The 122,105-nt window shown below is 38.4% G+C and overlaps 6 protein-coding genes across 6 annotated transcripts in view; 4 read left to right on the top strand and 2 right to left on the bottom strand.

The window, feature by feature from the left end:
* qsox2 (quiescin Q6 sulfhydryl oxidase 2) overlaps positions 1 to 6,223 on the bottom strand; it is a 15,611-nt gene extending 9,388 nt beyond the window's left edge. Inside the window, exons 1-5 of the mRNA XM_058375285.1 lie at positions 5,206 to 6,223; positions 2,827 to 2,927; positions 2,626 to 2,674; positions 2,408 to 2,513; positions 437 to 527 (exon numbers count right to left, since the gene is read on the bottom strand). Coding sequence (XP_058231268.1) covers positions 437 to 527; positions 2,408 to 2,513; positions 2,626 to 2,674; positions 2,827 to 2,927; positions 5,206 to 5,458 — 600 coding nt within the window. The 5' untranslated portion in view covers positions 5,459 to 6,223. The remainder of the gene's footprint in view (positions 1 to 436; positions 528 to 2,407; positions 2,514 to 2,625; positions 2,675 to 2,826; positions 2,928 to 5,205) is intronic.
* Positions 6,224 to 6,371: 148 nt separating this feature from the next.
* Positions 6,372 to 17,619, bottom strand: LOC131343531 (centrosome-associated protein 350). The gene is made up of 15 exons (XM_058375283.1): positions 16,946 to 17,619; positions 16,265 to 16,359; positions 15,814 to 16,136; positions 15,617 to 15,723; positions 15,222 to 15,409; positions 12,954 to 13,035; positions 12,643 to 12,822; positions 12,351 to 12,430; positions 10,986 to 11,266; positions 7,840 to 9,557; positions 7,631 to 7,759; positions 7,291 to 7,533; positions 7,064 to 7,204; positions 6,766 to 6,891; positions 6,372 to 6,654 (listed from the first exon to the last, which is right to left on the bottom strand). The coding sequence occupies exons 1-15, from the start codon at positions 17,102 to 17,104 to the stop codon at positions 6,499 to 6,501; spliced, it is 4,008 nt and encodes a 1,335-aa protein (XP_058231266.1). The 5' UTR covers positions 17,105 to 17,619; the 3' UTR covers positions 6,372 to 6,498.
* Positions 17,620 to 21,993: 4,374 nt separating this feature from the next.
* Positions 21,994 to 25,839, top strand: gpsm1a (G protein signaling modulator 1a). Its single transcript, XM_058375373.1, has 3 exons — positions 21,994 to 22,155; positions 23,747 to 24,125; positions 24,789 to 25,839. Exons 2-3 carry the CDS (start codon positions 23,814 to 23,816, stop codon positions 24,972 to 24,974), a joined length of 498 nt encoding a protein of 165 aa, XP_058231356.1. The 5' UTR covers positions 21,994 to 22,155; positions 23,747 to 23,813; the 3' UTR covers positions 24,975 to 25,839.
* Positions 25,840 to 26,208: 369 nt separating this feature from the next.
* On the top strand, positions 26,209 to 33,105 carry ak5l (adenylate kinase 5, like). Its single transcript, XM_058374537.1, has 8 exons — positions 26,209 to 26,508; positions 28,482 to 28,668; positions 29,844 to 30,017; positions 30,192 to 30,364; positions 31,513 to 31,626; positions 32,051 to 32,242; positions 32,538 to 32,619; positions 32,700 to 33,105. Exons 1-8 carry the CDS (start codon positions 26,443 to 26,445, stop codon positions 32,714 to 32,716), a joined length of 1,005 nt encoding a protein of 334 aa, XP_058230520.1. The 5' UTR covers positions 26,209 to 26,442; the 3' UTR covers positions 32,717 to 33,105.
* A 2,229-nt stretch (positions 33,106 to 35,334) lies between these two features.
* cmlc1 (cardiac myosin light chain-1) lies at positions 35,335 to 36,095 on the top strand. Its single transcript, XM_058375239.1, has one exon. The coding sequence runs from the start codon at positions 35,393 to 35,395 to the stop codon at positions 35,987 to 35,989; it is 597 nt and encodes a 198-aa protein (XP_058231222.1). The 5' UTR covers positions 35,335 to 35,392; the 3' UTR covers positions 35,990 to 36,095.
* A 24,280-nt stretch (positions 36,096 to 60,375) lies between these two features.
* pappab (pregnancy-associated plasma protein A, pappalysin 1b) lies at positions 60,376 to 120,010 on the top strand. The gene is made up of 22 exons (XM_058375604.1): positions 60,376 to 61,423; positions 65,921 to 67,004; positions 74,421 to 74,566; positions 74,683 to 74,976; positions 75,570 to 75,762; positions 75,917 to 76,038; positions 79,367 to 79,868; positions 89,630 to 89,758; positions 90,507 to 90,598; positions 95,242 to 95,438; positions 98,161 to 98,271; positions 99,883 to 100,018; positions 100,186 to 100,399; positions 100,639 to 100,807; positions 105,779 to 105,962; positions 106,379 to 106,586; positions 107,143 to 107,311; positions 107,601 to 107,748; positions 107,945 to 108,060; positions 110,656 to 110,727; positions 111,740 to 111,838; positions 114,227 to 120,010. Exons 1-22 carry the CDS (start codon positions 61,024 to 61,026, stop codon positions 114,329 to 114,331), a joined length of 4,890 nt encoding a protein of 1,629 aa, XP_058231587.1. The 5' UTR covers positions 60,376 to 61,023; the 3' UTR covers positions 114,332 to 120,010.
* The last annotated feature ends 2,095 nt before the right edge of the window (positions 120,011 to 122,105 follow it).

Below are 122,105 nucleotides of genomic sequence, written 5' to 3'. Positions count from 1 at the left end.
ACAGGGGCACTGTCATGATGGCATAAGTTTGGGGCCCCTTAGTTTCAATGAAAAACATTTGGATGAAGAAGCGACTGTATATCTGAATGTTAACACACTGCAGATGATTACATAAAACCATCTGATTGGCTGCTGAGTATGATTATCGTAATTTATATTGCCATTTAATCAATCTACCATTACTGAGGCTGTGACAGGAAGAGTTTAAATTCATGCCTGAAAATATTTCTGCCTATGTAAATACATCCACTATTTAGTTTTCAGTGACATTCACATAATATACCCAAACACAGAGAGATTTTCAGACCAGCAGAGAAGGGCTTGAGAGTTCACAGGTGTTAATTCTTTCTTTTCAGCTCAGGCTATATCATTTATAGTTGCAATTCTGTTTCATCATCTGACGGTAAGAAAAACTGACTGGTGTCATTGCACATACCTCTCTTCCAATGTAAGATTCTGCATCCTCTATGATAACTGCAGTGTAGTGATCTGATTTCAATCCAATCAAAGACTGAATGTTCTCCGTCCTATAAAAGGGACAAGAACAACAACAGTGGATGACAGTCCCCTCATTACTGAATAATGGACTAAATGTTAACACTGCAGAGATAGAGGAGATGCAGTAATTCCTAACTGAGCAAAAGCAAATCAGCAATAGTCGTGTATAGATGCGAAGTGTGGGCTATTTAGCCAGAAGTTACATAATAAATAATAATTTCCACAATTCGGGAAGGCACATTTTATAATAACAATACAAACAATTTCATTCAATTGTAATCTAGTTTAATTGTAATCTAGCACTACTGGACATTACAAAATTTAGTAACACACAGATTTTTCATTTGTCATAAAAGCTGCAACGAATCAAAAAAAAAAAACCAAAAACAAAGAAAACTTCCTTAAATCTAATAAACGTCTGAATTTGTAGAGTCTCCTTCATTTATACACTCTTTTAAGATCTAATCCTTTGGTGTAAATGAATTTATGTGCACAGACTGCTTAAATCTGGAAAATTTCCACAGTATTTTATGAAATGTTTTTCAGGAGGAACTGAAAATGAAAACTCTGTGTTAGCATGGCATGAAATAGTATGACATAAAAGGAAAGTGTTACTGTGCAATAAAACAATAGGCAGAAGCAGGCTATCCAAACCTGGATAAAGGGGTCAGAACTGCAGCATATTTAAACTCTAACCAATTCCAGACAACTGGGATATCTATTTTCTTTTTATTTACCAAACAAGCTTCATTCAGCACGTCTTTATTAATTATTTACTCTTTACTCCACTTTCTTATTGCACCTGCCTCAGGTTTACCATATGGCTGCTGAATGCAAACCAACACCAACTCTTCTCAATGTCAAAGTTTCTGCTGCAGTTTCTATGCTTTAACCATCTGACAGGCACCTCGACACTGACGTCTGCAATCTAGCTCTTGTTAATGAACATCTACTAAGCATAAAAAACACAAGACTGTGATAAGTAACTGATATAAATTATATCTATTCATGTACAGCTACTGTGAACCGGACACAAAACACAGAAGCACCTACATATTAGGTCTCACTCAGTGTCGCTCTGCAGACGCACCTTAGACCAACTGATCTTAAAGCGTCTGGATGTAAGATACAAAAACTTCTCTCTCTTTTGTCAGCTACTTGTGGAGGAACATTTTGTAATGTAATGTGGACACAGAAGAGAGCCAAGTAATACAGTTTTTAAGCGATAATTCTGGGCTACACCCCAAACTGCATACTATGTGCTAAATAGTATGCCTAAAAATAAATGACACAGATGGTATACTGACATACTAATTGTATAGTTGTATGCTGTTTGGGATTTTAGCCCAAGCATTCTGGTTCACTGAGTACCAGATAAAACAGCACACCCTTTCACCTTCAAGAGCTTGTCTTTCCTCTAACGTCAGCTGGTTAGTTGTTGCCCGTGTCTGCCTGATCCTGCCAGCATTCTGCCTGTGCATCGCTGCCAGCATGGCATAACTGTGCTCATTTTCTGCACCATAAGCAGCACATAACTTTCAGAACAAACCAGGCACATAGTCATTTGGGCTGAAGGAAAACAGGTTGCTCTTTCAACACGTTGCAAACTGTAGATACACTGCAGAGCACAAAACTGTGTTCTCTGTATTTTGTGTTGGATGAATCTGAATATAGGGAAACACACAAACATGCTCTGTTAGCCATTGCTAACTAAATGCATGCTTGTCCATTTTTTGCAAGTCAGTTTCTTGTGTACCGGTTCTGTAACGTTTTCAGGCACATACATTAGTTGTAGTTTTGCTCAATTGCATTTGAACATTTCTACCAATTTCACTGGTTTCCACCAACAGAAGCAACATTTCTAAATCTCAGGGTATTTCTGCTTTGCTCCGTGTGCAGGTGAACAGACCTGGCAGGTTCCAGTGGAGGGCAGCCAGCAGGCCAGTCTTGCCTTGTGTGGTTTTGGACAAAGTTTACCATCAGCTGTCTTACTGTCTGAATCTCTCGATCAGCTCCTAATGGTAGGCAAAAAAAAAAAATCAGAGCTTAACCAACAATAAATAAACACGTTTTAATTAAATGAAATCAACATATCTGGAATTATTAGTAACCAGGAATCAGTCCCACCTCGATTTGTCTTTCCAATGTCAAAAGTAGTACTATGTGCTTTGAAATACTAGGGAAGAAAATATTAAGATATTTTTAAATCCAGAATAATGAGGACAAGAAGAAATATGTGTTCTTAACTATAACAGGGATGGTGTATGTTAGCACATTTGTGGCTTAATTAAAAAAAAAAAAAGACTATTATTTAATTACAACATATACCCGAAATGTAGGGTAGAAGTGGATGCTGAACTCTTTACAAACGTCAAAGTTCTTCTCATGTGCACAGTCCAGAACTCCGATACGGATAGCTTGAGACCAGTCTGTGGTGGAAACAAATTCAATTCACACAACAGCAGATAAAGTGTACTAGATAAAGTATCACCTCCACATGCCAAAGTACACACCACTTCTCCACCTGTTAAAAACAGCCCACAGTTAATCATAGCGTGTGTGGTGTGCTCCACGTATCCAATCATAATATAATTATTACTGTTATTATATAATTATCATGGCTGGAGATTTGCACTCCAGACACACTATGGTTTTATTTGTGTTTTGTTGTATAGTGGGCTGGAGAATAGCTTAATTCCTGAATGATGAGACACACATTCAGTTTCCTGCACCATCTGTAACCACAGAAAGCAATACAGAACCTATGCAGAGCCTAACAGATGAAAAGAATCAATTAAAACAAAACATAAAAGAAGCAGATGGGGGGGGTCTGGCCAGAAAACTGTTAAAATAATAAAAAAGAGGCTGCAGAAGTTGAAGTGTTTCAGAAGTTGAGAAAAGGAAAGATGGAGGGCATCACACTGAGTCTCCTGGAACACCCCCACTGAGAAACCCCCTTCGCCAGACCTGCTGAATTATTCTTCACCTGCTGGAGGGGCTCAGTGTGTTTTGGGTCATGTGGGGGAATGCACGTCAGGGTCAACACAGCACAATGGTATTGTGCGACCCCTATTGTAAGGGGAACAGCTGGTAGGCAGCCACTCCCGAGCCACCAGACCGACAGCTTGTGCCAACAAAACCAGACTTAATGCATTCAACAGTTCAAATGCCTGGGTTCCATTAGTCGCCCGAAATATCAAAAGTATTCCCTCTTACTGACACTTCAGCTCTCCCTACCTCTTAAAAATGTCGTCGGGTGGCGGGTTTGTAACTCACGGGGTTAGGAGTTTAATATCCCAATGACAGGAAACTGCTTATGAACAGAAACAAGAATCTGGACAGTAGGACAATTTCAATTTTTATTTGATTTATTTAACGATAGACAGCAACTTAGAAAAAACATTTTTATAGCAAGTTTAAAGAAATGCAGATATAGCTTTAGATCCCTAATGAGGAAGACAGAGGCAGTGGTGGCAAGTAAAACTGCCCTGAAATCACAGGAGGAAGAAACCCTGAGAGGAGCCAGACTCGATGGAGAACTAATCCTCTGGGGTCTGAGTGACACCAGACAGTGAGATTATAAACCATTACTCTTCTATAACTCTATACTATATGATATTATGAGTAGGAATCCGTGAACATGCTCAGCAAAGTCTATATGATTACGAAAACAGCTCTTAGCTACAGATCTAAAAGCATCCAGCTGAGATGAAGCAAGCTTTTAAAAAAAAATCCCCTTCTCTAATTTTAGTGACTTGTAAACAGATGAATCCACTTTTGGGATGACGTGTTAAACTAGAGACCTTTATAGCTTCATCACCTACCGCTGCACTGAACATGATGACTCCTGAGGGTGGCCTGGGTAAATGGTACAGTCTGACTCTGCATTTTAGACAGTCTAATTAGCACGGGGCTGTTAAGTCAATTATTCATCCAAAGAGAGCACTCAGGATGCATGATGGCATGCTTTCTGATTTCTCCAAGCTGCTTACTGAATCTGCTCTCATCCTGACAATCGGCTCAGTAACTGTTAAGTAAACTGGCAAACAAAGGGAGGTCTGAGGTTTGCACACATTCGTGCCTGGAAGGCAAGTTTCAGTTCCAGGTTTGTTTCAGCTTGCTTCCTGAAGTTGCAGCTGTTAACTCTGGCATGTTCAGGACTGTAACATTTCACAGATTATCAGATCAGACTCTTCAATGTTCAACACGACCCTGAATTTACAAGAGAAGATTAATATGCTTGACCAAATGAACAAAATATCATTATATACACAGAAACTCAGCAGCTGTGAAGCAGCTGTACAAACAAGGGCTTGATCACTAGAGAGGATGTTTACATGTGCTGAATAATAGCAATAATAATAATATTAATAATAACAACAACAACAACAGCAACAGCCATGCTGTGACACGACACTGCATTCATTTCCTTGAGCATTTCCTTGACAAAACAGAAATTACACAGTTTAAGACAGGAATAAGAAGCTGTAGGAATTTAGCTCTTACTGTTAGATAAGGTTTAATAATCATAAACCGGTATTTCCTGTAAGTTCATGGTTCTGGCCAGACGCTAACGTAGCTCATTAGCTCGTTAGCTTTACCTTACTTTTCGTAGGCAAGCGAGCGAAAGCTACGTGCAGGAGGAAATCTAATGATGGCTAAAGCATTTAGTTAGATAATCTGTACCTTAGCTGTCCTCCCTCCTACCTTTTACATCTCCCGCTAGCGCTTTCCATGTGGGTGAGTACTGGATGCAGTGTCCGCACCACGATGAGTAAAACTGAACCAGCCAGGCTGTGGAAGAGTTGAACAGGGTTTGCTTCAGAGTGTCACTGGTCAGAATGACTAGCGGGTCTTCTTCAGTGTATAACCGACCAGCTTGGCCATGCTGAAGTATGGCCATGAAAAGAAAAACATGTAAGGAATGAGGCACTGCCATTCGAAACGAATCCACAGCCATGTAGCCCGAGGCAGAGCACTGCCACTACATAAGCTACAATTCTTCTACGGTCAAACAGCTACCTAGTAGGAAAGCGCCACGGGTGCCTTCGAGGGCATCAATATTGCGTTGATTCCGCGCAGGGCCTCCGCCAACCACCTGCGCTCGAGTGACGCATCTTCGGGAAAGACGGCTTAAATAATTGAGCATCCTCGCTCTGCATTGCACAACGAAATTGTTGTATACTTTAAAATAACTAAAATGTTTTTGCAGTGCACACTATAATTATTATTATGTTTTATTTTTTTTTTGCATACGCATTATGCTTATAATAAGTTGGTCCCAGATCCACATGGTCACTGGATGCGAGGTGAGAATTCACCCTGGACCTGACACCAGGTCACTAGGCATACTCACATTAACACACTTCTCTTCACGTCTAGAGGCATTATAGCACAACCAGTGGCATGTTTTGGGAGGAAACCTAAAAAACCTAAAGGTTTTTTTAAAGGTACCCAGACTGGGGAAAAATTAAACAGAAACTACAAACAGACAATAGCCTATAACCCAAGCTCAGTATTGACATGGGGTCACTAGAGCTGGGAGGAGTCAAAGATATCCTCTGGGCCAGGCTTTATTCTGGTCAGGGTTGTGGGGGATTTGGAGCTGGGGTACTGTGCATGAGGTGGGGACACACTGGATGGGATAACGATCTACTGCAGGGCGTACACATGTACACATTCATTCAAATCTAGTGCCGATGTAGAGTAGCCAATCCATAAACTGTCTTATTTTTTTGGAGAAGAAACTGGGAAACCCAGAAGAATCCCTCACAAACACATGCAAAACTCTAGAAAGACTACTAAAATTGCAATGATAAATCTATTACCTATAACATCAAAATCACAAATTAACATTCTATCATACATACATATATAAACACACTTTCCCTTTATTTGGTTTCTATTTTAAAATTATACAAAGAATTGGCCTAAATCAAAAAGTCAAGATATGACAAAGTTTGTAATTTTCCAAAAGACATAAGGATAAGGATGCCAAATCTATATTGTTTGTTGTCTGCTATATATATGGTTAAGAACTGATATAGTGTCATCCAGAAGAAAGTTGAAAATCTCATTGGCCAGTCGCATTTTCACAGTGATCTGGTCATTACTGTAATCCACCCACTCCTTCTCCTCATTGTGAAGCTCCTGAATCTACGAAAGATACAATTTACGCATTATCGATAACAATCAAGAGTACATAATAGGCTACAGAAATAACAAATTCTTCATAACAATTTTTAAAAAAATATTCATTGTACGAACCAGCATGTAGTCCACTCTGTCCCTCTTAGCATACCAGTATTTGCATAGCGTTTGCAGCATCTCGGTCATTTCTTGATCAGTTTGATCCAAGTTAAGCATTTTCTGTATTTCCCTTTTCACTGCATCCTGGATCAAATGTAGATATATTTCACTATTCAGTGTTTCTATATTTCAGTGCCTATTCTGATATCATTAAAATTTAAATTAAGTATTAAAAAATTATTTAATTTTAAACAATGATTAAAAATAAACACTTTCTTGATAATGGCACACTTAAAACCTTTATATCTGGTCTTACCTTTAAAAGTTTAACTGAAATTTGTCTTGTCTGTACAAGTGAGACCATTGATTTATCCACTGTTTTCTGCGAAGTTCTACTCATTTCCAATATATCAGCACAAATCTTGTTCAGAATATCAGATGCTAACTGGAAAAGGACCTGACATGAATCCAGAATGACAGGAAAATACACACATGAGAGTCCTACAGATTGCCAGCAGTTTAAATCAAGTAGACATGACTCACCTGCCTGTAGTTTTTGCGGCTTTCATCATCTACCAAGTAGTTTGGTGTTTCACCAACATCAAGTGCACTTCTATTTTCCTGGCCACACAGGGTCTCAACCGTTTCATCAACTAGTCTGTACACAATGCTCTGTTCATGAGGTTTCACCCGTATCTGCGGTGGAGTTACTGGATAGACCTGCTGCCACTTATCCATGAGACGTGGTTTGTTAATCACATTGCCAGCTTCTTTTTTCTTAAAACTCTGAGGTTCAAAAAAGAAAACATTGTAAGAAATGTGGTAATTCTGAAAAAGTATGGCCTGTGTCCAGTTCTACTGAAGCATAAAATTGGGTGCTTACAATTTCCATTGATTTACTGTCATGTGTTGATCCTGTTTCCTGTATATTCTTTAAAGCATCTATAAAAATCTCTTCTGTTAACCTCTCTATCAGAGCTTCGGAGTCTTCCAGATGGCCCATACAATCGATCTAAAATAAAATGTTTAATAATCAAAAAAAGTCTATTCAAAAGATGAAATCAAGTATTTTATTTAGTGTTTATGGCTCACATTTACTGGTGTTCTTTCACTGGATGTTGGCAACTTATTATCTGGGGCTTCATCATTTTCACATGGCTCCTGTTGGGATGTCTGTTTTGGTGCAGATGAACCATGTCCAGGAGAGCGGTGTCTGCCACTTTGCCTTCTTTGCCCCTTCCCAGAGGGTTTATTCCCATTTTCCCCATCTTGGTAATTGGGGGGATCCTCATCCGAGAATGTATCTTCGTCCATGCCTATATCTGCATCATTACAATACTCTCTATGCAGATGAGAAATGTCCTCGGCTCTGACCAGAACCCCACAGCTCTTCTGACATGTAAAATACTTTACACCTCTGAATGTTCCATTGTGATTTCCATTGGGTATATCAAGTGCAACTCCAGCCCAGAAGCCATCAGCAAAAGTAGTATATCCCTTATATTTAAGAACTCCTGGTCTTGAGTTGCAGACAAGAACCCTGTCTCCAATGTTAAAAGAGGACAAAGGATCTTGGCTTTCTTTACTGTCATCTACAGGAAGAGAGCTGGTATATGCAGAACCCTCGTCATCCTGATCCTGCTCTGCAGAATGAAGCATCTGACATAAATCTTCAGTGTTAGCATCATTATTAACGTTGGTCTCACTTGGCCTCTCTGTATCTCTCTTACAAGACAAGTCCACAGGAAGAGGAGGTATGTTCTCGCTATTTATGGAAGTGTCTTCAAGAAATTCAGGTGGAGCTGGAAGGTCCTCTTCACTAGTCCATGTAATAATCTCAAAGGCAGGTGAAGGAGGTGCTAAACTGTTGATATCTAGTCCTGGGCCACCTCCTCCTTTAAGAGACGGAGGAAGCTCAGCACTTCCATATGACAAGACCTCATCTACAGGCGAGAGGATCTCTGACAGGTTGGATTCTGCTGTGATTTGCTTTTCATAATGAAGCAGACCACAAGGATCCACTTCCCAATGTTTATTGTTGAACTGATGGCAACATGGAGGTGATTCTGGGATTACAGTACACTTTTCGGCAAAGACTAAAGCAAATGTGCCTACTTCAGATTTCTCTTCACTGTGAACATCCTTCTCTTCTTCAGACCAGACCAGTCCTTCACTCTGGAGGGAAAATGGTTCTGATTTATCTTCTGCCTCAGAAAGGCTATCATCACAAGACGGGCTGTCAGTCTCTTTTATATCACTTCTTACAGTGAGGACTGAATTTGTAACAAGTGGTTTATCTATCAGTGAATCTTTTATGTTCTGCCACTTCAGATTTTCAGAGATCTGGGAGACTAAATCAATCTCATGTGTCTGAGTATAAGCTGTGTCTGACTTCCTGGACACATCACAAATCTCATGATTATTGTTGAATACCACACTTTGTGACCGATGGCTGTTCTGTACATTAAGAGTCAGATTGTCAGTTATTACCTCACCACAGTCTACAGTCATTTCAAAAGAAGAGGAATGTGGCTTCAGTTTCTCTTGAAACCTTGCTTCTGTTTCCTCTCCAGGTTTTTGCTGGAAATCTTCATAATCATAGGGCAGATCTTCCTCTATGTCAGACGACAAACAGGACACAATGGGGGCATTGTCAGATGTTCCACAGCTAGGCTGGCTGTGTTCTGATGTGAAATGATGCACATCCTTTAAAGGCTTCCAGTGGACTTTTTCTCTTGAGAGTATTTCAGTGCTTTTTGTTGGGCTCACCTTAGGATGAGGGTTCCTGACCTTTTTTGCAGGCTTGGGCTCTGTAAGGACAAACACGTAACTCAAGTAAAATACCATAGGTGTCTATAATTAATTGAATATGCAAATACAGTCAGCATGCAAAAATGTGTAAAAAATATATAACAAACATTTTTTCAATACTTTTACTTAACCAACTGGAGAAAATATTTCTCAGAAATATTAGGGGATCCTTTTAATAATGGTATTTTGTCAGAACTTTGAACATCTGTTGAACCACAAAATGAAAATGTCTTGTGGTCAGATGAAAACTTTTGGCCATGAACATAATCTGCATGTTTAATGAAGTCTTTCTGGCTGGCGGTCTTGTGAAGATCTCACATGTTCTCACTTTTGTTTGAAAGTACATTTCTAGATTCAGTTTATGTGTACTGTAGCATTAGAGTTTACCCAATCATGTGGCCCAAACATGTTCCAGCATGACAATGCCCCTGTGGACAAAGCATAAACTCATGCAGGTGTGGAAAAACGGGTGTCCTGCACAGGAAGATCACAGGTCCTGCCCAGATTCCTGACCTAAACACTACTGAACACCTTTGGGATTAATTAAACCCTGACTGCACCCTAGGCCTCCTTCACATCGAAGCCTAACCTCATTTGTGGCTGAATTGGTGCAAATTCCCATAGCATCACTCCAAAATTTAGTGAAAGAAGAGTGGAGGAGGTTATTATAACAGCAATGGAGCAACTAAATCTGAATAACATTAGTGTGATAGATGTCCACAAACTTTTGTATGTATAGTACACTCGTGTCTTTGTCTGTATTTGAGTTTTAAACGGTGTTTTCTTAATAAAATATAAAAAAATACTATGCACCTGAACCATGGGAAAAAACTTCTTAGCTGGTTCTATTACCCAAAATGTAAACTAAGCTGGAGGCTAATATAAACCACTGCAATCCAGAACAGGCAGTAACTAAGGATGAATGAATGAACTGTAAAGTCATTACTCAGTGCTATATGCTCATGTTAATGAACATGGATTTTGTTTATTCCACAAGCTGACCACCTGCATGAAAATAACAACCTCCCACTTGTACTTTTTTTGTTATTTTTTGTCCTTTGGGATCCCCAAAAAAGAATACTGTGCCTCCTACTCAAGTCTATATTTGTCTATGTTTTATTTATATTAAATATTTATATTTTCAATTTTCTTGAAAGCTACCAATAATTCAGGAATTAACTGTATTGATGCGCCACAATACCACAGTATATAACTAACGGCCGAATCATTCAGCCAAGAGCATGAGTCAGCAAAAATGCTGGACATACACTGTACATCACCACTGACAATGAATTACAACTGCCTCAACAATGATTTTGTGTTGATGTTAAACAAAAACCAAAGAGCTACCAGCTTTCTCTGTTGTGATAAAAAAGAAGAATTGTAGAACATGCTAAAGCTATATTAAAGAAGAAAACCTGACCCACCGTAACCATGAGGTTTAGAGTTTGCCTTCAGTGGTTCCTGCTTATGTGGAGGTTTTCCATCCTCTCTTTTTACTTTTCTCTCAGTGCTGGTGTTATGGCATGGCTTGCTTCGATGGCTGTATGCTGAAAAACATTTTGGGTCACCTGAATCTTTGGACCCTGGTGTCTGAAGGATCTCCTGCTCTGTTGGGATATTATGTTCTCCCAAACTTCTCTTCCTCCCAAGACTCCATACCTCGTCTGCTGTTAGAAGTCTCCTCAGGCCTGCTTTAGTAAGAAACCTGTGGAAACAAAGATAAAGTTAGCTTTCAGTCTGTTGACTTAAGGTCAGCCTAGGCCATATTCTGATGGCTTCATGTTGCAGCAGGATCAGCTTCTCGGCACAAGAATCACATAAAACCGCTTCATCATCCCACATGAAAGAGAGCATTGATCTTCTCAGAAATGCATTGCACTCTGGTGGAATCCCTGATGTCTTTTTTCCACCAGTATTAGTTTTCAAGTCACATGTCTTCATTATGTAATATAAAGACACTCAGGCCTTGCATGCAAAAGAGAGAGGCAGATAGAAAAAAGAGACTGTAATGGCTTATACCTACCCTGGCCTGTTCATGGCTGGCATAGTGGCATGATAGAGCCACAGAATCTAACAGATCGAGGTACATTAGACTATCCTCCTTCAGGATCCCCAGTGAGAAACTGTAGCCACTCCCCAAATCACCACTTGCAGTCCTATCTTAGTGTGAGCTGGAAGAGCAGCATAAAGCAGCCTGCATCCCGCTCTTCAGCCGTGCCCTCCTTTCCTATTCAATATCCTCTTCTCTCTCTCTCTCTCTCTCTCTCTCTCACACACACACACACACACTTTCTCTCTCTCTCTCTCTCTCTCTCTCTCTCTCACACACACATACACACACTCTCTCTCTCTCTTACACACACACACTCACTCTCTCTCTCTCTCTCTCTCTCTCTGTCCTCTCTCTCTCTCTCTCTAGTGATTCTGCCTCTCCCATCCATCCCTCTCTGTACTCTCTCTCTCTCGCTTTCTCTCTGCTTCCCTCCATTACTTAGAGTAATTACACTGAGTGGTGCATTGTAACAGTGATAGAGTACAGTGCACACCTAAGACAACAAGCTCATGATATTCCCGTCCTGTGCTGCAGGCTTATGCTTCAAAAAATTGCTTAGTGATGTGTGTCATGCTTCACAGCCCTGGTGTGTGCTAAATGCTGCACTGCAGTATTTCATAAATCCCTAAGAGGTTGCACGTCAAACCAGAATGGACTTTAGTGGCCAGTGTAAAACAATGCTAAACAGCTCTCCTCTGTTTAATGCATGACAGTAGAAGTGAATGGCAACACTTGCCCCCCCTGCTTGCTTGGCAGCTTATCTTCGCCTCTGGCAGCTGGTTTAATCCCAGGCTTTGTGATTAAACTTTTTCCCTCCTGCAGAAAATAAGAAATAACACAGCATGGTTGTAAAGCGACACCTGAGAACTATGGATAAATGATGGGTAAAATCCAGCTCTCCTACTCAAATCCTTCCCCCACTACAGTGATAGCTCTTATGGACTTTTATATAAGGACAATTATTAATAGAGAGGCACTGCCTGGTGGGCAGGATGTCAGCTGAAGGCAGGGAGATGCATAGTAGTTACCGGTACTGAAGCCATGTCTGTGGGCCTGGAATCAGTGTCAGTCATGGCCTGGTTCTCTAGCATTTGTCGAATGTGAGCAGTTGACTTCTTGATGTCTAGGATGTCACTGTGATGGTAAAGCAAGAGATGACGCTGTTGCTGTCCACATTTATATACATTGCGCCAGTGGTGGATCTCCGCCTGGTAATAAATGATATGGCATTTATGAAATTTATGGAAAATACACAGTTGAAATAATCTATAATGCACAACTCTTTCTACAGTCTACAATGGTAAGCTTTTTTTTTAACCAATTTTAAAAATTACATTACCTCCTCACATCTCAGTCTTTTTAAAACTTCTTCCTGCTTCCTCTTGATTTGAGTCACAGAATCCTCCTCTGATAGAGCATTCCTGATAGAGATAAAATAAACCATATTATAAAATAAGGCTTATGACAGTGATTTAAGTAACAAATGTACAGTATATGTATGTACAACCAACAGAGACAAAATCATATGTTCCAAGGCATATGTCGGCATGACTCCAAGTTGGAAATGTTTTTGTTGATGTGTGATAGGGACTTGTAATAAGATTGGAAGATCATGAGTTCAAATCTCAGCACCACCAAGCTACCACTGTTGGGCCCCTCTGTGAGGCCCTTAACCCAACTGTGAGTTGAATAAATGAAATAAATGTCCCCCTGGATATGGGCTTCTGCTGAATGCTGTAAATGCTCAATACTGCTCTACACCACACCTACCATATTGTTCACTTTGCAGTAGGGTGTAACTCAATGCCCCAGTCTTTATCACTTTAGTGCTCCAAATAGTCATAGCTGCATCTGTAGTCAGATTTAAACCATAAGTGAGTTTGGCCTCAGCCAAAGGTTTTTTTTTTCTTTTCTGAAATACGGTTGTGTGGGACCAAGAGCTACATATCTGACCCCCTGCTCATGCTTAAGAGCTACATATCTGATCACTTGCTTCCATCCATGAGCTACATAAAGTATTTGACAAGCCACATGAAATTACAAATGGTGCACATTTTATCAGACCCCCTCTACCTCATCCATCGATGAAAAAGCTACTCTCACTTCAACAGTTACACAGATACAGTAGTGTGTGCCTCACTGGTTTTGAGTGTATCAGGCAAAGCAGCATTGTTACATAAAGAACAAATGTGACAGGTTGTGCTGTTATAGAAAAATAATAAAAAGCAGGGTGGCGTAATGCAGCCTGATGTAAAGCAGAGGATTATTTCCAAAAAACATATTCAAAGTGTGTTATCCTCTTATGCCTGAGGAATTTATTATAGAAAGACACAAAATATTATTTTCCATTTATAGTTATGCTTGATGTTATGATTAATTTTAAATAGTTCCTCCCTCCCCAGCATCCCTGTCTCTTGATGTAAATAGGACAAAAAATGCTGCTTATCATGTTACAAAGAAACTGCAAAGCCCATCATGCTGTAAACTTTCCTATGTCAATTAGTTGGTATTGACACTTATTACTATTATTTTGTTAGATTAGAAGATCTAGATTTGTTGCAGATTGTATATCAAACTCGCACACTCTTTACACTCTATACTGGAGAAAGCAAATTCTTTCAAGTTGACAAAGTGTTCCACAACATACCTTAAGTATGCCAGATCCAATAAAACCTGACCAAAGCTCTTTTACAAGTGCAGGAGTGGAATTGTAGCACTTCCTGGGAAGTTAAATGGATTAAGTTTAATCTTTAACCACTAAAAATACTGTTAAACTTGGCTGCACTTTCACACTGACCAGTGGAAAATTGGAATTGGAAACTCATAGCATCGCCTATGTAGTACGTTCAGTAGGAGGGATTTGAACATGACTGGCTTTTTCTAAAAGCTAATGAATAACGTGCTACTAAATGAATTTTAGTAGCTATTTTATAACAAGGTACACTTTCACACTCGTCACTAAATTAGCAATATCAATCAATATTTACAACTACAATTGGGTTATAGTTTAAGTTTGTGAAGTTGCTGTTCCTATAGAAACTATAACAGAACTCATTTTTAATCTGTGATTTTGCACTATTATTAGAGCCATACTAATACATAATTAATCACCTTTTGTCCAACCAGATTCAAGAATTCAACGGTGTTATATAGGTTTATAAACACTGTGCACACACCGGCCACTGTAGCACTTTTTTCCATGTTCCAGTTTGTGTTAATTGTACACTAGCCCTTTGTTAGTGTTCAGTTTATGACAACAGATGGCTGTTGGCTGTATATATTTGTCTTGGAATGTTTCTCAACCCAGCAGTGACACTTTCAGTGAAACTGCTGCGTCTGATACATTCATAACAGCATACACTACTACGCCGTCACCCTCGCAGTGTCACGGGTGTTGAGAGAATGAATCACAGCCTGTAATCTACTACCAGGTAGTCCATTTGCACTAATGGATGGGGTAGAGAGACTGATGAGTTGTGCACAAAGTGACCTATATAGTAGATGTACTTGATAAAATGATCAATAAGTGTGAGTAAACGCTTCTCACATATTTACTTGAAAAGCAACACAAGTCTAATATGAATTTGTACTATTGTAAGACACTCACTTCTTACAGTGCTCCAGCCATGTGAGCTCAGCCTGAGTTCTCTCCCACAGTGCTTTCTTTCTGAGTCTGAAGAGGGCACTGAGCTGGCGTGCCCTGAGCTCCTCTTCCCAGATAAACTGCTGACTCTGTGCCAGCGAGAGGTGGCACTGGAACTGTCCCTGACTGCACATCCCACTCATTTCACTCCACTGCACACAGCGGGTAATGCATGAACTAGTATTTATGTTGGATAAATGACTGTATAACTGTATGGTGTACTACATTAGGCTATAGCTCAACCTGCTATTTGTGAACTGCAAATTGTAAAGGTAAAGGATGTATGCACCACATACTTCATGACAACTGTATCAGTGAAACCCACCACTGAGAATATGCATTATTATCCTCTGTCATACCTTGCTTGTAGAGTCTGTGCTTTCAGTGTCATCACCTTGATCTGATGTGCACTGAATCGTTCTCTGTTTACTTTGTAGTGCACACATCACTGGACAAGCTTGCTTATCTGCAATAGGTATTCAGACATTCACTCACTTCTCACATGCTTTCATTTGTCATTTTAAAGAGTTGTTATGTTACAATGTTAACCACTTACCTACGTTGATTTTTATTTCTTTCTTAATTGGAACATTTCTATTAATGGACACAGACTCCTTCATTTTTTTCTTTTTTCTGTCTGCAGTTTCATGACCACTGGGCCTTGTGTGGGTCAGAAATTCTTTATGACCATCGATGCCAAGCCGGACAGTCTCATTATCCACGCGTGCATCCAAAGAGGCAATTGTCTTTTTGAGAGCTTCCGCTCTGTATCTCTGAGCCTCAGCTTGGATAATCAAAGACCTATTCACATTGACCAAGCAGACAGGATTGTTGTTCTTCGCCTGGGCATCAGAAAACAGCTCCATCTGCATAGTTCTGCTACATAAACAAAAACACACAAATAAAAGCAATTGTACGCATTATAGCATGATTAAATATGGCAGGTTATGACTTTTCTCTGAAACAAAAAAGCATTGAAACCTAATACTAGATTATGCTGCCCTCACCTGGATGCATCCAGAACAGCACATTGTGCATTGTGCTGCAGTCCAAGAGTCTTTCTACTTGTAACAAATTGTTCCTTGTCAGCATTTTTACTTTTCTAAGAAATGAAATGTTATAAAAGACAGCATCAGAGCCAACTCAGATGAAACAATGGATGGAAAGCCTCTTCTGGCTTTCCACTTTTGGCAATATTCACACAATGGGACTCATTTCATTGACTCATTTCATCACTGACCGTCATTGTTATAGGCTTATAAAAAACATCCTGTAATATGGTGTATTTAAAAACCTCAGTAAACATGAATGTAAACTCAGTAAAGAGTACATAGTCAGGAATGTAGCACAGAAATCCCACAGCTGCTAGATACTTCTAACTGTATTAAAAAAACAGAAAAAAAGAAAAGAAAAGAAATAATGTTTCAGTCGAACAGCAGGTACCTTGACAACTACAATTCAGTTCTTATATTCATGAATAATAGTTATTAGAAGTGCTGGCGTCGAGTCAGTGCTGTGAAGTGTGGTTGAAATTACACAGCAAAAGAAAAGTAATAGAAAAACTTCAGAGTGGGCTGAACTGAGGTCTATGCAGCTGAGTTAAATGGACTGCTGCATTGGAAATAATTGCTATAACATGTGTTCAATAAGCTGCAGGGCACTAATTCCAGACACATCTCAATACATACCCCATTCTGTTGTGTCTGCTGTTTCCTGGTCCTGTGGAGAGCTTCTTTTTGTTTTTTCACTATGGCCTGCATACTCCTTCTCTTCCTCTCCTGCTCAAATTCCACATTTCTCCTCATTTGTCGTTTCCTTCTTGTCCTCTCAAGGATTTGTTGATGCATGTATTCACGCACTTCTTGTGAATTTTGCCTCTGCACTGTACGTTTGGCAGGACCTCCATTCTCCTTCCCTTTTACACATATGTGCCATGCAGAATTGCTTTTACCACAACTACCAGAAGGGTTTGTTGCCTGGTTAGGTGGACATGAAATATTTCTACGGGGATGGTGACATGATTTCTCAATCACATTCGGTTCGTTAGATCTTTGTTTTGAACCACTTTGAGTGTTCAATGCTGGAATCTGTTGGTGATCCGTCTGTGTGACTTTTTCCTTGTGCTCTGCAAATTAAACACAGAGCTCGATGAAGATTTGCAAGATTTGCAAGATTTACACTGTACATCTAGGACATTAGAGGCCGGATCTTATGATACTCATATGTTGTAAATGTAGTGTACCACAATAAGAGCACTGAATTCTGCAGCATACTCTTGGTGTTGTCGTCCTGAGACTCTGAGGCCTGGGAATCTAAGACCTTTTTCACAAGCTTCTGGGCATCTCTCCAAGCTGATATGTATGTATAATGCTCTTCTATATGTAATCGTGAAGGAAATATTTATAACCTTGTGTTATTGCACTCTTCTAACATAAGATATCATGTTGCTGAAGCAGGTTTTAAATAAGTTATATTCAGATATTATTGCAAATTGATACAGGAAGCATCAACTGGAGAAATTTCTTACGTTTTCTATGAGCAGCACCTTTGAGGATTTGGTTCATTTGGTGGTCTTTGCCTGAGGATGCGTTTATGTTGTCCTTCCATCGAGACACAGGTATACCCATTTGTATTTCTTCCCCTGGCCAAAGGAATCAATTCACTACATTACATTATAATTTCATTTATCAGTCCATGATGTATTTATATCTATTTTATAAGAGCTTTGATGATGTCATTGCTCATTTAGTGCTCACTAAAGCTCAGATACATTACAGACCTTTGCTGCTCACTCTGCAGACTTTTCTGATCATGTGATCTTGACATTTCATCTCAGTTACTGGACTTGAAGATATTGTTTCCAGTTTCTGCTGATTAATCTTTGCTCTCAGTTTCTCAAGAGCCTTTGATTTTGGGGAGCCCCTTTTCAGCAGGTCCATAGGGCTAGCCCTTATCAGTGAGGTAAGAGACAGAGCACTACTTTGTGGGGATCCTTGGATATGAGACTCAGACTGCTGGAGAGGAATTTCCTCAGATACATCTCTACACATGTGCTGAAGTGGAGGATGATCTTGGTGTGAAGTGGGTTCAACATGTGTTATCTCACACCACATATTCCTGGTGTTGAAAAGCATGAATAGTCTTACAAACTCTCATTCTATACATAAATTTTGTTTTAGATATTTATTTATTTGTATATATGTATTTTGTATAGAACAGCAGAATTTAACATTTCAAACATAATTTTTCCAGAAAAAAAAAATCTTGCAGATAAACATTTATCTGTTATTCAGTCAATCACTCAGTGTTTTGATGATGTTAATGTGGTGTGTAAGATGTTAAGAGTTAAGAGTTCTGGTGACTGTAAAGGTCATGGTATATGATTTACATCTATTTTTATCCTCAACAACACATACAATGTGTACTGATTTGCAGTGATGCCTTTCACTAAGGGGATAAGTGATACCAAACAATGCTAGCAAATAAGTAAATTACTCCCAAAGAACAACAGAGCCACCAGTTTTCACTTAGGTTTATCTTTACCCATTTGTATATGTTTACGTAAGAAAATTAGGAAATGAAATGCTAATCAAAATCTTTAATGTTTAAGGTATATAAGCAATAAATCATCTCACTTTTGTTTGTATGTATGAATGTGGATTTCACATACAAAAATTATACAAGTAACAGAGTTTTCCCACTGTCCATTGTATAACTGTTTTACCTGACACACCAGTTTTTTCTGGCTGTGAGTTTGCTCTTTACAATATATACATTTTTATTAATAGCAATTATCTCTACCTATTCCTGTTACTGTCAATGTAAATATATTAGCATAGACATTACATGAACATAAACATTTGAGTGCAAAACATTACTTCCACTGATATTAACATGCCCCTGAGTATACCTGACAACAAAGCAACAAACCAATAGTGATCCTGAAATATCTGGATGAAAGCCACAAAGAGATTTTTTTAGCTTAATATTTGACTGCTATTTTTACCCTATTAAATATACCATCTTCTTTTTAAATCAATGTTGATTCATGTATTATATTTACTTAAAATATTTCTGTTTAAATATTTTATTAGGAATCCAGCTGGAAATCAATTGCAATTACATTTTTATTTATTTAGAATATATATATATATATATATATATATATATATATATATATATATATATATATATATTTTTTTTTTTTTTTTTTTTTTTTCTAATCAGTTTATATACCATTATTTATAATGCATTATGGTTCTGGTAGAATTTGAGCTCACGTGCACACATCACCAAAACGTACAAAGAAAAGGAGAAGCAAAAGTTACCTCGGTATGTCAGACGCAGTCAAGAAGTCGTAAAGTAATCGGTAATTAGCAATTAGGCTTTAAACTCACTAATTCTAATCACTAATGCCTTCAGTAATTCTGAGTAAATTTGATGACCTCAGTTTCGATCTGCCATGCACCGAATCTGTTAGAATGTTTGTCACGCGCTCTCTTAGTAACAGTGTCCTAGCGCAGCACGCGCAGAGTCGCGCACAGAAAGCTCGCGCCCCACACAGCGCCATTTTACTCAGCTCATTGCTTTTTATTAACTGTCAGCGTTCATTAGACTGTTCATTTATCATTAATCGAAATGATACTGATGCAGTGCATTACAACGCAATCCCCGAATCCCTGAAACTCTGTCTGTACCATGATTCCTGTATCCTATTTATTCTAAGCATTCCATAGTAGGAAGTGAATGTATTACATACAATCCCATAACGATTCCCTGCTTATTCGCATCATTCGCATTTGTTTTGAAGCTTGTGCATCCTCTGCCGAAACCATGAAGGTAAACCAGCACAGTGTTTTGCTGGTTTAAATCTGCATATCTGACCCTTTTATAAATCTGTGCTCCACATGCACAATCCCATATGGACGCTTAAAATCAGGTGCAGAGTGGAAATGCCTCTGTCAGTGTATCAAACCTTGCTAACTAAATTTAAAGAGGAGGCCCAATGCTGCTATTTTCTATGGACTAGTATTCACTAAATATTAAGTGCTGCATTGATCCCATGTTATTTATTTTCTGTATTAATTTCATAAAGGGTGCCATGAATTACAAGCTGAGTTTAATCAAGTCAAACTATCTGTACGGGCCTCTTGATTTCTCTGTTTAAGCGCATACAGTTTCAGACATGTACTACACTCCTGTCCATTGGGATGACGTTTTTAATGCAACGCATTTTACCCTATGCTTTGTGAATCTTCATGATCTTGAGGGACAAAAATATTTTAATGTGGACAGCAACATTTTTATACTTTTTTCTTTTAGAGGGAAGGCCTCTAGTGAAAAACTTTATATAGTCTGTAATGTGAGCTCGCAGCAGGGGTTCATTTTTTTTTTTTTTTTTTCCACAGATTTCACAGTAGTGGAATAACAGTTTGAACCTCATTACCTCAGTATTGAGTTTACAAAAGTCGACGATTTTCCCTGGAGTCATAGAACTTACTAAATAGAGGGCTGAACCTAGTTTAGTTTTGTATGTGGAGTGACGCCATGTCTTGCTTTGATAAATCATCTGAAGACATCAGAAAGCTCATGGGGTCTCTGTAAAAGTGCAGACTCTTGTTTAGAAGTCCTCCATTACAGTAGACCATACAGGAAGGACACCTTTGAAGGAAATGAGAAATGGGGGATATATTCAGGCACTTCTGCCTGCAAACATATTGATTTTGTGTTTTCTTGTAACAGCATCCTATGAGGATTTCACTGCAGAGTAACAAACAAAACAATCAAATATATTCATTTCCCGACCACTCAATCAAGCAAACAGCAGTGGGTGTCTGCACACCAATCACACTGAGACTATTCAATCTGCTCACCCACACACAAATACAAGTGTTTACAGGATCCATGCAGCTGGGCCACAGTGCAGTGGTGTATGAGGGAGAAACGAGAAGCAGCTGTGGGTGTGTATGTGGGAGTGTGTGTTCAGCATGCTGGATGGACCGCAATGGGTCTGAGACAGATACAGACCTGGGGACCAGCAATAGCAGCTGCCCTGCTGGCTGGCATGCAGAGCTGAACCAAGGGAATTACCAAGAGAGAGAAAAACAGAGGTAGACAGAGAGAGAGAGAGAGAGAGAGAGAGAGAGAGAGAGAAAGAGACGGCTCTATTCCTCCCCAGGGCTTTCTGAACGAATGGGCATTCATCCATTCAATTCAGGCAAGGCCCCAGGCTACACTGTGTTTCTTTGGTTTCCCCGGTTTCAATCGTTATTGCCCACCCCCACCCCCTTTCTCCATGGAGCAGCAACTAATTTTTCCATCAATCACTGTGGAAAATAAGTGGATAAATAATATAAACTCTGACCACTTATACCTAAGAAACTGATGTGTGATTATTCTGACAGTAGACAGAAAAAGAAGCATAACAGCTCCTTCAGTATTAATGAAGGACACACGGTATTGCAGGAATGCTTACCAGACAGTAAGAGCAATTGTGTATGCATTTGATCCTGCATGTCCTTGTCTGTATCTGTCTGTCTCTTCGGCGAATGTGTGTGCTTGCACGTCTAGCTGTCTACAAGTGTGTGAATACACAGGAGCAAGATTTGGGAAGCGATTTGCAGTTCCTATAGCAACCATGATGTAAGCTGAGAGGGGCAAATGCGCCCCATCAACCCCCACCCATCTTTTTCTCTTCCTCTCCCCCTCTAAAAGAGACACAATCCCACTCATAGGAAAACTGGGTGTGTGAAAATGGCAAGTGCACCACGCTTTGCTGGATTATAAAGATCTCTTTTATATTTCATTTGTTGTTGTTTTTTTTTACATTACGGATGAAGATAAGCAAGCTGGGAACCTCTGCTCAATAACAAACACGTTTGGGTGTCGGGCAAGAAAGGTGTGTTTATTGTCTGCCTAGGAATTCATTCAGTCTGTGATTGGGCTTTGGCATCTGAGGCTATTCAGAGCAAAAACAGCCCAGTGCAGCAAGTGCTTGTGTGAACCTCAATAGCTGTTACTTGAACATCTAAAGTTGTTGCAAAGATATATTCTATATATGAAAACATCTTTTGTCATGTACCTCTCATAATTAGGCTCATCTTTAATTATTATTCAAATTATGGTAAAGAATTTTATGTGCAAACTAGAATAAATCCTGCATTTATTTGTAATTGTTTAACTTGTTCAAACTTTGTCAGGCCTTACTTTGTACATCATGCTAGCTCTGACTAGGCTCTGTGACCTAGTTTTGGTGCCAGCACGGCAAACAATTTAAAGGAACAAACCTAGAAGCTTTTTACTGTTTATGCAAGCTGACTTGAGGTACAAGCTAAATGACTTTCCACGTAAATTCTCATTTTAATGACTTGATGTAAATTTTAAGTCTGTTCTCCAGTGTGTTTGTCAGATAGATTCAATAAACAAGTTTAAAACTACATTAAATAAAACATGTATTACATATTTAATCTCTCAAACCACCAATAACACCTTCAATCCAGTTTGATTAACAAAGTAAATTCAACAACAGGCCATAATTTGTACACATTTTCCCCATTACATTAAATGTAACTGATCCTTCAAGGCATGATTCCTGCCTGAAGTTTTTCTTTTCATGTTTTGTTCAGGAGCTATAAGGGAATGTTATGGCTTCCATTTTAGCATTATGCAAACTACATGTCCAAATCATCACACATTCTCACGATCATTAAATAGACACAATTTGGCTAAGTAATGACATTTGAATATTTGGCATTTGAACAGTTGCATAAAATAGCATGTGTCTGAAACGGTTATCATTCTAATCTAAAGCCGCATGTGATTCTTACATGCTAAAGTGAAACCAAACTGTGTGTAAAAAAAGAAAATAAATATGATTTCAAAATTCATGCCACCGTGGTCTTTAGCTGTGTGACACATCTTTTACATTTTAATGAAAAATAGCATAAAATATATTTTTTCAATTATTTTATGCTATACATTCTCAGTAAAAAGTGTCCTAACCTGTAGTATGCATGTAGTGTATTTATAAAGCTTTTCCTACACACTAAGTGCAGTCCTTTTACAGTAGGAGTATGTTTTAAGAGTGTATATTAGCCATTTAGCTCTAACTAATAAGCTAAATATTGAACAACAGATATGCCTTGTCTGACTAGCTACCTACTACTAACTAGCAAAATAACTCCTTTAAATTACTCTAGTGAATGGGATATATTCATCAGTTTGTGAAGAATTACTTGGTTCTGTCTGATTATACTATATGACTTTTACAGTTTTAGCTCCAATTCACAATCTGGCTGGGGATATCCAAACCGTAATCTGCAGATTTTTGGATAAAAAGTCTACAAGGAGTACAGACTCTAATTTCTCACAGAGTTTATAGTTTTCTTTTGATTTGCCTTCAAGCATTCCTTCCAAGGCCCACTCCTAATTAGTTACAGTTGTCTCTTTAGTTGTCTCATTTTACTTACCATATTCTTCTCTTCTAAAAGACAAGGCAAAGGCTCCCCTAATGAGGACTCCCTCCTCACAGTCCTCTGTGATTTTACAAGCAACCACATGGAAAACCGGCGCTGTCAGCATCTTCCACAACCCAACGGCCAGGCAGGAGAGGCCCCAGCTGGAGCACGGTCATCTGAATGTGAGTCCCCACTGCTGTCCGGAGCCACCTCCCTCATTTCCCTCACCCAAACAGAGGAGCTCTTTGATCTGATAGCCAGCTCACAGAGCCGACGACTGGATGACCAGAGGGCCAGTATAGGAGATCGGCTGGGTATCACAATAGCACAGAACAACATTGGCCCACTTTGTGAAGCCTGTAATCCACAGGAGCTCAGTGATGATTTCTTTAACATGCTCATAAAATATCAGGTAAAAACTCACTGAAAAATAATAATTTGCATAAAATATTTTGTTCACTGAACTACTCACACCAATGTATTTATTCAACTACACAGAAAATACACTATATGGTCAAAAGTTTGTGAACGCCATCATACCCCGTATGTGCTTGTTGGACATCACATTCCAAAACCATGGGCAAAATATAGAGTTGGTCCCACCTTTGTTGGTATAACAGCCTCTCAACCACTCTTCTGGGAAGGTGTTCCACTACATTTTGGAATTAGGGCATTGATGAGATCAGGAATTTATTTTAAGCAAAACATTACAGTTTATTCCAAAGGTATTCAATGTGGTTGGGGTCTGAGTTCTGTGCCATTTCCACACCAACCTAGGAAAACCATATCTTTATCTCATTTTATGCTCAGGGGTTTTGTCATGATAGAACATATCCCAGTTGGGCTCCTTGTTTCAGGTGAAGAGAAATCTTAATGCCACAACATTCACAGATATTCTTAAGCAATTGTGTGCTTCCAACTTTGTGGCAACAATTTGGGAAAAGCCAACATATGGGAGTAACTGTCAGGTGTCCACATAGTTTTGGCCATGTACTGTATTATCCAGTATTATTATGAAGAGAAATTGAGTCAAATATTGAGTATCTTTCTCAATTTGTCCCAATGTGTCTGTCAGTCCTCCCGGATCAATGACCAGAGGTGCTCACTGCCTCCAGTTCCAGATCCAGATGAAGACTTTTTCAGTCTCATTCAAAGAGTACAGGCTAAACGAATGGATGAACAGCGCGTCTCCTTCCATCCTGATGAGAATGATGCCACAGACTCTGAACCCAACCAGTCCAAGTCCAAGCCAACCAGTTAGAAATTACAGCAATTAAGAGTGACTTCTGCAGCCATGTTTAAGCACTGACATTGACAAGCTTGTCCTGGTATAGATCTCTATACCAAAGTCTGGGCAGACATTGTTGGAACTAGCTGACCTTCCTACTGGCCCAGATTTGTGGCTCGAAATCTGGAATATTCTTTCTCAATATTAGAGCATCACTGCAAAGCACATTTTAATGTCTTCTCTCCTCCAATTATATCTAGATGAACCCATTAATTCATTAACAGGTCCTTGTGCCCTAACATGGCCTGTTTCATATGTATAAAAAAATGTTACAGGAGAAAACACTCAAGTGTGTAAAGAAAATCTTAGAAAACACTTCTAGGAAACAGGCCTAAATATTATTAGACCACTAGACTATGTTGTGTGAAGGAATGGGGGAAAAGAATATACTCTGCATATATGTTTGTTCGGATTCCAATTCAACAAACCACCATGGCAAATTAATGCATTAATCATTTTAATAGTAATTCAACTAACCGTCAGTGTCACAGCAACTGTCACTCGTTTCATTTTCAGTTCAAGTGGAAAATAATATCCCACCACATCTGAATATGAATCTGTTGGTTTCTAGCTGATAGGAGTGATGCACCTAGCAAACGGTAACTTATCAATGGGACCTTTTTGGGTCATTTGTCTTGATAAAAATGAAAAACATTAAAGAAATGAAAACACCACTTTAACTACAGAAACACACTCCAACCCAAAAACTATTCAACTGAGCTTGAATTATGTTTTTAAGTAAAGATTTTGTATGTTCAATATTAGAACATGTTAATTGTCTCTTAAAATTAATCACATAACATTGACCTGTTTCAGTAAATAAATGAGTGTTTTAGTATGTCTGGTCATCAATCAAGGAGCTGAATCTAATTCACTTGAAAAGTTTTCACAATGAATGAAATCATTTTATGATGTTGTCTCATAATCTGATCTCACCTCGATTAGTCACGTACACACTAATGTTAATGTGCAGGGACTATCTCCATTATCAGAATTAAAGCATTAATAGAGTAAACTGAGGATGTGTCCAAAATAGCATACTAGCACACTAAGCGGCATTTGATAATATTGTGTATTATGGTATTGGTCTACGCGGATTTGAGACGCACACACACACACACACACACACACACAATGGTTCCGTAAAATCGCAGAGTGCGTTGTTGCCAGATTTATTTGTGTTATTTGCGTGCGCGTAAACAGGCAGGATGTCCTGATAAATCATGAGATTTTAAAATGCGTTAACGTATTTTTTTTTTTAAAAAAAAACCCAAAAATATTTAATATATAATCATTTTGACAAAGTTCCCGTGTTGTCCTGTTGCAAATTGGAAAGGCATATAAACGAGGATTACGGTCATTTCAAACTGGCAACCCTGAGCAGAGCGGACTACTCCACCGGACGCTCGTTTCACCAGCGGATTTGGTTGACTTCTATTATATGAAGATGAACACCAACGACGCCAAGGAGTATCTCTCCAAACGACAGATCCCTCATCTGTTTGAGGTATGGCAAAGAAATCTCTAGGCAAAGAAACCAAAAACAAGCAAACCAAAACTTACTGAAGTATTTTATCGGGATACATATTGTTTTGCCTTGATGACAAGTGCACAGGTTAGGGTGCGAACACAGCTGTAAACATCTCTAATGAGTATCAGTTGCGCATACATACATACATATATATATATATATAATCATTGTGTTTAAAAAGTTTCCACGCAAAGACCTTTCTGTGCCAGTCTGTTTACTTTCACTAAAGCATTCTGTCTGAAGAAATTGCTCTTAAATACGTTGTGTTATCATCAGTAGTTGATATCGATTTTACTGTGTGTTTCTTGGATCTTCACTCCCTCTGCATAGTGCGTTTTGAAAGCATTTACTCATTAATGATTCATTGGTGTTGTCGTGCAATATGTGCACTCTGTATAGTTTGAAATTGATAAATTGATGATGACAACAGATAACAGATCAAATGTACTTTCACAAAGCAATCAGTTTCTTATCCAAGTTATAATTTGCCCTTGAAAAATCACCCACTTGTTTTTGGTTGCTGGAAATGTGCTGACGGTGTGTTGCAAGAAATGTGGTATAGGCTTATCTCTCTTTCATTTGGACAGTTAAAAAGCAAATTAGATACTTGAAATGTGTCGCTATGGTGATCCTTGAGTGGGATGCTCTGATTGCAGAGTCTTGATCCACAAGTTTGCATGCAAGTGGCAAGTTTCTGCTTTGAGAGTGTCAAGGAGGTTGAACTCTGAAGGAGGTCTCATGCAGATGCATACAAATCAGTTAAAATGAATGTAGAGGTTAGTAAACACATGCAAGTGTACTCAATAGAAAATTGAACACTTATTATACTCTGTAGTTTATAAGGTTATATGGAGAAACATGTGGGATTGTGAATTCCTCATACTGGGATAAGCAGGTCAGTATTTCTGTATGAAATCCATGAATATGACAGGGTTTTGGTTTTGGCGATAGGTAAAGATTGAAATCTCCACATGTAGTGCACTGGCTGTCTCCAAGGCAACACGCTGCCTATTTACCTCATGTGAATCATCATACTTACAGACCAAAAGAATGAAAGGACAAGAATGAGCGAGAGAGAGAGAGAAGCAGAGAGAGAGGCAGGCACACTGATTTGACATTCACCAGGGGTTTCAGGCATTAATGAAAATGAGTTTGTGTAGGCACATTATACAGGTAGACAATACATTCTATTAGTGATAGGTAATCACATATCACATCTAAACCTTATTTTCTCACATCGCAAAATGCAAAAGACAACAGGATGTTCAGAATATTCAGTCTATGTAATAACTTATTGAATAACTTCATTCACAAATTGTCATGTTAGTATCCAGAAAACACCAAGAATTGGGAAGAGAATTATTATTATTATTATTATTATTATTATTATTATTATTATTATTATTATTATTTAATTATTACTAGGGATACCGTCAATGCTTATTCATCTGCCCTGATGCCTTATTTAGTAGCTGATTATTTCTCAATCTGCACACTCAGTGGATTAACATGTAAATGCACAGCATCTGTTTTTGCATCATAAAAAGAATATGGCTGATTAACGCAAGGGTTTTCTAGTCCTTTACCTGAGCAGTCCACAGCACAGCTGTGTGGGCTGAATAGAGTGGCCATTTGCAATTATCATTTTCTCCACTATGCTTTTTATTTCTGTCTTTTTTATCTCGCATGTCTATGTCTATCTAGAGCTGTCCAGGAATCTGTATGCTCTGGTTTGTGTAAGCATGGTCTGTTTACTATGATATTTGGAATACATAAAACAAAAGTAATAATAAAAAAAAGGTATTCAAGGTTGTGGCTAAATATGTTATCTGAATAACTTTAAATAATAAATCAGCAGGGGTAGGACTTTATCCATCAAGCTAGACGTATGTTGTATATGTATAAGGCATTTATATTAATACCATTAATTCTGTATGACTCTTTCCAAGAGCATGTTGACTGGCTTGATGTATCACCGCCCTGAGGACCCTTTGGGCTTCCTAGAAAACTGCCTGCAGAAAGCAAGAGAGCTGGGAGGTCCTGAATGTGTGACCTGGGATACCTTCATCATGCCTGACCGTAAACCATTACCACCGATTACCACTGCCCAAGGAAAGAAAGCTCCCTGCAAGCTAGGTAATTCTGCTGAATGCAATCAGGCACAGTTGATTTATTTATGTCTGTCAACTAATCAGTATAATATCTTGATAAAAATGATAAAAGCCTGTTGATGCCAACATTCAAAATGCAAAAGCAGTGGGATGCAAGTACAGTGAAACTTTATTAAGGGCTTTTCTGGGAATCTTGGTGTAAACAGACAGCATGGGGGAAAAATACGAAAAACAATGAATAATGTAATTCAAACACAGGCAACAGCCAGAAGGACTCATTTTTATATTATATGAACAAAAAAAACCTGAGATACAACTAAGTGATCTAAAATGCAAGATTACACATACAGGAAAGCATATGTTTCATTAATTAGTGCCTTTACAGACAATGATTAACAATGTCAATATGGACTAATTAGAAACGGGCAATTCCTGAAGTAACCAATGGTTACATTTCATTCATAATTTTTTTTTTTTTTTTTTTTTTTTAAATCACCTGCTTTCCAAATTATATTTTGAAAGAGATTTAAGGAGACAGACAAACAGGCTTACCACTGCTAAGAACATTCTTGTCTTTAGTACCCCACCTCTTACCTTTATATGGCATCAACTTTTCTTTTTTCCAGCACTGCTGTTGGTCTCTACACGGGGAGATTTGGGGATTTGGCGTCAATTTTTGAATCACTCAAAGGTGCAATACCCCAAGCATATGCAATATTTTTAGATGCATGTTAAAGTATCAAACACAGAGGATAGCTGTCTCATTTTCATCAGTACTTTAGACCTATTAGGTGGGAGCCCCTGCATGCTGTTCTGTGGTATGTATGCCATGCAGATCTAGAGTGGTCTAGTGTGTAAATGATGACTAAGTAAGTTCTATGGGCCATTTCACTATAATTGTTTTTGCAAATTAGCATTTGACACCTGTATGCTAGAGAGTGATCAACACAAATTGTGCATGGAGAAAGATGAGCTATACTGTTTATGACTTTATGCCTACATGGTGGACCAATAAGGTTGATGTGTGTAATAAAATGGCAAATTAGTCAATAGTATTTTAAACCCCAAATATCACTGTTGTACCAGCCTTAAACACACTTTCATAAGAGTGTCTCTGCTTTGCTAAGAATGGTCCCTCACCCAAATTACATCTGGTCAGCTCTGGGGAACTTATTGTGTGTTATGTTTCACTTTCCATAGACAGTGGTCCTGGTCCTGGTCCTGGGCCTTACCGACGCTATGACAGACTGCCTCCCATTCAGGCTCAGTTCTCCATTGAGAGTGATTCTGATATGACAGAGTCCTCTGGCCTCATACAGGAGTATGATGTTTTTGACCCATTAAAGCCAAGGCCACACATCATATTCATCATAGGTGAGGTGGTTTGGGTGGCCTTGAAGGCTAATGCATTATATAACTCATAACATTTGTGCTACTGCCTATTGCTATTTACAGAATAAAATCTCAAACGGTATGTATTGATATTTATTGATCAGTTTCATTTATTTCATTGTAGCTTTTAGTTCTCTAGTCATTTTCTCTCCATAGGTGGTCCAGGCAGTGGAAAGGGCACCCAGACAGCCAAGATTGCAGCTCATTATGACTTTGAGTGTGTGTCTGTTGGGGAGATTTTAAGAAACCAGCTGCTTCAGCATGCTCCCAGTGACAGAAAATGGGAACTGATCGCTCAAATCATCGCCAATGGAGAACTGGCACCTCAGGTATGGTGTGACAGTTCTGTTACGACATAGAACCTTCATTGCATTATAGTGCTAAATTATATCAGCAAATGATACAGCGATACACTAACTGTCCTGCATATCTGCATATTAATAAGAGAATATATGGCCAGATTAATTTGAGCTGCCAGGAAGGATATAATAACTCGTATAAGCACTCTTTGGTGCTCCCTGTGGTGAGCAGAAAAGCATTTCAACCTGCACAAAACATTCAACCTTGAGGTCCATAGGCTACATCAACAACAGACATAGGGTTCCACTCTGGTCAGCAAAGAACAAAGCTATCATGGGAACAGAATTACCCACAGTGGACAGCTGATGATTAGGAAAAAAAATCCCCTGGTTTTTTTCCAGTCTTAAACTGTCCAGTTTGGGTGAGTCATTTTCCATACCACAACTCTAGAGACTGTTGTATCTGAAAAAGAGATCTTCTGAAATATACAAACCTGCCCATCTGGTACAAACTACCATGACACTGTTAAAGTCACAGAGGTCACACTTTCTTTATTCTGATGTTTGATTTAGACATTAACCTGTATCTTCATGATTTTATACATGGCACTGCTGCTACAAGATTAGCTGTTAAAATAAGTGGTGAAATGTGCAGGTGTTATTATTAATAGTATTTAATAGTACTTTAGTACATGATTAACCATGGGTTCACTAGTTAACACTAGTTAACTAGTAACATCATTTGATTATTACTAGCAACACATTCAGTCAATGTAATCATACATTTAACTTCTTAATATTAGGCTGTATACCATCCTTTAAAACATAAGGGCTTCACACAATAAACCTTAAAAATAAGTGTTACAGCTTGGCCTGGATTAGTATTGTTAAAGATTTTTTAACATTTCTCTAAGCCTGTAAAATTCAATTTATTGTTATTTGTTATTTCTAGTAGACTGCTCTGTTAATTGTAACATTAGAGTCAGTCATCTTGAGTCAGTATCATGGGTCTAATACCCCATGGCAAAATACAAACAGTTTACATTTTCATTAAACATATTAAAAGTAGGCAAGTAGTCATGCCAATTTAACAAAAATCTGTTATTATATTACAGTACAACACTTGATAATGCAATGGGCTGATTGCCTTGATCACAGTCTGAGATTAAATTCTCTAGGAGACGACAATTGAGGAGCTCAAGCATCAATTCATCAAGAAACAAGATGCCAAAGGTTTCATTGTGGATGGATTCCCACGGGAAATATCTCAGGTGTTCACCTTTGAAGAACAAGTGAGCAATTCACTAAGATGAGCAACGAGGCGATCTAATTATACACTGCGATAATAATTTCTGTTACTTTCATCTTCAGAGACCTTTAATTTGCAGATTGAATCATTACTTACAGTAATGCTTAGAACCCCACTGAACTTTCATTCACAGCCTGCTTTTAAAACATAATATGTTTGACCTCTTTAGGTTTCTTGAGGCATGGCTTTCTTTCTTTCAGATGTAGTGTCACAGTGTATTTAGTGAAAATACTTATACTTTTTCTTATACTTGCTAGTTCACTGTATATAAAAAGTGCTAATTTGTAGTGATGCTAATTACTGATTAAAGCTGCTTTTGAAACCATCAAATAAACTTTCATTCTTCTGTATGTTCAGCAAAACACAGCTACATAAAAATCCTTTAATTGAGCATTTCCTCTTGTCAGATTGGTTCTCCAGATCTGGTGATCCTACTAGCTTGTTCTAATCAGCAGCTGCGTCAGCGCCTGGAGAAACGTGCCCTGCAGCAGGGTCGGCCTGATGATAATGCCCATGCCATTGAGAAGCGACTCGAAACCTTCAAGCACAACATAAGCCTCATAGCCAAGTATTACCAGGAGAGAGGACTAATTATTAGGGTGAGAGCTCAGATTTTGTCATAGTCCATATATTTGTGTGATATGTACATATGCTTTAAATTTCCTGGACCTGGACACACTTTATGATCTAGATACCGTTCCCATTTGTTTTATTGTAGTTACCAATTATATGCAATTAAATACTTGAACAATGGTTAAAGATTACTGAAAAAGTGTTTGATAGATTTGTTTGCATAAACAAAGCCTGTAAATCAGCTGTCAAAACAGTAAGATGAAAGCCATCATAGAAATTCAGTATGGGATTTTATAGTAATCTAAATCATTTTGTCATCAGGTTGATGCAGATCGAGAAGAAGATGACATTTTCAGAGATATCAGAGCCGTAGTGAAAGACAAACTGTTCTCAAAAGAAGCAGGTAATGCCTTTAAATTTTATGCTACAATACAATTTATTTGAAATAAAGTTTCTAATTTTTACTTTATGATTCCTTTGCAGAACCAAAAGTTTTATAAGTACTATGACTACCACGCTTCTCTGTGATGGACACTATCTTTTTATTTAAAAACTAAAAAAAGAGCATTTTTAAACCAGTTAAAGGCATTTCTTCTTATAGCCAGCTTGTTGCATTCTCTCTCTCTCAAAAAAAAAAAAGCATGATCAAGAACTTTTCTTGCCAGGACCATGCAAGAGGCTTTGATTATTTGAGAAGATTGCTTTCTTTTCTTAAATCTGCTCTGCTTTAACCTGTGTTTTACTCTTCTAATTATTTATGTATCTGAATTTCAAACAAAGAATTGTTTAAATTTTCTGTAAAAAGATGATTTTATTTAAAAGCAATTTCTAATGTTGTCACCTTATAAAAATATCTTGATAAGTAAAAAGTCATTTTCTGGATTATAAAAAGTTTTATTTTAAATAAAAGTCTTAATAAATAAATGTTTGACCTTTTTTGCCAGGGCATGACATTAAACACTAAACAGAAGATAAAGCAGACAATAGAAATATAACCCATGTCTCTTTACCCCAATAGACACTTATACGGAACTTATAAGGAACTCTATACTAATACTGGCTATGGCCTCCTTTTGCTCTAAAAAACAGCCTCAGTTCATATTGGAATGGATTCCACAAGATGTTGGAAACATTTCTTTGAGATTCTGGTCCATGTTGACAGACGTGGAACCCTATCTGGTCTTCTGCTATTCTGAGATGCTTTTCTGCTTGCCACAATTGAACAAGAATGGGTATCTGAGTCACTGTAGCCTTTCTATCAAATCACATCAGTCTGGCCATTCTCAATACCTGTCTCATCAACAAGGCATTTCTGTCCACGGTACTGGCACTCACTGGATGTTTTTTCTTAATTACCCCCTAATACTCAAACTAGCATGATTATATCTTAGCATGGTCAAAATCACTGAGATCACCTTCTTTCCCCATTCTGATGGTTGATGCAAACATTATCCGAAGCTACATGCCTGTATCTGCACGATTATATTGGCTGATTTCATAATTGCAAGAATGTGTAGAATCTGTACATCTATTCTCTACAACATTAAGCACATTTACGGCATTTGGCAGGCATTATCCTTTATGATTATGTAAATTTCCCTTTGGGATGAATTTATTTATCCGTCCGTCCTTCCGTCCGTCCATCCATCCAGAGCTACCTTCATTTATCTAATTTACACAGGGGTTAAGGGCCTTGCTCAAGGGTCCAGCAGTGATAGCTTTGGTGGTCATGGGATTTGAGCTCACAACTTTCCAAGCTGTAGTCCAATGACAGCCTTGACAACTGAAATCCCACTTTTACCCCACACACTTTGTGGTTTTGTGGCATTTCTTTAAAAATATCCTTTGTCTCTGTTTCTGGTTTAAGTCTGCAAACTTAATAACAGTTACAATCCATCATGCACACATTCGTGCTAGGCTTGTGAAAGTTTATAATTAAACGTTTCCCTGTGTTTTGTTAGGTGGTACACTAGATGGCAGACTTTTGCTTTGCTAACAGATCTGCTGCTCATAATCACACTGCCTGAACAAATGTATTTATCAATAGGCAAGTCTTTATTAAATGGTCTATAGCTTACATCAAGATTTTTCAGGAACATTTTCCACCCTGAGAATAAAAACTGTGTATCCTGTTACTCAGACGAAACATCCTTTACTGAGATTATATTAAGTGAATTTTGTTCAGTGCATAATCTTACACTGGCTTGATGTATATGGTCATTGTTCATGGAGCCTGAAACAAACCTATCAGAGCTGCTGTCTCAGTGAACAATGCTGTGCTTCTCAAAATAGCATCCTTCTTATCCTTATCCTCCTTATCAGTATGGCTCCCTGTGAACTGACAAACTGACAAATCATGTCACAGAAAATCAAGTAACAAACTACTACTAAATCTGTTCATGTTAATAATTACATACAGACTTGTTTGTTTATTAGGCATGCCATCTTTACATACTCTTACTGTAATGTCCAATAATGTCTTCCCCAGAAGAACTACCAAAAAAATCCTTCTTTTCTATATTATACCTTTTGTATATGTAAAAGGTCATATGAACAAAATGGCACTTTAATGGAATGTTGGCTGCTCTTTTACTTCTCCTTATCCATGCCCCATTGTCCTTGATGTCATATGTTTCTGCTGGATCCTTCGGTGGATTCTTGGAATCTTCTCCTACAACCACCTAATCATTTCATCTATTTATTTTGCTTCTGACATAGAGGAATGTGCAATAAATCTCCAAACAATCAATATATCTTTGATGGATAATATCACAACAATATTCATCAAATTACTAGCTGTCATTTGTTCTTAAATTAAACCAGACACAGATATTGAACATTTAAACACAAAAATAATATATATCCTGCAAAGAAAAGACATTTGTTTAATAACAAAAAGAAATACCAAAATCCAACAGATACTAATGCTAATTTTACTACAAAAGGGTAACTATATAGGTTGAACCTGCACTGTAATGGATCATAGCAAGCATTCCAATGTGACCTAAGTGCCACTCCAGTCTATTTCTATTCGTCTCCATTTATAGTCAGACAGTGGTCTGATTCTGATAAACCTTATCTCATACTCCCCAAGGCATGTATAAAAACGCAAGACTGGTTCATACAACTTGCTCTTCACTCCCATCTCCTGACTACTGGCTGCAAGCGTGAGCAACATGGCCCCCAAAAAAATTGAACCAAAGAAACCAGAACCCAAAAAACCTGAGCCTAAGAAGGAAGAGACTCCAGCTCCTGCTCCTGCTCCTGTCCAGGAGGTGCCCAAAGAGCCTCAGGTTGATCTGAAGAGCATTGTATTGGAGTTCTCACCAGACCAGATTGAGGAGTTCAGAGATGCCTTCACACTATTTGATGAGACACCAACTGGAGAGATGAAAATAAGATATGCCCAGTGTGGAGATGTGATGAGGGCTTTGGGTTATAACCCCACTAATGCTGACGTGCATGCTGTTCTAGGGAAACCCAAGACAGAGGAAATGAACACCAAGATGCTGGACTTTGATACCTTCCTCCCTATGCTGCAGCACATCTCCAGGGCCAAGGACCAGGGTACATTTGAGGACTTTGTTGAAGGGCTTAGGGTTTTTGACAAGGAAGGCAATGGTACAGTGATGGGTGCTGAGCTCCGCCATGTTCTGGCAACTCTGGGAGAGAGAATGACTGAAGACGAAGTGGACCGCCTCATGACGGGACAAGAGGATACAAGTGGGTGCATCAACTACATCTCATTTGTCAAGCATATCCTCTCCGGGTGAGCTAGAGTCTGTCCTTGTGTGACTCTAAAGACATCATCATTCAAAGGACATTTTGAAGGAAAAGTTGATGTTGGGGCATGTAAAATAAAGCTGATTTCTCAACTCAGTCATTTTGCCTTTTCTGTTATTGTTGGTATCATGTAGGGTACAGTCAGGTTAAATACATTTTAAATGAAAAGTGCAAGGTTGAAACAGTAACTAGGATTAAAGAAGAAAAAACACCAATTCATTCAAATCATTGCTTGTACTGCTGGCAAGCAAATACTTTTCACTCCATGTAAGAAATTTAATATACTGAGAACCTGTGGTCTAAATTCTTTAATATGTATTAATAAAAGCAGTTTACAGAAAAGCATCATATATCATATATAAACTAGTTTATTTTCACCAATAGCCAATGAAACAATATTGATTTTTCGAGTGTCATGTGTTTTCCTAGTGCAGAAAAGACACAAAGAAAGCTGTTTCTGAGTGAGCTGTTGGATATGCTATCAAAGGAATTCTAAAATTATCTGACCGAAAGCATATAAATAGAGTGGCAGTTTTTGTCCTTGGGCAAAGAACGCCATGTGCAATTGTAATTGTCCTAAAAGCTTATCAAAAAATTTAATCACTTGTATAGCTAGTCAACTAATTGCATTGCTTTTCTCCCAGGTCATACAATGCAAATATCAATCTGATTAAATTTAAGCTCTGTCAGAACACTAAGTCCTTACATGCCAAAAAGTCTAAAACATTGGGAACGGAACTGATTCTCATTTGCTTTGAGGACACCGTGGATATAATATGGCTCTCTTAAGTGGGATACACGCTGTACTCATCCTGAATCAATATAGAGCTGTCCCTTAAGGAGGGGGTATACTATTCCTTTTATGTTATTTTAAAGATAGAAAATGTAGATTATACAGACACAACCTGACCATTACCCCAGAAAACTGCATGTTCTAAACATTTAGTATTTTTCTGGAGTGACTTTAAGATAGTGGAATGTTCACAATGAAAAGAGCAACTCTTTTAATTATTATATGACTTACAATATAGTTATAATTGTATATAAGTGAGCAGGGATAGTGTACACTTTCCATACACTTTATTAGTAACTTTATATGTATACCTGCACATTCATTTAATCAGCCAGTCATGTGGAAGCAACACATTGCATTAAATCATGTAGATACAGGCCAAGAGCTTTAGGTAATGTTTAGATCAAACATCAAAATAAAAATTAGGCTGGTTTGAGTATTTTAGTAACTACTGATCTCTTGGCATTTACACACACCAAAGTCTCCAGAGTTGACAAAAATGATGCTTTTCTCCTCATCATGGTTGTGAAGTGTGCTTATTTGATTTGATTTTAGCCTACAGATCCTATGCTAGATTTTTTTTATCCACAAACAATTCAGTGTAACCTGTTTTAACTCCAATTAATTCACAGTTTTTATTCACAGTAAGCTGTTCATAAGTTGAGACGGATAGGATATAATTAAATTAAGTTCCTCATGATTCATAAGAATTTCATAAGCTGGTTAGTAAAAGAAAATGTAAAAAAAAATGTGTCAATATTATATTTGTAATAGTGCAATAGTTGAGTGTAATCTTAATAGGAAATACAAGATAAATTTTACTATAGAGAAGATATTTTCACTCACTTACATATCAGTACGCTAAGAAAATCTGCATGAGTCATAAGGAGAGAAAAACTTCTACTGAGTATAAGGATAGAACAACAAAAATTCTGATTCTTGTAAGTGTCTTTAAGTATTTTTTAGGAATTGTTTACTTCTACTGGCATAAAATGCATAAGATTAAGAGATTTCCTTTGGATTTTCATAGACTCTTCTGAAAAATTAGCGACTCTGGGTGTCAAGCAAAAATAATATAATAATAATAATAATAATAATAATAATAATCATTTTTTAGAGACTGCACACATGTAATTTAGACATTGTAAACTATATATACACTGCTATGAAAATCTTACTTTGCTCTTTAACTATGAAAAGCAGAACCATGTAATGTGAGTCCAATGAATAATCATGTTTTGTTGTTTCATGGAGGGGAATGATGTTTGTTTTGGTGATGACAGGCAATCTAGTATACCCTTTCCCACCACATCTGTTCTTTCTGCTCTCTGATACCACTGTTACACTCCAAATAGAGCCAGCCCAAACAACATCCATCAAGTGAATGGTGAGTAATCAGACCACAGCAATGTCTGCCAACTACAGGTCTTTATGAAGAGCTGCACATTAGATAAGGACCTGATTCTATGTATACAGCGCCTACTTTCAGATTCTGTGATGTGCTCCTGATAGGCCAAATTTTTTTTATTGATTTATGGAGTTTATAAAATAACTTGTGTGTGTTCCTGCTATGCGGTAGATGGTACCTACAAAATGTACAAAAAATATTGCATTTGGGCTTCATTTTCACAGGCTCAAAAGTAAACAGACAATTGAACTGATAAGCAAATTCTAACCAGATTCAGTCAAATGCTGCAAAACGGATAGGACAGCACTTTACAGTAGAGATGAGTAATGACCCAATGCATACATTAAAAACACCGAGCATGCTTTGCACTTACTAAAGGCAAAAAAAATGACAGGAGAAAGACCTACACACAAGCAGCAACAGAAGGCAGCTGCAGAAAAAACCTGGTAAAGCATCTCACGGGAGGAACCTCAGGATTTGGTGATGTGCATGGGTTCCAGACTGCAGGAAGTCATTGACTGCAATGGATTTGCATGTAAGTATTAAAAATAGCTATATATATCCATAACATTTTAACCACCTGCCTAATATTGTGAAAATGGAGGGACCATGTTAAAAATCGGTTAATGCAGTATTTTTTAAAACCCCTTGGATTAAAGCAGAAAGTCTACTCTTTATTTCTAGTCCACTGTGGTGGTGTACACCGGCAAAAATACAAAAACTGTGTCACTGTTCAAATACCTACGGACCTGACTGTACAGTATGTATAGGCATTTATTCCTATGGAGTGAAAGAGAATTAAGGCGGCTCAATGCGCCAGTCCTCAAATCTGTGCAGAATGTCCCATACTGAGGGGGAGGTGCTCTCTAAAGGCATTACATCATCGCTTTGCATCGTTAGGTGCAGTGCCTGTGTGCACCAGTGGATGAATCTCTTAATAAAATAGGACATTTTCCGTTGCTGAAGCCACATTTAGTCTGCATCTAAATCAGAAACTTAGCATTCAATTAAGCATATAACATACGTAGAAGATATCTTAAGGTGGAGAGAAAAACAATGGCATATCACCATCACCCAGGCTTACCATTCATCACAGTTTGCATTTAAGAAGTCTTTTGAAAAGTAAACTGTCATACTCATCAGCACGACTGACTGAATGACTGATTTAGACAGCATGAAAGTATGCAAGTAATTTAACTTAAAAAATGATTGAAGGATTTTTGGAACCTTTAGGGAGAACAGTTTTCATGTCTACATAAGTATCATTATGTACATTTCTTGCTGGTTAATAGAATTCATTCAGCCATCACCAGTTACATCAGGTGTACTTGACTGGGTGCTGCTTTGTTACGTAGTTTGTTGGTTCTTTATCCTAGCAAGTGAGTGATGGTCCAGTTCTAGCCCACACATACCAGTTTCACCTGGACCACATACCAATGTGGAATGCTAATAATGTTGATGAATTTTCTGAATTTGGCATCTTAAACACAACCCCTCAACTCAAATTTGAGTCATAAATTTAACTAGAGCTGGGTAAAATGCCATACGCATGATACATAGGGCCGGTTGCATTCCTGCTGCCTTGGTCTCAGATCACAAATGGTGAGAAATTGGACCATTTCTTGCCCACAATATAGCTGCCATTACTTTAACTAGACTATATATATGCGTGAGATCAGCCATATTTGTTCTGTAATCTGCTTTTGGCACAAAGTCTGTTTTTTGATAGCTTAGTGCTTGCAAATATTCTTATTTTAAAAAATGGCATAGCATGACTAAGAGGCATTCTTCTTGTGCTTTGCCTTTTATATCGATATTACAAGAACAGTTTTGTTCTGTTAGCTTTGTTTATCTGGTGTGTTTATATATGTAAATACTGCTATCATAAGTAAATAAACATTTAAATGCTGTTCCTTCACAGTTTTCTGGTAATCCTAGTAATAAAGCAGCTTCATTCTTCTTCAGTTGCTAAATTACTCATACACCCATTTATTTTTCATTCACAATGAAGGGAATGTAGTAATAACAGAAATCCACTAGGGGGCATTCATAGGATTTTCCATGTTTTGATGTATAGATAAGGTCTATTGTAGTTACTCTCTCTCTCTCTCTCTCTCTCACTCCTCATAGGCTTTGCCTCGGTGTGCTGAATTAAATAAGCTTAATGCACCAAGACATGAGTAGAGATGTTTAAAGGTGGATTTATCTACGCTTTTAGACCAATTGTCTATGCATTTAGACCAATAATAATAATATTTAACAAAAAATGTAATAAACCATATATGTTCATTAATCGGATGTCACCATTTTCTTTGTTTTCATTCTGTCGTTCACATTTTCTGACCCTGAATTTAGTTTCGGGACTAATCAGAGCTGATCTTGTTTGTCCATTGCCCAAAATGTTTCCCTTCAACTTTCAGTATATTGCTGGTTTAATTTTTACTTTCAGCTGTGGTGATAGTCACTCTTATGTGATATGGTGACAGATGGAGATTTGTTTTGCACTATAGGCTTAAAAATTAATGATCTGAATGATCGAAGTGTTGAGTAGGTATTTCTGAAAAATTGATTCAGCTGTACCAGCAGCCAGGAGACTGTGAAGGTTCACTAAAGAAGTTGTCCTTTCATGCTTTCTCTCTCAACTCAAGTATATTAAAAAGATTAATTTGGCCGAAATGTAAAAATAAACTAGCCACAACAAATTCCATGCACATTAAAAACACTTTGCACTTTTAATCAATGGCAGTGTAAGCTTTAGCACAAGTAACTTCTCTCCCTCTGCAGCTTGTGGCTGCAACCCTCTACTTCTCCTGAAACAAAGAAAAAATATTCTGTAGATATCTATGTCATCTATCTACCTATTACCTATATATATGTTTTCTGAAGATTTAATTAAAAATATTATTAAACTATATGATCATTTTTCTTTTTATTATTGTACTAAATTCTATTTTGTATCAGGCATTAGCCTTTATACGCAAGAGAAATACTTTAACGCACCCCTGGCAAATCACTTGCACCTGCTATAAGTCAATACATGGCAGAACTGTGTGCCCATAAATCCCAGTGTTCATGGAGCACCTGAGGAGTTCATAAGGACAATTCTCAGTGAAGGAAGTCTGCAGTGAAGGACCAGAGGCTGGAGAAGGACATAAACCTGCTTGGGAGCTGGGTGGCTCGACAGGCTGACTTTATCCATACTGACATGGTCATAGGAACCTGCCAGAGGCCATTACAGTCTCCTCCACTGAGTATTTTCCTTTGCATCGCTACACCCTTTCCCCCAGCTTCTCACCTATGCACTGTACCTCTGGAACAATCAATTTACAATTGGGCAAGAGGAACACCAGAGACAGAACATGCTGCTCCAGTTTCAGTCCATGCCTGAGTGAGGTTTGAACTTTGTCCTTAGACAGATATCATGATGATGAGTGTTGCCTTGAATAAATCATACAGCTATAAATGCTCCACTGAAGCTCAAAATGGCACAGATCTAATCTGAAACAGCAGGTAACCATGATCTGGTTTTTGAAGATTTTTGAATCAGTTGGAAAATTGTGTTATGAACCAGATGCATATGTTTGTGTTAGTGATGGCTGTCTGTAAGATGCTTTTCAATTACATAGCTTCGAAAGTTTGTAGACTTGTAAGTTAAAGTCCTCATATGCAGCTGTGGTAAAAGTCGATATACGCTTTTTGTGGAGAAATTAATTTTATTTGATAAGAGGCAGTTTTCCTGGTGGACATGGTGAACTTCTGCAGCTGCAGTGAGTGAGGTTGAGTGAGGGTCCAAATTTAAGCATAAGTTTGTTCATCCGGATGAAACAGACTTGTCCAGAGCCTCAAAGGAGTCAAAATCAGAAGTTACTTTAGATGCAAAGTAAGGTTTGTGGGCTCATAAATGAGAAACTACATTTACTACAAATTCCATGATAGAACAGTGAATAATACTTTTTAGTACACAACGTCTACAAGGTTTCTTGGTTAAAATATTAATCAAGCTAAAATTCATCAGTCTTTTGCCATTCATTGTATTTGCACTTTTGCTAACATTATAGATAGTGTAAACATTATAGATAGTCTACAGCATGTCTGTAAATAAGGCTGTGACAAAATTGACATTTCAAAAAATATACCATAAGGCCAAAAGTTTGCAGACACCTTACCATCACACCCATATGGGGCCTTCCCCAAACTTTTAACACAAAGTTGAAAGCACACAATTGTATAGAATGCTTGAAAGTGATAGCACTACAATTTTTTTTTTACCTGAAAACCATTGTTAAGTCATCAAGGTAGCTAGTATTTGTAACTGACACCTAAAAATTTACATGCAAGTTTTATTCATACCAATAGTATGTGGCACAATTTGTGTGATCTAGTGTTTTCCATTATGATGCAGATCATTTTCCATGTAAAAGGTGATTTGGACTTGGCCCACTGGCCACAATTTGCCACCTCCTAGCATAGAGCAATCACACTTACTAGTGGTGGTTTTTTATCAGCATGCTTTGTTGCCCTTGTTTGGCTGAGGACTTCAGGCTATGGGAAGAAGAACTCTGGTTCTGTTAATGTATTTTGTTTTCATGGATAGGACCAGAACTCGCTGATCTAAAAAAAAAAGAGAATAAGATGTACCTACTGAGGCCTATTTCTGAGTTGAGAGTCCAGCACAAAGAAACAAAGGCACAGGGGTCAAACAACAGAAAAACGTCACAACATGGATGCGAGGAAGAGGTTAGTCCCATGGGACCATGCAAATTAATATGCAAGCATTAAACTTTGGAATTCTTGAATATCAATATAAGCAAACATCTATACAACTGTCAATTTTCTATTGACATTACTGCTGGCTTTGAGATGGTAAGCATAGCAGCTAAAGCTCACAGACATGCAAATACACAATGATTCACTTACCATGTACAAAATGTTGTGTAGACGAAGAAGAAGAAAAAGAAAAAGCCTTTATTTGTCACATTATAGCACAGTGAAATTCTTTTCTTCGCAGTCTATGTACTTAATGCTGAAAGATTTAGATTTAGAACAACAACTTCAACAGACAATGAAGCTTAGAGATGGTGCACAGTAATAGAAATAGATAAAGAATAATATGTTTGGCTATACAAGTAATGTATAGATTCTTTGAAATACACAATGGATAAATGAAATATAACCTTTATTTATATTTTATATGGAGTTTTTATCTTCACAACCAGAACAGCATCCAAACTGATTAAAATTGCAGCACAGGTACAAAGAATGTTGAAATAGGAAACTCAAAGAGGCAAAGGATTTGTTGAGAGAAACACACAGGGTTTGGCAAGAACCCACAGAGAGAGAATATGTGACTAAATGTGATTTAGTTAAATTAATTCATTTATTGATGTGAGGCTCAATTCACTGGCTTCTGTAGCTGCACCCACTATACCTTAGGGAGGGGAGAGTGTAGCATTAATTGACCTCACTGTGTGGATAAGCTATAATCTCTGGTCTAAATCCTCTTAGTCACATCTGTCAGATGTCATCTTGGTTCTATGATGGAAATGTAACATTCCATTGGAAACGCATGGGAGCTAAACTGAAATTGATCAGAATAACACTTATAATATACATTTGTGAGAACATATTGAGCATGTTTACAATTGTTGTTTTCAAGATGCCAGTCAGGTCACCACTCCTCAGGTCATCACTCAGATCAGAGACCCAGTGTTAAGCTATAAATCACCCCGCTGCACTTCCTTTGGATCCAGGGAGAGTTGCCAGAAGAGACACAGAGACAAGTTATTCAGACGGCAAGATCTCTAAGTTTATTCAGTATTATGAGCATATATATACACACAACTTGGCACGCAAGTGGTGCCAGGTTGTCCAGTCATGCCATTATGTGGAGGGTTCTGATTGGCCAGGGACATAAGTTATTGTGTCTCCATCTAAAACTTCTAATCAGGAGAGGTAGAAAGAGTAGAATAGGATGTATTGTTCTTGGTGTAATGAGAAAAACTGTGACTAATTATTGGCTTGAACTGGTTTTTGGTAATAAAGAGGGTGACATAAAATAACCCCATCTTCTTTAATAATAAGAAGTTGTATAGAAGTTGATCCTACTCCCATGAGCTTTTACAGGATTAAAAAACCAACTTGTTTGAATCTTTCAAATGTTATCTCTTTTTGCTTGGGATTTTTTTTTTTTTGGAAACAGCATATAGTTTCATCTGTTTTTATCCACATCACAGATGCAAGTAATTCTGGATTTCCTCTGGAACTAGATCCTTTTGTAAGATCATTAGAGGCAATTATAGAGGTCAAGATTTGCCAGGGTAAGGGGGTGAATAGTAGGGAGTTGTGGGTAGTGGGCACTGGAGGGGGTGTAAAGTTGAAGCTAGTAGCAGGGAACAAGAGCATAACAGTATCTCTCTTCTAGGCACAGTCAACAGGCACAAATGTTTCCTCACATTGCCCTTTTTGGGCCGCCAGGCTGTGTTCAGCCTGTTTATTTGAATTAAATGTCTTGCTGGGGTTCCATGTGGAACTGCTATATCCTTCATTTTTTATGTGGTCTGTTTGATTTAAGGAAAAAAAATAAAGAGAGAGCTGTCTTGCACTAGGCTTTAGCTTGCAGGCAAGTTTGAGGTCTTTACAGTTTCCTATAGGTACACTTTCCAGGCCAGTGGGGGAACCAGCTTTTGTGTAAGTTGGCAACCGTCCACCTTGCCGTGTTCCTAGAGTTAGAGAAACAGTCTGAGTCTGTCCAGTGCTCTAAAAGGATCACTTGTTTGTTGCCTTTGAGCATGACTCCTGTTAATACCAGCCACTTAAGCATTCGCCACTTCTTTGCAAAGTCGCCTAAAATTCCAATATTAAAAACATGGCTCGTTCACAGTTCAAGAAAAGACCTTGGAGTCAGATTTCCACTGAATACAGGGATTGCCCGCTCAGTATACAAAAACAGCAGTAATGCTCTTGAAATCCAGACACACACCTTTTTATCATGCTGTCCAAATTAATGCTGTTAGTTAATCTTGTTAAAACGCAGTTACTAGAACCATTTGTTTTGCTTATTTGGAAAAAATACTTTTAGTATTTAAAAGAATTTTTTTTTTTTTTTCGATTTAAAACTGAGAGCCACTGGTGAAGCATTTACTTCTCACCAACTGTTTTTCTTCTCTCTTCTGGATTTATTCTTTTCTTATACAACTTCTTTGTTATCTAAGTGGCAATGCATCTTTACTCAGGCTTCAGGGACTAATAATGCTGATGTTTGCATTAAAGTGACAAAATTAAGGATGGCTCATACCTTCACCTTCCTTAAATTTACTGGTTCACTCACTGGTTCCTGGCTCTTTCAATGATACACTGGCTGAAGATCATTAAAAAACAACTTTTTATTAAGCACATTATAGTAAGAGTATTTTCAATATTATAATTCAAAACCTAATTTTGAAAGCAAAAATTGGAAACCTACCCAAAACATTTTCCAGCAAAATTGTGGTAAAACTGCAGGTTGTTAGTAGAGAAGAATCACAGTGGTGCTTTTGAAAGAGATTTAAGTACAATTTTAGACTAAATCACTCATTTATGAACAATACAAATATTATTTCATTATTATATAGTTTGTGAATATTATTATACACACATAGAACCTTTGGGTTCTAGATAGATCTAGATAAATCAGTTCAACCCTGTCTTCTTTGTGGAACAGACAAGAATTTATACTTCCACGCTCGATTAAAAATTACAGCTGCTTTTACTTAGAATCCTGTTAAAAAGTCTGCTGTATAGCACTGTCTATGTGGCCACCAGTGTTCTTCCTTTATGATACGGTCAGTGCTCTCTGTACTAAAAGGAAGCAGTGGCACACATCACACAGCTCTTACCAGTTTAATTGTTACACAACTTGCCTCGAATAAGTCCAAAAATGCTGCTAGCAAGGAACTTTGTGCCACTGCTCTACTTTTAAAGGATAAGTGTCATGGACGGCTTGGACAGTTGCCTGCCAGAACACCAGAGGGCATTCGTTTGTTTCTCATTCGGTTGTTATCATGTCCTGTGCCATGTGCTTTTGTTTATGTTCTGTGTTCTCACTCCTTATCCCCACCCAGTCCTTATCCCATTCTCGCCTCTGCAAACCTGTTCCTTATGTGTCTCTAAATACCTCCCCTACGTATACCTGCTGTTTTGGGTTTGTCATTGCTGAGTCCTTGCCTGTTGTTGCCTGTTTTTTGTGTCATGTTTTCTGTTTGTTTTGTTATTGTCTCTAATAAAACCAGTGTCTGCATTTGGGTCTGTTCTGTTCCCACTGAGGCACTTGCATCTGACAAAGAGATCCAGTCACAGCAATGAGCTCTGAGTGTAAAATACATTTGTTGACTTAGTTGTAGGCTGGTACGTATGTTACATCATGAAAATCTGAAACGGCTTCAAATTCTTTTTTTTTTTTTTCATTTCATTGTCTGTACCGCTTATCCGATCTATCCTCAGGTCACGGGGAGCCTGTGCCTATCCCAGGCGTCATCGGGCATCGGGCACACACACACTCATTCACACACTACGGGCAATTTAGAGACTCCAATCAGCCTAAAAGCATGTCTTTGGACTGTGGGAGGAAACCCACCAAGCACGGGGAGAACATCCAAACTCCACACACACAGCGAGAGGGAGCGAGCCTCGAACCTAGGAGGCGAACGTGCTAACCACTAAGCCGCCGTGCCGCCTCTTCAAAGTCTGATATATATTTTGTTTTAAGTTCTGGATTGATTACTGGTTAATTAGGAGTATCATGCATTCACATAATTTTAGAAACAACCATAATTAACACTTTCTGATTTAAACAAACAAACAAAAAAAATCTATACTGACCTTAACTTTAGAGTGTTGTTAAGGCTGCTAAGGAAATAATCTTCCAAAGATGTCTTTTAACTGGAACTTTACATTATATGTCAATTTAGTATGAATTATAAACTGCAGTGCTTGTTTAACATTCACACAGATATATGCTAATGGATGCTAGATGTTAGATGTTAGAAAAACTCCACCCATTTTTATCAAGTAAGTTTCTCTTTCCTCTTAAGTTCTCCCACATGATATAATCCAGCATAACAGTAGGGAAGTTGAGCAACTCAGTATTAGGAAATACCACTAGGGTTCCTTGCGTTTTTTTTTTTTTTAAATTACTGGCAGAACTCATGGTTCTCATATATTCATATATCCGTGGTATATACCAGCCATGTAGAATGATGTAGTATGATTAGGCTTGAGTGCGTATGCAGCGAGATCAGTGCTTTGTGTGACTGATTTTGCAGCCTGAGCTGAGGGAGCGAGGCTCAAAATGTTCCCACCACACTGGGGTGTAAGTGTCACTGTCAAATATAAAAACACATCCTGACTGGCACATCTCCCTCCGTCCCCCACAGAGCAAAGGACAAGTGGGAACATCCAATGAGTAGAGTTATGTAAAGGACTGAAATATTAATCTGTCCACATGAATTCATTCCCATCACCTGAGAGAGCAATGAACTCTGTAATCTAGGTCAGCATTGGCATGTGGACTATAGTCACAAGATTGCGGTGAAATCTTCTTCTTTTGTAAAATATGTAGTCTGACTGTAATCTGACTGAATGTTTTGAAAGCGCAATGATGTAATCAGTGACATGAATGCTGTTCTCATTTCTGGATGAAATAAGTGCCACAGTAGAGAATTATAGAAAGACGACTAGAAGAATATACATGTTCTGCAAATACAGGCAGTACACAAGAGCCAATTAGGAGAGAGTAAAGACTGTGCCATCACCCCACAGTGCTCAAATTTAAAGAACCAATCTTGCCTCATTTATCAGCTTTCTTCCCCAAGGCAAGACTATGACCTGGGTGTGACATAAATCAGAATGTAGCTGAAGCCCAGAAACCATCAAACATGTTAATTCACACCACATCTCCATGGAGTTCATGACTTTGGTGATGGTCTGGAAAAATAGCAGTAGCTCTTAATCATGGTCATTTTGGTATGGCAGTGAGGGAAAATACAAAATAGCGTAAAAAGTGAGATTTGGAAAGTCTTTAATAATACAAATGTTTTCATATTTAAATATATATTTAGTTGAAATGAGAAAAACATTCATGGATTGTTGTTTTTATTTATGATTCAATGATTATTAATATAAAAAACAATGGCATCTGTACAGAAAAAAAAGTATTATGCAGGCATTTTTATTAGTCCGTGGTCAGATATCTCTAATAGATAAATCACACTGGGAATGGTTGTGAAATGTCTGCAAAACATGTTTTGTGTGTTGTCCTTAACATTTTTGCAGCTATAAACATTCCCGCTCTGTTATTTCTCTTTCTTGATGTTGCTAAGAAAAAAACCCTTGTCATCTTATTAAGAAATCAGCAAGCACAAAGTCTTCCCTAAGACTTCCCTATCCATGGAACAAAATTGACTGAAACTGTTACAAAGCACTGACATTGGAGACTACTTTCATAAATTTTAAATACAGAAAGCGTCACAATCATGATTATATGTTGCTTGTTATAATATCGACCCATTTTAATTTGTTTATTATTAGATTTAATGTGTTGTTGTTCTTTTGGCTGCTCCCTGTTTGGGGTTCATCCACAGCAGATGATTTGGTATGCATGTTTTTTTGATTTGGCACAGACTTTACACCGGATACCCTCCCATTTTATCTGGGCTTGGGACCGGCACTGAGAGTTAATGCTTCAGAGGTTGGGTTAGCTCCCTGCCCGGGAATTGAACCCAGGACGTGGCAAAGAGAGCGTGACATCCTGCCACTGGACCACCAGGAGGCATTGTTATTAGACTTAATGTACATCCACTAAATAAATTGTATCAGAACAGGTGCCCTAATATAAACCTCTGAATTAATCAACACATGATCAATCAAAACAGTGAAGTTCTGTGGTCTAATTATTAATTATAAACCATTTGAATAGCGTGTAAACACCAGACACATGTCTGTTTTTAATCGCACATTTAAGATTAGTGTCTTTGCCTATTCTCAAACCAGAAACTCTTTTAGTATTATATATTTGTTAAAAGTATATGAAACATTTGCCATCAAACTGTAGCAACGTTTAAATTAATTTTGATGATTTATTAGTTGGATATATTAGACTACCTTATTATATTTTTCTTTTCTTTGTCTTTATCACATAAGTTACATTTTTCTTTTTCCATCCCTGTAAAGAATGCTTCAATAAAAGAGAGCTGCTTTTTTATTCAGATATAGTTAGCTGTTTTGGGTTTGGTGGATGGTGTACCGGGGGACTGGGGAAGACATCCTTGTTTGTTGTGGCCTACCTAGACAAGACACACTGTTAAGCTTGCTATTTAACTGACCACTACTGGAATTGCTTTCCCTCAATCAACCCTCATTCCTTCCACCAGTTGAGGTTCTGTTGCTATAAAATGATGTACTTTTGAAATTAGGCTTTCAGTCTCTCCCTTCAACCTATAGTAGCTCAGCCATACTATACTAGCACTTTTGTCAATGAATAGCCTGGCAAGGGTCTTGTAGGACTTGTAGGATGAATGGTCCAGAAATGGTCTGTTGGACGTACAGTGGGTTGTCTTTGATTACATGAATTTTCTTGTACTTCAATGCTTATCCTGATTTTTTTTGCTAGGATTTTTTGGAGCTAGGTCCAGGGGTGCACTGTCAAGTACTCTTAATGTCTTTACCACTGCTTCGACAAGACATGGTGATATCATCTGTGATTCCCCCTCTGACCTGCCTGAGGGAGCTATCGTATATATTCAAACAATATTGAACCACTTCCGGGTGGTTCGAGGGTGACTTCCGTGTTCTAGTAATTTAAAAGCAATGCTCATGCCAACTTCAACACGTAGTATTGCGGTGTATTTCTGTGTACTAAGCTGTTTTTTGGTCTCTTGCTCATTGTTCATTGTGACTTCAAACTTCAGCCCCCCACTCAACAGTTACAGCCATTCATGGCACATGAGGACAACCCATTTCTCCCACATTAGAATTACCAGAACCCATGCAGCTGGAAAAGACCTCCAACTCTGCTTTTATTGTGGCCAGGGCGGACACTGTTGCACCTCATACCCCAAGAAACCTAGCCCGAGAACCACTAAGTGCCCAAGTGCTTGTCAATATGGCTTACAATTACCTGTAAAGTTACAGCATGCTAATGGAGCTCGTCACCTCACAGCCCTAATAGACTCTGAGTTAGTTCTCCCCCTCCTCAAAACACCATGTGCCTTGCCACTCAAGATAACAGCAGTGGATAACCAACCCACAGATGACAGCTACATCACCCATCAAACCATCCCTGTAACCCTATAGGTCAGACTCTTTCATGTGAAAGAATTAGGACTGTTTGTCATTTCCTCCCCAGCTAATCCCATAATAGAGGAGTTCCCCTGGCTCCACATCCATGACCCGCATGTCTCATTGCAACGAAAGGAATTAACATGCTGATCCACCTACTGTCTTCACCCAAATGAGGATGGGTTCCCTTCTGAGCCTGGTTCCTCTCAAGGTTTCTTCCTCATACCATCCCAGGGAGTTTTTCCTTGCCACCGTCACCACAGGCTTGCTCATTAGGGATAAAATAGGGATAAAATACTTTAATAATTAAATTTAATAATTTATTCTTATTTTTAGTTATTTAGTTATTTATTTTTTATTTTTAAATAATTAACACTTGTATTTTCAAAAGGCATTCTTAATTTACAGCATTTTTTCACACCTGCCTAAACTCTTTGCACAGTACTGTAGGTGCAGGTGAATTTGTCAACAGTCCAGTGACTGTGACCATGACAGAATTCATGCATTATAGCTGCATTATGCATAATTGTTCTTAGAGTTGCTCTGACAGCAATTTTGGGAAAACAATACAGCATGTTTTAGAATATATTTTTAATATACATCTGACAGAAGTCCATATTAGCAACATATACCAGCAAACACTCAAATCCAGAGAAAAAATGTGGTTATTTTACTAACAGAAAGTAACCCTTCAGAACAGAGCAGATATAAAGCGTATTAGAACAGCTCTAGAATGATGATCATCGTATAAAATTAGGGTAAAGTACCAGGTGGAGACTCCACACCTACACACATACAGAGAGAGAGAGAGAGAGAATGTTATTACAATGCAGAGTAATTAATAATGCAAATCATTAATTAATGTTAATCAGCTAGTTTGCCTATAGCTTTTAGATGATTTTGCAACTGTCATTTCTTCTTAAAGATATAAATATCAAGACATGTTTTATGATACTGAAAAACAGATCTTGGATTTAATTCTTTAAATTTCCTGTAAGCCTTCAACAGTCAGGAGGCCAGCAACCAGTTGAAAACATGCAGGGATTAAAGCAATGAGCCCTGAGATTTAGTGGTCAGCTAATTGCTCTTAGATTTTGTGGTGCAACAAGGGAACTCTGGAAAAGAAACAAGCCAGGATCGATTCAAATTAACTGGCATGCATTTTCTGATTGAAGGAGAGAGGTGAAACAAATAAAAGGAAGAGAGGGGACATACGTCACAATGATGTCACCGACTGTCTGTTCTGAGAGCTTTAAATCCCAAAGTAAAACATTCACTGCAGTCTCTAATGTACCCTGGTAAGGACCCACACTCAGCTAATACCTGGCCTGCTTTTATTAAGATATTACAGCAAATTATTTATTAAACAATTGTGATCCCAAATACTAGAGATGTTAAATGTTGGAATCCAATCAAAAGTGTGATGTAGGTCGGTTTGGGGAAAGTACAAGATGGATGTGAGAGCTGGTATATGCATGAGTGCCTTCTTTTGTGGCTCCTTCCTGCGTGATTGATTTGCAAACTATAGGAGAGGAAGCAAGACAGCTTAGAAGATTCCCTGAATCTTAACCTAGAATGATTTGCAAAGTTTAATTTCTTTAATGCTTCCCCTGCTTCACTACTTTTCAGCAAGCATCCTGCTGAAGATGCTGAACATCAATAAGTGAAACCTGCAATCTAACAGGAAAACACCATGAAAGGAATGATATCATTCTATCAGTGATGCAAATTACGAGTGAGCATTTGAGTTCATTACGCATCTGAAAACACAAAAATATTTTTTTAAGGTATGAGGCATTCTTGACAAGGTATAAAGCTATAAACCTTGACAAGGAAAATGATAGCTGGGTGGTGGAATGCAGCTCAATGGGAAGTGTAGAAGTGTTACTAAAGTACAATTGAAGAGAACCAAGGGCCAATGTGGCCTTTGCCTAAACTGTAGAAACACAGTGGACACCTCACATGGGACTGCCAAACCCCTTCATGAACTATTAAGACTGCTAAATAGAGCAGCATTTCATTATCATGATTATATGTTTTTCTGAGAATATTGTTTTTTGACACCCATGGAGAATGATTGATAGAGCACTGGGTTCTCTTCCCTCTTCACCACCTGGCAGAACAAGGCCCCAGACCCCTGTCCAATTTGTCTGTCTTTTATAAAAAGGGGGGAGACAAAAGTCAGGAGACTGTAAGTGTGGCCTGCCGCAAAATGCAACTCTTACCTCATTATAGGCCCATTGGCACAACTCCATCCACTGGACCAGATCTGGCATCCCCTTTTTTAGTGAGATCACTCAGAAGACTGGTGTAATATGAATAAATAGGTACAAACCAGAAACTCTCATCTCCTTTTTGGTCTTGGGTCTCAGGCAGGCTGCTGTTGTATCAGTTTGGGGAAGTACCTGCCCATGACCCAATTAAGAAAGCCCAGATGCTGTACTTGACTGCATACAGTACAACCACCTCTGAAGACATTTCGGCATGGTGTTTTATAAAACTAATCCAATAGGTAGAAGCAAAGCATGTCAGAAACCTGCACTTCCAACTTGCAACTTCTGTTATCTGGTTTGGAGAGAGGTGTTCTCTACAGAGAACAAGAGTTTTAGATTCACCTCTGGTCCCTGCTCTTTCCTATCAGGAACCAGCATTACCAAAGCCCCAGGAGTGCCTCTCTCTTTGGTATCATATTCCATGTAGGGAAATCCCCTAAAGGATGAGTGGGTTTGGTCCTCCCCAACCCATAGATTTTCTTGACATGGAGCTGACATTAATTGCACAGGTAATACCTCCCCAGCCAGACCTCCCCAGCCAGACTCCCTGTGGTGTATCAGGGATCTAGACCAATGCACCCACATTTATCATCAGACATTGGTCCTGGAAATGCCTGGGTTCCCCACAATGCCAGCACACCTGCCCAGGTTTTGCGTCTACCCTCAGACAAAAATAGAAGCAGAGGTAAGGGTAAAATTGCCTTACTCTGAGGAGAAAACCATGATTAGTGGAATGGGTACCTGGCTAAACGGACCCCATTTCTGATGAGCAGGGCTGGGAAGGTGCAGGCAATAGACAAAGAGGAATAAAGAGAGAAGCAGGGTTGAAAATGGGGCTGTCTGCTCCCATCTTTAGCATCTGCAGCTTGTAATTGAATTGCACTAGTATCACAAAGTCCACCTCTTCAGTGCCATGGCCAGCAATGACTTTCAACAGGAGTCCCGGAGATGCTGGATGAAGGCAGTGTCAGTGAATGGAACTGCTGATGGTTTTGTGCTGTGTTTGGGTTCGGATAATCTATCTGTTCAGTGAATGGAAGGTGCTGGGCCATCAGCTGGGTTTCCCATGACAGAAGAAGCAGATGGACTGCCCTCTGGGACTCTGCCCTGTGCTGCACTTTGACTGCTCTGAAGCACATGTAGACACTCAAGCCTGAAAGAGATCCTTAAAGTTGCTAAAGTATCATGTTTCATGTCAGTGTGTTTTGCCAGAAAAGGGACTGATGCACTGCAGAAAGTAGACAGATATCTATTGTCTAGATTATCAGTAATACTGAAAAACTCCTCAAACACTGGATCTTATATGATAGTGATGCTAAGCAGACTTCAGAGTTCTAACAAAATAGTTTGAAGACATCAAAGTGAATGTTGCCACCCAAAAGCCCTGAAATGGAAATAGAAAATTTGTGGACTGAACTGAAAAAGTGTGTCTGAGCAAGGGCCAACACACTATCAGCAAATGGTGCATAAAAAAAGTGACATTTAGTTTGGTGGAGGGAGAGAAACGCCCTGTGATGTATATCAGTCACAGGCTCTAAGTGTGAGAGAACAAGTACAGCACAATAGAGATTCTGGCCATCAAATGGGTCGTCTTCACTGATAAGAGAAAGAGAGGGAGTGTGTGTGTGTGTGTGAGAGAGAGAGAGAGAGAGACTGATGTTGGGCCTCTGCTATCACGTTGGCTGCTCTGAAACACCTGTAGAGACTCAAGACTAAGCCTGGACGAGAGCATGGAAGTTGTTACTCTTGTTGAGTATGCAGCTTGAGGAGGACTTCATGTTGATTCTGGTACATGCTTGCAAGGGGTTTTACATATTGGTAAATAACTTTTTAACAAGCTTAAGACATTTTTTAACCCATTTACCATGGCCCTTCTTAATCATCTGTGTTCTAAGCCGTGGGTGGGAGTTCTATTGACAGAGAGAACCTGCCAGGATGTACTTTACAGCTTATTTCTCCAACAAACTTTCTCCAGCCTAGAGAAGCTATGATATTGCAACAGAGAGTTGTCATTTAGCTGACACTGATTGCAAGGAGCATTAACTAATTTTTTTTCTGACATATCATCACAATTTGCAGTATGCTAAATACTGCATCTGTACCAACGATTGTTTGCAAATCTAAAAATCTTCAGACCACACCAACAGTGTATTATTCAGAATGAGGTAAAAACTAACCCCCATGGTCTGAAAACATGTGGGTGTGGCCTGGTTCAGTTAAAAAAATAGATAGATATCTATTTAACTAGTTTATTTATAAATACTGAACAGCACCTCAAGACTTCACCTTTAAGAAAGCAAAATAAAAATACAGTGGTGGCCATCCAAAATCCAAATTTATGGACTGAACTGAAAAAGCATGTCTGAGCACCATCACACCAAGGACCAAGACACCATCACACCAAGGACCAAGACACCAAGAGACTTGAAAGAGACTTTCATTTGCTGTCAGAGGACACTCCAGGTTATCAGTAAACTGGTAGTGTTTGGTTCTGCACAGAAGAACCCCCTCTCCCATTGGACACTGAGGGGTGTAATGTATTAGAATGAGACAAAGTATATACAAAATAAAACTCAATCTATATTAAAAATTACAGTGCAAACAGGTCAAAGGAACTTATGGGTTTATGTTGAATATACGTCATTTCTGAAATCATTATAGTTTTATCTTGTGAATATATTTTCTTGACGTTTCTTGAAGCTGTTCAATACTTGAGTGAAATTATTTGTAGCAATTGCTGCCCTAAGGCTATCCAAAGGGGAAACATCCACAGTCGTCTTTATGGTTCTATATGGAACCACAGTATTTTCACTGACTTTTAGGTTGTCCATGTTGGGCCATCCACATAAAGGTAAATAAAGCATCCAGCTATTCCACCAGCAACATACCTGAGTTTGCATGTGATCTTGGATTAGCTGGATGAAAAACTCTAGTGGAAGTACCTGGTGGATAGCAAGTATATCCACCAAAGGGGAAATGAATGTAGCTTGCTTCTGTGTTATGCTTGTCAGTTGTCCTCATATTCCATAGCACAACGTGTTTATGTTACCATGTGTGTTTTGCATTTATTCATGTCTAGTCTAAACCCTTGTCCTGTCATTTGTTGTCTCCCTTATGTGTCTCTCACATGTTCTTCAGTTTGCCCTTTGATTCTTGTACATTTTAACCCCATATGTCTTTGTCCTGTCATTAACCCTGATATTGTTGTTTTCTGATTTTGATTCACAAATATCTTTTACTGCACCTGCATCTAACTTGAGTTCCCATTACGTTGCTGAAAATTCTGCTGAAAACATGGATGCAGCAGGAAGATGAGAGGGGTCCAATGCCAGGATGACCATGCCAACATTCAAATTGGTGCAGTTAACCCAATGGACTTGCAAGTACACCCTTGGATCCCTTCAATGACTTTGAAGGCCTCCTAAAAAATTCCTGCTTCAGAGCTAATTTATTTTGAGAGCCTGTCAAAACCCATGCACCAAGAACATCAGTGGCTGACATTTTTGATATCCTGAGCCAGCTGAGCCACTTCTTGGAACCAAGGATCTAGGAAGTGTATCAGAATGCATATGTTACATGAGATTGATCTGCAGTCAGACAGACTTTAACGTTGATTTAGAAAGTTTTAGTTAGAAAGTTAAAAGGACTGCCTGTTAGCCAGAGCAGTAAGTTCTCCATGGTGGCCTCCGAAGCAAAGCTCCTTCCAGAGGCAGATGGCATGGCCTCCCAAGTCTTACCAGGGGCTGACAGAATGGCCTCCCAATTGCTGCTCCTGCCAGGGGCTGATGGCGTGGCCTCCCTGGTCGAATTTGACCTCAATGACACCAACTTGGAACATACATCTTGGAATATTCCTGCTCTTGCCAGTAGCCAACGTTGCAGCACCCCAAATTCTGCTCCCACCAGAGTCTAACATCATGGCCTCTCAAAGTCCTACTTCAGCCAGTGGCCAATGTTGCGGTCTCCCACCACCTGCTTATGTCTGATGGTTGCGGTGTGGCTTCCCATTCACTGTTCCTGTGAGATGCTGATGTTGAGCAGCTCATTGTGCATAGCAGCTGTGTTTCCATGATTGTCATGTGTTTGTTTATGTAACCATGTGTTTTATTTTGATTCATGTGTTGTTTCTGCATATCTGTTGTTGCTGCTTGTCTCCCTTGTATTCTGATTACTCTCTTCTGTTTTCATTTTGCCTTTTGATTAGTTTGTATTTTTAAACCTCCATTTGTCTTCGTCCTGTGCAAAGTTTTGTTCACCATGTACCCACCTGTCACTACTGATTCCTTTGTCCCTGGTTGTGCTATTCCAGTTCTGGATCTCATTCTGTCGCCAATTGATTCATGATTTGGTTTTGCCTGCCTGCCTGCTCTTTATATAAAATGCCTTTTACTGCACCTCACATCACGTCAAGAAGCTTTTCTTGTCACTTTACCATGTATAACTAGTGCAGTGTACAGGGAAAAGAAACAAAATTCCTCCAGGACCATAGTGCTACATAAATAAACACAGAACAAAGTATACGACACAGTACCACATAAAGTGCTTGTGTGTAAATTTCTGAAAGAAGACAGTACAATACAGTATAAGACAATACAATACAAGTAAAATGTCAGAGAAATGTCAGACAGAGGGAGGGTGGTGGCAATGGTGTAATCTGGGGAATGGTTTGCCCCATACTCAAACTACATAGTGTCCATTGAGGGTGGCTGCAGACTTGTTGCCTCATAATGAGCCTTTCAAAGCACTTCATGAAAATGAGTATGAATGTCACAGGATGATAGTCATTGAGGCAGGACACTGAAGAATTCTTTGGCACAGGGATGATATTATGATGGTAGTGGTCTTGTACTCTGCCAGGAGCCTTCTGTAGGTGAAGTCTGCATAGAGTTTTTCTCACCTCAGCCATAGTAAGCCATGTCATTGGGAGGAGGGGTGGAGATCCTCATAGTCATGATGGTCTATGCCTCAAACTAAGCATGGAAATAGTTAAGTGCATCTGGAAGGGAGGCATAACTATCACATTCAGGTGAAGTTGTCCTGTAGTTATTGATGGCCTGGATTCACTGATTCCCCTGGTGTCACTGTTGTCCTGAAAGTGGCTAGGAATTCTCTGATTGTTGCATGCTTTGCCTCTCTGATGGCCCAGGACAATTTGGTCCTTGCTGTTCTTTGCAGTCATCCATCTCCTGATTAGATGTGGTGATGGACTGGGAGACAGTCACTTAATCACCTAATGTACTTACTGACGTTTCTGGTTACTGATGTCATGTGTTCCATAAAGTTGGTGGAGTTTACATCAGTTGCAACCTCCCTAATCGTTTGCCAGTCAGTGTGGTCAAAAGAGCACAGATGGCTTCTGCTGGGCAGGTTTTCACCTGCTTCAGAACTGGTTTAGAGCATCTGATGAGCAGTGTGTCTGCTGGAATTAGCATAACAGAGATGTGGTCTGAGCAGCCGAGGTGGGGGTGGGGCTCCACACAGTATGCACTGAGAATGTTTGTGTAAACAATATCCAGCATGTTTGTCCCTCATATAGCAAAGTCCAAATGATGATGGAATTTAGGAGCACTGATTTGAGATTCACATAGTTGAAATCTCCTTTGACAATGAACAGTCCATCAGGATGAGCATTCTGCAGTTTGTGCCTCCTAAGTGCTCCATAGCATTAGCACTGGGGGGAGTGTACGCCCCAACTATGAACAGGGTGTAAGTTCCTGTCAATAAATAAAATGGTCTGCTAATTACAATCACAAACTCCACCAGCAATGAGCAGTAACTACAAACTAGCACACAGTTCTTGCAACATTCTGCCATAAGCCACCACCGCAAACCTTATCACACAAAGCTGCATTTCTGTCAGCATGAGACAAGGTGAGCCTGTCTAGCTGAATGGCTGCATCCAGAACTTACTGAGCTATGTCTCCATGAAAACCAAGACAAAGCAGTTTCTAAACTCACACTGCATAGTCTGCTGGAGTTGGATATAATCCAATTGTCCAGGGAGCAGCAGACTCCTATACTCTTGCTGCACTTCTGCTTCCTTGCGCATTGCTTTTGACAACCCGTCTTACAGCCACCAGCATCAGGCAACACAGAGGACTGGAATCTTGGTCTCTGCAGCAAGCCTTGATCACGCAGCTTCTCCAGTAGTTCATCATGCAGGTTGGCTGCTGCATGATTTCTGCACTGTATCTGTGTTATCAAAGGCATTGGTTTCTCTGATGTCCATGTATTGTAAATAGTTGGGCTAAAGACAAAAATAGCACCATTTTGGATCCGTTGTAGCTGCTGCATGCTACTGCCTGCATCCCACTTCAACACGATTACATGACACTGACATACAAGCACCTTGTTGTTGGTTAGTTATCATAGAATATAGAGCATTATTATTATTATTATTATTATTATTATTATTATGATAATGATAAGACAAAATCTAATCAACTGTGTGACAACCACTGTAGAAATGAGGTCTATTCTGCGTGTTATAATGTATTTCTTTTGGTTATGTTCACTGTTTCTTTTAGTATATATATATATATATATATATATATATATATATATATATATATATATATATATATATATATATATATGTATGTACACATATAACTCAGGTTTGCACTTTACACCTCCCCTAATCCAAAGGAGAATGGGGAAATAAAATGAAGAAGCTCCAAATTGGCTCCCCATTGGTTTTCCCACTTTACCCACTTGCAGCAGTTTCCTATTGATATTCAATTGAACTGATGTCACTTGTTTGCAAGGATACCCTCTGAATCTGTGAAGCCTAAACACTTGAAAAGAACAATGCCTGGAGGAAGTGCACTCAGTCCGATCCCTTGCTGATATTCAGTGTGAAATGCAAATAACCTTACAAAGCTTTAGGCTAGAAATAGGAAACTGAAAGAAAATAAAACTAAATGTATATTGATCACTGTGGTATTTATTCTTATAACCGTCAATCAGTTGTTGTTTTTTTTTCTCTTGTAAAGCACTTGATTGTGACTTGTAAGTAATAATAAGTCATAAGTAATAAGTCATAGATAAGTTTCTGTTATCATACAAATAACTTTTTATTTTTATTTATTTTTTTTACAAAAAAAAAAATGAAACAAAATGAATGATTGTACAAAATCATGAACAAGGATTAGTCTTATGTACTGGCATCATACAATTTAAAGCTCATTTGACTCACTTAAATGGGAAAATAGAAAAGATTCCGAAAGGTAAAGTGAGCTGCAAAGCCATTAATAATTTATTGTTCTGTTAAGGTTAGGTTGTGTGCGCGACACAAGCGCCTCGAAGCGCTTTACAGGACTTAATTTGCAAAATAAAATTGTTCAAACCCTGTGGGTTGGTTGCACCTTTTGACTGGTAGCTGTGAGATCACCAGGGGGCGCTCTGCGCACTTTTTGTACCTACAACCCCCCACCCCCACCCCCCCTGCAGAAACGAACAGAGGTGGAAATCAGTGGGGCGGTCATAGGCCACCCGTGACTCCCGCTCTTAACTTCGAGCGCCGTTAACTTAAAGATCTCTTCATTATTTCCTCTGAGCAGCGAGCTCCTGCGAGAGGCTCGAACCTTAGCAGCCTGCACCTTGTGCCTGAGCAAGATCCTTGACCCTCGCTGAAATCAACCTTAATTACGATTAATACGATGTTTTTTCTTTCAAGTTCCACATCCTCCTTTAAGTCTGTTTTACTATAGCTGGCGCCTTTGATTTCCGTCCCGATTTTTTTTTTTTTTTTTGCTCCACGGGCTGCGTGACACTCTGAAGAAATGGGCGCATTTCCTGTAAAATGTACAGGGTTCTGAAAAGAAGCCCTGAAAGGGAAATGATTTTGATACCTCTTCTGCATTGATTGATTATTAGTCATGCCTGCACTTTAATGGGCTCCATTCAATTGGGAAGGTGGAGCACTTGGATGAATTAACATACCCCCCCCTCCAATCTGTGCTGAAGTGTCTTTGAAAGGGGCAAGGAAAAGGGGGGTCGTGGCTTAACATTATAAAGGAAAAAAATAAGACAGCATCGCTTTCTTGCTGTTTGGATCCGCTGTCTTGACAAGCTTTTGTTAGCCTAAAAAATACGAAGCGCCGAAGGAGAATAGGATCTAGACACGCTGTTTCTGGAGAGCACTGTTTTTACCTAACCTATTAAAGAGAAAAAAAATCTATATATACATATACATATACACCTATATAGGCTACATTTTATTCGCTCCACGTGAAAATGAAACTTTTGCCTTTTTCTACTTGGTTGCCGTGCCTCTTGGTATTCAGCTTGTGTCTGGGTTGCGAGTGCGGCGCTCTGAGGCGGACGGGCAGGTCTAAGAGAGACTTGGTGCGCGCGAGGGAGGCTGGCGGAGTCTCGCCCGGAGCGTGCGGCACGCGGCTGCCGCGGGGCAAGCGCTCTGTGTCCGGAGCGGAGTGGCGCGCGGGCCGCCTGCACGCGCGTTTCAGTCAGTCGGGAGCGAGCGCGAGCATAACGCTCCGCCGCAACAGTGTTTACTTCAGCGGCAGAGGAGATCAACTACGGCTTAAACCGAGCGTAGAGGTTCCACGCGGTAATTTCACCCTGGAGATGTGGATCAAACCTGAGGGCGGTCAGCGCTCTCCAAGTGTGATCGCAGGTTTGCTTGGATTTACTGCTCCTTTCACATTCCGATGTAATCCTGATATATATATATACTGATTGCATTGTGTACATGCAACTTGCAAGCTGTTGTTGGTAAAAAAACAAACAAGCAAACAAGCAAACAAACACGTAGCTAAATAAATACAAATGTAATTCTAGGCTATACGCAATTAACATCACTTATCATTTATATTTACTAGGTTTTTGAAAACGATGGCTTTGAAATGCTGTCTTATAAGCATTTGCGTATTTATATATTGACGTATTTTATAGCACATGTATTTATGTGCATTTTCTGTTGCATTTTTTTGCACCACGTGAAGAAAACAAAACAAACCAGAACAAAAACAAACAACTGCTTTAACATTTAACAGGTGATCACTTATGGGTTCTGTGCTTCTTTTATTGACATTAATCTGTGTCATTTGTTTGCATTTTCATCTAAATGTCTGCGTCTTTTTTTATTTTTTTACGGTTTGCCCAAGTTCCAGCCGTCATTCTCCGGTGCGGTAACCCGCAAATGCCCTGAAACAACAACACCACGTTTATGATGACAACTTTCTCCTCAATTTATCTTCTTAATTAGAGCTAATCACATTTTTAGTTAAGACTTCATGTGAAAAGCAAAAAATGATATATTAATAGGCAATGGCATTTTATTTCCGCCAGTTAGTGAAATGTTTATGGACACTTAAGGCTTTTATTCGGGACAGCCTACATTTTAAATACCTTTATATTTATAGACGACAGAAGACACGGTGCGTCGAGGAAGTGTCCGGTGCCAAAATTCCGCTAAAATCGCATCTCGGCTTTTTTGAATCTGTATGGAAGACGTCATCGCTTTGATGCGTAATATGGCCCCGCCCCTTATATAATGACCTGTAGGCTGGACTCCAGCTCTGACCGGCACGAAAACAAACTGCATTTTTACTTACCATCAAATTTCGTTCAGATATTAATCACCTTAATCAAGTCACTTTTGCTAAATCCTTTAAATAACCCAATAAATCCCTTAAATAACCCATACATTAAATAAATGGAGGCGCTTTTTTATTTTTTGGACAGTAATAAAATTAATGATTGGCATGGCGATTTTTACAACTGATACCAAATAGCCTTCATAAACTATTAAGATGTCTTGGTCTGGGTGCGTTTTTTTATTAAAAAAAAAAATATATATATATATATATGTATATATAAATCGTGACTATTTATTTTTCAAGAATTTATTTGATTCTTGCCTTCATTTTGTTCTTGCTTTCAGAAGGCAAGATTGAAGTAAAAGGGTTTTGCCTCATTTTCCCTCATTATGAGAGAACTTTGATTAGGCTTCATTACTATTTAATCCAAACAATTTTTAGTGAACAATTCTGAAGAGTTATTGCTTATTCAAACATATTATTGTAATTAGAACAGAAATGAGCAGCCAAAATAGAACATTTTGGCATAGATTTGGCATATCTTAAGCAGCTTAATCAGAATTGTATGATTTGTCAGACTGCATATATAGTATTTAAAAAGTACAAAATTTGATTGAAATTATTTTATTAATAAATATTTGCACATCAGACCAGTGTTTTAAATGCTTAGTCAACTAACATTAAATAATAGCTTAACTAAATTGAAATTAAGTTAATCTTTCTTTTAATTATTTAATTTGAATGTACGCAATTTGAATAAAAAATATAATTATTTTATTTTGATTTGATTTAAAACAATAATATTTGATGCATCACATGGAAATGAGTAAACATTTAAAATTCTGAACATTTGCTTTTTGATTTTAGCACATGTCAAGAAACAACAGCACCAGATCCAAACAAAACATTTTATGTAAATTTGTTTAAAAATTATTATTCAATGAATTATCTTGAGCATATAATAGGATGCACAATCTGAACCTATTCAGAAATATATAAAGTTAGGAGTGTGAGGAATGCTAGTTTGGGAATTTCAGGGGATGAGTTGCTTGAATCTCATTATAAATGTAGCCTTAAATTTCACATTACCCATTCTCATTTTTGCCTGTCCTGGTCTGTGAAAGAAGCCAGGAAGTCACAGCTTGACCGAAGCACATTGTTTGCAAATTACAGTCTTTTATGATGGCATGGTTTTAAAGTGCCATTCTTGATTGCATAAGCTGTAAAATTAGTGCCTCGTCCATCCTTACATCAATTATCAATCATTCACTTAATCAATTCAAAGGTGACTCAAAACGGTGGCCATATCATAAAACATTAGTTTAGATTTAGTTTTCAAAATTCAAAATATATGAGTCTTAAAAAACACACACAACCAGTGTGGAAGCCCAAGTGTGAAAGTGTTTCTCAGTCAGAAATCCTTCTTGTATCTCGCATTTGGCAATACTAACTGTGCTGTGCTCTGTCCATGGTGCTGAGATGCAATACACTTCAAATAAACACATTAGTGCACCAAAGACTGATCATATTTAAGCTTGATGCTGTGTCATTTAACTTAAATGCTAACCCTAATCTCTGTGGTCTTCACGTTGTATACCATCGTTATCAATAGAAAAGAAAATGCATTTTGTCTCTTCATTGTTTTTGTCCATATGTGCCCCATACGTTTTTGCCTCCACTGACACCCTTACACGTGCAAAGTTTGGAGCTGGCAAAATTTTTACCTGTTTGCTATTTGCCACTTAGTGGTCTCATTCCAGGATTTCGCAGATTGTAATTTCCTCACTTTTATGGTACAATTTATTTTTATAGTAGCTGGCAGTGCTTTTGCGGGTAGCAGAGGAGCGTGAGGGAGGCTGCAGGCTCTTGTGTGCCCATTTCTGTGTGCCCAAATCTGGGGCTTCTTCTTAATGTGAATAATCTTTTTGTAATGCTAGTGGTAAGAATGAAAAAGGGAAATGCTCATTAATGTGAGCAATGCTTCAACTAGTTCAAGCTGTTTGTGGAAAACTTGCCCTGTATAATAGATGTGCCTACAATACTTTCTCTTAGCCTATATTTTAAATTGCTAGACAACTTTTAAGAAATTCACAGTTTAAATATTTGTGTATTAAATGTATGATTCTGTTAGGGTTAGTGGCAAAAGCTAATCATGCTCTGCATAAGCATGTGTGCATGCACACACTCACCAGTGCTCACTAACACTAAGATACAAAAGCTGACATTTTTTCCCTGCTACCCTGGAAACACTTTACAACTTATTTGGCCAACAGTTTTTTTGTTTTTTTTGTTTTTTTTAACCAATTACTTCTAGCAAACATACTTCTCACAGCTATGTGAGAAGCGCGAACATTCCTCACACAGTGAGAAGGAGTAAACTGTGTACACAGCACTAGACAGAGGGTCACAAAGCCACCCATCCCTCTTTTTGACACCAGTGCATCTCCCTGAACTGCAACTGTGTCACACACGAGCATGCCAAATTTTGTTGGGCGGTATTAAGGATTTACTCAGAAAGTAGTAGTAATAGAGAGGAGCATCATCTACATGGACATGGAGAGCATCTTTCATTAATTTATTCTAAATAACTATTATCGTCTTATCCTATTCCAGTAGCCAGTCCTAATTAATTATTGTACTCACTCAGGACCATAACTTAAATTTGCATTCACTAAAAATGTTTTAATAAATACAGTGTAAACCTTTTGCATTTTGCAGAACTTTAATTCCTACTGACTGGCTCAGTCCTCTTTCAGCTTTACTGCTGTTTTATTTACTTTCACTTTTCTCCATGAAAAAAAAAACATTCTCAAAAGATGTAAGAATATGTTGCCTTCCTGAGACTTGCACACACATTTTCCAAATAAAACAGGAAAAGAGGGTTTCTCTTATCATAATAAGGCCTTTTTACCATTTTTATTTCAATCCAGCTCAACTGCTGAGACATATTTCAAGAAAATAGACTGAAAGTTCATGTAACCTTTGGTCTGTTGATACAAGACCACAGTGTTGGAGTCTGATTGCTAGCAGATGCCTCGCTGTAGGCTTGCAGTCCTTGGACTACACTGTTTAAAAAAGTTCAATCATGTGAACTGCACGGTGTTCCTCACTTTGCTGCACTAACACACATGCAGTCTCACATTGTTCCTCACCGGACCTAGTAATCCAGAAACAGTAAGAGTGAAAATAACAGTTCATTTTTTAAGATCATGTGTCTGTTTAATACGGTAAGCAATTAACATCCCATTTGGTGGCCAAGGAAATGAGCAGTTTAAACATGTTTATTGCACATACTGCATATTTTCACTGTAAATTCTGAGAAAAAAAGTTAAATCTAGAATCTTTAGCAGTTCTCTGGTTTGTTCCTCTGTGGGAAGCCTTATAGGTTCTATATCCATATCCAAAAGGACTGCAAGTAGAACCTTATTAGGGGCAAACTTTTAATTATTTAAAGAGCCCTTTTTCTAAGTGTTTTTTTTTTTTCAAAATGTACTATTATATTTGAATAGCCCTGACTTAAAGGTTAATAGGACTGAGTGTAGCTTAGTCTAACTTACTCTTCTTCCATTTAGGTCTCTATGACAAATGCTTCTATGCATCCTGTGATCGAGGCTGGTTACTAGGCATCAGACCCGTGAGTGATCAAGGGAACAGGGATCCTCGTTTCTTCTTCTCCCTCAAAACAGACAGAGCGCACAAGGTTACCACAATCACCTCCAATGCCCCCTACTCCCCCAACCACTGGCACCATCTGGCTGTCACCTACAATGGTCTCCATATGAAGCTTTACCTCAATGGGGCTCAAGTGGCTGTAAGCCGAGAGCAGTCCGGTGAAGTCTTTAGCCCCCTTACCAAAAAGTGCAAGGTGCTAATGATAGGTGGCAATGCTCTCAACCACAACTACAGAGGGACAATGGAGCACCTCAGTCTGTGGAAAGAAGCCCTGGCCCAGCACAAGATAATCCAGTACATGCAAAGCCCTCAATCTGAGTACCATGATGACCTTTCCCAACTGGTCATTTATGAAAACTTTGAAAATGCATCTGAAAAGTGGCTAACAGTGAAAGATGGGAGCTTTCCCCAGATGGGGACTTCTGACCGCACATTGACAGCCAATCTTGGTGGCTCTGTGGAAACTGCACTGGTTCCTCCACCATGTGGACAAACAATCTGTGACAATGTTGAGGTAGTTACAAACTACAACCGCTTATGGACCTTTCGCAAACCTAAGACAGTGCGTTACCGTTTAGTGAATGTGTACGATGATGACGGTCACTGGCCAACAGTTACAGAGCACCAGATCAATCTCCAGCACCAGGATCTAAACAAAGCTTTCCGTATCTACAACATCACCTGGGAGTGCACTGTACACAATGTCTACAACTCCTCCTTGCGCAACCGTCTGGTCCTGGCTAACTGTGACATCAACAAAGTGGGTGACGAGGAGTGTGACCCAGAATGCAACCACACACTCACTGGTTTTGATGCAGGCTACTGCCGGAGGCAAACCATTAGCTGTCCTGAGCATAAACTAGGGAACAAAGTTTGTGATCCTGAGTGTAACTTGGATAATTACAACTATGACCAGGGTGACTGCTGTGACCCAAACATCACTGATGTCACAAAAACCTGCTTTAATCCAGCATCACGCTACAGGTAAGCCTGAGGATTTTCATGTTTTCTGCAAGTTAGTTATAATTCTGCCACGATATATTAAAATGTATTTAATTGAGAAGAAACTATGAGTACAATATTACATATACCAAATATTTCTGATTTAGAGTTAAACCAGGGAATAAAAGGTAATGACAGGCTGTATTGTGTATTTTATTGTTCTCTAGCAGGGCAGGTTTCACAGGCCATTCATTCAGAGCAAAGCAGCCATTCAAATCAATTTTTTGCAAAACAGTAGGTTTGGTGATTGATTGGAATGAAAGCTTTTTCTGCCTTTTATTTGAGCATTGTAAAAGTGGATTGAGAGCCAGTTACAAGTCAGAGTCTGAATTTTTACAGTATTACTTTATACTAGTGGAAGTTCTTCTGGGACTCTCAAGAACATTCCACCAAAAATATCAAGATTTGGACTGGGGGTAGTACTCAGATGAACTATTTATGGAGAATGAACGCTTCTTCAGTCTAAGAAGTGAATTATAATCCTGCATATTTTCATTAATTTTTTTTTTAAATATATATTTTCTTAGTAATCATGGTTATATGCATGTTTTTTGTCCGAGACTTTTTTTTTCATTGAGCCTTCAAAATATTGTAACGTCTGGGACCCCCGCCCTATGTGGGGCTCGACCCCAGACGCCCATGGTGTGTGTGCGCACGCCAGCACACGGTGTAATGAGACCCATGCGCAGGATTCAGTGAAGCACTGCTTTTATTACATTTAAGACGCGACATAGGGAAACAAATGTAACACAAGACATGGCGTGGTTAACTAAACAAAACAAAACCTAGACCTTAGCTTGGACATGGACCCTAGCAAACAAAACCCCAACAGAAACCACGGTACAGATAACAATCATGGACAAGGACACAAACACAAGGATCCCTATTTATAGGGGTAGACATTAGGGCTAATGGGATACAGGTGACACAATCAGGATAGGAACAATAGGAAGGGCGTAACAAAAGACACACAAAGAAGCAGGCTTCCAAGGTTCACCTGCCAGCGCCCTCTCTGGGCCTGGCAGGGAACTGTCCAGCTGTTCCTGACAAATATAACCGCACTTCAATATGATACTGGTTGTAAATTACATAATGCATTCTTTTTGCTCTGTTGTATCATTTTCATTGCCTGTAATCACGACTGGTGTGTGTGTGTGTGTGTGTGAGGAGGTTAAAGCATGTGAGTCAACCAAAAAGAAAAGAAATCTCCAACTTGTTGCTTGTTTTGATTTGATTATAGTATGTCTGGAGTACTATTTTGACGGCTGCATGACAAAATGATTTGACATTTCTTTCTGCTTGTTGAAGAAGGCATGAACTGAAGGTTTTCTCTTTACCTAACACCAGTGTTTTATCTGTGTGACATGTCTTTGTACACACACCAGAGTCGATTTACATTTTAAAATCAAATACTCACTAAGCTCATAAACCGCATGTAATTTATTAAGTTGGTTAAACTCTAATAGCTGTTTTAAGACTTTAGAATTTAGTCTTGTAATGTGTAAATATAGCATTTTATTGAAGCATTTATGAAGTTTTGTCAAGACATATCCTTCCAGAGTGTTGTGCATTTGTCTTTTCACCACAGATTTCAGCTGGATGGCCTCGAGACTCATGTTTTCCATCAGTAACTTGATGTCACTGGACCCCAAACTTTACAAGCTGTGTCTGAATTGGAGTCACATATCTTGTAAAACAGGGTTTTGGCTTGATTTTTAGGAGAGAGACATTTTCATTTTAAAGTCTGATTGGCTCATAAAAGCACCTGTTACCAGAAGTGAGATGAATAAGAGAGGATCCGCTTACAGGTTCTTCCTACAAATAAATACAAGTACACACAGACACAAGCATGCAGGCGTATGAATGTGCACATAGCCTGCAGTGTTTAGAAGTGTGGTGAGGATAGTTGATCCCGGGGGACAGCGGGATTTCCTCTTGTTAAATAGCAATAATTAAATAGGCCTTTAGCGTGGCATTGTGAACAGAGTTGATTAATTTGTCTGAGAAGTTTGAGGAGCTCCTTTCATGCAGAACTAAAGAGGGAGAGTAGGGGAGGGGAACTCTTTCCTGCTGTGGCCACACTATACACACATTGCTGAACATTTATCATTCCTCTATGGATTTACAGTATTATTAAACACTTCTGTAGCTAGCTAGATTGCAATAGGTTGAATTATCTATAATAATTTTAAACTTTGATATTCAGGATTTTTCTCCTTGCATGGTATCTGATGTTGAACTTACCCATAAATCTGTGTGATTTACAGGATGAATTCCCTTGTATTGCTTATCCCATTATTATCTTTATGTAATTCTAACTTTCTGTGCACGTGCAAAACTTTGTGCATGTAATTGACAGTGCCTCAGATGCTTGTGAGATTGATAAAAGTGCAATGAAAATGCTCTGAAAATATCCTCAGCTGAGTGGCCATGTTAATCCACCTCAGGAAGCCACACACAAAGCCCCATGAGCATGTACCTCTGTACATAGGGGCGATTTTATAGGCTTTATTGAATGCTACATGGGTCTCAATGGATGGAGCTGTAATCATGCATTTAATACATACTATGGAATGCAGCTTGACTGAACTTTTTAGATCAGTGATTATTTTCTTATGGTAAGTGTTAAATTACAGGAAGAGTTTAACATTTCTTTTCAAACTTTCAGTGATCACTGATCACGTCTGTAGCATATGAACCATTATCACAGATTATTTTAATAGCTTTCTACTGTACTGGAAAATGTTTTTTTCAAATATTCAATTTAACAATTACTAGGTAGAGGTTTTAGTAGGAAATTAAAGTAAGGAGTTATTTTAATGTAGTTCTAGTTATTTTATGTAGTTCTAATATTGGACTGCTGGAGCAAAGCAATAAAAAATCATAATAATAATAATAAAAAAAGAAAAAGCCAATTCCCTGGTACAAAAATTCTTCCCTCTGAGAAAATAGTTTAAACTCTTAAAGAACACGTTATATAGATTTAGCAGTTAATATATGCAAAAACCTTTCACCTTGTACAAAAATACATTCATGCACTTGCTCTGTAGCTGAAAAGTTCATCATCCTGCTAAACTCGCTGACCCGTTTTGCACCATTGTGTATGGCCAGCATAATATTTTCATAGAAAATAACGAAATTCCTGAAATAATTAGGAGGAATCATTATCATCTTTTCTCCACAGACATGTTCCTCAAGCAGGCTAGTTTTCACAGCCTGCTTTCTAATGGCATTTGCTAAAGACCCCCTGTAAAACTTTGTCTTAGTGGCTATTTTTGGCCTCTATATCTGTTTAGACTGGCCTGAAAAATATCTAAGCTTAACAAATATCGTGGTTTTTTTCTCTGTTATCATCTCCGGTTCAGGTAATGGCAAGAACCACAGAAGAGACATTGCCAATTTGCTTGCGAGACAGACAAAAGCAGAGTCTAATTCTCCATAATTACATGGCCAAAGTTACACAACAATGTGATCATTTGGACAAATTCAGAAAAAAGGTATTAACATCATCTTAGATGGAAACAAGCCGAGTAAATGGTCCAAAATTTTATAGCAGTTAAAGCATGATTGTGTCTGGCACTGAAACATGGTGAGATGGAAACCTGTTATCCTTGACAGTACGTACAAAGAGTTTTTTTTTCTCTTCAATGTTGTATTCCAATATCCCTTCTGCTTTTACTTGTTTAGCGCCAAACTAAGTACAGATCTCCCTGTGGGCTCAGAAAGTGATTATTCTCATCAATTCTTCTTTTTCTTTAGTAAACGTGTGTACAAAGCAAAAAGAATTTCCAACTCTTGATTTAACACAGTGTTTATATGAGTGCAATAAGGGAATGACTGAATACTGAGAGAGTTTATTCAACAGTGAAGGTGTTAATTCAACACTGGGGATTTTGCTGTGATATGCCACCAGAAGTTCCCTCACTTTTGTCCAGCTTGTCATTGCATGTGCTGGCTTGTAACACCATCACCACAACTAAAAAGCAATTTTCTCCTCTACAGTGGGCACACATAGTACCTGGCATGTGTCTTCAAGAACACTATGTATACCAGCCACAAATTACATTTGTTTTATAAACCTTGAAATGTTTTTTTTCTTAGTATACTTTAGAGCCTTATATGAATAGTATCTGGATAAACTATAAACATTACGCACAATATTTCACATTGAGAATGATTTTTTCTTAGGACAAAGGTCTGGAGTTTAAGAAAGAAAAACAGATCCTTATCTTTCTCTTTAAAAAAAAAAAAAGCAAAAATGCTCCCCCTTAAAGAATATTTAATCAAAGACCACTAGAAACACTACACATATTTTCATAATACTTCAGCCAACCCATGATTTTATGCGGTGAGTATGAAACAGTGCTTGGTTAGTCTTTGTACTGAACTGGACAACAGAGTTTTTTTAAAGATAGGAATGAGCTTCTGGCTTTTTTTTTTTTTTGAATGGCAGTTTGGGGGTGGGGGGTGGGGTACTATGATGAGAGGGATGGTTGGAAGTGGGGGGTTGAGCATGGCTTTTCTTTATTTTGCTCAAGCATTTTTCAAAAGGGGAAATGTTTTGAGAAGAATTGAGTGGGGCCTCCTGTAAGAAACTCAGGGACATGAAGAGGTGAGATGAGCGCTGATATGAAACACTATATATCTTTGCAGATATTAATTAATTCAGTGATGAGAGCTCATGCCACTAATCCCATGGAACAAATACAGGCATATTTCATCCTGCAAAGCAGAATGTATCATAACAAGGCCACGGCTATGACAAATCGTGTCCTAAATGAAAGGTTAAAAAGAGATACAGGTAGTATTGCATTGCATTACATCTCTTTTACATACTGTATATGTAGTTACGGAAAATAAATGAATGAACAAATAAATGAATGGAATAATGAGGCTAGAGGTCAGAGGGCAGGAGAGCTTAAATGGATGTAATTGGTGGAAACTGAGGAAGTGGTTGAGCTTCCAGTCTTTGCAGATATGTATTATCCACTGTTGGGATCTCATGCTGCATAACCTACAAAATATATAGAGACACTTTTGCAGCAAAGCAGAAATTATCATTGCAGGGCCTCGTGTAGGACATCTATTACTAGGAGTGATAAAAGAATAATGTAATCTTATCATGTACTAAATTTAATGCTAAAATGTCTTAAAGGAGCTGGGGTCATATTCACCCAGAAGACACAATGCATTCCTAGCTAGACAAGACCTATGACCTCTGACATCAGAGCTGGCCTTAGACCACTCCTCAAGTTTTATTCCAAATACAAACTCCCAGTGTGGCCTGTGGATTGTTTGTATATCTCGAGGGTCTTATTCCTCCATCAGCCTATCTGCAAATCTGATTAATTATATTGCTATAATTATGGGGTGGTGGTGGCTCAAGTGGTTAAGGCTCTGGGTTGTTGACTGGAGGATCAGGGGTTCAAGCCCCAGCACCACCAAGTTGCCACTGTTGTGCTCCGCACTCTGACCTCAACCTCCAAGGATGGGATATGCAAAGAAAAGAATTTCACTGTGCTGTAATGTATATGTGACAAATACAGGAAAATTATTATTATTATGAATACTTCAGTTTAAAACCCATACACACTTCAATCATTACAAAACCTGTACATGTCAGGCTTTGGCAAACTTACCAGAAATTAAGCAGGTTGAATTCATAAACAGAGTTTTATTTAGAAACAATACAAAGGTCACACAGTCCAAAATAAGAAGCAAAAAAAAAAATGGATCCAAAGGTCAGGTCAAAAATCTTATGACAAAAATATTAACAAAACTGTTTAAGGCCAAAGTAGCAAGTGAGCAATAAGGCCAACTAACAGTAAATATAAGGGTTGCAACCAATTTCTAAGAAATGATTCAAAATTAACAGATAATACAGATACAAAAACAGGTGGCAAACTTTATTTAAAGAAAGCTTGCCAAAAAAGATCACTTAGGTCCTGCATGATGCAACAAAAAGCCCCAGGAGATAAGGTCAGATATGACATTTGCAGAACAATTTTTCAAGGGCAGGGTTTGGGTTATTATTTCCTAAAAATTAAAAGAAAGAAAACATCTCCAGCCTTAGGACACACCTTCAGATCTTTGGTAAACTAAGCAGTTACAGCTACAATTAATGGCATTGCATTATAAATCTATTATACAATATATATTCAAAAATCTTTCCACTACATAGTTCAGGCCCTGATGTGTTCAGTGAGCAGGTCACTCAATCTCTTTCACAATCCATGGCAAAACATGACTTATGGATCTTGATTTGTGTACGGTGGCATTGTCATGCTAGAATTTTTTGTAGGCTAGTTTCTTTTATTCCCATGATGGGAAAAACATTCTAGACAATTGTATGCTTCCACCTTTGTGACAACAATTTGCAGAAGACCCACATATGATGACATGTATGACACTGTGGGTCACCTATGTGTGATGGTCAGGTATCCACAATGTTTTGACTGAATGAATGAATGAATGAGGCTAATAGAAGAGGTCAGAGGGTAGGAGAGCTTGAATGGATGTAACTGATGGAAACTGGGGACATGGTTGTGGCTAAAGGCTCCTGCAGAAGAGGATTTACACACTGAACATTTTTCAACAGAACAAATATGTATATTTGGATTATTTTAAAAGTAAATTAAACTTGCCTATTCCCCCAGGATGTGATCAATATAACTACTAAGAAAGGAAAAGAAAAAAAAAAGGATCAACATTGTTCGTCGTGTTGATGTACCAGACTTTATTATTATTTAAGTAAAATGATGCTTAAGGAATAACACACATTAACAGAAATTAGAGTCTGCAACACAGGCAGGGGTCCAAACTGGATCAATTCCAGACAGCCAGAAAGAGCTGTGAACTGTTGATTTAGGAACTGTAGCAATACAAGAATGTAGAGCTGAGGGTTCATAACAGACCTGGAGCTGTTTTAAAACAATTTTTATACGTCTGCCTACAGAATTTATGCACTGCAATGCTGATGAGAATTGCTTTGCTTTGTGAATTACAGTGAAATAGCACTGGTCTTTATGAAATATTTCATTAAAAAATTTTATTCTGATTCTTCAGTATTATGGCCACCATAAGTTTACATGCTTGCTTTGTTTGAAACATTAACTACAACAGGGAGACATTAAGATACACTTATGTTTTACTTGCGTATAATGTAACATTATTTGATATTTATTTATGTTATTTATAATGAAATATGCTATAGACAGTATCTCTGACACATTAACGCCAAAGGCTCTAAAACTACTCTTTAAGGAGCAGAAAGTGTATAGAATCTTCCTGGGCTGAGTTTCCAAAAGCATTGCAGCCCGAAGTACAACATTGAACACCAGTTGATCTTAATCTGTTTAATATGTCTCATTGTAACTGTCCCATTCTGTTTTATCACAGGGCCTACTTGGCTGTGAAGGAGTTGAAAGAGACTTTGCACCTGGATGGCTCTACACACCTTAACATATTTTTTGCAAACGCCACTGATGAAGACCTAGCAGGCGAAGCCACATGGCCTTGGGATAAAGACGCCTTGACGCATTTAGGTAAACAATAGCAACTTGCCATAGTATCCAGTTTGCTCCTTTATGTGACGTAGATGCAATTCCATTAAGTTGTGCTTGTGGTGGTTGCATTATCCTTTTTTCTGTCTCTTTTTGAGGTGGGATCGTGCTGAATCCTTTGTTCTATGGCACATTTGGCCACACACATACGATGATCCATGAGATTGGCCACAGCCTTGGACTGTACCATGTCTTCAGGGGGATTTCTGAAATAGAGTCATGCAATGATGCCTGTCTGGAGACAGAACCCTCATTAGAGACTGGGGACCTGTGTGCTGATACAAACCCCACACCAAAGCACAAATACTGCAGAGACCCGGAACGTGGAAATGACACATGTGGCCAGCGGCTCTTCAAGCACACACCATTTAGAAATTATATGAGTTATGCTGGTGAGAATGAAACAAAAATGCTCTTCACTGGCCATAAACAAAACTGTTTGCATACTTATACATACATATACTCATATTCTGTTGGGATTACGCCACACCAACTCCTCATGTAGGGAGAATGATTTGGCTAGATAATTTTCTTGATCTGTCAGCCATCATCAAGGCTCTGATATTTTCAAGTATGTTTGATTTTCTCAGAAATAAATCATGTAGTGTGAGCCCCTTTCTTAGAAAGGAAATCAAATTGATCAATTCAAATCAAATATCCAAATATCATTTGACTTGATATGAAACAGTTAATGAACATCTGTAAATATACCTCTCGAATGAAATGATCTTTTATGGAGCCCAATAAAGAGTATTATGTGATAGATTACACAAATATTGCTTGGAAATTGGCCCAACATAAGGAACCTTAGAACGCAGTTGTCTAATTAGAAGTGGCTAGAAAGTGATTAAGATTTATCCTGGAAACTGATCAAAATGCTGCCTACCTTGGTAGTTGCTTTTATATTGTGATTCTGAGTGTCACCTGCAGTACAAATGTCAGACATTTCAGTTTCTAATTTTCTTTTTCTTTTTGTTTTTTGAAGATGATGCCTGCACAAATTCCTTTACAATGAACCAGATGGCCCGGATGCATTGCTACTTAGATCTGATCTACCAGTCCTGGAGGACTGAGAGTAAGCCAGCCCCAGTTCCTCTAGCTCCTCAACTGATGGAGCAAGGGCGAGATTCCCTCACCCTGGAGTGGTTCCCTGCACTTACTGGTCATTACTTTGACAGGTGAAAATAAAATCAACAAGAGTGTTGTCTTTGACTCAGCTTTGACTCAAGTTTCCCTAGACATATGACTTAACATAAAATGACTTTGAGGTGCTAGTAGTGGATCTTTTGCTGTGTCTAAGTTGCAGTTCTTGGCTGTTTGTTGGTTTCCTAGAGAAGTGGGATCCTTATGTGACAGATGCACTGAAGCCAGAGTGTTCTTGCAGTATGCCTCAAACTCATCCTCCCCAAAACCCTGCGCTCCATCAGGACACTGGAGCCCACGTGAGGCAGAGGGTAAGAGTATGCATGACAGCACAGTTGGGTTTCACAAAAGGTTTACAAAAACATTAGCACACCTATTATTTCCATCTGTGAAATAGCGTATTTATGTCGACTTCATGAAATACAGTAATATATTGCTATTTGCAGCAACTTCACAAAAAATGTCATCATACAACAGAATAAGGAACCAAAACATTTTAAACAGTCAAAGAATATCCAATCTGGGAAGAGAGGTCCAATACATGCACCTCTGCTGCTTTATTAGGTGAACCAGTATAGCACAAATGACAACAAACATTTAACATACAATACTATCAATGTATATTTTGCATATATTATCTATTAGTCGCATGTATGTCAGCTAGTCAGCAGGTTAGCTAGCTAAATAATGTCGGCTAGCATTGAAGTGGGAATTTCACATCTTGAAATCATCCTACATGGTCACAAGCTTTTATTGGCAATTTTGTGACAGACAAACCCTTGGCTGGCCAACTGAAATTCTTCTTGAGGTCTGCATGAGGCAATATTTCAGATTCTTGCTAACATTATTAAGAGCTCACACAGTTTAAATGGCCATGTCTTAAGCTATATCTATAGATATTAATGCATTTGTGAAGTTTTTTTGTCGTTGTTGTGTTTCAGCAAGATAGTTGTTTCTACTGATACTTAGTAAAAAATATTTTATTGTTAAGTGTGATTCAGAACATTCTGTTTCGAATGGAACATACACAACATTGCACCTTGCACAGTTAGAAAATGTGTGGAAAATATTAGCCACATGGGTTGTGACAAAATTTGATTTTCTCATGGGTTTATTTTAAGAGATGAAAATATGGACATAAATATATAAAAGAATTAGTCCACAGAGCATTCTGATATGAATGAAAACGTTCTTCATCAGTGAGAGTGACTCATGTTTTCCTCGACTATATTAATTATTTTGAGCTTGAAATTTAACCTTTGACCTGACATTGCACAAAAACATGTTCGGTGCCAAAAATATTGTCCTTAATTCACTCTCCTTTGCTGGAAGTTATCCAGTCTGGTGTGAATTTCTAGCTATATTTTTTATAGAATAAAGGGTGTTTCTAGGTCTTTATATGTTAAGGAAGAAAACTTAACAGGGATGACACTTTGCCTCCCCTCTAATATTTCCACAAAATGAAAAATCCCTGGACTTGACGTTGAAAACAAACCAACTTGTCTTCATTCCCTTGGGATGCATGTTTTTTTCTGTTTAATTACTTGATCACTCAGTTTGGGATGCTTTAAAAAAATATGGGTGACTCAGGTTTGTGGTGGGGGAAGGCCATAAGTGCAAACTTGTATCCCTCAAAGCCAAGTTGGCACTACAGTGGCTACACTCAGTCAGCTGGGAAAGGCATGCCCAGGCTTGCCACTGCCACAACATTTAAATTAACTTCTCTCTGTGCTTGGAACACTTCCCCGGTGTACTCCATAGCCTGGGTGATCTTTCCACTGTTTACAACTGGATACAAACCTTTCTTTGACAACCTGCAGCTGCCTACAAGCATTGCCCCTTCCACAAAATCACCTGCCCAGAGCACTTACACTCTCTATTGCATGCTTTCTTTCTTCCTCTATATAAGCTAAACAACCGAGTTAGACACTTTTTCTTTTTTCTTTCTTTTTTTTTTACTATTCCATCATACACCTTTCCACCAGCACAGAGTGTCCTCACTTGCCTCCTGAGTCAAAATGATGGAACAAGCAGTATTTGAGCAGTACCATTATCGAGTTGCAGAAATTCTAGAAAAGAACAACGAGGGCACAAAAATGTATGGGCTTGAGAAACTGTGCCAAAGGAAAGATTTTGAGATTTTTGCTATGCAAATTGCCCTGTGGTCAGTGGAGTTCATGTGAAGGATCATGCAGCAAATTAGGTGATTGTGAGAAACACAAAACTGAGGAATGTGAAGAATCCATGGTGTCTCTGACTCTTTTCTCACTCAGCAGTCTGTGAGACTCCTGCATTGCCCAGAAAAACCACCTTATCTGATTCTTTACACCATTTCAACTAACACCAACAACTCGGTGACCCAGGCTATATCTACTAACAAAACTGGCTAGAGATACTACTCTAACACTACTCTAACCACTTATTACCGTGGCCAGTTTCTCATACATGATACTCATTAAGCCTACATGAAATTTTATAGCTTAGATCTCAGCAATACTGCATAAAATCATATATATGGGGTGTGTGTTTTTTTTATCTGCAAAGAATTGAAGAACTGATTCCTAGACGTAATTTAAAACGGATTATAAGGGAAACCGTTAAAAGGATATGCTTGAAGATTAAAGATGTTGTTGCAAGCCTAAAGATGCTCTTGCATAAGATACACATTGTGTAGGATGCTCTTGAATAGGATGAAGGTTATGTATATGGTGTAGCAGAATTCCGAATTTTTCACATTTGGAAGCTTATTTGCTATGGATTTTTAACAGATCGAGAAACTTGATTACTTTACTGCCATAGCTGTTTACAGTTTATAACCATATACATCACTAAACATCATGAAACCTGTCAAGCTAAAATAATTTTTATGGAATGTCAGTCCATCTACAAACAAGTTACCATGGCTTTTATCCCGTCCTCCAATAATGAAGTGATTGTGAGCATTAGATCCTTCACTGCTATAGGTTCCATTGATCTTTTCCTCTCATTCCTCAGTGGGGCCTCTCTGCTAAACTTTCCCTCTCTTTGCACCCTTCCCCTTTAGCCGCCTCATAATGGCCTCTTGACAGCTCCTGAAAGAATAACCGGGCTGAGGGCCAAAATTGCCCAAAAGACCTCCCGCTGCCTTACTAAAGGACATCATTTGCTTCCTCTCAGTTAGTTTGTTTTTCAGATTTCCTTTCTTGAGGTTTTCTTCACCACATACTATTCCAATCTAGTCGTATGGTGAATAGGAAGATGTAGGAAAATACAGTATCCTGAATAGGATCACAAAGGAAATTCTGACTAGAAGTCGACAAAAATAAGAATTTGTTTTAGTATGTGGTAACCACAATTTCACACATTATAAGAAACGCTAAAATATGTTGTGATGCTTACTGCACCAACTTGCATGCATCTAATCAGAGCAGTCATTTTATACTGTGATTCTCTGATGAAATACAATAAATAGATACGTTAGTATTGATTATCATTTACTTAAAATGGAAAAAGATTTTCCAGAAACATTTTCATTCATAGGTTGATTGTGACAAATTATTTGCCTTTGTTATTGCTTTATAGAATCAAAGGCATCTTAAGGTATCTATGGTAATTCTTTCAGAAATTTGACAATGTGCGCCATCTGACTGTGTCCTACAGGATCACCGGATGTGGAGCAGGTGTGTGAACCCAGTGTGCGTACCTGGAGTCCTCATGCTGGCCTTGACTCTAGCAGTGTGGGCTCTGCTTCATGCCCTCCACAAGGCTGCATACTTCAACTGAACTTCACATACCCAGTTGTGCCAGAATCGCTCACTGTTTGGGTCACGTTCTTCTCAGCAGAAGAGAGTGACCTGGCAGCCATCCACAACATCCTGCTACTAACACTGAGTGGCAACAATGTGTCTCTGGGTCCACAGAGCATCTTCTGTGACATGCCACTTACACTAAAGCTGACTGTGGATGAAGAAGTGTATGGTGTTCAGTTCTTCACTATGGATCAGCACCTGGAAATTGACGCCACAATGATAGCCTCCAAACCAGGGCATGTACTCTGTCAGGCATGCCAACCCCTGCAATATAGGCTGACACGGAACCCGCCTTTCAGACATGCACCTAATGGGGTGGTGCTCATGGAGCCTATGAGGAGATTTATAGACAGGTATGGATGGGAGTAATTATAATTTAACTGCTAATGTAATAAAAATATGAAGAATATATTAGTGCAAAATGATTTTTCCATGCCACCTCAGTGGTGTCCATGCTATTTACGCCACACATTCTCACTACACATCCTAGGTCCCCTCTGTATGTGTGGGGTCTCCCAACTTGCCCTTTTGCCTCTAGGATTGGGAGGGGGTTTAAGCCAGCTTAAAGAATTTCACAGCTACTCAAGTGTAACAACTATAGTCTATACAGAATGAGGAGGCAAGTTCAAAGCTTTTTTTCCCCCTCTCCTCCCCTTTTTTGAGCCATAAAAAAATTACAGCCCAATAGAGCACCCATTCTTTCTTTCTGGCAGATGTGTCTCATATTAACAATACAGAAATGAAGAGTTTAGTCATTCAGGAGGCAGGCATTGTCTTCGTTGTCTTTTTGTGTGCGGTTGTGGGTCGACTGTGTGTTTTTTCGTTTTTTTTCCTTCTGACACAGTGAATAATGGGCCTTTCCCGGGGCCCAGGGCTACACCTCTGTTGGCAATCTGCCAAAGCTGTACATTAACTTCACTAAAGATCTCCTTTGTTTCTGTAAACAGCAGTTGATGTGAACCTGGTGAACCTCTCTGTCCTTGTGTAGGCCAGACTATGTAAGGTCACTTCTAGTTTGCTCACTGCCACTGGACAGGTATTAGCCTTGTAGTCTGCAGACATATTTAAAACATAAGAAATTTGTGCAGCAAATTTTCTTATCTTTATAATGCAATTTTATTGAAAGAATCCTTCGATATTACCATAAATGCCTTAGTTTAGAATTCAGCTCTACATGATTGATGCAGATTAAAATTCAATACATGGGTTTAAATGGTTTTGTTCAATGACTTTAATATGTAGCCAGACATAACATTTTGTTTCCAATAGCACTAGAGCACAGCTATTGTGCCCAAAATGCAATTAATGTTTTAAAACTTAAAAAATGTGCCCCATATCAGACCTCATTTTTCTCATATTTGTCTACAAGAGGCAAAAAAAATATTAATCATGCTTAATCCCCCCTGCAGCTACTTACTTATTCAAAAGAGTGTTCATTAAGATTGGATGATAAAACTAGGGTTTAGATTGTGAAGCCGGTACAAACACATCAGGCAAACAAATAGAGGAAACAGTACCTGAGCTTTTAAGATCAGCTTTCTCATTCTGACCTGCAGATGCAGAAAGACAAAAACTGACTTTAGAAAACTCATCATTGTTACTTAGACAATCTCCTGTTTTGGTGGAAAAAATGTTTTCCAGGGAAATGATGTAATTTTAAGATCTGCGATCTCAGTCAGATCCAACTTGTGAGAATCCATTAGGTAATACCCTGCTGTTTTCTGTTTCCTGCCATTGAGAGGGATATTTCATTTTACTACACCACTGATTTCTCTATCAACGTTAAGCTTTACCGATTATGTGAGATTATTTAAACTGAGAGAAAGCTCTCTAAAAGACCCTCAAATTTCAGCTTAAGTATCTATCTGTTGTCAAATGACAGCCCACTAATAGTTCATGAGCAATTACTGTAAATAATATGTGATTGTGTGATTCATTTCTCACTAGATGTAGGTGCTATAATAGGCATGAAACATTTGAACAAACATTTGGTATTTGTAAAATGCACTGACAATTACCCCAAGTTTACGATACACAGTAACTATCCTATCTTAACTATCCAACAGTATCTAACTATGATCAGACTTATAATTTGTTATAGAAAGAAAGTATAAACAGTAAGATAAGTGAGATACACATTACCTTTCATAAACTGCAAGTTCTGCAACTGCTTATGTTAAATGTTACATCTGATGGTTGCATACATAAAATGACTGACTACCATCTGAAAACAGTAACGTTAGTCTATTTTTGGCACATGACCTCATCTAAGGACCCAGGAGCTGTTTCAAATAAATAAATAAATTTTAAATACCAACACATACAGTCCGTGTCAGAACAGCTTTGTGTCTAATTTTGATTTGGTATGTTTCCCATAATAATTAAAACCACAACTCTCGAAGATTGTTCTTGTCCTTCTGGCAAAAATGTGTCAAGCATTTTAAGTTTTATTTTTCAGCGGTTATGGTACATATAATGCTTAGTAATTGTGCACTACATCTCACTGACATTTTACAATGTAAATGCACTAGACGTACACAAAAACTACATACTTTTCTTATTGAGATGGCTCAGTGGATAGGGTTGCCAGCTCCAGGGTCCCTGGTTTTGGGTTGGAGTGTGAAGATTTACCTGTTCTTCCTGTGTGGGCTTTCTCAAGGTTCTCTGGTTTCCTCCCACTGTCTATAAACATGCAGGTAGGCAGATTGGTTACACTAAATTGCCCACAGGTGTGAATCACTGTGTGGATGTGTGCGTGCATAATTCTTTGTGATGGATTGGCATCCCATCTGAGGGGAATTATCCTGCCTTGCACCCAAAGTTCCTAGGAATTTACTCTGGATCCACCACAACCTTGACCAGTATAAAGCATGGCCATGCTTTTAATAATAAAGCATTGACTAGGATAAACTGTTTTGAAAGCGGTTCCTCAGAAGATTTCTTTGTAATCTCAGGAAGCTTTTCCTTGCCATCATCTCCTCTGGTATGCTCATTAGGGAAAATGTATACATTTCTGAATTTATATATTTCTGTAAAGCTGCTTAGTGACAATGTCAAAGCTGCTGCAAGTGACAAAGCAGCCACTTAAGATGAATAAATGAAAACCATTTGGCTATTCCTAAAAATATCATCCCATTCATAAAAGCTTTATTACTATATAATAAGATATCAGTGATCCTTTATTGGTGTGCCATGAACAAGTTTGTGGAAACTTTATATTGACAAGTTTTATTAGTTTATTTTTTCCTCTAAGTTTTATTAATAGTATTAGAACAAGCCAACTTCCAGTTTCAGTACTGTGGCAATTTTTTTCTGACCAGCCAGTTGTGCTGGTGCTTTTGTTTACTCTTGCTTACTTTCTGTGCTCCCACTTTCTTGTACTCTGTCCAAGTGGGTGGCCTGCCCGGGGCCTACACTTTGCCCTCTTTCGTCACTGAGTGACCATTTGACTACATATCATTTTCATGTTACTCAAGAAAACAAGAGATTTAAAGAGTTCTTACAACAGTGGCCAAAAATTACACAGGGATTTTGTCCACCAGATGCAGGTCTACTTTTACTTATGAATGAATCCGTTAGCAGCTCACTGTAGAAAGTGAAGGCAGCCCCAATCAAAGCAGCAAAAAAATCCTGCTGAGAGCCATAAGTGGTTTGTTGGTGGCTAAACAATACATCAAAACAGATATTATAACTTAACATAGATACAAAATTGTAACGTACATTATATGTGTCATTATTCAGTGTCATTATCCATCACTGTGTCATGTGAGGAACATTTTATTAGAATACAAACGTTGTAGCATGGCAGGTCTAAAGATTCAAACCAGTAGGTGGCTTAATTTGGTGACTTTTAAACCTCTTTAATGACATAGCTAATCCAGTGATTCTTTGAGCAGATTTAACAGCAACTGTACTTGATATGGTACCTAGTAGTTATAGGAGTTAAGAGAGTAGGTTTGGTTTGGAAAACCTGACTGACCTGCACTGTCAGAAGTTCATGTTCCCAACATTCTCATCTTCAGATGTTTAGGTTCTCAACAACCAATCACTGATCACCATTACACACTACTTTGTGCTTTGTTTTAAACAAAATACACAGAGAATAGAATTGCAGTGTTTGTAACTTAATAATTGTGTGTTGTTCTCAACACAGACAATATTTTTTTACACATCACACATACTTTTCTGAAAATGGTAGTCGCATTATGAGCTCATTCTTTTTGACCATTCTATGGACAATAAACAAGTCAAATTACAGACCGGTTTACATTTGTGTTTACTTATGGCATTTAGCAGATGCCCTTATCCAAAACAACTTAGATTTGTAGTATCTATCAAAAACACATCCTCATGATAGTTCACTAGGTCAGGCAGAAAGAGTACAATCAGTCTAAAAACACTGTTGAGGAGATAAGTAAAATATAAGAAACAAACCACAAGACAGGATTTTTCATAACTGATGAACAAAGTGTAGCTACTGGACGTCAGTGGAGGAAGAGTGGCATAGAAACGGGAGAAATTTCTTGTGTAGCTGCATTCTGGATTGGTTGCAGGAGTTGAATGATTTGCAGGGGCAGACCTGACATGATCAAGCTATAGTAGTCCAGTCCTGAAATGAAAAGGGACTGAACAAAGCCCCTGAGTGGCCTCTCTGTATAAAAGTTGTTGGAGCCTCCTGAAGTTGTAAGGAAGAAAACTGCATGACCAAGTCATTTAAATGATGTGAGGCAAGACTGTTGGTTGTTCAGGACTGCCCCAATATTGCATAAAGCAACAGATAGTGAGCTCTCACTTCCAGGGATGTACAGTAGCTCAGTCTTTCTAGATGTTCAGCTGATAATCTGTCATCTAGATGAGATGTTATGGTACGAAAACCCATTTGAGAATGAGAGAGAGGGAGGAATATGTGAGGATCCCATACTGAACCTTGAGGGACACCAGTGGAGAGTCTGCATGGAAAGATGTGGATCCCCACCCTGTTACCTGGTATGATTATCTGTCTAATTAAGAAAAAAAATGTTGTCATGCTGTGTCACAAATTTGAGGAGAGTCTTCTTATTAACTACTAAAGTCTGCTGAATGATGACAGGTCGCCTGATCTTTTGAAACAATGCTTCTCCATAAAGGACACAAAGGCAGTTCCTGTGGAGTGTGATGCTTTAAAAGACTGGTTAGGATATTGAGGGTTATTCTGGGTGAAAAAAGAGAGAGGTATCTAGAGTTGCTTGCTTCAGGATAGCATAGATCAGGGGTCTCCAAACTTTTTTCATCTGAGAGCTAATTTGGCAAAATTAAGGTGTCCAAGAGCTACTTGTGTTATGTTATTAGTAACATTTATTTACTTTACTTATAAACCAGCTGAATAAGCTATTTTTGTGTAAACTTGAAAAAATGTCAATATTGAACAGTCAAACTTCCCAAGAAATCAATTTCAAATTCACATAAGCAGCATGATAATTGTTGAGATGACTGATATTAACACAATGGGTTTGCTGACTAGACTTATCAGTGACTATTGTCAGATTTTCCTGAATCACATGGATTCTGTTATTTATCAGCAAATTTTTACTGACAAGTCTCATGGAACATACCCTGATGGCCTCAGCAAGACTGAAAAAAGAAAAAAAAAAGAAAAGAAAATCTTTGATATTGAAGGTAATATTTATTTTGAAAACAGGGACCTGAAATTGTATTGGACTTTATGTGATTAAATAATAGCTTTTAAAGCATTCACATGCATGTGCAATGGGAAATATTAAACAGTACTTTACTCCGAAACACCAACTGCACTAAAAAGAAATGTCTACAGCACACTCATCCCACATCTTGCAGCAGGATAGATTCAATCACCAGTTTTACTTTGGCAGCATCATAGCTTTATTCCTAATGCTGTCGAATTCCCTGCAGCTTCCAAGTTAAAAGGATCTGCCGTACGGTCTTATTGCTAGCGGTGTGTGAAATCCACTGATGAACAGTTGTACTAAACTGTGTGATGCGAATGCACGTGTGGAGGAGTATGATTGTCCTCGGAGTCAGATTTAGGTACAACACTGGAAAGGGGTGGGACATCTGAGAGTTTGACTGAGATGAAATTTATACAGGTTTATTGAGGTCATTTGATTTGATCAATTTTGTACATATTCTGCGAAACTGCGAGGTACTCAGAAGTGGGTCGTGTGTGTTGGAGACCCCTGGTATAGATAGTTGAAAAGTGAAAATATAAACACTACTTGAGTGACTAAAACTTTCAGTGAAAGCATGGCTCCACAGAAAGACAGGGAGTTGTTTATAGTTGTCATTTTTGAGCATGAGATCAGATGGCCTTCATGGATGACCCAAGCAGAATGTCATGATTAACTTGTAATTAGACCACTGCAGGATTAAGTCTGTGACAAATCTGTGATAAGAAGTGAAGTGCTTTTTGCCACCATATTTTGTGAAGTCCAACAGTTTCTTGAGGAGAAACAGAAAATAAACAGTGTATGCAACTGTTTACCAAAATTCAATTGCCAACATCATAAGGATGAAACTCTTATCTGCTTTCTGCTCTCTCTCACTGGTTTGCTATCTGCCCTTCTCTGTTTGTGTCTCTTCCATTTATCTGTCTCTCCCTCTTTGCCTCTCTTGACTAGACTTTACTTCAATCAGTGCAGTAGTTGTGCAGAAACACCTGTACCAAACTAATCTGCTCCACTCAGCGAGAGAGAGAGAGAGAGAGAGAGAGAGAGAGAGAGAGAGAGAAAATGCCAGCAGGGATTCTTATCTGTGTCCAACTAAACAGCTTTTTATTCATTTTAACTAGGTGTGGATTAGGCTACATTCGATCTTGAGAGATTTTGCTGCTTACATTGCTCTCATCTGTTTTCAGGCCTTGGAGGAGGCCAGACAGAGGCTGCAGGCATGCTGGTGAGATACAGATGTGCATGAACAGACAGAGATTTGTCACATTGACACCTAGATCCTACATCTTTCTCACACAGCAATGCCAGTTGGGTTTATTGTTTGATTTGGTTTTGTCTTATGGTGATTAAGTGTGTTATTGGTGGAAGCAAGATCAGGCTATGGAACTCACCAACTTATTACATGTAGGAAAAGGTGGTGCACGTTCTCCGACTCATTCCATTATTCAAATAAATGACCACATTGAAATTGTATCATTAATGTCATAGTAGTTCTGTAAGTCCTATCCCCAAACTTTGGCTAAAACACCTGTAATGTAGTAATGTCAATTTAATTAAATATTATATCAGATATGTCTAAATAATATATAGTATTACATTATTAGTGTACATTAAACAGATAGGACTAATAAATCATGCTGCACAACTAATAAGTGTTTACCCACAAGTTTGAAGAGGTCCTGCATCATGTGTATGCATTTAAAAACATAAGGTCATTCACACAGATCATTCTTGAATCCAGCATGTATCTAAATATCTAACAAAAAGGACTCTGACTTTGGAGAAATAGGACAAAATGGGTGTCACTTTATTGTCCCAACAAACTGTATGTAACAAACAAATGGCAAGGTCAAGCTTGTCAGAGAGCTATGAAGGCCAGAATCACATTTCAGCCTACTGCACGTTTCCTGTTACCATCATGGACATGTCTTTAAGGTTATATTAAATTGCTCTCGATATTTAGATACGCAGTTAATTAACAGCTCCTTGGTTGTACTAAAGACTCTTTGGTTACGTTTTATTCAAAAAGTAGGCAGTGGCATTGACTGTAGGTAAAGCAGCACTGCTCTCTCCAGGGAAACAATGACTTCACTGCTGCAATGTTTGCCACTGATCATCTGTAGGCAGCCAAACAAAGTCTAGGTTCCTCCTCCATGCAGAGCATTTCAAACTCTTTTATGTTTGTATATGTGGGCTTCCCTTTTTAATACAGATGACAGGTTTAAATCTGGAGACTGAAGTGGCCTCATGATCATGTTGATCTTGTATTCCTGCGACCAAGCATGGCCAAGCACTGACCTCTTGGCAGAGACAGTCATGTTTTGGGCAAAAATATCATGGTACTTGCAAATCCTAAAACTTCATGATCTCTTCTGAAGACCCCTTTGACTACTAGATGGTAAACAGTTCCAAAGTGTCAGTGAACCACTATGATATTTTACACTGTGTTTAAATTTACCTTCAATCACCCGCATAACCACCAGCCTGTAGGAATAGAAATTAAGGGATAGAAGAAAGAACACAGGATGAGAGAGTTCTCTCTCGCACTTCTTCTGGTGTATGGCCTGGCAGACGATACTGATGTCATGGTCCACCCCACATTCTGACACAGAAGCTTGAAAAATAGTGTTACCATCTTAAAACTAAAACACAGGAAACAGCTCTGACAGACCAGCATGTGACATGTGTACTTTCTTCTCACACACACAGTATTGCTGGTGTGATCTGCCTCTTTTTCTGTCTATGTTAGGAATGGTCATATAAGACATTATTTCAACTGTATACATTTTAACAAACTTGTGTATTTTAAACACACTGCCCCTGAGATAATTAAATTTCAGAAGTGCTAAAGTGAAAGCTTATTACTGCTGAGTATGGTTTGCAATGCAAGATGCACTTGTAACCCACAAACAGTATAACCACAATTGCATAACCTAGCCACCTGACACTGAAGGCTAAATTGATGCTTACTCGATTCAACGAGCGAATGCTATTTCCTCTTGTCGTAAGTCAAGCCAGCATTCTACCTCAGGAGTCATTGTGGCTGTTAAGGATAGCAACAGAACGCTTTTAGCTTTGCTTCTGCCTGACCACAAAAAACATGTCTTAGAAAAACATAACGACATGGACCACATGATCTTCTAACTCCTGCCTCTGGTATTGGCTGAGATTCCTGCATATGCACTTCTAACAGACCGTCCTCTGGCTCTCTTTGCTGTTCCCACATCATTGACCCTCTCTGACCCGTGCTTGAATGTTTGGGAAGTCTGCTCCTGGAGTGAGGTAGGTTCCTGAACAGTGAACCTGCCTGCAAAAGCTACCTCCAAAATGTTTGAGATGAATGACAGTTTGAATTCTTTGAGGAGGCAACTTACACACCAGCTTCTGTGCTGTTTGTTATGCTAAAGTGAGATCAGTCAAATGGCATGGGCTTCTGCTGATCCCTGTGTAGTGTCTCTGATTATGATAGGCCCTTTACTTGCAGAAATACAGCTGAGCCTGGTTCTTTGTGGACTTGGGGGTTTGTATTACAAGCTAGTGTTGGTTTTTCGATGCTTGACATTTTGTGTTGCTGTCTTTTAGTTTCCTTTTGTTTTTCCCCCTGCATTTAGATGAAATATGTCAAAAGCAAATTTTTCCAAGGCCACATTTTTTGTGCATTTTTGTGAGCCCTTGAGGGGCAATAATGTAAGGCATTTCACTTTTTAACATACTGCATATTTTCTGAAAGTAAAACATAAGGTTCCACACAAAAATAGGTTAACAAATCTATTTAACTGTATGTACCCTTAGGCCTAACATTTATTTATACACATGGGATTATCTCTGCTAAGATCATATATGTCTTTAGTCTCCCATCTTGTCTTTGCACTCCATGAACTTTTCTTTTTTTCAGCATATTTGTCTCTACACTGGAGTCAATCACTAAATCACACTAAAGGCATGTATCTGACATGTATCTGAATGTGCCTTGCAGCAGATAGGTGCTGGTTGTAACCAGCATTTCAACATTGGTTGATGTGAGAACATGAGCTCTGTACAGTGGCACATGCAGAACACAGAAGGCAATGCACTACGGATCTGATCTGAATTCTGTATATAATGAAACTGTCGAGTAGTATTGTGCTACAGGTCACTTCATAATAATTTTTAAGCTCACACAGGCTAAATGAAACAAGTAGGTTATGTTTGACCAGTGGGCCTGAGTTTGTCACCTTAGATTTTTGTTGGAAGCTTTTATTTTTTGAATGTTTTACAATGAACCTCATTTCCAATATATATTTATAGCATTGTTCAGTAATAAGAAAAACAAATGAACTGGTGATGTATATCAAAGATGTCAACCATGATATGTAGCATGAACTGATTGAACAGGAAGTGAATAAATACAAAAGAGATAGATCTTTTGTAATATTCTGAATATTTCTCTGCAGGGACATAGAGCCTGGTGAGACGTACACCTACCATGTGCTGACTGTTTCCAAGACAGCAGAAAGTGAACCATCTCCTGCTCTCATACATCAGCTGGGCTCACCATACTGTGGAGATGGACTCATTCAACAGTAAGTCACAAGACGCCAGAGAACAGCACTATTATCATTATACTGACCTATTAAACTACTAGAACCATTCGTAAGTCCAGACTCATTCCTCATGCCTGTAATTACATAGCATTCCTACTACGTTTCCTGTAGTTACTGAGAATGAATTTAATCTTGCTCATTCTTGTCTAGCAAGCTTAGTTTGCAGGCTAGGTGACATACATGTTCTAATTCTTGCATTAGAGTAATTGCAGACCTTTTTTAAAAGTAGGCATGTTGTTATAGTGGTTATATTAGTTACGGTAAGGCTTTGGAAAGCTACAATACTGATAAAGTTACATTATCAACAACAAAATCTTATCCAAAAATAAGATAAGAAAAATAAAATGTAACAAAAATATTATCCATTTTCAGTATTAAACACTACTATTTAATGTCTTTGTATAGGTATATGTACAGGCATATTTTCCATGTCAAAGAAATAAACTAGGTACTGTATTAAATGCTTCAGCCTAAGAAACACTACAGCACTCAAAATCTAAAGCAGACTATAGTAGTGTGTGGTGTTTAGAGTCAAATATTCTGAAGTATTTAGAAATGCCTGTTGCGATAATGCAACATATATAATGAAGCAACATATATATTGATTTGTTCTCTAAGCAGATTAAATTAAAGAGCTGTATTTTATTTCCAAGAGTGTCATATAGCTGATAAATTATGACAATTGAATTTCCGTGTGTGTGTGTTTGTGTGTGTGTGTGTGTGTCAGTTATCTAGGGGAGCAATGTGATGACATGAACTTTGCCAATGGAGATGGCTGTTCCAACCAGTGTAAAAAGGAACCGTTGTTTAACTGTGTTGGTATGTACTGCTAAAAGTTCATGATTATCTGGGAAACAAGACACTTTTTAATCTATCTTTTATAAATGGTGCATCCACAATAAGCTGTTATTAATGTAGATTTCAACCAAACAAGGGCTGCATCTAATGTGATTTGAGTTTGAAAGACCACACATGGTCATAGATGATGTGATTCTGCTTGTGTAAGTTACCATTTCTGGGGATGTGTTTAAAGACTTATGTTTTGTAATTTTAGTTGATGTGTTTATCAATGAATTTGGCATCATTTTCAGTTTACAGACCATGTGAATTTATCTTCAGGTTTGTTCCATGAATGCACCAACGAGTCACATTACTCTTTCTAATGCATGGTTAATCAGACTGAGTTTCCTGATTGTCATGCTAATGCTGCAGCTTTATTGCTGAATGTTAGTAATTAGGCCCTCTAACTGACATGATGTGATTTCTTAAAGAACCACAAAGGCTTCTTAGACCAAAGGAAAACTGTTGCCATACAAAGACTTCATATAATCCCACAGCATTGTGCATTATGCAATGGAATTAGTAGAAATTCTAGAACAGACTTTTGTCTTTTCCTGCTAGAAATGTTTCATTCATCATCAAAAAACTTCTGAATGAGAGTGAGTCATGGAAGTGGAGTGTAAAAAAAGGGAAGAGAAGGGGAAAGCGACCAAAGAATCCTGCAAGCCTTTGAAGTGTCCCTCTGAATGTATATTCAGCTGAAGGGATGACCTGAGACATTTGTAGAAGTGTGCCCTCTGGAGTTGCTTGATGTTCCACACAGCTTAATTAGCAACTATCCTCTAAGAAGAGACCATCAAGCCACTTGTTTGGAAGGGGTTCAATGAGTTCATGCTTCACAGATCCTTTCTTTGCCTGTGTCAGCATTTTATTGGTATTCATCATCCCTATACTTATCAAAGTATGAGATTTTGCATTATTGCATAACGTTTCTGAAGGTCTGGAGCAGATGGAGCTACTATTTTATCTGGTTAGTCTCACTGAATGTAAATTTGACTAAATTTGACTCCATATCTATCCTATTCTTTTGACAGACCTATAGGATGGTTTGTCTGATAACTACCTCAGAGGAACAATTAGCAGAAAGTCCCTGTCATTTCAACAGCATCTTCAACTATTGTGTCCCTTTCTACAGTATCCTGCTACCTCATCGGCTTTCTTTTGAAGGATCATATCATTTCAAGTTATTATTCCACAGACAGATTCCACTGTAAATAAATAGCTGTTTATAAACAGCATTATATTTCCACTCTTCATCTACTGCTTTGCAAGTTTCAAATATGCAACATGCCTTGGTTTTGTCTCATGATGAGGTTTTTATTTGACTTGCACCCTGAACACTTTGTGACCTCCTTTGGGTGTTAAGGCCAATCTTTGTCAGTGGCCCATCCTAATCATGTACGTAGCATGCCAGGGATGGGTTACTTCCATTGATAGGTGGATAGTCGCTAAACATGTTTTCTGGCTGGCTGCATGGTTCAGTGGCACCCAATGGCTTTTGACCAGCAGGCAGGACTGAAAAAGAACAGTTTACAGAACTTCACCTGGTGTGAAGTGTTACAACCAGACCAAGATAGAAATAGTTTGGTTTAAGTTGGAATTTGTATTCAATGTGCACTTTATTGGGAACAATTGCACACCTACATATTCATTAAATTATCTTATTAGCCAAATGTATCGCAGCAGTGCAATGCATAAAATCATGGAGAGAAGAACCAGCAGGTTTGGGTAATGTTCACATCAATCCTCAATATGGGGTAAAAATGTGATCTCAGTGATTTTTACTATGGCATGATTGTCAGTGCTAGACAGACTCATTTAAGTATTTGTATATCTGCTGATATATTGGGATTCTTTACACACACACACACACACAGTCTCTAGAGTTTATGCAGAAATAAATAATAAACATCCAGTAAGTGGCAGTTCTACATTGTGGGAAAGCCTTATTGATGAGCAAGATCAATGGAAAAAGACCAGAATAATTCAGTCTTTTTCAATCATAACTCCGATAACCACTCTGTGCAATTGTGGTGAGCAGAAAAGCATCCAAGAATACACAACATGTTGAACCTTAAGGCAGATGGGCTACAACAGCAGAAGACCATGTCAAGTTCCACTTCTGTAAAAACTGTATCTGCTATGGGTAAAGGCTGGCCAAAACTGGACAGTTGAAGACTGTTGGCCCATTAATACCCAAATAATCAATTGTGGCTTGAATGGCTATTTGACTATTGTTGCTGAAGTTGTGTATCACTTCATAGCCACAATTTACCTAATTACACAATCACACAATTTCTAATAACTACTTCTAGCATGGTAATGTACAATGTACCATGTCAAAAAGCAAGAAGTCACTGGATCTGAATCAGAACAGAACACCTTTGGGATGTGATAGAACAAGAGATCCACAGGATGAAAGTGCACCTGAAAAATCTGCAGGAACTGTGTGATGCAATCATGTCAATATGGACCAGAATCTCAAAGGAATGTTTTGAAATCTATAACATGAAGAAGGCTGTTTTGAGAGTCCTAACCAGTATTATTGTAGAGTTCGACAGTGCTTAGTGAGTGTGGAATTAAGGAAAAATAATGCACAGTGCAGATATACTGAATATCAGCATGGATGTGATTAAAAGGTAATATTGTTTTTACACAACAGTTTTATAAACAAGAAAGTAATATTGATCAAGTGAAATTTCAGACAATATGGCCAAATATTATTTTTATTTTTGTTCCGCAAGCAGAAATTGATCCTGAAGAAGTCTAACAGAGGGATGTGGTAGCTTAGTGGTTAAGATGTTGGACTACTGATTGGTTGTGACTTTCGCTGGGGCCCTGAGCAAGGTCCTTAACCCGCAATTGTATAAAATAAGATCAATTGTATGTTGATCTGTATATGGGCGTCTGCAAAAAGAATAATTAAATAAATAAATAAATAATAATAATAATACTTTGGCTAGCTAGCTCACTTTGATCTTGACATTCCCAAAGGTCCCAGTGCAGCTAAAAGAAATATAGGCATTCTTAGAATGCCACTTAACCAATCAAATCCGTGGAACAAATTGTTGTTCAATTACCTATAGCTGTAAGTTTTATTTGCAGATGTATAAAAGTTGGAAGGAGGCAGTATCTCACTTTATTCTGAATTCTCAAACATTATTGTAACGGTCCAGACCATTTTCAAAAAAAGACAAATCCATCTTCTCAATCCAGACGTGCTGGAGGAATTCAAAACAAGAAACAGACAAAACAAAACTAGGTAACTAGCAAAACAAACAACTGCAAAAGACCACAGAAATTAGAAGTCCACAGATGACAATTGCAAAAAAATATGCAAGACTTTGAAGAAACACGGGAAACAAGTCACTTAAACAAAGAGGTGGAAACAGGGAGCAGATGAAGCTAAATACAAAGGCTGTGATTAGATAACAAGAAACAGAAACAATGCCCTACTGTGTATTGTAGAAAAGCCAAAAGGGTAATACATGGTGCACTAAGAGTAGGAAGCCAGTGCGTTATATCTACAATGGATGTCATAAGCTGTAAAAGGTACAGAATATTTACCCAGACTGTATATACTCTACGAACCGTATTGACTTTGCAAGCCTATGTAAACAAAATTGAATTCAATTTTATTTATAAAGCACTTTTAACAATGGACATTGCCTCAAAGCAGCTTTACAGAAATATATAAACATATAAAATAAAAATCACAAAGTTTAAAATTAAATTAATATTTATTACTAATGAGCAATACTGAGGCACTGGTGGCAAGGGAAAACTCCCCGAGGTGATATGAGGAAGAAACCTTGAGAGAAAAAAAAACCCCCAAGACTCAGAAGGGAACCTCATCCTCATCTGTATGACATTGTAGAGTGAGATTATAAATGTCCTTTCTACAGCTGTTTATAGTCAAGTGAAATTGTGCAAACAAGAGATTCTAAGCAACTTATAGGTCAGCATTATTTATTAGTTCATTATATACACTAATTCCTTCTTGGCGAAGTCTTTAAATGTTCACTGATGAAGACCTGAACAGAAAACTGACCACTGCAAAAGTAGTTCATGCAATTTAATGAATCAGCATGATTGGTTATTCATCATTCAAACAAAATTCCAACTTTTCAGCAAAAGATAAAAAATGTATGAAATAGTGTGCAGTAATTCCAAAGATATATTTTTTTTATATCTATTGTTGTCTGCTCAGACAAATCGATAGCTATAGTAACACTGGCTGTATTCCATTCAGAAGCCTATGCAGGGATGCCTCGATCAAGAGTGCCAATGATATTCAGTTGTAGGGTCTTTCCTAAATGAAGTGATAAATGGAATTTTACTTCAACAGACACTTCCAAATAATCTTTAAAGGGAACAACCAACTGACACTTTGCTCACAAAACTCTTTGCACTGTTTTATGCTGAATGAGAATGATTGTGCAGAAATACTTGTGGAAAAAAAACTCTGCACTGTATGTTAGTACAGAAATGTTAATTACTGCTAAACACATCCACATAAATTTAGCAAATGAGTCTGTAGGATTTGAACACATCCACATAAAAGAGAACCTGTGCAGAATTTGGCATAAATTCTTTCTGTCTGTGTTGTTTCTCTCATGTAGATGAACCTAGTCTTTGCTACTTCTATGATGGTGATGGTCTTTGTGAGGACTTTGAGCGGGAGAAGAGTGTGAGGGACTGTGGACTCTACACACCCAGTGGTTTCCTGGACCAGTGGGCCACAGGGGTGGAGGTTTCCAATGAGCACAGAATACAGTGCCCCGCAGAGGTGGCTGCAGGGTATCCTGCCGTGACAAAGGTGGCAAGATCTGTCTCTCTCTCTCTCTCTCTCTCTCTCTCACACACACACACACACACACACCAGCTTTTTATTAAAGTAGCTCATATAGTATTGAATGTAAATGAAGCTGTTTCAACAGGTTTTAGTTACGTCAAAATGTGTGAGCCCTCTCTTTGCCCCGAGAATGAATCCAGGCATGACTTTTAATAAACCTCTCACTGTTGATGCTAACCATTTAAACAATTTTACCTGCGAAATGTAGACTTGTACTACATCACATAATACTGACACACAGTTGTGAAGCTGTAACGAGTATACAGTTGTGAAGTGTAATAACTTGTCACCCTATTATCTGGTGTGATTTCGTGTTATATTGTCTCAGGGAGTTTTTTCTTGCTGCCACAGGCTTGCTCACTAGGAAGCTAAATCTGCATCCAGATGCTTGTAAAGCTGAATATGATCTTTTAAAGACATACTTCTAAAAGTATGGCTGCTATCACAGAGGGGTTTTAAAACATGCCTGAAAACTGAGCTGTATTACTCCTTAGGTATTCCAGTATGGAATTTTTAGCATTTTCCACATTTCTTATTCTGCTTCTGTATTTTATTGTTTCCTTTCAGTGTTATTGACAACAATGGAAAGTACTAGAGTAGATAGCAGACTTGTGTGTGAAAGTTGCACCCTAGAGAAGCATGCTACCATGAATGTATAGAAAGCTGGAAGCAACAGTACATTTCAACAAAGGGGCATTTTGCTTGCTTTTAGATTGATTCTTGACAATGGAATTAAAACTTCAAGTATTTTGACTTACAGTCCAGTAGAATTCCTGTAGAAATGAGACATCGAAAGCTGTAGCCACTGAGGAGTTGAGCTTTAGTAGCCTGTATATGTCTGATTTTTTTTTTAACATGTCATAAAACGTATTAATAAAGTCCAAATGAAGGTAATGTAAAATTATGACTAGGAATGAGTTAATATCTACTGATAATCAATTAAACATAAAGTGCCATAACCTGAGCTATCCAATGTGTAAGAAAAAAGTTATTAGTCTATGCAGGATATAAGATCAACAACCATAAGTTTAATTAATGTTTAGAAATAGTTGATAGTTTGGTTCAGTCACCTGACACTATGTTAACAGTCTATAGATGGTTTGTTGAGTGTCTATAGTCAAATAAAGTGTTTTTTGGGGTTCCTATAAAGCAGAGGTAATCAAATGATGGACAGCCGCCTGATTGCGAGACCAGCAAAGTTTACAGCAAAGTTCTGTTGCAGCTTATCCAATCACATGCATCTATGCAAATAATTTACCTGATGGCAGCTCATCAAGAAAGCTTTCATAGATTTTGACATGGTTTATTAAAAAAAGGTGATGAAAAAGGAATGTTTGAAGATGAATGAACAAAGAAGTATGTGTTTATTCTCTACTTTCAGTTCAAAACAGATGCCTCATCTGTTCAGAATCCAAGTCGTTAGTAAAAAGTGTTAATGTGAAGCACCAGTGCATTTAAAAAAAAAAAAAAAACATGCCAAGCATGTACCATGAAAAATGAAATAGCCTTTTTTTTATGGCTAAGCATTAAAAGCTAGCTGTTGTAATCATTCAGTCATGATAGGTGCTTAACCAAAGCAAGCAAGGGATTTTATGTTGCTGGACTTTCACACATTTTAGATGAGTATGTCTTGCTCTGGAGGGACAGAGAGTGTACTATGTTATATTATGAAGTTATGAATTTTTCTGTATTTTCCAGGTTTTGATTTGGATTCCAACTATTCTTAGAGAGTTTAGGAATTTTGTTTCATATGGATTTATATGTGTGTTTGTGTTTGTGTGCACGTAAAGACCAGGCACAGTGTAAAGGCCAGACAGTCACTGTAATGCTGATGGGGCAGAAACTCACCACCATAAACTACTCCAGAAATACTGGGGACATCCATTGTGCAGAGACAGCAGACAGCCTGACTGTTCCCACTGCTCCTGTTACACTCACACACACACACACACACACTATTCATAATTAGTGCCATTTACAATCTCTGGAACTTTGCGGCTCTCCAGTGTCACCTAGCGTCTCACTGCTGTCACCCCACACTTGGGTTCAGTGGGTTCAAATCTCCAGGTTTTCTGTAAGCTTCTGGTGTAATTGACATGCTGCTTGCAAATGTCAGATGAATTGAATAAGTCAGATTGAGTTATTCTTTTTAAGGCATCAGCTTAATCTTTATTGAGTCCAACGTGTATGGTTTATGCAACTTGGAAATATTTGGCTTTAAAACAGACCACAAGTGTTTAAGGGACTTTAGGTTACATTATCCCTGCATTTGAGCAATTTCTTTTAGAGATCAAATTTCTGTGACTGGATGTCTAGATCTTTATGCTTTATCAAAGACATCTGAAAAATGCAACCCCTAATGTGCACATAGCGAGAGAGGTTTGTCTCATTACCCCCTCTGCCCCAGTTTTGATCAGAATACGGGTAGTGGCAAACCTTGCTGGGTGTCTGGTTAATTATAATTCCCAAATGGTCTAAATTAAATCTTGATAAAGCAAACGCAACCTGGCAGTTCCCATCTTTAATGAAATGTTCTACTTTGGTTAATGAATTTATTTTCGACCTGTGGCGTAATGTTGAAACTGTTGAACTTTTCTGATTGAGCCTGTTGGTATATTTAATACATCTAGGAGTGAACACTGATGTGAGACTGCAGAATGTTAATAGTGTGTGTCTGTTCTTTCAGAGCTGTCTGTCGAAGGTTTTTGACCTGTCTGATGTTGGGGTGTCTCAGTATGCTTGGTTCCCATGTGAGGAATCACAGCGGCACAGCTGGAACCCTGAGTACAAGTTAAAGGTAAGAGGTAGAGTGGAATATGAACTAAATATGTTTACAATAAGATCTGATAGCCACAAATTTCAAGCAACGCTCACACTTTCAATTGCCAACAAGCATCAATCAATAACGAAAGCACTTTTTCAAAACTCTTCATACAGTCTGCATTAACAGTTTTCAAAGCAGTGTGTTAGCATTGAAAAAAATGTGCTGCAAGCATATAGTGTTTTGTAGCTGGTGGAGTGTGAATGACTAAAGAGTTCATGGATTTTGGAAGATGTGTTCAATGAATGTATTTTGTGTGAAAGCAATGAAAAACGATCATCAGTTTGGCCTGCATAGACTTCTTTTTCGCTGACTGTGTGAAGAGTTTTGCCAATCTGACATCGCACTTTGCTTTTTAACAATGCATGTTAGCAGTCGAAAATCTTGTCGATTGAACAAAATAGTCAATAATCAGTTTAGGTTCTAGATGCATCATGGTTTCAATACATCATAAAGCTATATCAGTTGTTTTCCAACTCACAAATTATTTAAAAGACAAAGAACACATAATATTTCAACATTAACAAATAAATAAGTATTCCAATGTCTTTCTAAACAAAAAGAACAGCATTATATATAACACTGACCAAAATGATATAATATTTTCTAACAAAATAGCAATAATTTTGCATTGTAAAACATATGCAGTTTAAGACTGCTGCAAAAAAAAAACTTCAACTGAAAAATATATACTTAAAAAAGTGGCCCAGTTTTTTTTCTTAATTTGTAAATATGTGTAGAACATTTGTAAAGCTATACAGTAGACACACTGCACTGAGGATGACAGATCTAGAGATAGATAACAATCAGATTCAGTCTAGAGAGCCACATAAATTGAAAGAAAAAATAATAAGTACAGTAATTGTAATTTTATTCTTACAAAAACAGCATTATTGCAAAATAAAATAAAAACATTGTTGTCAATTCATGAGTTTTGACAAAAGCTTTAACCAAAATCCTCCAGAATTGCTTTATGAAAGATTTTTACAGTGATCGTTAATGTTATAATGGGCCGGGGCTGGCACGTGTTTCAGAATTACAAATATTTGCTTTTTTATGGTTGCAAACTGCTGTCCTACTACCATGGTTTCTGTGGTGCTTACTGCATCTGGCCATCCTCTGGTTGGTTATGTGCACATTCACAGATTAATGACATACATGCCCTGTAAAACATCCAAGTGCACTTTTGTGGGATTTCTTGAAATCTGCTAACAGCTTTACACCAATATATTGCAGCATACTGTTTACATAACCACTTGACATCCTCTTAGCTGAATGGCAAGAAGAACTAAATTTAACAGCAAACTAAATAGTTTTATCTCAGTCCAAATAACTCATATAAATATATATTTTACAGAATCCAAACCCAAACGTTATTCATAACAAACTAAAGTTCGGCACCGTTAAAACAAGGGGAACATATTTATAATAGATATTATAAACTTTATTTATATAGCACATTTCTTAATTTTAAAATGCTTTACAAAAATTGAATACTGTAGTAAGATGAAATGAATAAAGGAAAATAACTACAGGATACTGTATATTTTGACAGCATATATAACTAGCATATAACATTCTTCTTAGGCATACTATTCCCACCCCATGGTAGCTGCTGCTGTCATTATTCACCTGGCTGCAGATGGGACCATCTACGGTGATCAGACGCAGAGCAATGTCACTGTCAAGCTGGTGGACACCAAGGAGCAGCTCCACAATCTTGGTTTGTCTGGCTTCATTCATCATGCACTTACATTATCTTATTATTTACATCACACGTTTAGTTCAGTAATCTTTGGTTTGTTACTTGATTGCACCCTTCATAATTAATGTGCAGATAAGCCAATAGACATGATGACAAGTATTTATAAAAAGTCAATTCTTTTGCAGGTGAATGGCGACTGAGTTGCAGAAACAACCCTCTAGTGATCCCAGTGATTCATGACCTGAGCATGGCTTTCTACAGGACCAAGGCTATTGAAGTGAGCTTCCGCTCTGCACTGGTGGCCATTTCTGGAGTGGGTCTGCGTTCTTTTCAGTATTTCGACCCCATCACAATTAGCGGCTGCCAAAGCAATGAGATCTACAACCCTATGGGCCAAAGGTGAGTGTTTCAACTACAAATAAAATCACTGCGGCGCTGATTTATCACACACACAGGCATATGGTTAGACCAGTGAAGCTGGACTTTGTGATCTTGTGAAATTTGTACAAATCACTGTATCTGTTTATGTTCAATGCTAAATCTTGGTAAGCTAGTTATTACATAATTTTGACTTAACTCTTAATAATAATAATAATAATAATAATAATAATAATAATAATAATGCATATCTTTTACAGTTGTGTTCATTACTCATGTGATGCCATTGACTGCCAGAAGCCTATGGTGCACAACGCGGAGATGAAGTGCAGCAGTCCAGGTTACTTCAATGGTGTCCGCTGTATGGTCACCTGCAACCGCGGATACACCCTCGAAATCCATAGAGATGATGAAATCATCAAAACTCAGGTGCTGCTTTGTGTTTTAGGATGTTTTATTACCTTTTATTTCCAAAACATTCAAGCGTATCATTTTGATAATCTTATGTACAGTTGTATATGTACACATACACAGACAGAAACATGCAAGATATTACACCTACACCACTATAATCTTGTTTCATGCACTAAGCGCTTATGGAGTGAGTAGCAATAAAGTTTTATGGATCTCGTGGGTTGGATGGAGCAAGCTATCGGAGAAGAGAGCAGCGCTGGCGCTCGGGCCGGTGGGCTCTGAGCTGCTGTTGGCTTTTCCCCAGGTTTATGTCTTTCTTCCCAAACCACTTTGTTTGAGGAGTCTGAAACCATGGGAACAGTCCATGTGGCTCAAATAAAAGCAAGGTTCTCCATTCACAGTGCAAGGAAGAGAGAGGGAGGAAAAACACACAGGGCAAGCCAAAAATTAGCGAGAGGCATTGTTAAGTTTGCACAGCATTTCACAGCATCTACCTTTCCTCCCTGATGCACTGTTCCTCCCTGTTATGCTTATTCACTTTTCTTGCTATAAGAAAATGCTATCATTTACAATTAAAAGAGCGTATAAACTTAATATTCCCTGTGTGTGCAATTGCAAGATACTGCCTTCTCTAAATAACATCTGAAGACTGGGAAAAAAGGTTGTGTTTTAAGTCATTCACAAATTCAAAACAATGCATTCGTATATAAGCCAAAATTATATCTGACAATCAACATAGTGTACATAGAAGGACCTGCTGATTTCTCTAACACAGGGTCATAGTGCTCTAGAAATATTTTGCTTTGTTAGATAGAGTCTCATAATAACAAGAACCAAGGATCAGCTGCATTCTGCCACACATAAGCAAAAGTTTGTTAAATTTCCAGGCAAAATGATCCACACAACTCAGGGGCATGCATGTTGGAATGTGAATGCAGATGTGTTGCCAGGTTTTTTAATGTACATGCATTTTCAGGTTCAGTGCAGGTCCAGAGAGGGGAAAAAAAAGACATTGTCAGAGTTAAGTCCTGACTTCTTTATGTGTTTGACATCAAGCAGAGTGTCCAGCTTGCAGCAAGGCTGACCACCCAACACAGTCTAACATTCCTTTCTGTTACTAATAATGCTAAATCAGCAAAGCCTTAACAAGCCATCCTTGCACGACCAATTATTTGCAATCATGTAATCAAATATAAGGCTGTATTTTTTTCTCCATGTGCTGGTTACAAAACTAATATAAGAAATATGCACAACAATTTAGAAAAATGCTAATTGTATAGGAAAATATAAACAGCGTAAAAACATACACAACATGTTTTGCACATGCACGGACAGTACTGTATGTAGGTGTTTGGGCTGATTACTGCCAGAGACCGCTGTCCGCTGAGAGGCTTGGCTTCTGTACAGCAGCTATTACGCATTAGGAAAGAGGAGAGAGGCAACAGACAGATTTTCTCGGCTTTTTGGGAGGCCTTGGTTTATATAACAGCACTATGATTTGGGGCCCAGAACCGGGGGGTTGCAGGGGCCCTTACAGGGAAGATGTCTGGACTGGTTATGTAAGGTGAGAGAGTTTTCTTTAAGTCTGTTGCCTCTTTTGAAATAACGACACAATCTCTGGTACTAACAGAACATTTGTTACTCTACTGCATCACACCTAGTTATGGCAATTCAGCAGAATCACAAAGAAAATGGTACTACGGAAAACACATCTACACAATATACTCTATTCTCTAAATATCGTGCGAACATGAAACCATGTTTGTTTGCCGCACATAGAGCTAGTGTATGGCAGGTTTTAATCAGATGCCCTGCTATTGAACTCACCTGAAGAAACTCTGTAATCCTGCCAGGAAACAGAGAGAGAGAGAGAGAGAGAGAGAGAGAGAGAGATGGCCTGATGGATGATGGTATGAGGGTGCCCATGGGCTTGCACTGAAAGGGAAAGTGCTGATCCCAGCACAGCAATTACTGCTTATCTGCTGTCTCCAGAGAGCACTAAAGTCTGCTTCTAAAAGCCCCAGTCAGTGAGAAATTAGTCATTTCACCATTAATGCTATAATGGACCTCAGAATGTTCCAAAAAAAAAAAAGAAAAAGAAAAAAAAGTCATACGTAGAAACAGCAGCACCAAACATTGTTAGCTCTACACAGTGTCTGCGTGACGAGAAAGTAGCTTTGGAGCTGAATGATTTTTGTTCTGGTTGCACTGGTGGCGGCAGGGTGCCACATCACAACGAGGGCAGTGTCATTTGTGGCCTCCGTATCCTGGCGGCACACCACTTGTTTTTGCCAGGGTGTTATTGAAAACAGAACATGTCCTGAAAATCACCATTAGACAAACAACAACATTTCAGAAAGGCAAATGGAGAATTTAAGGATTAGTTTCCTTCTCTTGCTTTTCTTTTTTTCCCCGACTGTGTGTGTGTGTGTGTGTGTGTATGTGTGGACATGTTCTTGTATATAGGTGGTGATCAAATGTCATCACAAGAAAAGGAATATCTGACATTTTTAACCTTGTGGGACCACTGGCTTACATTAAGGTTAGGATTAAGTTTAGGTGCTTTAATTAGCTATATTAATAATTGTCACTGGAATGCCCTCATAAGTAAGACCCACATGTGTGTGTGTGTGTGTGTGTCCAAAGAGAGAAAAAATCTTGGGGTGGGGTGCCAAAGAAATTCTAACAGGCAACAGGGGCATCTGTGTTGAATTAGGCACAGTAGTCAGTGGTAGTTAAATTCTCAGTGGAGGAGGAATCAGAAGCTGTAAATTTTTAAAAGAAGGAAACTCCTTGCACGCAGACACCCCTGCTCCACTCCACGTCGCTTCCCAACCTAGATATGTTGCCAGTTGCCATTCCTCGCTTTGTGAGGGAAGGAGGAGGAGGAGGAGGAGGAGGAGGAGGAGGCAGCCAGTGACAGCCTGTTGAGCAACGATTTCTAAATCTAGAACATTGTGTTTGTGTACTTGTGTGTGTCATTCGGTGTGTCACTGTGTGTATTGTGCTTGTATGCTTTGCAAAATGATGTTTGGTATTTAAACAGCCCCCTCATTGTGTATGTTTGTGTGTGTGTGTGTGTGTGTGTGTGTGTGTTTTCGATGATGACTGTTTTTGTCTTGGTCCCTCTCTCCTCAGGCCAGGCTCCTGACACCCCCTACAGCTTGGCTTGTTTCTTTAATGGCTGTTGATACAGTGTGGGGCTTGCTTTTGAAACAAGATAGAAAGTTGTAACTGGGGTTTGAAGGGGACTGCAGAGGGGATCCTCTGACGCCTGTTTTATGTACTTCTTTCTCCTTAGGGTGGTTTTATAGAAGGACAGTGATGCTTCCTCTATATAACTCGACACCTAGATCAGAGCAATGGAGTCCTTCTACTACATCATTTTCATCAACTCAAGTCAATTTTTGATCATCATTCTGTTATGACACTATAGTCTGAATAGAAAAGAACAAACTTAAGGACAACAAAAGAACAGAATTGCTTATAATATTCACCTGAAATATGGAAAAGCTTGCACTGTCTCGCCACTGTGCTGTTTTCAATAAGAGCCCTTGGCTGAAAAGAGGAAAAAGCAAAAAAGAGGGCGAGTTTTGGAGCTGGATCTGGATTGCATTTCAACTGTTTCCTGCTGTTTTGTTTAGTTTTAGGTGCTGGTATATTTCCTGAGAGGGTACAGAACATTAGATAAGCATTGGATTCCATGGTTGTGCTGCATTCCAGACTGCCTTAAATCTGCCATTTGAGAGGGAAAAGGGAGAGAGAAAAGAGAGAGACTGGGGTCAAAACACAACAAAAAATGCAGTTCCCTTCTGTGTTTAGTTTTGTGGATGTGAGCAAAAGAACATTTGCCACAATAATCTATGCCTTGCCAGCAAAAACTGTTTGGCTTCACAGAATCTGCTTCAACAAACATCTCTGACATCTCTTTTTTTTATGACCAGTCTTTTGGCTCTTGTCAAAAACAAATTAAGAGATCTGTGTAAGAGAATCATGTTTTATTCTGTTTTTCACTAAAAGAGAGAGACCTTGTGTATACCTTGTGTGTACACACAGACAATTTACAACATTCTGAGTATGATCAAATTTGTTTTTGTGCCTATTGCTTGCTAGAACACCAAACAGGACAACCCATAGAGCGCATTTTAAGATGCTGGAAGCTCACAATAGTTTTGTTGGTTTAATGGTTTAAATGTGTTACATTTACAAGCAGCATTATGCAGCCTATTGAGTGAACAGCTAAAAAATTCAACACAACAGTATAATTTATACTGTATAATCTTTCGTTTGGTATGCAAAACTTATTTCTCTTATATTTACTTTTGTAAAGATATGTAAACTATGAATTTGCAATGATCCGATAAACACTGCATTTCACAACACATGAGGGTCACTACTCTTCTCATTGCAAGAAAGGTTTTGAGGCCGAATGATTTCCCGTCAAAGCAGACCACTTCTTGCTGTTGACCCTGCGTTTGGCAGGAATGTTGCTGAACCATTTCACAACCAGTGAACTGACATTTGTTGGATGGTTTCTGTTGCATGCTTGCCACTGTGGTTCCATTGGGGGAGAGAAGACAATGGTGGTGTTTGGTCAGAAAAAAAGAGAAAGACAATCTGGCTGGCCCAGCTCTTCTAACAGCACTGATGAGGTTCTGCTAATGTCTTTACAGGCATTCCACACTCCTGAAATGACTTATTCAAACAGGCGAAATGACCCCTGACTCCCGCCGCCTTTGCTCCTGACAGCTTTATACGCTGTACACAAGCCATTTATTATCGGTGGCCGCCTTTGCAATAACCGCTGCCCCTGCTCAAACTCATTAAGAGATCCATCACAGACACAATAACTTTTTTTATTGAGGAAGGGGAGGGTTCTTTCTATTTTTGGATATTATTGTCATATTGTAAACTTAAAGCTACTGTAACTGATGCTATCATACTCAGATAGAAGGAAAAGCTGATATGTTAACTCTCGTTCTTTAGTCGGACACTATGGCCACCCTCACTTGCGCTGATGGGAAGTGGAACAAACAGGTGTCATGTGAACCAGTGGACTGTGGACGCCCAGACAAATACCATGTGCACCTGGCCAACTTCAGTTTCACTGAGGGCACCACCTATGGCAAGAAGTGCACTTTCCAGTGTATGCACCCAGCACAGCTGTTAGGTGGGTTCAGCACCGTGCATCCACTGAGAATACCACTGGCTTTAGTAGGTCAACTATAAAAATCTCTACGCTGACTCAACCACAAACAACATGAAAAACTTGAACTTACTTATTGACTGAATGTCATTTTTAAATACTGATCCTGTATTTACAGTATTGTTGTGTATACCAGCATAGTTTATTTGACACATAGGCTAACAGTTTAAAATGCAAAATGTCAGGTTTTTATGACTATATAAACTGATTTAGTCCTCATATTGTAGGGAAACCATAATAATGATATGCAAGTTTGTTTCATTAAGTGGGAGCTAGACTGTAGTTTAAATGTTTAGGGAAGAGGAATTTTGTTGGAATTTCACCACCCAGTTCACTGATTTTCAGACTATGAACAAGCTGAAAAGTATGATTTCTTACAGGCAGCAATAACGTGCTGACATGTATGGAAGATGGCATGTGGTCCTTCCCAGAGGCTATGTGTGAGCTGCGCTGTCCCATGCCTCCTTCCATCCCCAATGCCATTCTGCAAACCAAACGCTGCAATGCCAGTGGTCTCAAAATCGGCTCTTTCTGCAAGTACAAGTGCAAGCCAGGCTACCATGTGCCTAGTGCTGACAACCCCAAAAGGCGAGTGACTTCTAGCTCTGAAGACACCAACTGACTGTTATATTTACAGTGTGATTGCATTAATGTACACATTTTAAATACTGATTACTGATTGGAATTATCACTATGCTGTTATCAAGTATTTACCTTGGGTTAGGGTTAGAGTTAAATAATATATTTTGGATGTCATAAAAAATGTTATTAAACAAAAGAAAAAGGCACCAACTTACATTCACCTTCTTTCTCATCAAGAAATTCAGAAAAAAAAAAACAAGAAGATAATTAATGAAACTCTCCCAATGCTACATGCTCCCTGGTTTTTGCATTGTGTTCATTTGCACATTGGAACAGGATCAGCACTAAAATTTCTGATGCAATTTCACTTGCCTCTGAGATATTTAGAATTGCCAGATTCAACACTGATTTTAATTGTAAAATGTATAATTTTTTGCTAGAGGTGGGATCCTGGGTGACTGTGGTCATATTGAATAGTGCTTGTGTGTGGCTCTGTGTGATCTGTTTACCATGTTTTGGTGTAAGTTGGGCTTTACTCATTCATTTGTTTATTTGTCTTCAGACGGTCGTTCACACGACAGTGCACAGAGAATGGTACCTGGCAACTGGGCATGTGCGTGCCAGTGACGTGCGAGCCACCACCACCGGTCTTCTATGGCAGCTACCAGTGTACTAATGGCTTTCAGTTCAATAGTGAGTGCTGGCTGAGCTGTCCCGAGGCTAATCGCATGGTGAGAGAACACTGCAAAGAGACCTGCCGCCTCTCAGACTTGACTTGGTCTGAAGCTCACTTACAATCGGTGCACCTAGATTTCTTGAAGCCACCTCTTGCTCTCATTAACCTTCTCATTTCATGTGTTAATAAAGAACATCCCACTAGAGACAACTGGTCTTCACAGTGTATGAGTGTTGGTTGTTATATTTATATCCATAGTTTAAAGTGCTAAAAACCATGAGTTGTCTGATCTTGGATTGGATAAACATATGCTTTAATGGGTATGTGCGTGCCTTTTCCTCCAGACAACCTCCACCACTGTGATCCGCTGTAGAAAGGATGGGAACTGGACTGGCTCTTTCCAACTCTGTCCCCAGCTTAAAGGCCAGTGCTCCCTCCCTCAAAACCTGAGTCCGGATATCAATCTTACCTGCAGCAGGGGGCATGACATTGGTTTGTACAAATGCACACAGTCCACCTGCAGTCATAACCATTTAGTTGATTTATTTAAAATAGATCGTGATTAAACAAACTGCATCTGAAACAGCTTGATCATTGCATTGATACAGAACTGATTTAACTTATAAATGCTTGCAAAATTTTAGATGCTTTTTAAAATGTTTTCATCACAGACCTCTGTGTGTAATAGGAAAGCAATGTGAGGTGACGTGCAGAGATGCTGGTAGCAGTGTGGTGCTCCTCCCCAGGAACATGACTGTGGATGCCTTAATGAAAGACCACTGGAGAAACCCACCCAAAGTTAAGGTGCATTCAAAAAACTGGTGACATATTATTTTCCTAATCATCGTTAATAATATGCTGAAAGAGACTGTCTACTTTGTATTTGTCATGTTTCTATATGTATCCTTTTCACTAGACGTCTCAGGGAGTTTGTTAAATGTTCATAATGCAATCATGCTAAAAGCAGAATACTTAAATAGGTCTACAACTTATGTTAGCTATATTTAAGTATGTATGGCAGTTGTTTAACAATCGGCCATGATGTAACTAATCCAAAATCACTCAATATAATCTATAAAAGGGCAATATAAACAATGGAAACACCAAAGGTGGTCAAAATAAACATCTGTAAGTCCTTAAATATATAGCAGTCAAAAAGCCTGCTTTGATCCATGACCATATTATGACAAGGAACGAAAGTAAATTAATTATTTTACCAGTAAGGTAGAGATGATAAATGCTTTCTTCTCTTAGTGCCAAAATTCCATCTGTCATGTTGTTTATCAGGCAGAAAAGAGAACAGTGTGGCTGGACCACACACACACACACACACACAACCTTTTCACTTTGCCCTTTTCTATATGTTTGAAAAAATGGTAAAGAAATTGTTAGAGAAGTATGGCAAAAAATAAAGATAAAAAAATGGTTTTTCACTTTCTAACACATAACTGCTGGCTGGTTGTTTTCTATAAACCCATAATATGTTTTGTTGCTTTAGCAGTGACATACAGTGTAATATTTTTACAAGGCAGAGTCAGAGTCTGACCTAGTCAGAAAACTTCTGTCATAAAAGATGTTTCAGACACAGACATGAGCTTTCAGACAGCAAGGATGCATATCTTTGTTCCTTTTTTCTCTGGCCTGGAACACCTTTGTGTGGTGGATGACTGGAAAGACCAGCTATTATTGCCCTGAGAATGAATTTCCCATTACAGCTGTCTGACCACCACTCTGGAGAAGAGACGCAGGCTTGACGTTAACCATGACATCACTCCTAACTGCCCTTGAACCATAAGGGCTTTCAAACCATTGGTCTTACAAATGAAAAGCATTCACTTTATGAAGGTGCTCTTGAGTGTAGGTGGTTGTCCTTCCTTTAGCACTATGATCATTTCTCTCCTATCTGTCTCTGCCACTCGCTCAGTTCTGTCTGTGAAAACTTCTCATTGCTTGTACTGCTAATGGTAGAAGACCATAAGTCTAGCCCTTAAAAATCATTTTAGCTTTATTAAATGACTCATTGTTTAGATTTAAAAAATGGCAAACAAAATCAAGGCCTGTCCTGTGTTTTTGTGGTGAATGAAAGATTTCACGCAATTTCAATAGCCATGAATGCAAAGTTATTTGACACCATGAATAAACAGCTTGAGGCCCTGAAGAGGTTGGGGGCTTGAGAAAGAGATGAGGAATATCTATCTTGATGATTTATGATGGCATTGACTGATTCCTGGTGGATTGAATGGTGTTTTGGGGTGATGTCATTCCTCTCAGAAGTTGAGGGGACGTCTGACTTTTTCTTTGGTTTTTTTTTCTCCACCTCCAAATGGTTGTAGAGGATGTTTAAAGAAGCCGTTTTCCATTTACTTGGTGAATGACCCACCATGTCGAACTAAGCAGTGGCATCTGAAGCATCAGAGTATGCATGAGTCTGTGAATGGTGCTGCTTTCTCACTCTGACCTGATATGGCCCTGTGAAAGGTCAATATGTTGATGGACTCATGTGATGAATTGGAGAGTCTTTGCACCATTTGTATCCTTAAAAAAATCACACTTAATGTGAGAAGTCTCTCTTGGAAAATCTTAATGGATCAATGGAATGTCTTGGCAAAAGTGGGAAAAAGAAGAACAGCCCTCTGATAGGGATAGTATAAAAGTCTATTTAAAAGGAAGCAGGTAGTGCTTGTCCAACCCAGACCTTTAGAGAAACTGTAAAAACAAACACAGTTTCAGGAGCAGACGGTTTAAATTAGGCCTGAGTAAACATGCTGCCTGGGTCCTCTGTGTGACACTGAATGGTGTGTGTGTGTGTGTGTGTGCTTGTGTGAGTGCGTGAGTGTTTGTGTCAGGATTGCCCAGGCCAAGCCTCACCACCCTAAGCCACGCCGGAATAGTGGGCAAATGCCTACTTTCTTGGAAAAGTTATATTTATGTTTAGCCTTTTCCACTCTTCATGGCTTCTGGAGTTCCCCCAGAGCGTGTCATTTTGCCTCTCTAAACATCCTACCTGTGCTAACTCAGGAGCCTCAGCCAGCTAGTGCTCCTTACATTTAATGGCTCCCCTACCACAGCAAACTCTAAAGTCTTACATGCAACGAGCGCAATTCTTTACTTTCTGTATTTTGCAAGCTGAGATAAAACTGTGGAGTTTTTGGTGCAGGTTTTTTGTTTCCTCTATCACATGCTTGGGTTGGAATCTTCTAAACTCAGCTTATACATTTATTAAATTTAAATCATATTATTCAGTATCATAAACTACTATGCTACTAAATACTAGAACTATTATACTACTACTATATTTCCTGACACTAAATAGGAAGGTTATGCAGTTAGTAGAAAGAGGATTGAAGTCAAGGAGTTTCAAAAAGGAATAGAAATTAAATATTTGCGTCTCTTTTGCAGAGTATTGTATGTACAGTTGTACTGAAGTGGTATCCAAGCCCAGAGATTCTCCATTGCATAAAGGGTTGTGAGGTAAGATGTGTCTTGTATGCTATTATTAGGACATTTGTTCTTGGGTCATTCTCATCCATCTAAATCACATAACGTTTATCCATAACAACAGTACCATTATTTGCTTTCGTGATGGGGGGGGGGGGGGGGGTTGGGGGTGTTTGTGCGGGAGGATTGAATCTACAAACATGACCTCCTGTGTTTTGTTTAGACAGGTGATTTGTCTCTAAAGAATCCTAAAATCTTTTAAAGCCTTTCATTTAAAATAGAATTGGCTGCTAAATGAGGAGGCTAAATCATCTTTACCCTACCAACTGTAATAACTGTGGGAACTAACAACAGTCAACATTTTCCTCTCCTAAACCCCTTACGTTATGGTATTGGAAAATACTATTGGCTGTACTTTAAATGTTGTACAATGAGTGCATCCTGATCCCACTGAAAACCATTATTTAAGAAGACTTTCAACAAATCATCTTTAATAAGGCAGTACAGTAATGCTTCAGTGATGGCAGCTCACCCATCACCGGTTTTTATTTGTGCCCACACGAGAGTCTTTTGAACCAGCCACATTCTGACCCACTTTTATCCACAGGATAATTAATTAGCAGTCCCCTGGAAAGAGTCGGGTCATGTCGGGGAGATGATTTCAAACTTGAAAAAGGTCACAGGTGTACAGAGCTACCTTTGGAGCCTGTCAGGATGGAAATATGTAGTAACTCTCAAGGGAGACACATATAAGTTTAATAGTGCTTTAGTTTCCCAATTAAGAGAGGCCTCTACAGATGCAGGAATACTAACTCAGTTTTTCCAGGGTAACATAATTGCAACAGACTCTGTCTATTTTTGCATGGTGTGGATGTATATGTGTGAATGCTTCTCTCTCACTCTCTATCTCTCTCTGTGTAATTTCAGAGGATAGATTTATTCTGGCTGCATGCCATATGTTTAGGATCATTATGAAGACTTGTGTATGCATTGTATTTCATTTACTGAGCAAATATATATTTTTTTCTCTCTCTCTTCTTTCTAGCCTTTCATAGGCGATAATTACTGTGATGCCATCAACAACCGAGCGTTCTGTAACTATGATGGTGGAGACTGCTGTCATTCTACTGTCAAAACTAAGACGGTAAGTTTATGTTGTGTTTGGTTTAAAAATGAATTGCTTTTCACAATTTCTGTCTGGTTATTGTTTGTTATTACAGCAGTAGGTCAGGAAAAAAAAATAGAGCTGTGGAAGTGATGTTTGGGTTCACATGACCATGGGAAGAGCTCTCTGACTCCTTAATGTTTATTGAGCACCACATATAATATATATAGTTTTCCACAAGTACGTACCTACATGTTTCCATATGAATGTTCATTAGACGTAACACCAGCCAGGAATGTGTTTCATTTTGTAGACCATATATTTAATGTTGCTTACTACAAAAAAACGTTTGGGTTTTCCCTGTTATATATATTTATTCTCCTCCTTTTAACAATGGAAAAGTGACCTCTTGAGATCTTGAGTGACTGAAACATGTAAACTTTTGTTACTGCTTTCACTTTTTTTTTAAAGGCATTGTTGAGCTCAAGAAGTTAGTAGGTCTATGCTAGCATTCATTTCAGATGTCTTAAAGAATCATATGCCAGTTGCATTGTTCTTTTTTTAGAGACTGCATATGTTTTAATACAGTCTCCCACAATGTCACAGCATATATCATGTCACTATTCTCTAAGCCTGATGTAAGCCAAGGTCTTTTCCTCCCAAATGCACCATCAGTAGGGCATAATTACTCTCACAGGACATATGAGCAATTGGGAAAACCTGGTCTGAGTGGTTCAGTGCAGACAGAAAAGCAACAGTGACACAAAGCATCCTAATGGTTCTGTGGGACTTGAGTAAGGCCAGGTCATGATGAGTCCTTGCTGTCAAATAATTTGGTCTGCCATTCTGGACATGAGAAAACAGTGGACGGAGTGACTTTGCTTCAAGTAATATATACATATTTTGTTGGGGGAGGCAAGACGTATTACAGTGGCAAATAGAACAACATTTTTCAACGTTATTCCTGTGTGTGAGCTGGCCAAAATGTTAATGCTTAATCTCAAAGCTAATCTGAAATATTTATAGCAATTCAGGAATGAAGCAATTATTTAAGAATGAAATGACTGGTGTAATTTATGACTAGATTAATGTTGAAATTGGGGGAAAACACTAATCTTATAGAAAGATTATATGATTCTCTGTGATTTTAGACATACTTTGGGAAACTTGACTTTTAATTGATCTCAAGTGTTTTTCTGTAGAACTGTTATTTATTCCACCAATGTTATGACTAAAAGACAAAAAAAATGCCTGTTGGTTCACAATATTCCCAAGAAGACTATCAACAATAAGCATATCTTCTGGGCTTCTGATAGACCAAGTGACGTCAATATGGATAAGGTTAGTTGTTGTAAGAACATCTAGTGGCTTTTAGATTTGGAAGAGTGAGTGAAGGGTTTTTTGGACCTCTCTGGTTATTGCAAGCCCATGTCTCACTGTGATTGCATTGTTGATGGGTGTCCATGCTTGTTAGAATCAGTTGAAATGCATTTATAGATGTTTATGAACAATGTTAGATATTTATATCATTGAGAAGAAAAGCTGCCTATTCTTTTCAGTTTAGTCTTTTTTCTTTTCTTTTTTTTTTTTTTTACTATAGGTGCAGTTAAATTATTCACAGACGTGTCTTTGGATAGTCTTTCTGCTATTAGCCAAGGTTGTGATAATTACGTCTCCAAAACAAACGTGCAGCTCAGAGAGCGTGCATAATGGCTTTTGGTCTTCTGAGCTGTGTTTTTTTTTTTTTTTTTTTTAAACAATTGTTAAGATGCTTGAGGGCAATAAAAACATTTTTGCACATTTGCACAGGCACACACACACACACACACGCAATGAATTGAGAACTATAGTAAGGCGTATGATGATGGCAGAAAGTTGTCAGCTCTAGAGCTTGTGGGCCAGAATGAACAGGCCAGATTTATACTTGGGAAAATCCCTCATAGTGTATGTGAACACTGAGAGGGAAACCCTGGGTGTTTCTCGGGGCAAAGTGAGGCCGTTCCTCCCTCCACTGCTCCCTTTACAAGAGAGCCCTTGTTCCTCTGCTCCCGTACACATGTGTTGTTGTCTTTTTTCTTTTTTTCTTCCACCCTGAGACTCTGTCCTGATGCTGCCTGCTATGTCCACTTTGGCAGGTATGTCCCTTAGCTGAGTGCATACTGACATACAGAACAGTGCTGCAAACAATGTACTATTGTGCTGTTTACACACAATGTGACACAAGAGCTTTGGGTTTGGGTTTTCATTGTGAAAGCATTGTGCACGACGTGCAGTTTTGGGGGCTTTAAACGGAAAAAGAGAGTTTTAAATGGCTGACCTTAAAAATGTTTTACTATACTATTGGAAGTTGGGTTCATGCAGGTTTGTTTATAGCACAGACTGAGGCCTTTACTGGTTGTGCTGATGAAATGGATGGCTCTTTTCCAGGTGATTCCATTCCCCACGTCTTGTGACACCCTAGAAGACTGTGCATGTCGAGACCCCAATGCACAGGAGAACAATAAAGGGATTCGACACCGTACTCTGGGCTGAGGCCGGGCCACTGGAGGTCCTCCTGGTACCCAACAGGGGAAAAACAATAAAACAAAAAACCTTTCTCTCTCCATGCTGCTTACTAGAGGGCCATTCCACTCATGCTGTACCCTGACCTGCCTGCCGATGAGCCGTTGCCCACTATGGTATGCCGCTCAACAAGCAACAACACATTAAAATATATAATCCTAAATAGGGTTCAATTATGGACGAAAAAGTGGAGTGTTTTAGGAACCAGCTCAACAAAAAATAAACAGAGACGTCATCAGTAGAAGCTGGACGCAAGCCCAAACTTGACAGTTTTATTGCTTTGTATTCCCGAGTCATTATTTGTAAGGCACAACTGCAGCAAAGTGATTAGAAAGCAACACAGAGAAAACCTTTTCATGCTCTGATTGTTTTGTTTCTTATTTTAATAGAAACCATTCATTCTTAATAAGACCAACAAAAAGCAGAAAAGGAAAGACTAAAAAAGCTAGCAGTCTTGGAAATTCCTAAGCTGATACTTCAGAGAAATCACTTCAGCTATTCATAAAAATGCTCCCACCCATGTCCTTTAGTTTCCCACTGATGTGTTTAACAACAAATGGTCTGGTATAGCATAGGAAAAGCAAAAAGCCCTTCCGAGGCATTTTGACAAATATTCTTGAAGAGCCAAATGCACCACTGAGCTGCGTGAAACATAGGAAACATGAGGTGTCTGTCCATGATGGATTGGAGGATGATGAGGTAGGCAATAAATCAGCAAAATAAAACTGCAAATCATCAAGAAATATGCACACCTGAATCTGAAAAGTATCAGCTTTTTTTGTTTTTATTTTATTGAATGAATACCTCTCTCAGAAGAGACATTCATTCAATAAAATACAGCCCTACAGATGTGTGTAACTGAGAGCAAGGGATCAAGAATAAGAGGAGAAGGGATAAAAGGGGAGATAAAGACAGAAAGCGCGGCTGTTGTTGCTAGATTTTCTGCTTGAGCCAAGCAGGCAGATATCTCTTCAGAGTGTGTATACAGTTTGTTCTCCATCTTACCTCCTGCCATAATGCAGCTATATAGATTTAAAAAGTATTTTAGAAAGCCTATACAACACTGACACATGTTTAGATACTTACTGTATTTATCAGTCTGCAGGAATTACATACAAGACTTCTGGACTATATTTAGATATTTGGCCTTCTAACAATTTCTTCAGCAAACCATTTGTCTTAACAATAATCATACTTACACAAATCCGGTACTGCCATAGCAAGCATAATATACAAAACTGTAACCAAATTAAAACTTGCATGAAGAACTTGTCAGAGAGACATGCTGATATGTGACCTGCTGACTGTTTTGTGCTGAGATGCAAATTATCAGTACTAACTATGTGAGTGCTTTTGCATTTAGTTATGTGCCTCATGTAAATCCTTTTTTTACATTATGGTTGCAGCTTATTTGAACTTTATTTGACTGAGCCATGAGCCATTAATGTCCAGTTCCAGTAAAGCCATTTCAATAAAACCAGCCAGTTCAAATAATGACATGAATAGTCATCATCCCACCCTGATTAGCATAGCCTTTCTGAGGTAAGCTTTAACAGACACTAAAATGTATCACAATAGATCAGTAAAACAAAAAGAATATCATGCAGATGCCCCAGAAGCATGAACAATGAACTAATCAGTATTAAGTATGTAACCAGTGAAGGAATGTATAGTACTGTTTTCTTGCCATTAATGTAAAACGTCCATGCTAAATGGCCACAGTAGTAGACATATAGGGTTACAATAAACAAAACCTACTTAAAATGAACTGCTGGGTTTCAGAATCAGATAATCAAATCAAATTGCTCTATCATGTCTACAGTAACTTTTGCGGGGCGGGGGCTTGGTAGCATTCATTCATTCATTCTTTCATTCATTCATCTTCATTAACCTCTTTATCCTGGTCAGGGTTGCAGTGTATTTGGATCGTTTCTCATGCCAACTGGGCATGTAAAATGATTATTCCCTGAATGAGACATCTGTCTATTCCAGGGCACTATGTCACACTCACTCACACACTCTTTCCCAGGGGATATTTACTGTATCCACCTACTAGCATATTTTTGTGGGAGGAGACAGGAAAACCCAGAGGAAACCCACACAGACATGGAGCTAAGGAGCAAACCAGGGACCCTTGATTTGGGACTAAAGGTTAATGACAAATACAGTACAACAAAAAGTGCATTTTCCTTCAAAATAGCCAGAATTTTTAAGGCACTAAGGCATGTCTAATATTTCAAAGTGACTCATTGTCTACAAAACACAGTACCAGTTTGTATAAGATTATTACAGTTGGTTCTTTGCACATGTACAACCTAGTCATTGAACTGTCTTTGTTCCACTGTTAGCATCACACCTTAAAACTAATTTCAGGTTTTATGAATAATTATCATTTGGCTACTGCAAATTAGGAAAAACAAGAATAAATTATATTGTCATTGTTGATCATTCTTGCAGTACTGGCAGCAGCAAACTCATAGACTTTACAGTTCATGTGTAGGCATGAAATCTAAACAGCAGGTGGGTTGCAACTCACAGTTATAAATATTTTAATCATAGTATTCCTCCCCCTGTGCATTACTAACATAAAGTGAGTCAGGTTTTAATTTCATCCTTTTCAAGAGATTGCATGTATCCTCAGAAAATGGAGTGGACTAGTCTATAGCTGCATTCCAGTCAGTAATATCTTGTAGCCCCTTGTGCACTTTCCATCCATGCAAGGTCAACAGTCACAATATGAACTCATCCAGCTGCAGAATGGCATAGAGACATTTATCTTGCACAGTGTCCATGAACCCTGCCCCACACTCTCACACCGTGGCTTCCTCTTGTGCATCTGTTACTGATAATGCGGGAACAGCAGAAGATGTTAATACATAGCTGCGTAAATGCAAGACTGCACATTCAGCAGAGACTGGCTGTGTCAGTTCAACATGTGATCTCAGCAAGTATGTTTGTTCATGGAATTATTTGGAAGCAACTGAGATAACAGGAGTAAATAGGATAGAGGGTCTTGGGATAAATAGATAAATAGACATAGTATGTAGATTATTTTACAATGTCTTTGGATTTGGTGGTGCATTCTTAAACTGTATCCTTAAAAATCTGTATTTTTATCATTGACCTCATTTACTGCACTTGTTTTTGTAAAGTTGTTTGTCAATGATAAAAAAAATATATATATAGCAAAAAATATATGTTTAAAATACAAAAGCTGCTATGGTCAGAGAGATAAAGTGTAATTATTACATGAACTAATATTCTTAGTGTAGTCCATCATAACATACTGAAACCTTTTTTTTTACTTTGTCCCTTTTTTTTTGATAAATGTTATTTCCTAATTATAATGGTAGGAAAGAATTACAATACAGAGTTCATAAAGGAAATCCAAATAACCTCAGAATACACTCTACATGGCTATCCATTAGAACAACCCCAGCACCAATAGAAAACGCATGGCAACAAATAGAGTGAAAAGACCATGCAGGTAGGACAGTAGAGTAGTGAGCTTTTTGTTTAGCATTCAAACTTAGGTCTGTTTTCAATTTATCAGTGTGCCATGTGATAAGTCTTTATCCTCAGTGTTAGATTGTATGCGATTGTATGTAATAATAAATACAAAAATACTGCTGCTTTATATATGTATATCACTTGGAGAGAGTGCCTAGGACAAATGCCAGTACACATATAATTTCACGAAACAGTATCACAACCAGTTTCACTACAGAACGACCCACTTCTATACTTTCGCAGTAAATGCCTGCTTTATTTTCTGCAAAAAAGGATGTGTAAATCCTTTTTTTTTATTTTTTTTATTTTAAGCCATGAAAACTTACATTGAAACAAGTGAAGCCTGGTGTAAATGTCGAAAGATAAAACACATTCTACTGTAAAGTCAACAGGATCCTTTTGCTGTACCTCATGCTTGGAATATTTGCTGCTTACTTATTCAGTATTTTAGTTATTTAAGTCACTTAGCAATATACAATGTTGTATATAATATAATTATTTATTAAGAATGTGGGTGTTTTATTTATATTTACACAGTGTTCATCTAAGTTATTTTTGTATGTCTCTGATGTAAACATCATTTGGTGTCATTAAAACTTTGTGAGTTTTTCCCCTCCTCTCTTACTCTCTCTGTCAGTTTATCATTTTTTTTTCAATTAAAAGCTACAGGTTATATCTTTCAAACAAACTGTAAAATGACCCATTTCCTAATAAATGTTTTTTTCGTATTTAGGTAAAATGTTAATGGAAATGTCAGATGGGAAAAGCTCCCCATTGCTTTATTGGTATATCAACCTGTTTTAAATTCATTATATTAAATTTGGGGGAAATGCCTAGGGAACATTTATGTCCTGTTTGTGCATGCAGATGTCCACTTTGAAAAGATCAAGGACTAAAGGTGTTTATGTGGTTAAATGTAAATTGTTGAACATCTGAGTAAAGCAGCAGAAGGCTGAAGGCAGCTTAACTGCTGCTATATGACTGTGTATAGACAAGCTCTTGTGTCGTTGCCCCCGTGAGCAAACCACAGCATTGTCCATTCATTTTTAGCATTTTTGTACAGATTCATCCAACATCCAACAAGTAATTTGTCATAGTCTTTTTCCAGATTACATTATTTATATTATATATAATGTATTATATATTCTAGCTGTCTACCACAGTATAATGGCGGTGAAGTTAAGAATGAAAAGCAGCTCAGAGTGCAGATTTTCAGATGTAATTTAAGGCTATGTAAAGGTGAATGGTGTAGGGATTATCTGGTCTGGAAACCATAGACATCACCAGATGCTGTTTTTTCCCCTGATGGTGCCAGGTCTTTACTGCAGCTGTCCTGCTTGTTCTTGGGGTGATTGCCCTTGGTGCTTTGCCTGAAACCAAGTGCCAATTTAATACATGATCATTTTAATTAGGCTATACTTTTGGTCCCTTAAAAACATGAGCAAATAAAAATTGCTGAAAAAAGTATATTGTCTAATCAAGTTGGATGGAAAGTCCCCCATTTAAATCTAGATGCCTACTGTTTATTTAATATCATAGTTCAATTTAATTAACACAATTTAATTCCAAATAAAAAATAAAGTATTCTTACAAAGTCTGAGAAATATGACTTTAAAAAAGCTTTAAAGTTTTAAGGTCAAAAATTGTTTCAAATAATGTCAAAAATCTATATATGATATGTTTTATTTTCTTCTGTTTCTCATAATATAATCATGTATTCTACAGAGAAATCATTTTGATTTCTATTGTAAAAGAAAAGAGTGCTTATACAGGTTGTAATGTGAAAAGAATTGTACCTCTCCTCTTCATTAGCACTGGTCTCTGGAAACACTGGTTAAACTTTATGAACTTATCTCATTACACATTCAGTACACTGGTTTGGGCACCATTCTGTTTTTTTTTCTTAGCAATCAACTTACTACTGTCAATTGTCAGTTTTCAGTATGGATCATATTGCTGTGTCATTCATGGTTTATGTCAAGCATCTTCTGTACTATATTCTTTCACAAACTCTTTTTTTCCACAAAATTTTATGGCCATCAACATTATTTTTCTTGACATGTATTATTTAGACAATAAACACCAGTTCAGAAAACATAAATGGTAAGTTTGTGCTTAATTATACAATCATCTCCCCATTACAACCATTAGAATGTGTGTCATATGTGAGTTTTTTTCTACATGCAATTAAACATATTTCATGTAAATGTTTATGATTTATTTTCAAGTTATTATACCAAGTAATTTTTCCTCAGCCTTTGAAAGGGAAGGCTTGTTACTGAGGTATCCCCTGCATTACATTCTGATTTGCACTAGCACACTATCAGCAGTGAATTAGTAGTATCAGTGTTTGTCCGTATATGAGAGGTGACTTAACGATGACTTAACGATGCCTCAGGGCAATTCTACGGTACCTTTGGTGGGGGGTGGGAAATAAAAAGGTATGATGTGCAAACAATGAGGAAAATAGTAATGCTTTTTCAGTGTGTCAGGAAAGGGGTGAAGGGGGTCATGTGCTTGTACAGTATGTTACCTCTGTTTTACATCAGGACATATGCAATGGTAGTGGATTAGGTAGTTTAAAAAGGTAAGCAGTTTAAGTTAATTTATTAAAAACACCATAAGGAAAGTAAAATGCAATGAAAAGGGTATCAAATGCATCTGATTATCTGTTCAAAGGGGTTGTTTCACAAATAATAGTAAGCTGCTAGCAATTATCAGACTACTTTGGCCATTTTGTCTTAACTGTTATAAGAGTTTAGTCTCAGAAGATGTGTTGGGATACATGGGATACAGATTTATTAAACAAAATCCAAACTCATAGTCATAAAGGCGCAGATATAAGATTAATACCACTAAACATCCAAAATAGCTAAACCCAGAGAAGGCCAATCCAACGGCAAAAACATACGAGGGAATAGCAAGGATTGAACAAGGGCAAGGCAGAAACAATATAGAAAGGCTCAGAATGCACATACTAAAAAGATGCAAGAATTGACATGTGTGTGTTGTGTGCTTACCCAGAAGTGCTAAATGGAACAAGAATAGAAAGTGAGAGACAGAAGTAGAACATAGGTGACATTGCCATCTGCTGACAGGCAAAAGTATTGTCCAGGGCAGTTGTAGGAGAACCTAATCCCCCACCCCCCACCCCCATGGATCGGATCCTGAAGCTGAAACTCCGGCATTTAGGTTTTTCTCTCAGCCTGGGAAGCTGGTCCAGATGGTCACAATGAAAGTCTGTGATTAAGGAGGTGTCGAATGTTCATAGGGTTCAGGAAAGAGGAAACAGGAGGCAGACTTTAGGATAACTCAAAACGTCTCTTCATTTTACTTATCACTTTTCAGCATGAATGCTACACACACACACACACACACAAACACACACACATGCACACAGACAGAGACACACACACACATGGCAGGCACACAGGGTACAGGCAGGGGCATACACAAAATGTGGGCAGAGGAGTTTGTCCATGAGTAGCTGGAACGTCACTGTAGCTCTGAACAACCAAAAGAGAAGAGTTGCAAATTGGTGTAACCCAAATGTAGTGGAAAAGACCATTTTTTCACAAGATACTGGAGTCAAGGGGATCTGCCAAATATACCTTTGTCAAATCTAGTGTCAAATAAAAGCAAGCCACACCTAACTGATCAAGTAGTTTGTCAATGGGAGACATAAGATATGCATCATAGTTTAAGAAATTTTGGGAAAAGTCCATGCAAAACCGGACAGAACCATCTGCCTCAGAGTCAATAAGAGTCACTCCTCATTTACCCCCATATCGAGCAGAACTGTGAGCACTTCCCTGTTTTTTGTGCTCAGACAAATGATAGTGGATGCTGGAGACCACCCCTGGAGGTGTCTCAATGTGGTGTTGTATGAGACTAGTGTTACTGGGTAGAGGCAATAACACAATGGAAAACTCTCGCTGCGACTTGGCAACCTTCATGAGTTGGGACAGTGAGAGTTGGTCTCTACAAGTGTCTGGGGTGGATTAAGTCATCACTTTTAGATTTACCTTTTGTCTCTGGTTTGAGTGTCCAGCTTCCCTGCAATACCAGCAGACCTCAATTCTACACCTGTTGGGGTAATGGAAATGGGAATTGGGGCACAATGAAATAGCTGGGTTTGGTAAACTGACCTCAGGGGAATTGGCCATCGTTTCTGTCGAGCAGGAATGGGTGAAGGGTGAAGAGAAGTAGGGGAAGGAGAAGTCCGAGACTATGA

The sequence above is a fragment of the Hemibagrus wyckioides genome, linkage group LG22 (assembly GCF_019097595.1).
Source record: "Hemibagrus wyckioides isolate EC202008001 linkage group LG22, SWU_Hwy_1.0, whole genome shotgun sequence".
Lineage (NCBI taxonomy): Eukaryota > Metazoa > Chordata > Actinopteri > Siluriformes > Bagridae > Hemibagrus > Hemibagrus wyckioides.
The sequence above is the reverse complement of the archived record's forward strand: the minus strand, read 5'-3'. Positions and strand labels throughout refer to the sequence as shown.

Coding starts and splice junctions, on each gene's coding strand:
- gpsm1a (XM_058375373.1), top strand. CDS start 23,814: ATGGAAAACCGGCGCTGTCAGCATCTTCCACAACCCAACGGCCAGGCA. Junction 24,126..24,788: donor ACATGCTCATAAAATATCAG/GTAAAAACTCAC, acceptor TGTGTCTGTCAG/TCCTCCCGGATCAATGACCA.
- pappab (XM_058375604.1), top strand. CDS start 61,024: ATGAAACTTTTGCCTTTTTCTACTTGGTTGCCGTGCCTCTTGGTATTC. Junction 98,272..99,882: donor ACCCTGAGTACAAGTTAAAG/GTAAGAGGTAGA, acceptor CATTCTTCTTAG/GCATACTATTCCCACCCCAT. Junction 106,587..107,142: donor AGTGCTGACAACCCCAAAAG/GCGAGTGACTTC, acceptor ATTTGTCTTCAG/ACGGTCGTTCACACGACAGT.
- ak5l (XM_058374537.1), top strand. CDS start 26,443: ATGAAGATGAACACCAACGACGCCAAGGAGTATCTCTCCAAACGACAG. Junction 30,018..30,191: donor ACACATCATATTCATCATAG/GTGAGGTGGTTT, acceptor TTCTCTCCATAG/GTGGTCCAGGCAGTGGAAAG. Junction 30,365..31,512: donor ATGGAGAACTGGCACCTCAG/GTATGGTGTGAC, acceptor TAAATTCTCTAG/GAGACGACAATTGAGGAGCT.
- cmlc1 (XM_058375239.1), top strand. CDS start 35,393: ATGGCCCCCAAAAAAATTGAACCAAAGAAACCAGAACCCAAAAAACCT.
- LOC131343531 (XM_058375283.1), bottom strand. CDS start 17,104: ATGCATCAACAAATCCTTGAGAGGACAAGAAGGAAACGACAAATGAGG. Junction 7,760..7,839: donor GTGAAAGAACACCAGTAAAT/GTGAGCCATAAA, acceptor ATTTTATTTTAG/ATCGATTGTATGGGCCATCT. Junction 6,892..7,063: donor TTTCAGTTAAACTTTTAAAG/GTAAGACCAGAT, acceptor CATTTGATCCAG/GATGCAGTGAAAAGGGAAAT.